The sequence below is a fragment of the Hylobates moloch genome, unplaced genomic scaffold (assembly GCF_009828535.3).
Source record: "Hylobates moloch isolate HMO894 unplaced genomic scaffold, HMol_V3 SCAFFOLD_6, whole genome shotgun sequence".
NCBI lineage: Eukaryota > Metazoa > Chordata > Mammalia > Primates > Hylobatidae > Hylobates > Hylobates moloch.
This window is the reverse complement of record NW_026652281.1, coordinates 128,881,424-129,025,602: the sequence shown is the minus strand read 5'-3', so window position 1 is coordinate 129,025,602 and position 144,179 is coordinate 128,881,424. Positions and strand designations below refer to the sequence as shown.

The following is a 144,179-nucleotide window of genomic DNA, read 5'->3' as shown; positions in this document are numbered from 1 at the left end:
TGTCTGCCAGCTCCATATAATCACACATGGAGACCAATCTCAGTACCATCACTTTCCTGCTGGGAGATCTTGGGCTAGGGACTTCAAACCTCAGCCTCAGATTCCCAGTCTATTAAGTGGGGATCATTTGATCTCCCTCTTGACACCCAGCCAAACAGGGTCTGGAGTGGACCTCTAGCAAACTCCAACAGACCTGCAGCTGAGGGTCCTGTCTGGTAGAAGGAAAACTAACAAACAGAAAGGACATCCACACCAAAAACTCATCTGTACATCACCATCATCAAAGACCAAAAGTAGAAAAAACTACAAAGATGGGGAGAAAACAAAGCAGAAAAACTGGAAACTTTAAAAAGCAGAGTGTCTCTCCTCCTCCAAAGGAACGCAGCTCCTCACCAGCAATGGAAAAAAGCTGGACGGAGAATGACTTTGACGAGTTGAGAGAAGAAGGCTTCAGACGATCAAACTACTCCAAGCTACAGGAGGAAATTCAAACCAATGGCAAAGAAGTTAAAAACTTTGAAAAAAAATTAGAAGAATGGATAACCAAAATAACCAATGCAGAGAAGTGCTTGAAGGAGCTGATGGAGATGAAAGCCAAGTTTCGAGAACTACATGAAGAATACAGAAGCCTCAGTAGCCATTGCGATCAACTGGAAGAAAGGGATTCAGTGATGGAAGATGAAATGAATGAAATGAAGCCAGAAGGGAAGTTTAGAGAAAAAAGAATAAAAAGAAACGAACAAAGCCTCCAAGAAATATGGGACTATGTGAAAAGACCAAACCTACATCTGATTGGTGTACCTGAAAGTGACCGGGAGAATGGAACCAAGTTGGAAAACACTCTGCAAGATATTATCCAGGAGAACTTCCCCAATCTAGCAAGGCAGGCCAACATTCAGATTCAGGAAATACAGAGAATGTCACAAAGACACTCCTCAAGAAGAGCAACTCCAAGACACATAATTGTCAGATTCACCAAAGTTGAAATGAAGGAAAAAATGTTAAGGGCAGCCAGAGAGAAAGGTCAGGTTACCCACAAAGGGAAGCCCAACAGACTAACAGCTGATCTCTCAGCAGAAACTCTACAAGCCAGAAGAGAGTGGGGGCCAATATTCAACATTCTTAAAGAAAAGAATTTTCAACCCAGAATTTCATATCCAGCCAAATTAAGCTTCATAAGTGAAGGAGAAATAAAATACTTTACAGACAAGCAAATGCTGAGAGATTTTGTCACCACCAGGCCTGCCCTAAAAGAGCTCCTGAAGGAAGCACTAAACATGGAAAGGAAAAACCAGTACCAACCACTGAAAACAACATGCCAAATTGTAAAGACCATTGAGGCTAGGAAGAAACTGCATCAACTAACGAGCAAAATAACCAACTAACATCATAATGACAGGATCAGATTCACACATAACAATATTAACTTTAAATGTAAATGGGCTAAATGCTCCAATTAAAAGACACAGACTGGCAAATTGGATAAGGAGTCAAGACCCATCAGTGTGCTGTATTCAGGAAATGCATCTCACGTGCAGAGGCACACATAGACTCAAAATAAAGGGATGGAGGAAGATCTACCAAGCAAATGGAAAACAAAAAAAGGCAGGGGTTGCAATCCTAGTCTCTGATAAAATAGACTTTAAACCAACAAAGATCAAAACAGCCAAAGAAGGCCATTACATAATGGTAAAGGAATCAATTCAACAAGAAGAGCTAACTATCCTAAATATATATGCACCCAATACAGGAGCACCCAGATTCATAAAGCAAGTCCTTAGTGACCTACAAAGAGACTTAGACTCCCACACAATAATAATGGGAGATTTTAACACCCCACTGTCAACATTAGACAGATCAACGAGACAGAAAGTTAACAAGGATACCCAGGAATTGAACTTAGCTCTGCACCAAACGGACCTAATAGACATCTACAGAACTCTCCACCCCAAATCAACAGAATATACATTTTTTTCAGCACCACACCACACCTATTCCAAAACTGACCACATAGTTGGAAGTAAAGCTCTCCTCAGCAAATGTAAAAGAACAGAAATTATAACAAACTGTCTCTCAGACCACAGTGCAATCAAACTAGAACTCAGGATTAAGAAACTCACTCAAAACCGCTCAACTACATGGAAACTGAACAACCTGCTCCTGAATGACTATTGGGTACATAATGAAATGAAGGCAGAAATAAAGATGTTCTTTGAAACCAATGAGAACAAAGACAGAACATACCAGAATCTCTGGTACACAGTCAAAGCAGTGTGTAGAGGGAAATTTATAGCACTAACAGCCCACAAGAGAAAGCAGGAAAGATCCAAAATTGACTACCTAACACCACAATTAAAAGAACTAGAAAAGCAAGAGCAAACACATTCAAAAGCTAGCAGAAGGCAAGAAATAACTAAAATCAGAGGAGAACTGAAGGAAATAGAGACACAAAAAAACCCTTCAAAAAATCAATGAATCCAGGAGCTGGTTCTTTGAAAAGATCAACAAAATTGATAGACCACTAGCAAGACTAATAAAGAAGAAAATAGAGAAGAATCAAATAGACGCAATAAAAAATGATAAAGGGGATACCACCACTGATCCCACAGAAATACAATCTACCATCAGAGAATACTACAAACACCTCTATGCAAATAAACTAGAAAATCTAGAAGAAATGGATAAATTCCTCGACAAATACACTCTCCCAAGACTAAACCAGGAAGAAGTTGAATCTCTGAATAGACCAATAACAGCTTCTGAAATTGTGGCAATAATTAATTGCTTACCAACCAAAAAGAGTCCAGGACCTGATGGATTCACAGCCGAATTCTACCAGAGGTACAAGGAGGAACTGGTACCATTCCTTCTGAAACTATTCCAATCAATAGAAAAAGAGGGAATCCTCCCTAACACATTTTATGAAGCCAGCATCATCCTGATACCAAAGCCAGGCAGAGACACAACCAAAAAAGAGAATTTCAGACCAATATTCTTGATGAACATTGATGCAAAAATCCTCAATAAAATACTGGCAAACTGAATCCAGCAGCACATCAAAAAGCTTATCCACCATGATCAAGTGGACTTCATCCCTGGGATGCAAGGCTGGTTCAACATACGCAAATCAATAAATGTAATCCAGCATATAAACAGAACCAAAGACAAAAACCACATGATTATCTCAATAGATGCAGAAAAGGCCTTTGACAAAATTCAACAACCCTTCATGCTAAAAACTCTCAATAAATTAGGTATGGGTGGGATGTATCTCAAAATAATAAGAGCTATCTATGACAAACCAACAGTCAATATCATACTGACTGGGCAAAAACTGGAAGCATTCCCTTTGAAAACTGGCACAAGACAGGGATGCCCTCTCTCACCACTCCTATTCAACATAGTGTTGGAAGTTCTGGCCAGGGCAGTCAGGCAGGAGAAGGAAATAAAGCGTATTCAATTAGTAAAAGAAGAAGTCAAATTGTCCCTGTTTGCAGATGACATGATTGTCTATCTAGAAAACCCCATTGTCTCAGCCCAAAATCTCCTTAAGCTGATTAGCAACTTCAGCAAAGTCTCAGGATACAAAATGAATGTATAAAAATCACAAGCATTTTTGTACACCAATCACAGACAAACAGAGAGCCAAATCATGAGTGAACTCCCATTCACAATTGCTTCAAAGAGAATAAAATACCTAGGAATCCAACTTACAAGGGATGTGAAGGACCTCTTCAAGGAGAACTACAAACCACTGCTCGATGAAATAAAAGAGGATACAAACAAATGGAAGAACATTCGTGCTCATGGGTTGGAAGCATCAATATCGTGAAAATGGCCATACTGCCCAAGGTAATTTATAGATTCAATGCCATCCCCATCAAGCTACCAATGACTTTCTTCACAGAATTGGAATAAACTACTTTAAAGTTCATATGGAACGAAAAAAGAGCCCGCATCACCAAGTCAATCCTAAGCCAAAAGGACAAAGCTGGAGGCATCACACTACCTGACTTCAAACTATACTACAAGGCTACAGTAACCAAAACAGCATGGTATTGGTACCAAAACAGAGACATAGATCAATGTAACAGAACAGAGCCCTCAGAAATAATGCTGCATATCTACAACTATCTGATCTTTGACAAACCTGACAAAAACGAGCAATGGGAAAAGGATTCCCTATTTAATAAATGGTGCTGGGAAAACTGGCTAGCCATATGTAGAAAGCTGAAACTGGATCCCTTCCTTACACCTTATACAAAAATTAATTCAAGATGGATTAAAGACTTATATGTTAGACCTAAAACCACAAAAATCCTAGAAAAAAACCTAGGCAATACCATTCAGGACATAAGCATGGGCAAGGACTTCATGTCTAAAACACCAAAAGCAATGGCAACAAAAGCCAAAATTGACAAATGGGATCTCATTAAACTAAAGAGCTTCTGCACAGCAAAAGAAACTACCATCACAGTGAACAGGCAACCTACAAAATGGGAGAAAATTTTCACAACCTACTCATCTGACAAAGGGCTAATATCCAGAATCTACAATGAACTCAAACAAATTTACAAGAAAAAAACAAACAACCCCATCAAAAAGTGGGTGAAGGACATGAACAGACACTTCTCAAAAGAAGACACTTATGCAGCCAAAACACACATGCAAAAATGCTCATCATCACTGGCCATCAGAGAAATGCAAATCAAAACCACAATGAGATACCATCTCACACCACTTAGAATGATGATCATTAAAAAGTCGGAAACAACAGGTACTGGAGAGGATGTGGAGAAATAGGAACACTTTTACACTGTTGGTGGGACTGTAAACTAGTTCAACCATTGTGGAAGTCAGTGTGGCGATTCCTCAGGGATCTAGAACTAGAAATACCATTTGACCCAGCCATCCCATTACTGGGTATATACCCAAAGGACTATAAATCGTGCTGCTATAAAGACACATGCACACATATGTTTATTGTGGCACTATTCACAATAGCAAAGACTTGGAACCAACCCAAATGTCCAACAACGATAGACTGGATTAAGAAAATGTGGCACATATACACCATGGAATACTATGCAGCCATAAAAAATGATGAGTTCATGTCCTTTGTAGGGACATGGATGAAACTGGAACATCATTCTCAGCAAACTATCGCAAGGACAAAAAACCAAACACCACATGTTCTCACTCATAGGTGGGAATTGAATGATGAGAACACATAGACACAGGAAGGGGAACATCACACTCCGGGGACTGTTGTGGGGTAGGGGGAGGGGGGAAGGACAGCATCAGGAGATATACCTAATGCTAAATGACGAGTTAATGGGTGCAGCACACCAACATGGCACATGGATACATGTAACAAACCTGCACATTGTGCACATGTACCCTAAAACTTAAAGTATAATAATAATAAAAAAAAGAAAAAAAAAGAATGATATGTCCCTGAAAAAAAAAAAAAATTTAATGAGACAATGAGTAGAAATTGTTGTAGCACATTGCCCAGCACATAGTAAATGCTCACTAAATGCCAAGTGACTTCGTTAAATATCTTTCATCCAAAAACTATCTCTTACACACTTGAAATTGTATGCAAATATTCCTGCCCGACCTGAGCCAATTCTATTTGAAAAAAAGCAAAGAGAAGTTAAGTCTGTTTATATAACACACAACAGATCTAGGACAATACTGAATAGAAACACTTTGCTTCTGATGTGATAGGTTGTCCTTAAGTACAATTGGGTCTTGAAGAAAAATCCTGGGGTTGGGGAAGAATTGATTCCAGTGGCCAAGATGGGGAAGTTCCAAAGAAAAAGGTTATGTGGTAGGATTAGTTGGTTGGGGGCAGTGGTGGGTGGGGAGTGGAAAGGGTGGGGTGAGGGGAAAAAAAGAATGAATATAGTGAAAAATAGATAATAAATGTTGGAAGCAGAAAAAAGTAAAGAATAAGCTCTCCCTTTCACGTCCTCTGCAGGGACATGGATGAAGATGGAAACCATCATTCTGAGCAAACTATCACAAGAACAGAAAACCAGACACCACATGGTCTCACTCATAAGTGGGAGTTGAACAATGAGAACACATGGACACAGGGAGGGGAACATCACACTGGGGCCTGTTGCGGAGTGGGGGACTGGGGGAGGGATAGCATTGGGAGAAATACTTAATATAAATGACGAGTTAATGGGTGCAGCACACCAACACGGCACATGTATACCTATGTAACAAACCTGCACGTTGTGCACATGTACCCCAGAAATTAAAGTATAATAATAAAAAAATAACAAGCTGTCCTTAATTAAAAATAAAAGAGAACTCTCCAGATTCTATTAGAAAATGTGAAGAGCTATAGCAGGTATATACGAGTACTCAGTGTCTTTTCCAAAATGAAAATTAGAACTATTGAAGGAACTACCAATCTCTACAAATTTTTATGATGCTTTCATGTTTATAAAGTAGATTCCCGTGCATCACATCCTCACAATGGCCCTATGAAGTAGGTATTACTATTAGCTCCATTTTATAGATGGAAAACTGAGGCTAGGAGAGAGGATTTGATTTGTCCAAAGTCACCAGTGACTTCATGGAAGTGCCAGGGATCAACCTTAGGCCTCCTGACTCCATGCCTGGTGACCTAGACTAGGGGGCAGCAATTTTTTCTGCCAAGGGCCAGATAGTAAATACTTTCGGCTTTGTGGGCCATGCAGTCTCTGTCAAAACTTCTCAACTGGCCCATTGTGGCATGAAAGCAGCCACAGATGAATGTAAACAAACAGGCATGACTATGCTCCTATAAAACTTTTTTATGGACATTGAAATTTGAATTTTGTGTCATTTTCATGTGTCAAGAAATATTATTCTTTTGGGTTTTTTTTAACCATTTGAAACTATCTTTAGCTGGTTGGTTACAAAAACAAGCGGCAGGCCAGATTTGGCCTGTGGATGGTAGATTGCCAACTCCTGTTCTAGAATATCTCAAAGATGAATGAGGCATAGCCCTGCACTCACAGACTTGGAGCAAAGGAGGCACAACCAATTCTACTTCTGGAGAATTTGTTTCAGTTAAATTTCAGTCACTGCAGTACAACTGTCACAATACTTGTCACATTGCAAAAAATTTCTCCTATTATTTAACCTTTTTTTCCCCATTGACTGACTTTTTGACTTAAATAAGTTTCTTTTTACATGTTGTCATACTTTTACAAATGAAAAACTCATTTTACTTGCCAAAAATAGAAAAGAAACAAAAAATTAAAAAACAATGTAATTAGATGAGTGCTATTAAATTCTAACTACCTACAATCACCTGCCAAAGTGATTGGGCCTGAGGGCTGCTTTGTCTTCTGCCTTTATTTGAAAAAAAAAAAAAAACCTGGCAAAGGGCAAAAAGGTGTTTCAAAATCATACTGACACCAACATGACACCTTCCTCTTGATGTGGTCAGAAATACTACAGAGGGACTGACTTTCTCAGCATGTAATCCAATTCTATTCAATACCAGGTCTTTGTCTATGTAAAATCATCTTCCAGGCCATAAGGCCCATGAAGCCCACACTCTGGAAACTGCTATAATACAAGCAAAGTGCCACAGATTTGTACAAGCAGGAGAGACACATCTGGGTGGAGGCAAGGAAAACTCCAAAGAGAAAGTGGCCTTTCAGAGACTTTGAATAGTATCTAGGATTTCATTAGACATGAAATTCAGAAAGAGCATTCCAGACTGCTGAATAAAGGGGTGAATGGGCAATAAGACCAAAAAGAAATATGGCTTCTAAATCATGAATGGCCTGGAATATCATGCCATGGGCTTTAGATCCAAGCCTTCTTGTTTTCTTGAATGTTCTCTAAGTCAATGGATGCTCAAAGTTATATTTTTAGACCCTTCTACATGAGGGAGATAAGCAGATGTAGCCCAGGGAGGGGCCAGGCATGGTGGCTCAGGCCTGTAATCCCAGCACTTTAGGAGGCCGAGACAGGCAGATCACCTGAGTTTAGGAGTTAGAGACCAGCCTGGCCAACATGATGAAACCCCATCTCTACTAAAAATACAAAAATTAGCCAGGTGTAGTGGCGCACACCTGTAATCCCAGCTACTCAGGAGGCTGAGGCAAGAGAATTGCTTGAACCCAGGAGGCGGAGGTTGCAGTGAGCTGTGATCACACTATTGCACTCCAGCCTGGGTGACAGAGCAAGATTCCAACTCAAAAAAGAAAAAGAAGGCCAGGCGCAGTGGCTCATGCCTGTAATCCCAGCACTTTGGGAGGTCAAGGAGGGTGGATCACAAGGTCAAGAGATCGAGACCATCCTGGCTAACATGGTGAAACCCCGTCTCTACTAAAAACACAAAAAATTAGCTGGGCATGGTGGCAGGTGCCTGTAGTCCCAGCTACTCGGGAGGCTGAGGCAGAAGAATGGCGTGAACCCGGGAGGCAGAGATTGCAGTGAGCTGAGATCACGCCACTGCACTCCAGCCTGGGCGACAGAGCAAAACTCTGTCTCAAAAAAAAAAAAAAAAAAAAAGGAAAAAAAAAGAAAAAGAAAAGAAACGGTCCATGGGGACATGGGGACAGAGAGAATTATTAGGACTGGTGGTTCTTGACTTTTGTACCACTGAAGATCCATTTTGCATTTACTCTTGTGCATTTCTGTCTTTGAAAAATTTCAGTCTACTAAACTGCATGATTTAAGTCCTGATGACTGTCCTGTTTTCTTGACCAGTGATATGCATCCTCCCAGTCATCCTGAAAGACTGGTACTGACTGCACTCAACTGCTCTGATTTCAGCCAAAAGTTAAGGAAGAGCCTTGACAGGGGAATTAGTGTTCTCATTTGGGCAACTGTGTCATGAGGAACTCCGACTCCAAATCAAGGACACTCAATGCTGAACCTGATTGTTCTATTCTAGCTCCTCACATGAGTATGAATTCAGAGCCTGCTCTCCAGGACCACCGATGATTTTATGCCACACAGAACTGGTATGGAAATGGAAACAGGATAGCGTCAACAGTAATTTTTTGAAAGAAAGAAAGAGGAGGGCATCATACCCTCAACTGCTTGCTCTCTTCTTCATTTGGAAACCTATATATAAATATAAAGACTGTTCTTCTGTTATAGACTGCAATGTAATCACAGAGAAGCAAATGCAGTTTGCAGGAGCTGCTTCCCACCTGCAGTGTTCCCAGTGTTCAATAACTCGATAATCTCACAATTGGTCAGTGGAATCACAGTGTAAGGCAATGTAGCTGCAATGCAGCTGTAGAAAATGCCCAGCAGGGCATCTCCAAGGATCTCCCATGAAGGCAGCAGTACTGGCCGCCTGCAGAATCATCCAGGAAACAAGGCCCATCCTCATACCTGCTCGGTGATAGTCACCCCTAAAACACACATGGCTTTGAGGCTTGCAGAGGGCTCCCAATCTCCTGAGCAAGAAGTGAAACAAGATACCTGAGTCCCAGTGAACTGAGATGACCCCCAAACTCCCACTGCCTAAAATAACCTCTTCTAGCCCTGCTCACCTCCTACCTGAAATTCATAGCTTCCTGCTCTGGCATAAGATTGTTTTATAAAAAACAAAATTGCTACAAATTCATTGTGGCCTTGCCATGTTACAGCAAATGCCTTCGGAATATGGGAACTCCCACGCATGGAAGCCATTATTCATTTCTAACTCTACTTTGCCTACCTTACCTTCAACCTCCTCACACTGGTCTTCAGCACTTTCTGAAGTTTGGTCTTCACTTTACTCTCCAGCTTTCTTCCCCACTACTCTTCTCTATACCCTCTGCTGAGACCCAAAGTCTGTCTCCTAAGGGAGTCCCGCCCCTGCCCCTTTGCCCTGGCTAAGCTTACTCTGGAGAACACCCTCCTCTCTATGATCCACCTCCTCCAGAAAGTGTTTTCTGAATTCCAGGCCATAGTGACCATATCCCTCACCTTGCATCCTCCCCCTTGGAAACACTGAGGAGGCAGAAAGTCCAGGGAAGGATTGTGCCATGGCCCCTGCACTGCTCCCTTTATTGAACTCATTTCCCCCTGACCCCCACAACCCATGTCATATGTGTCTGTTTCCCAGATGCTGAATTTCTTTTTTTTTTTTTTTTTTCACTTTAATTTCCAGGATACATGTGCAGGATGTGCAGGTTTGTTACATAGGTAAACACGTGCCATGGTGGTTTGCTGCACCTCTCAACACATCACCTAGGTATTAAGCCCAGCATGCATTAGCTGTTTTTCCTGATGCTCTCCCTCCCCCACACCGCACCTCCTCCTGCCAATAGGCTCCAGAGTGTGTTGTTCCCCTCCTGGTGTCCCTGTGATGTCTCATTATTCATCTCCCGCTTATAAGTGAGAGCATGCAGTGTTTGGTTTTCTGTTGCTGTGTTAGTTTGCTGAGGTTAATGGCTTCCAGCTCCATCCATGTCCCTGCAAAGGACATGAACAAATGCTGAATTTCTTATGAGCAGGGATTATGCCATCTTCCCTACTGCATACCCAGCACTTGATTCAGTACCTCTCAAAGAATGTCGTCTGAATGAATAAATCACAAATCAAATATGCAAGTGAATACAGGCTTGGGAGTCAGATACACCTGGTTTCAAACCCTGACTCTACTATTCTACAAGCCTGTGACCTTGGGTAAGTCACTTGAACTCTCCAGGCTTCAGCTTCAACTTCGTCATCTGCAACATCTACAAGAGAGTCAGAATACTCCCTGAGGAGTTGTTGGTAGAGATTAAATTGCATAATGCACACTAAACTCTAAGCACATGCCTAAAGCAAGAAAAGCATTCAATAGATGATACCCATAGCTGTGGACCTAGAACCTCAACTGTGTGCCAGGCACTGAGATAGGCACTGGGGATTCTGCAGTCGTTAAAATACAGGCCTTGCTTTGTATTGTAATTATTGTGTTTATGTAAATCTTATCTTCCCAGTCAATGATGGAAGAGTATATTCATTTTGTTAAACAGTTTATACTAATGATCTCCTGTGATCTTCACAATAGCCCCATAAATTAGGCACATTTAACAGATTAGGAAACTAAGGCCAAAGAGTTAACCAACTTGGCTAAAGTCATACAGCTCACAAGGGGTGAAACAGACACTTGAAAACATACTATCTGCCTCCGAAGATCCCTTAGTCTCAATACCAAGCACTCCTTTTGTCTCTAAGAACCTGTTATTTACCTTTTCCCACCAGGGGTACCACTTTATGTTACCATAAGCATCTATAAAACACAATTGGTTTGTGAGTGATGAGGTAGAATAGACACCTATGGAGAGAGAGATAAGGTGTGTAGAGGTGAACAGTAAAGCAGGATGACTGGTTTTCAGATAAACTGTTTTCTCTGCAACTGCCGTGGTACCTGGCTTACAGCGTGTTGGCCGAATGAACACCTGGAAAGAAGAGACCCAAGAAATTACCAGATTGTAGATCCTGAGTAGTCAAAAGAAACTTAATGACTGAGGAATTGGGAAGCTGAGGCAGGACAAACAATGAAATGGAAGAGGACCAAAGCTGAGCTTCATGTGAGAAGAGCTGGTTCTAACCCATCTTTTCACTTGTCTCACTGTTGGACAGTAGGCAAACCCTAGCCTCAGGTCTCTCATTGCTAAAACAGGACACCAAAGGCTTGCCCTTCCAAGCTTGTTGGAACACTGAGAGCCTCTAAGATTTCTGAAAGGCCTTTTTAAAAAGTTAAAAAGGCAAATTTTAAGGATGATATTTTAAATGTATTTCTTATAGAGCTACAACTGTGACATGGTAAAAAGTACATCACCCAATTGTTCAAGAAGCAGGGTTTGCATCCTAGCTTTCCTTCCCTGGGCTAGTTTGCTTCCTGAGCAAACTCCTTAACCTCCTGGAATCTGTTTCCCTATCTATAAAACCAGGGACATGAACATTAACTTCTCAGGGTTGGCCTGAGTGCTAAATATGAAGATGGATATATTAGCTCATTCTATGTATATGGTATCCTATCTGAGATTGCCTGCAACTGTGTTTTATTAATTTGTTAAGTTTATTCTATAAATAATAAATTCTTCCCTGTAGCTCTCCTAACAGAAGACAGCATGATTTACCATAAATGGTACAAGCTTTAGGATCAGATAGAACTCCCTTGGGATCTCAACTCTAATCCTTACTAGCTGGGTGCAGGCAAGTTACTGCCCCTCTGCATCTCTTCATCTTTAAAGCAGAAATGATAACACTACCTCATTTCTCTTTTTTAAAATGGAGATGATATTAAGTATACAAAACATACCTTTATTAAGTATCAACTATGTGTAATAATTTCTTATCAAGGAGCTTATATAAAGAAGGAATTTATGTAAGAGTTTTTGAGTAAATTTTGTTCTATTGTTAGTAAACCTCAAACCTTGTAGGACAGAGAATTACTCTGGGAGCAACTTGGCTCTCCACCAAGGGTTGTGCTGGGGATTTGAGATCTTTCCTTGCCATTCTCTAAATGACCAAAAGACAAGAATGGATTTTCTATTCCCAGGAAACATGTTTTGTTGATGCACTAATAACCCAGCCACTGGAAATTCAGGTCAGAGATTTGGGGGAAAAACAGAAGCAACTACTGTCAGCCTTTGGGGAACCCAATGTTAGACTCAAGCTTTTAAAACAGCTTCTGAAATCTAAAAGAAAACTGCCTTTAATGAGTGCCAGCAACCAGGATCCCAGAAGAGATTGGAGAAATGATATTGTGTTTTTATCTTGCATTGTTGGCTTTGGAAAGTGGCCGGAGGCCTCAAAGGCTCAGATAGCTAGTCTCACAGTCAGCTGTCAACTATATGCTCAGAGGCACAAGCTCTAAGGTCTCTGGGGGAACCTCCCTGACCTTTTCTGCCTGAAGTCTAAGACATTACCAGGAAGGAAGGATTTTGGCAGCCCCAAGGAAGTGCAGAACACAGACAGAGGCTAGGGCTCCTGGTAGGAGAGGAGGAGTAGAGGTAGAGCCTCAGTAGTAACAACAATTGAGTAGTAATATAATAACAATTAGTAGTAATAACAATTGAGTACTTCCCCTGTGCCAGGCACCATGTTAAGTGTTCCTTACGCATGACTTCACAACATCCCAGTAGTAGTACTATTACCATCATTTTAAACATAAGGAAACTAAAGTTTGGAGATGTTCAGTAACTTTGTCAAGGTCATACATTAGTAAGTAAGAAATCTAGAACTTGACTTCCAGAGCCCACATTCTTAGTCACTATGCAACACTGCCTATATGTTTATTAAATGAGTGAGGATTTACCTCTTGAGTATAAGCTTTGCTTCCATGAGCAAGCAAAAGCCAATTATACTGTAGATCTCTTAAATACTACTGTCCAAGTAGAAAGGGACCTGGAAGTTCGATCCGTCCTAAGATACTTGAATCTCCTCTGAACTCTTCTTACCAAGTGATCACTCAATACTTGCTTTCATACCTTTAATGACACAGACCTTAACTATCTTAGAAGATATCCCCTTCACCTTTCAACAGCTTTGGCTATAGGAATTCCTATATTGAGCCAAAATGTCTACCCACTGGTCTTATATCTGCCCTTTGGATGGCACATAACACATTTAATCCTTCTTCCACATAACAGCCCTCTAAGTACTCTGGAAACAATCATTCTGGACCCTTGAAATATACCACATCTACCTTCTCCCACCAACCCCCCAAAATTAATTAAGGCATTTACTTACTTGTTCATGCTATGAATAAACAATTATGAATTGCTGGTGGTAGGTATATCTGAGCATCTATCTAGTTATTCTAGGAGAGAAAATAAAAATACACATGAATGATTATATTACAAAGTAGAAACTTATAAAACTGTAAGGATACTGGAAAGAGTGCTATGCAAGTTCAGAAGAGAGTGTTTTTTTAGCTGGGTGATAGGTGCAGATGATATAGAAGAGGTGCTGTTTGGGCTGGCTCTTAAAGTATAAGATATACACATTTTAGAGATGGAGTGTTGCTATGTTCCCTAGGCTGGTTTCAAACTCCTGGCCTCAAGCAATCCTCAATCCTCCCACCTCAGCCTCTCAAAGTGCTGCAATTACAGGCATGAGCCACCATGCCTGGCCAAGCATTGGAAATATTACTGATCATCTGTTGTAGGAAATAACTGGACAATCACAGAGTTATGAGATGCTGTAATAATATGAGAGCACTGACCTTGGAGCACATCTGCTACACTGTTGCTATATCTCACTGCCCCTCATTTTTCTCATCTGTAAAATAAAACTTGTAACATCTGCCCTGACTATCCCTGAGTTGCCGTAAGGATAAAGTGCAAGATAACAACGAAAGGGAATTGCTACCAGGTATGCAGGGAATTGTTAAACCCTGTTTTCTTAGACTTGAAGATTTACCTGACACTTACACAACTTGGTGAGAGCTGGGGAATCAGAAGACACATGCTTTGGTGAGAGCCTTCCAATCCAGCACAAGCAGAGGAAGAAGAAAAACAAATGCCAGAGCCAAGCAACATGGCCTAAGTGTGAGCCAAGACAACCAAATAGCAGCCCCAGTTCCTCGGCACCATTTCATTCAGAATAATCCTATAAGATGTGATCAAAGAAAGGATCAACAGCTAAAGCATATTACCAGCTACCTAAGCCTTTAGAGGAGAAGGCCCACTGAGAGATTAAGACACTTAGGACATGTCTGAGAGGTTTTCCTGCAGTTAGAGCTTCACTAATTGATATCCAAGCATCAGCAACTATTCCATCTGGCTCTTTATTACCACCACCTGACAAATAAGAGATTGACCTCATGCAGAGTCAAGGGCCCAAAGCAGAAAGCTGGGGGAGGTGCATGGTGAGGTTTTTTTCAAGGTCATGCAAGACACCATTTTGCCTCTCATCAGGCTACACAGATACACTCTTGGGTTTGTACAAGTCACATGTCCACATAGTCAATCAACCATCAACAGGCATTTATGAAGCATTATATGAATCACAGCTGTCTTGGGTGTAAGGGTGAGAGAAAGCCAACTAAAGCTAGCTTAAGCACAAAATAAATTAATTGGTGCATTAAACCAAAAAGGCCAGATGAGATTGTGGTTTGAGGCTGACTGGATGAAGGTGCTCAAACAATCAAACAATATTATCTAGCATCTATTAATACCTCTCTCCAACTCCCAATTCTGAGTGCCTCAATATTGGCTTTATCTTTTTGTTTTGTTTACAGTGGGTGGGGGTGTGGTTTATGAGTAGTGGGCTCTCCTACTTACATCCTCAAAGTGTTAAGTCTTAAAAGAAAAATAAATAAAATGAAACTTTTTCCAGCAAAAGACTCAGAATTAATTGTCATTGGATAGATTCAGGTCACATGTTTATTCCTAAGCAAGTATCTGTTTAGGGGGTAGAGTATATCAACTGAGCAGTCCTGTATCAGGCATGGGAGATCTTTAGCTAATCCTACCAATAGAGGATGAAAGAGGGGTGCTCTTCATGGAAAATCCAGATACTGTTATCAGAAGAATGACAAGTGGATGCTAGGTGAAAAATAAAAAGCAAAACAAAAATCCAGATGTCAATTCTCAAAACTCTTGTGGTGGAAACACAAAAAGGAAATCCACAATAGGATCATATTTTGTTATCAAGAAAATTATTCTTTAATTGAGAGGATTTGCCCCATGTAAAATTAATAGAAAACCTAATTAATTATAACTAATGATCTAAAATGTACAATACAGATCATAAGTCTAAAAACAATGATGTTAGGGATTAAAAGTGCATGCTTGAAGTTAAGTCTTAATACAACCAGTTACCTGCTGTAACTGAACAAGACAATCTCTCTCTGTGCCTTAAGCATTATTCCTCTATAAACTGGGGAAAATAATAGACTCTATTCCATAGAGTTATTCTGATAATTTAATGAGAGAGTGTATCAGAAGCATGAAATACAGTGCAAGTCACAGTGTAAATAAATCTTGTAAAATTTTATTCATTCATCTAATGTTTACTATGTGCCAAGAACTACTACAGACACTAGTAATAGATTGGGGATGAAGAAAGTCCCTATTACTGTGCTGCTTATATTCTAAAATGAAAAAGTAAATACATAAATGAACAAAAATTAGGTAAGGATGATTGCTGCAAAGAAAAATTAAACAGAATGAATAATAGTGATGGGGAAAGTACTTCAGGAAGGAGAGTAAGAGGTTTTATCGAGGAGGTACCATTTTAACTGAGATCTGAATTACAAGAAGAACTAACTGTGTGAATATCTGTGTCTGTAGCTTGGAAACAAGAATGAACAAAAGTCTATAGCTTGGTAAGAGATGGGGAGAATGGCAGGAAGTGTCATCAGAGAAGGGGGGTCAGGGCTGAACATATAAATCCCATGAGTAATTATATTTCATTCCAAGTATAAAGACAATTCAAAGCAAACATTAACTGTACGAAGAATGAACTATAGGTTGGATGTAAAACTAGAAGTGACAGCTAGAGAAAAAAAAAATGCTTGATGGAAGAAAAAGAATAGAAAGTAATAGCTGATCCCTGAAGAAAGCATAAGGTGAGATAGGCAAAAAGACCAAAAGTGAGCCAGCTGAGGGAATCCATGGGTATAGTGCAGAGTAATGGGGACCCTCCAGTGTCTCCTCATTGCCTCCTGGCTATGAAGGAGTAGTTTGGATCTGACAAACATTGAGAACAACTATAACAACCGTATCAAAAGTGACATCAGATGTTTGAAGGCAATGGGGAGCAACCATAACTTGAAGAGCCAGAGAGAAGGAAAATACATCAAAGTGGATCCTAAATTGGTGCTTTCTTGACTCTGGACATTTTCTGACCTCAGTACAGAGCAAAAGGGTAAAACAGAAAGCAGTGGCCTAGATCTCACAGCAGTTTCACTGAGATGGAAGGGCAAAAATTTAATTAAATGCGGCCAAAAAGTGAGGAGCCAATATCCCCCTGCAAAAAAAAAAAAAAAAAAAAAAAAAAAAAAACACAGAAAAAGTGAGCACATTCTGCATGCAATTCATAATGCATTTGCCAAATTCTCAGCTGCACATACACTTGGTCAGAGGCCGAGAAGCCAAGCAAACATAGCTAATAACCTTCTCTAGGAGGTGGAGCTAATTTCCCTCTCCTTGAGTGTGAGCTGGACTTAATGGCTCAACCCCCAAAAGAACAGAATATGGGAATAGAAAAATTGTAACTTTATAGTAGAGAAACCTGGCAGAGATACTACCTAAACCAAATGATCAAGTTTATCATCAATAGTAATAGGTTATGTTGATGTCATGTATCCCCATAATATCATTTCATCTCTGTGATATTCTTCCAAAAACTCATAAACTCAGTCTAGTCAAAAGAAAATCATCAGACAAAACCAAATTCAAAATTGAGTGGCATTCTGTGAAATACCTGACCAGCACTCTTCAAAACTCTTAAGGCCATGAAAAACAAGGAAAGACTGATAATCTGTCACCATTTATAGGAAACTAAAGAGAAATAATGACTAAATGTAATGTGGTACTCTGCATTTGATTTTAAGACAGTAAGAAAAACAATAAGAAAAAAACCGTACCAATATTGATTTTTTAATTTTGGCAAATGTACCATGTTATATAAGATGTTAACATTAGGAGAAATTGGGTGAAGGATATATGAGAACTTTTCTGTACATCTAAAAATAAAACAAAATGAATGACAGTGATGGGAGGGATACTTCAGGGAGGAAGGTCAGAGAGAGCTTCATTACAAGATAAAATAAACATATTTTTTAAAAAGCAGCTTCTAAGGATTGAAAAGCTTAGCAATGATTTTGGCAGTCTCACAGAGTTGAGGGAACAGAAATTGGAGTTCAGCGCCCACCAAAGAGAAAGGCAGAGAATTGGCTTTCAATTAAGACCCTAATAGGCAATGCCCAAGGAATAAGGTAATTCAGAAAGAGACATTCTCACAAAGCCTGAAACACAACTTAAAATCATCTTAATCCATGATTAAATCAAGATGATCTGTCCATACTCTCTCTGCCAACCCAAAGGAAATTTAATCCTTCCCGGAAGATAACATGATCCAGTGCCACTATAAAAGGTTTTCATATACAATGTAAGGCATTCACTCAAAAAATACCAAGTATATCAGTAAACAGATACAAATGAACAAAATCTATGATAAAAAATCAAGTAATAGAAACATACCAATATACGACCCATATTTTAGAATTATCAGACAGGAAATTTAATCAGGATTAATGCACTCCAGAAAATTGGTAAAAAGATGAGGAATGTCACCAGAGAACAATAATCTATTTTAAAGAGAAAAGAAAAGAAGAAGCAAGTGGTAATGCTAGAGCTGGAAATTAAAACAATTGAAATTAATATTTAATTAATTTAATAATTAAAATTAATTTAACAAGTGTAAAATCAGATCAAACACAGCAGAAGAGAAGATTAGTAGAAAGAGTAGAGAAGATCCAGATTGGTGCAGAGAGGAGAAAAGAGAATAAAAAATGCAGAAAAGGGCATTGACAGCATATGAGACACAAGGAAAAAGCCTAACATAAGTGTAATTGGAGTTCTAAGTGGAGAGGAGAGAATAAAGAAAAAGCAATAATGAAATGCTGACTATTGATGAAATACATCAAGGCACAAATTCAAAAAAGCTCTATAAGCCTCAAGCAAGATATTTGCAAAGAAAATCAAACCCAGGTACAGCACGTAAAACTGGTAAAAACCAAAGACATAAAAATCCTTAAAACCACCAGGGGGAAAAAAAGAATAATTACTTTAAAAGGATCAAAAATAAGACTTACTGCTGACTTTTCAAAGATACAATGTCAGCCAGAAAACAATGGAATAACATTATTCAACAATATACTTCTAAATACCTCTAAAATGAAATAATAAAGCAGATTGGATACCAGAAAATATTTTGAACTGAATAATATTGAAAATATATCTTATCACAGCTCATGGAATGCAGCTGAAACAAACCTCAGGAAAAAATATATACGAAAATAGGAATGGTTGAAAGTTGATTATCTAAGCATCCATCTCAAGAATCCAGAAAAAGATAACCAAATTAAACCCCCCAAAAATGCATAAGTTGAGAGCAAAATAAATGGAATAGAAAACAAATTTATAATATAGAAAATAATTTCTAAGTTGGTTACATGAAGTGACCAATACAATGGCTAATGACCTAGAAAAAGATAATCAATAAAAAAGGAAAAGTACACATTACCAATATGACAAAAAAGAATACACCACTGCAGATTCTGTAGACTCACAAGATAGGAGGATTATAAAAAATTTTATACAAATGGAAATTTTAAATAAAATGGACTAATGCCTACAAAAATACAACTTACTAAAACCAATACATGAACAAGTACAATCAGAATAGTTCTATTATCTATTAAATAAATTGAATCTTAAAATATAAACCTTCCACTAAGAAACTTCCAGATGGCTTCACCAATGAACACTCCCAAACATTGAAAGAAGAAACAGCACAACTTTGCATGGATGTTTGTAAAGAATAGAAAAGAAATAACATTCACAACTTGAGGATGCCACCATAATCTTTATACCAAAACCTGAAAAAGGCATTTTTAAAAAAGGAAAGTTACAGGTTGATCCCCCTCAAGAACAAAGATTATTTATTCCATTTAGTCATAAGCAAGCAAAATGAATGTAATAGAAATCAGAATAATATTAATAGATATCTTTGACAGATAATGACTGGGAAGAGATAAGAGGCAGGCCTCTAGAGTCCTGGTAATGTTCTATGAGAGTGTTCATTTTGTAAATAATTTACCAAAATTTATGTATTTATGTGATTTCAATATTAAAGGGTTTGTAAATATGCAGTACAGGAATCTCTTTTATCACCTCCTTCCTTCCAATGACACTGATTATGCTTTTCTTGTGCTACCATTTTCCAAAGTTCCTAGCACACAGAAAGTACTTAATAAATATTTATTAAAAACTGAATGAACAAATCTTTATTTAGACATGTAAAACCTCAGCACAGTGTCAGACACACAATCAGTGTTCAAGATATATGTGTCTTTTAAATAAATGAACAAGGCTTTGAGTCAATCAACACTCAGTAAAAGTGTATCCCAAGCCTTCTTAATCCCACAAGTCTTTGTGGACACAGTAGGAGATGAGAGACCCAATGAGAAAAACTGACTGGGCCAGACACAGTGGCTCATGCCATAATCCCAACACTTCGGGAGGCCAAGGCAGGCGGATCACCTGGGGTCAGGAATTCGAGACTAGCCTGGCCAACATAGTGAAATCCCATCTCTACTAGAAATACAAAATTAGCCAGGTGTAGCAGTGCACGCCTATAATCCCAGCTACTGGGAGGGAGGAGAATCTCTTGAACCCAGTAGGTGGAGGTTGCAGTGAGCAGAGACCGCGCCACTGCACTCCAGCCTGGGAAACAGGAGCAAAACTCCATCTCAAAAAAAAAAAAAAGAGAAAAAGAAAGAAAAACTGACTGAATAAACATGAAATAACATGTAAGGGCAGATGAGAAGAAAGTAGAAAAAAGAGGCAGAGATAGTTTGAGAGAAAGATGGAAATGAGGCACAGGGAGATCGCTAAAAGTCTCTCATGAACAGTAAGCTGTTACAGCACCAAGTACAAGTATAGACTTGGCTACAAAAGAAAATTGGGGAGTCTCTGGTCTCTGAGCAGGTTAGCTTTGATATGAAGCATTTTTCATCACAGATCTTACCTCCTCTTCTGTTATTTTAGGTCTCACTGAAAAAAGGTAGGGAACCATGACCTGAATGATAGGAGTCCTCCAATCTAGATTCAGTTTTGTTGTGGTACCTTAAGCCAGTCATTCCCCTTTGCTGGACTCTGAGTAGCTAGTAAAATGGGAGGAAAGGTCTCTTAGTATTTTATGCATCTATTCTTTACAACTAAAATTCTGGCGTCACTGAGATCCCCCAAGTAGTTCTGGGGTCCCTTCTTTAAAGGATAAAGAACACGTAATTGCTTTGCAAAAAAAAAAAAAAAGTAACAAGAACATTCTGGATTAGGATTAGAAAGAGCTGGCAGCAAGCCTCTAATTCTTTGGAGAAAAGACTTCCACAGTCCCATTTTCAGGCCTTTATTCATCATACTACAACACAATTAGGCAAGCTGCTCAGTTGTTCCAAATATCTATGTGTCTTTGCAAAGTATCATTCAGGTCTGTCAAAGCAGTGTTGAAACATACAGCACTCTCCTCTGTGAATGCCATTATGGACAGAGGCTTGGCATTACATTAATTACATTAGTTGGCTCAGGACAACATAATCTCACCTGATTAACAATATTCCTTACTCTCTTTCTCCTGTATTTGTGTCCTCTGCCTGAATCTTTTTGTTCTTTTGTTTATTCACTTATTCATCCTTGCAATAAATATTTACTGAGCCCATAGTATCTGATACTGATATGTAATATATATCAGTATATATTAGTAATAAAAACAGGTAACTCCCTTCCCTCATAGATTTTCCTGACTTTCTTTCTGCATGCCCTTTATCTTAGTTGAAACAAAAAAAATAGTTGAAACACCCTTTAGCTATAATTAGGGTACTTGTGTTCTTGTCCCAGCTGTGCTATGAGTCTAAGGGGTAAGTCTATTAACCCCTCTGTATATAATTTTCCTCTTCTGTACACAAAGGTGTTGAACGAGACTATCTTAAAGAATTTCTCACATGGACTTCTTCAGTAGCTCCTAACTAGTCTTCCTGCTTTCATTTTGCTCCTGCCATCCCTGAAATTTTATTCTTGGAGGTAGTACCTGCTCTAGTCCCCAACTTCCTCTCTAATCTCATCTTGGATTTTATTCTTGGAGGTAGTACCTGGTCTAGTCCCCAACTTCCTCTCTAATCTCATCTTCTGTCACTATTCCCTGCACTCACTCTGTCCAGGCACACTGGTCTCCATGCTGTTTCTTGTACACTCCAAACATACTCCCCTCTCAGGGCTTTTACATTTGCTTTTCCCACTGCTTGGAAAGATTTCCTTACCGGCCTCCAAGGTTCACATGACTCATTCCTTCACTTCTTTCAATTACATAAATGCCTTTTCAGGAGCCATTCTCTGATCTGATCACCTTACATAAAATAGCACCTCCATGCCACTCTCTGCCCTGCCTTTTTCTTTTTAATTCTTATGAGTGCCTAACTCATCACATATTTCCTCGTTTGTCTTCTGTCTTCCTCCAATAGAAGATGCATACCATTAGAATAGGGCTCCTGGCTTGTTTTGTTCCCTGCTATATCCCCAGTGCCAAAAATAGTACCAGATACACAGTAAATGCTCAATAAATGTTTGTTGAATGAATAAAATAATGAATCTTTTCTAGTAACGAAGTAAGTCTCACCGTGTGTCAAAATTTATTCATACTTAGTAGGGTTCAAATCTGCCTACTAGGACCTATAAGAGACCAGTCAAGTATTAGAACTACACTGGAGTCAGACTACACAGAAAAGTTACCAATAGAAATGAACCATTAGCTGAAGTCAATCCATTCCATTCCTTGAAGATTTTTGTTTCATAGCATGGTAAGCTACAATAAGATTAGATTTAAATATTTATTCTATGCAGTTTCTTGCAGTGAGGAAAGTGGCATTACTACCCTCATTTCACTTAGGCATGGAGTTTAGTCATTTATCCAACATAACCAACCTTTTTGAAGCAGAGATAAAATAAGGACATAAATCCCTGACTGCCAAGCCCACAGTTATTTATTTTCAATAGTGACCTAAACAAGAACAAAAAGATCTGTACAGGCATAAATATGTGATATGTAGGGTAAAAAGTGTAGATTAACATGAGGGACTCTTCCCACTGAACTTCTGAAGCAATTGCATGTTCCAAAAGTTTATCTTATATACTGCTTATTTTATACACTATCAGTATATACTGTGCTGTTTATCTTATATACTGTCATATCCCCAATACTTGGAACATGCTTATTTCATGTGTGCTGATTAAATGAAAGTATCAGCCTCATAGTAAACAGAGGCCTATTAACAAACAGGTGCCCCTCCACCACCCCAGGTAATAATTACTCTTACCTCCTGCACAGGCCACAGCCTTGGAGCCACTCACACTCATGAACAGCAACACACACACAGCACCCCTTGAAGGAAAAGAAAAATAAATTTCCACATACCGCATCACACCTGGCTATGCAGGTATTTCCTAGTCAGATGAGGGACCAGGACAAAATTGCCAGCTTACAGCTTGTTTCAGTACTTCTAGGAGCACCACAAAGACACACATAGATACATACACATCTATGTGTATGTGGAGAAAGACCCATTTACAAATACAAACGTACAAATACACATTTGCATATCAAAATCACTTGAGAATTAGGCACGATACAAATCATAAATAAATTTGTATACACAGTAACATAAAGCTGGTTTTGCCCTAGCATGCTCACAAATGTACACAAACACATACACGAAGATAATACTTACCTCAAGGTTTGACTGTGAAAAGTAAATGAGATTATGTGAATTCACAGTAGTTCCTGACACATAGAAACCACGCTAATAAAGGTTAGCTCTTGATTACATGTATAAAAATACATATATTATACATTATATTTAAATTTGTATCTGACTCATATTAATATAACCTTCAAAACAAAATTTCCTTTTCAGTCACTACTCAGAATATCATGGAAATTCTAGATTGTGGGAGCCAATAACAGAACCGGTAGTGTGGGGTATGCTATTGTAGTACGGGGGAGGGGAGGGGAAATCCTGCTGGTAGGAGGCTAGTAAACAAGACTTTCCAGATCTTTTTGCTTGGGAGAAGGCCTAGCCTTGGAGGGAGCTGAGCTGATGAGTATTCTTGGGAGATCAGCCAAAGGAGTTTCTAACGTTATTGGGTAAGGGGGAGGGGTTGTGCTCTCTCAGTAGACTTGGGAGAGAGAGTCCCCAGAATCCCAATGAGTTCAAATCAGCCAGAAAATCCTTTAAAGTATTTATCCTATAGTCCCACAGCTTGGAGAAAATCTGATTAACTCCATCTCCTCAGATGGGCTTTAGAGTGAAATGTATAGCTGGTTTCTAAGATTCAAATAAGGTGGGAAAACAGAGGAAGAAAAAGCAGGGAATGTGTGTCGTAACACATCCCTGTGTGTACAACTTGGCTCTGCCATCAATTTGAAGCAAGCCACAGCTCTGTGAGGCTCAGTTTCCCCAGCATATAAAAGGCGAATAAAACTGTCTCCTGTCCAGTTGGAAGAAAGTGTTTTTATTCCCTCTAAAAAGGGTGTCAGCCACAACACCTCCCACTCAACCCTGGAAACTGCTCAAAGGATTTATCTCGTATTTCCCTGCTACGGTGACCCTGGAGGGGGTCTTTATCCACCAGACTTCGTTTTGGATATTCCCGCTTTCTTTCTGGGGCCAAATATTATAACTTCAGAGCTCTTTTAAAAAAAATCAGGGATCTGGTTCAACTCTTCCCTTTTAAAAGGATAAATTGAGCCCAGAGCACGTCTTAACTAGGAACCATATGTTTTACTCACAAACAACTGCATTCTTTAAAAATCAAGGCAACCTTTTGAGAGACCTAGAGAGATTAATTCCATAACCTCTCTCACCCCACCGCTTACACGGAAAGAAGCTTGGGGGTAAGAGGGAGATTGCGCAGATCTCGTCCAGCACTCTAAGCGTTAAATTCAACCCGGAGTCTAACAGGCTATTGGCCGAAGACCGGGAGAAGATCTGGTTTTGGTAGCCGCGGGCCAATGAACACCTCGAGTGGGAGGGTTTGAAGATACTAAGGAGTTTTCCCCCCTTTTTTTTCCTCTCAACCCCCTCCCATCGGCTATCACCCCTCCCATCCCCCACGCCTCCAGTTTGTTAAATTAATGCAGTAAGAAAGTCTGAAGATCTGAAGGAGTCTTGACCAAGGGAAGATGAGCGAGCTCAGAAAACCGAGATGCATCTGAGGCATCGGGCTCCTGAGCCCCGCGGGGTAGTCATGGACCCCGGTAGCCCCTGAAACTTGCCCTGGACTCTCTGACGCCTGCGGCCCCGAGCAATGGGACATCTTTTCTGCAGTGATCATAACTTATTCGGCGGGGACCAGGAAACAGGAATAGCAAGGCGACAGCAGACCCGCACAGAGGCAGGAGAACGAGATTCCGAGACTGGATTGCGATGCGCCAGCCTGGCACACTCTCCGAGATTTAACTGAAGGCAGCGCCGTCAACCGCTTTCCCCTCGCCCCTAACCCCCTCAGGCCGGCCCAGAGCCATAAAGCTCTGTTCTCTTTACCCAAGATGCTCGCCCAATCCAACGGTCCGAGGCCAGCGCTCTGATCTCCACAGAAGATTTTTTCCCTTGCATGGAGCTGGCCGTTTAAACAGAAAAACAGGGGTAAAAAAAAAAAAAAAAAAAAAAAAGGAAATATACCCACCCCCAAACGTGCCTCCCCAGCGCCGCAGGGAGCCAACAGACACGCTGGAGTTTAGCAAACAGCAATACTCTTCGCGCTCCTGAAAAGCAGGGCTGGACGCTCTCCGTGGTGCTGAAACGCCTCGCAGCCGCCGCCGTCCGTGGTATCTACGGCCCCCTCGCTCCAATTTCCCCTGGGGCTCTCCCTCCGCGCCCCTGTTTCCCGCCTCCCCTTAACATCTGGATTATTTTTTTCAATAGCGCTTCCTGGTTTTGTAAGTGCCGATTTGAAACATTTTTGCCACCATAACTCGTGGACTACAAAGCACAAGGACCTGAAAAATGTACAGCTTCAATACTCTTCGACTCTACCTTTGGGAGACCATTGTATTCTTCAGGTATGCAATTTTCTACTGACCACATTGCTCTGATGAATGGGGGAAAGAGTACGGAGGCTGCCTCTGTCCGTGGTCCCATCATTTTGGGGAAGAAGGGTGCTGTATTCCACCGCAATCGGGTCCTTCCATCCCCCGTCTCCCTTCTCCCCCCTTCCCGCCCCCCGCCACCCACCCCACCCCCGCCCGCAGGGTGTCTGGCTTGTGCGTGGAGGTCTGAGACAGTCTCTGTTCTGGCAGCTGTCTGCCTGTTTCTTACGGTTTGTTTGTTCTTCTGTCTGCTACACCCCCCACTATTGGTCCCCAGCCCCACTGCATGTTGGCTGTCACTCAGCTGAGGACTTTAAGGGGAAGCTTTAGGAGTTACTCAGTTTAATTAGGACTGCATTCTCCCTAACCGCAGTGCCGAAAACCTCAGCTTTCCCGTCTGAGAGCCAAGTGACAACTAGCGGTGACGGGGAAGGTTGCACTCAAACTCGCTGGACACAGAGCATTTCATTTTCTCTCCTTTTTTGCTGTTGTTTTCTTTTTCTGCGAAGAGGGAGGGGAGTTACTAAGGCTGAGTGCTTGGAAACAATAGTATTATAACCTCAGTGTGTAAAGCCCTGAATTTGGGTGCAGAGTGGATCTATTTAGGAACATACTGAGAAACATTTCCCTTTTGAAACTTTGACTGCCTCTTTCACCAACCCACCTTTCCAAACTCTGTTAGCTGCAGATCCTGAACTCATGAGCAATCCTCATTTGCTTTGTTTTTTAATGTATTCTCCCATCCACTGTCTGTTACGTTAAAATTTTCTGCCTGAAGGCTCGTCTTTCTTATGTTAGTAGAAGCGAAAAGTGAAAAATCACCTCTTTAAGAAGCATCGAAATAGATAGTCCTTTTGTAAGTGTGTGAATCATACCATCTTCAGAGATGGCTATGATAAATTCCACTTATATGAATTGAAAAAATTATTCTTCTTCCATGACATGCAGGAATCATTAATCTTCCTCATTTTAGATGCCTGCCTCTCATATTTACTGTGGCATTGGATTAACAGTCATTTGAAAAACCCACTCCAAATTGATTTTAAAAATAAGTGGTCACCAAATATTATCCTCTCCCAACATAAAACAGCAAATAATTTTTGTTTTCTTACACTTCATAGGAATTGCTGGTTTGACTAATCTGTTGGCTGGTTTATTAAATGAATGACACCTCCCCTCAAATAGTAAGTTTCTGTATTTCAGCCTCTTTTCATGTCTTTCTCTTGAGATGAAGAAAAGGCATGCCCCCTTATCTGAGATACCCAATGCTAAAGCTTCTAATCTCCAGTTCAAATAATTATTTTGTAGGCCACAGAGTCCTGACCACAGAACAGAATGCAAATAGTCAGAGAGTCAGAGACAATGAAAAAGTACAACAATCCAGGGCCTTATGAAACATATCAAACTGTGGCTACTTTATGGGGGAAAGGGCAGGAAGTATTCTATTAATACGAGATCCTTTATCCCCTGCATATTTAATAGAACTACAAATGTATGGAGGTTGGGTACTTTGTAACATTTGTATGCAAATTGATTCTCTGTTTGGTTTACAGGAGACAGAAGTGAACCAGAGAGATTAAAGAGCAAATTAATAGAACCAAGCACATCTTTCTCCCCACACACACTCTCTCTTTTCTTCTTGATGAGCAGTATACATGCTTGATTTTCCTCTCCAGACATTGTCTTTCACAAAAGGGAGACTCAGTCTAAAAGATCCGGATTGTAGTCATTTTGATAAGGTTATGAATCCACTGTGTTAATTCTTCAACTAAGCTGGTGGTGGCCTATCAGAAAACATCATTCTACATCTCTTTCCCCTACGTGTGTGAATGCACACATGAGCTACAATGGATGTGGGATATAATTCTATGTGTTTATAAGGAAAGAAGAGTTACAACTGTGGAGAGCTGGAAGTGTGGGTGGCACCACCGCACTTTCAAAATATAGGAATGTCTACTTCATTAGAGGAGTAAATGTTGATTTTTGAAACATAATACAGATAATAATTGAACTCAGGTAATTCAGCAATTTTTCAGAGAGATTAAAAAAGGTCACAAGGAAGTAAAGTGAGTAGATTGTATTTGTTCAATTGGTATTTTCATTTCTAACTCACTCATTTTTAAAATTCCAGGTGAAAATACAGAAGCATTATAATGTGAGAACTTATTAGAATGTATTTGGGCGTAGATGGAGGCTGGCAGCTCTCTAGCAGGTTCCATGTGAATAACCCCTTCTTCCCCAGGGGATGGGTGCTGTGTTGGAATGGCCAATCCAATCATCTCAGTCACCCAGGCACTCCTTAGAATAAATGATGCCAGCTGCTCACCTTGTTGCGGAAGTCGGGGGCTAGGAAAGGCTCTCAATAACAGACGTGCTGCATCAGCACATAACCAGCAAAATGGCAATAACAGCAAAACAAACAAACAAAAACAAAAATTGAGCGAATGAGGCAAAAATCCCATATGGTACCAACACAGAGGAGGAACTGAGGTTTTAGAAAGGGAGACATGGGGTCCTGGAAGACAAAAAGCATTGCATGCTCATCAACTGTGTCTTCATAAGTAAGATCGGGTGATTTGGCTAAAGTTCCTGATCTGATATTTTAAAAACCTATGGTTCTAAAATTCAGTAAGTGGCATTCTGAGAGTCAATAACCTAAATATTTTCCCTTATTTTCAATTGAGAATGGGGCCCTATAGCCAGACTGGTCAAAAATAGTAGGCAAATTTTTTTAATGGTAGAAGCACGTTTCTTTCAAATGTCCTTTCAAGCCGAAGTGAACTTGGCTTTGATCCCCAGAGCACTTACAGAGGCTTATGGCTGGGACAGGCCCCATATGACCCCAAAATTCTCTTGCCTTCTGAGCAACTCAAACAGACACATGTTTCTCAAGCTCTGTGCTATTGACACTTTGAACTGGATAATTCTTTGTTATGGAAGTTGTCCTGGGTATTGTGGGATGTTTAGCAGTATCCCTGGTGCTAGTAGCACTACCTCCCTGAGTCATGACCATCAAAAAATGTCTCCAGACCTTGCCAAATATACATCCTGGGCAGAGGGGAGACAAAATTGTCCAAGGTTTCAAACCACAGTACAGAATGACCAAATTTTTAATCAGCTGCTCCAATGTAGTAATTATAATGAGGAGGAAATTCTAGCTTCCTTGAGAAAATGCCCCTCATGAAATATACAAAGCACCCTGATAAAACAAAAAGGGACCTAGCATGTGCTTGAGAAGGGAATAAAGGCAGGCAGATGAACCAAATCTAATCCCTGGGTGGTTTTCCCAAAAAATGATCAGCTTTTCTTTAATGTGCTACTTCCCTCTTCCATCCCAGTAGATGCTTCCTTGCACTGGATTTTGTACTGAATATGCCACTCAACTGCTAACAAAGGTCATCAGAACCTTGAAGGAAAGATGTTTCTATCCACATTAGGATCAAAAGGAAAGTGACAAATACATTGTTTCATATCTCAATCCTAAAGAAAAAACCTACCCAGTTGAAAGGTGAATGGGCTTTTCCTTGAGGTGGCCCCTGTGGCTTCTCCATCTCCAGGCTTGTCAAGAAGGGCAGATGACTGTCTTGATTTTTCCCTTCTGGAAGGAGAGCTGTACTCTATCTTGAATCTTACCTGCTGCATTTTGGCACTGCAGAATGTGTCTAGGAGTTTCTGACATGGCCCAAGGACTTTTCCCCAAGGAATGAAGTCCCTTGGGCAAGTTTGTATTAGCATCAAATTAAGTATTTGATTAATTAAGAATGCTTAATATTAAGCATTTTATATTAAGTATTCTTACTGCAAATAACAAAAAGGGAGTCTACTCCCTTTTTGGGCTTAGGAACCTTAAAAAAGAGAAAAGAAAATGTTGTGATTTTGCTCCTGAAGGACAGCTTGGACAGGGACCCTAGGCTGGTAAATGGAGTTATGAATCAGCACATGACTTCTGCATATTTGCCAAACTGGTAATGACCTAAGCAGATGATATTCAGGAAATTGTTTTCTTTAGATTGCCTTATGAAAGAGGCTGTGGCCATGTGGTGCAGTGGAAAGAGAAGTTGGGCTATAATTTGAGAACTCCTGCCTCTAGAGTCAGCTCTGCTTCCATCCCATAGCATGGGCATAACAAGTCTCTTCCTCTAATGGGGACTCAATTTTCTTACCAATCAATTCAAATGACTGAATCTGACACTTCTACGTTCTCTCCAACCCCTAATAAGATCTTTGTCAAAGGCAGGGGCCCATACCCACAAAGGTTCAGGATGAATTGACCAGTGGTGATGCTGCCCTCATTTCTTCACCAGAAACTTGTTTATCGTGTGCTTATGTGTCCAGTCCAAAACTAAGCACTCTGCAGGGACAGATGCCATGGTCCCTGTCCTTGCAGAAAGAAGAGACACTGCTCCCTTTAAAGGTATATTAAAATCCTTTTTTCCTCCTTCAGAGGACCCACAGACCTCCCCTCCAGGTAGCCTGTACGTGCATCCCGCGACAGCATCACATTTTTGTGGGCATCATTAACTTTATTTCCTTCATCAGCTGGCAGAAGCCAGCATGATTTTTAAGATGGATGGCACAGTCTCCCCGCCTGGCCATCTTGAAACTATTCTGCAGGTTTGCGTTAAACAAAGAGGCTTTGGCCTAAAGGGAAGCAGACCTAGGATCCAGAATTTAGCTAGTGGCATGACCTTGAGTGGGTTCTATGACCTTTCTGGCTCTCAGTTTCCTCAGCTGTAAAATGAAGAGATTTGGCCAGTCACGTTCTAAAATCAGTTTTAGCTGTGCCAGTTTCGGATATCTTCTCCCGATCTCTTCCATGATAGCACAGCTTTGGTTAAAGCTATTGCAGTATATTTCAATTATTATAAGAAATAGCCACATCGAGGTATAGTCAAGCTCAAAGATCTGAAAGAATTGAGGACCTCACTAAGCAATTCACTTTTTGGAGAGTTATCCCGACCTGGACACGATTATTGACAGATCCTATACATATGTCAGTTTCTGTGGGAAATGTTTATTATGATGAGAAAACATGATGCCTGATTACTATACTCACAGATCTGAAAAACGGTGTGAGAAAGAGAGACCAAACATTTCTGTACTTTTTATCAATGATTCTGTTTGGCTCTTTTTTCCCTCATAAAGCCTATGTTTTTTTGTTTTCTCAAAAAAAATTGTTTACCAGATACCATTCATCATTAACATATTTTTCCCATCTTTATTAATCAAAGGCACATGTAACTGCCAGAAATACTAAATACCATGGGATAAGCAATGTCGCCACACTGAGTTGACCTAAGAAAAAACAAAAGTAAAGATATGTGATTCTTTTTAGTTAATCCAGAGAGCCTTGTCAGAAGTAAATATGCAATTTGTTAGAGCCTTTGAAATGTTTAAAATGCACTCTGAGTCCTCATTACTATTTCATGAATCTCCTATGTACCCAGGGACCCCATATTGGGAAACATTAGATTTGATTTATTCTATATAGCTCCAAGAGAAGAATCAGAGTAAATTCATAGATTTTTTTTAATGCACACATACAAATTTGGACTCAATATAAATCAGAACTTTCTGGTAGCTCTTTCAAATGGTACTGTGGGCTGCCTCAGTGGTAGTGATGGTGTCTGTCAGTGGAAGGGTGCAAGCAGAGACTGGACGTCCACCTCCCAGGAAAGACATACAAGGAATTCAAGCTTCTTTTGCAAATTGAGATTTGTAATTTGTTGCAGAAGAGTTAACGAAATGCAAGTCAGAGACAATCCTTCGCAATTCTATATTCCCTCCTTTTCTGATTCCCAAATTGCTATCTAATCTTTGTAAGCTCTTCGAATTATGACATGAATACCCACTAACTGGGATCTTTTTCTTCTTAAAAGTGGATTGGATAATTAATAAATTGGACAATGAAAGACAAACACCATGCAACAAAGAATTATTAAAAGGAAATCACCTTGGTTATGTAAAAGCCTGGTTTTAAGAAATGAGAAGGGCCTCAGAATGAGCCAGAAAAAAACTACCAGAAAATGCACTTGTCCACGGACAAGGCCACAGGCACCGATGGTGTTCACAGGACTGACGGCCTCTCAGCCTTGAACTCCAGCTGTCTCCCTGAACCAACTCCCTGTAAAGCCTAACACACAAAATGAAAACACTATACAGCCAGCCAGCAAATTCATTCAGAAAGCACATTAGAAGGGAACAATGCCCAGAGATGCTAGGGAGAGGGGCTTATCCACACAGTGCCTATGCTTTGTAATGCAAGCTCTTATAAGGGGTACTGAGGCCCCAAAGCTTTTGAAACTCCTTAAAAAGGATCCCTTTGTGATTTTCTGAAGTTGATATTGTCCAACTCTCCTGAGGCTAATTCAGTGCAATTAGATTACCACTCTCTGCCTTTGAATTGGTGTGTTTTTCAGGGTCCATTGCTAAATTAGTTTACTGTCTTAACAGGGAGCTGCCGACAATCATTAATCCCAGCAGTGAAATGGGCAGCAGCCCTGGGCAGCATGCTCTCTTGCCTCATATTCTGGGCAACCCACAGGTATATGGAGAACAAGCCTCTGCTCCCTTTCTCACAAGTACATTCCCAACTCTTCCACCTGTTCACCCCCAGAGAATCACACTTTCCTTCAGAGTGTCTTGAGTATCAACAGAATCATGGAATCTTGGGGTAGGAAGGACTCTTAGCTCTAGAATTCAACGGCTGTCAGAGTTAGCTGTAAGGGACTTGTCAAAAAGACAGATTCCCAAACATTTGTTAAGAGGACAGATCTTACATTAAGAATTCTTACTGCAAATAACAACAATAATAATAACAAATATATAAAAGAGCAAGAGGAAACTTTTGGGGGTGATGGATAGGTTTATGGCATAGTTTATGGTGATGGTTTCATGAGCATATACTTTTCTCTAAACTCATCAAGTCCTAAATATGTACAGCTTTTTGTATATCAATCACACCTCAATAAAGTGGTTTTAAAAATTAAATAAAATACAGATTATGAAAATCATATCAAACTACTGAAACAGAATCTCTCAGAATGGGGACCCAGAAACCCATAATGTCAACAAGAGTCTCTAATTCAGTGCTTTTCAAACTTCAGTGTCCAGGATCACCTGAGGATCTGCTAAGATGCAGATTCCAACTCAGGAGGTCTGGGGTAGGCCTGAGCATCTGCATTTCCAAAGTGCCCAGAAGATTGATGCTGTTGCTTCCTTGGACCAAAGGTTTGCACAGCAAGGCTCTAGATCATTCTGACTGAGAACCCCTGACATAGATCAACCCTTTTATTTTGCAGATGTAGCAGAGATAAATAACTACCTCAAGTTTATAGAGTGGGTGACAGAGCTCTCAAAGCCATACATAATCTCCAAACTTACTCCCCTACATATCATCTATAGAGTCCATACACCCTAACTCTGCCACCACACTTTCTTTCCTTCAATCCTCTCACACTCCGTCCTTTCTCATAAACATAAACACACTCACCCTTCCAGAGGGTTCCTCAGGGAGCTATCCCTATCCCCAGACCAGTGGCCTGGTTCCTGAAGTCCTGGTGCACCAAAAGCTCTCATTCACACAGCTGGGAACTCTGTGTGACACTAAATAAAGAGAAGGGGCACCTGGGCAATGAGTTTTAAATCCTGGCCCCAGGACACTGCAATGAGAGTCTGTCAGGATTGATAAAGGAGGTGAATCAAGATGGTCAGAAGGAGAGGGTATGTGGTTTCTTCCTCCAAAGATGATCTCACTTACCAGTCTTCCTGTGTATGTTGTACTCTCAACTTTGCATAGCTACAGGCTTGCTTAGGACTCCCAGATGTTCAGAGACCACTGCCACATTCTACCACCTGTCTGACCTCAGGACCATGATCTTCGTTTTTCTCTATCCCTTTAACCTGTCAGCCTTTCTGCAAATCATGTCAGTATTTTATACACCAAATAGAGTAACTACTATGATCTTCAGCCTTTTGAGAGCTGCATATTTATTGCTGTGTGCTCAGTTCTGCAACATTTGCCAGCTCCAGAGGAATGCGGCAAGGCTGCTGCAACCCTGGCTGCCAGGCAGATTTGCAGTACTGTCTTATAAAAAGCACTTCACAGGTTATAGCATGTTTTATATCCACGATCTCATATAAGCTGCCCAATCACCTTAAAAATTAGATACCGGACAATGGTTAGTATCCCCATTTTAGAGCTGAGAAAACTGAGGTTTAAAGAAAAAAAGGTGATTTGCCTTTTGGCAACAGCAGGTAACCATGCTGTTATTCTCAGAATAAAACCAGGATTCAAATACAGATCTCCTTGCTCCTCCCTCACCATACTGATACATAGAGATAGACAGATAGATAGAGATATATTTATGCAGCCCCTTTGAGCTGGTACAGCTGTCAGTCTAATAACCCTCCCCCTCTACCAATGGATAACAGGAGTGGAAAGAAGCCTAGAAGAAAAAGAGCTGGAAATTTTTCATTGGCCTTTGGTTTGACAGAGCTTTGTTCTTCCTACACTTGGCCAGATAGGCATTTATTTCTCTGTCCTTGATCATGTTTAACTGCACAATGTCTGCATACATTACCTTTTTAAGAAATTATAATACTACACCAAAGCCTGAGATCCCCTTTGATAATGACCTCTAGGTCCCTTTCAACTGTTATCCTTTTTGATAATTTTTTATTCATATATATATTATATATACATCGCATACACACATGTATATAACCATTGAAATATACAATCATTTCATGGAATCATATTTTCTATATAATTTACAATTTGTTTTGTTCACATATTAACATGTCTTGGGAAGCCTTACCTGTTGAAGCCTACAGTTCTACTTCATTCTTTTAACCACTGCAGAGCATTTTATGTTATGAATGTCCCATAGTTGTCTAGCCATCCCCTATTGATGAACACTTACAATTTTTCTAATTTTCCCACTGCAATCAGTGCTGCAATAATTACAGTGTACCTACAACTTTATGAACACATGTGGTATTTCTCCAAGTAGATAATAAGAACTAGGAATGAAATTGCTGGGGTACAGAAAAAATGCATCTTATATGTTGATAGATAACTGCAAACAGATATTCCTTTCTTCCTGAGCCTTCTCTTCTGCCTTCCCTCAGGATGCCCCATCTCAGCCCCAACTGCAACAACTCATTAAAAATAATCATTAGCATTTATTGAGTGTTTACTGAATGCTAGATACTATGCTAACAACATCATATACCCTACCTCATAATTCTCAAAAAAGTACCATTATGTTCTATTATAACAGTACTATTCTATCCCTATTTTACAGGAGACAAGACTGATACATAAAGAGGTTATGTAACTTGCCAAAGGTAAGACAACTAGTAAAAGGCAGAGCTAGGATTCAAAATTGGGTGTGACTGTAGAAAACACTCCTTTCACCATTACCCTGCCACTATTACTCTAAGAATGAACCAGAGGGGAGGAAGGAGGAGACTAGACTGGATGAGAGAGATGAAAGATATGAATTTGCCTCTCTAGAAAATCAAGAGCGAATCTCTTGCAGGTGGTTCTGGATAGTTAAAAAGTTATTAACATGCATCTGTAAGTAGATATGAGCTTTCAATCTCTATCCTTGACATACAAGAGAAATTGCATGAGCTCCCACCCCCATCATAAAGTGTGTGGTTAGAGCTCTGTCAAGGAGTAGAGACGGTCAGCCACTGAACGTCCTTTCTCCTTTGTCCACCTGCCTTGTGACCAAGATCATTTCATTGAGAAAGCTAGCTAGGATTGAGGGGGGAGAATTTCTGACTGAGTCAGGAGGTCAAGAAGAAGAGCAGCATAGTCTCTGGCCCAGGAACAGAATTTTTAAAAATCTTCATCCCTTATACTCAGATCAAAGACATTTTTAGCTGTGTTCTGTAACCCCCAGACACACAGGAGTATCCCCAGTCTCCCTTATCTTCTGTATGTGCCCAACCTCAAGCACTAAAGGTCTCACCGCATGCCCCAGATTTACCACTCCCAAAGCAGACCTTCAAAGCAGGTTTCTCATAACATCTCTATGCCAGAAAACCACATCCAGCCCAGACAAGGCAGGGGGAGCAGAAAGGGCCAGTCCTCCACAATAGCCATCGGCATCACCCCTAACATGGCCTGCGGAAAACTCAGGCAATGCTGTCTCAGACATCAGTTTTCAATAGCTCTCTGAGTGACACCAGAGACATTTTCCAATGTGTCCCTACCAGCCCTATTGCCATTAGAGAAAAAGAATACAGTAGAAATAAAGTCTCCTAATATCAGCTCTTAAAATAGACCTGCTGGTTTGTCATTTTGTTTGCCTTTATTTTGTTTTTTACACTACAGATATGTATTTGTTGTAAAATATTAAACAGCATGGGAGATATGTTTGAAACTAAAATACATGTAAATCTTACTTCCTAGAATAAATCACTTAACAGTTTGATATTCATTCTCCTAAATGGTTTTAATAACATAATAACAACAAAAACATGAGTGCTTCCTATGTGCCTGACACCTTTCTAAGAGCTGGATAGAACTTAACCCATGTAACCTTCAGAACAATCCTATAAATCATACACTATTATTCATTTCATTGTACAGATGAGGTTAAATCATTTTCCTAGGATCACCCAGCTCGGAAGCGTCAGTGTGGGATTGGAATCCAGGAAGTGTGGCTTCAGAGAGCCTTTAGCTGCTGTGCTACTGTAGTAAGCTGCTTCTGTTTTACAAAAACAGGATGATTCTAAACACCATGTTTGGCAACTTCTCTTTTATCACTCAGAAATGCTTTGTCAGTGTGCATATGGATCTACCGTTGTGCTGCCCTTCTCTTGAAAATGCCAGTTTTAATATAATACAAAACTCTCAGCATGCCACACACAGCCCCCACTGCTATTTCCAACTCCTTTACTTCATACAAACTGAATTCCAACCCAAAATGGATTTCTCATTGTCCATAAGCAGTACATCCATAAGTCTCACCTCTGTATTGTAACTCATATTGTGCCCTATGCTCTCCATAAATCTGGAAAAGTTTCCCCCTCACTGCCGTAAAAGACACACCAACCAGTTCTAGGTTCAAACTCCTCTGATTTTGAATCCTGCCTATGTTACTTCCTTGCTGTATGGTCTTGGCGGTTTGCTCAATCTTTCTGAGCCTCAAGTTCCTCATCTTAAAAACTTAGAATAACAACTTCACTGATAGATATACGAAGTCCCACTTCAAACACATTTTCCTATCAGAGCACAATCCCTTAACAAATGGTAATTTCCTGTCCTTCTCTCTGAGATGCTATCCACGCCTTAAGACCCATCTCTAGCATCATTTCCTCCATGAATTGTCCCTGGATTGCCTCTATGCCTAGCCCCAACTGGGCACGGACTCTCCTTCCTAAATCCTCTTGGAAATATAGGCATTATCCTTAGCACTCAGTTTGTTTAAAGGGACCTTACATACATTTGGGTGCCCTTCTAGCTTTCCTGTTGGATTGTAAGCCCCTCAAAGATTAGAGCTTAATGAATTTCTTGATGCATGTGAAAAGCAAACAGGAAGAAAAGGGAAAGATCCCCTAGTGCTCTTCAAAGTTTTCAGCTTACTCCACTACTCCCTCATAGATAATGTCATCCCAGGGGTTCATGTATATCAAACACTCAGTGTTTGTTAAATCAAATTGCTTTGTCCCCACATGCCTGCTCTCATCCTCCTTCTGTTGGCTCTGCAGAAGCCCAGGACCTGAAAGATTCCAAACAACCAACCCTAAAGCACTGCTGTATCTCACCATGACCCCTTTTTGCTCCAAGAAATGAGTCACAGTGAGAATGTGAGCTAGATATGGCAGCGCAGCCCTGGTTCCATAGCTGTTGCAGTGAGTTGCTCGCTCAACCTTACCCTTGCTCTCTGACAGGGCATGTATAAACTCCGGGCCTCTCAAAACATCTGAGCCATTGCAGATAAGGGTGCTCTTCACCATCACCAAGTCCTGCAGAGAAGCCCCTTCCATAAGACAAGGAAAACTTTCTAAAATAATTTTAAATATGAAGAAAGTATGGACTTACCTCAGTTAAAGGTAGTTTCCTCAATGTGACCTAAAACATCTAGTAGGAAAAAAAAAAAAACAGTCTTCAAAGGAGCCAAATAAGAGACTGCATTATGCCCAGAGAGAGGGTGCTTGAATCAATGTATTGAATATGGCTTGGACTATAAAAACCTATGCCTACTGAAAAAAGGAGGTGATACGGCCCAGTAAAAAATGTAATGCTCCATGCTACCCAAAATTGGACAGCCTAGATATTAGAGCAAGATTTTCCTTCCCCTGCAAATTCTGCTCTAACTTTGTAACTAGTCTCAGCTATTCCATGCCTAAAATGAGATGGAACTATGTAAAGACTATGGATCATTCCAGCTGTCATTGCCTAATTCTTAAACTAAGTTGGCATATTGAAGGCCCAGCAGTTAAAAACTCTAGCTTGGGGCCAGGCGCTGTGGCTCACGCCTGTAATCCCAGCACTTTGGGAGGCCAAGGCAGGCGGATCACGAGGTCAGGAGATCGAGACCATCCTGGCTAACATGGTGAAATCCCGTCTCTACTAAAAATACAAAAAAAATTAGCCAGACGCAGTGGCAGGCACCTGTAGTCCCAGCTACTCGGGAGGCTGAGGCAGGAGAATGGCGTGAACCTGGGAGGCAGAGCTTGCAGTAAGCAGAGGTAGTGCCACTGCACTCCAGCCTGGGCAAAAGAGCGATACTCTGTCTAAAAAAAAAAAAAAAAAAAACTCTAGCTTGGGAATCAATCATACATATTCCGAAGTCCTAGTTATACTACTTGCTATGTGTATGCCTTGGAGCAAGATTATTTTTAAGGTTGCTAAGCCTCAAGTTTCCTCATCTGTTAAATGGGAATTATAATTATCCCTTCCTGACAGATTATCATAAGTATTAAAAGGGAGAGGGCATATAGTTGGCATTGCATATGGCACACAGCAAGTGTACAAAGCAGGAAAACTGCTGCTACTATAATTAAAGTAGGATAGGTGCAAAGCGTTGTGGGAGCATACAAAAGAGCCTGATTAACTCTGTCTGGAGGTGGGAGACGGTATAAATTGAAGACATTTCACATGACTCAGGATAATTAAACTGGGCCATAAAGAATGACTAATTTACCAGGTAGGCAAAGAGTAATAGGAGAGTGAGGCAAACAAAGGAAAAACGCTTGCAGAACAGTTAAGCTGAATGATGTTGAGCTCAAGGCCACTGGGTAAGCCAGGCATCCACCCTGCTACGTTGGCTCAGCCCAGTCCTGCTCTGCCCTATTCTCTCCCAATGGGCTTTCTATCAATTAGAAGCCTGGCTGAGAGAGGATAATTTGCTCAATATCCAAAAAATATTTATTAATTCCTGTGATAACCAGGAGTTGTTCTAAGTTCTGGGGATAGATACATTGAGGAACAGAGTCATGGTCCCTGCTCTAACACACCTTAACTTCTAGTGGGGGGTACAAACAACTAAACAAATTGAGAAACTATAGAATTGCAGGACGTAGTAAGTGCTATAAACCCAATAAAGCAGGAGAGAGTGACAGAGAACAGTCTGCTATCAACTCCACCCTCAGGGTGCCTACACTTTCATACATCTCCATTATCTCCCTTAAGCCTTATATTATAGGAGATGGGCAGGTTGGAGAGGACTGTTTCTTGTTATAGTTGAGGAAACTGAAACCCTGAGGGGAAAAATGATTCATTCAAAGTCAAACGGGCAGTTAGTATCATGAGCAGGCAACCTCATTCCATGCAAAAAAGTCAAAAATGGCCAGGATGAATGATTACGAGGAGTGGAGAGAGAAGGGAAGGCAAATAGCAAAACAGTCTGTACAGTAGGATCCCATTTTTACTTTTTATATGTATTCATGTTCTCTTATGGGGAAAAATTCTACAGAAATGGACTGAAAACTGTTTAAAGTTGTTATTATCTCTTGAGAATGAGACCATGGGGAACTTTTATTTCCTGCATTAAATATTCCTGTAATACTTGAATGTTTTGCAACAATATAGTACTACTTTTGAAAAGCCGGAAAATATATTTTTTAATAAAAGAGGATGCCAGAGAGTATGGGCATTCAATCAAACTTAGAGCCCACCTTAATAAAAGGCAACCTGTACCAGGTAGGAAAGAAAGACATTTGGAGTCACCCAAACCAGTGCCATGTTGATTGTGTTTTCTCTAAATAAAAACCAGCTTAGACTGGGGGAGGGGCGCCCGTCATTGCCCAGGCTTGCTTAGGTAAACAAAGCAGCCAGGAAGCTCGAACTGGGTGGAGCCCACCGCAGCTCAAGGAGGCCTGCCTGCCTCTGCAGGCTCCACCTCTGGGGGCAGGGCACAGACAAACAAAAAGTCAGCAGGAACCTCCACAGACTTAAATGTCCCTGTCTGACTGACAGCTTTGAAGAGAGTAGTGGTTCTCCCAGCACGTAGCTGGAGATCTGAGAATGGACAGACTGCCTCCTAAAGTGGGTCCCTCACCCCTGAGCAGCCTAACTGGGAGGCACCCCCCCAGTAGGGACAGACTGACACCTCACTCGGCCGGGTACTCCTCTGAGACAAAACTTCCAGAGGAACTATCAGACAGCTGAATTTGTGGTCTCACAAAAATCCACTATTCTGCAGCCACCGCTGCTGACACCCAGCCAAACAGGGTCTGGAGTGGACCTCTAGTAAACTCCAACAGACCTGCAGCTGAGGGTCCTGTCTGGTAGAAGGAAAACTAACAAACAGAAAGGACATCCACACCAAAAACCCATCTGTACATCACCATCATCAAAGACAAAAAGTAGATAAAACCACAAAGATGGGGAAAAAACACAGCAGAAAAACCAGAAACTCTAAAAAGCAGAGCACCTCTCCTCCTCCAAAGGAACGCAGTTCCTCACCAGCAACGGAACAAAGCTGGATGGAGGATGACTTTGACGAGTTGAGAGAAGAAGGCTTCAGACGATCAAACTACTCTGAGCTACGAGAGGAAATTCAAAACAATAGCAAAGAAGTTAAAAACTTTGAAAAAAAATTAGAAGAATGGATAACTAGAATAGCCAATGGAGAGCAGGGCTTAAAGGAGCTGATGGAGCTGAAAGCCAAGTTTTGAGAACTACGCGAAGATTGCAGAAGCCTCAGTAGCAGATGCGATCAACTGGAAGAAAGGGTATCGCTGATGGAAGATGAAATGAATGAAATGAAGTGAGAAGGGAAGTTTAGAGAAAAAAGAATAAAAAGAAATGAACAAAGCCTCCAAGAAATTTGGGACTATGTGAAAAGACCAAACCTACGTCTGATTGGTGTACCTGAAAATGACGGGGAGAATGGAACCAAGTTGGAAAACACTCTGCAAGATATTATCCAGGAGAACTTCCCCAATCTAGCAAGGCACGCCAACATTCAGATTCAGGAAATACAGAGAACGCCACAAAGATACTCCTCGAGAAGAGCAACTCCAAGACACATAATTGTCAGATACACCAAAGTTGAAATGAAGGAAAAAATGTTAAGGGCAGCCAGAGAGAAAGGTCGGGTTACCCACAAAGGGAAGCCCATCAGACTAACAGCTGATCTCTCAGCAGAAACTCTACAAGCCAGAAGAGAGTGGGGGCCGATATTCAACATTCTTAAAGAAAAGAATTTTCAACCCAGAATTTCATATCCAGCCAAACTAAGCTTCATAAGTGAAGGAGAAATAAAATACTTTACAGACAAGCAAACACTGAGTGATTTTGTCACCACCAGGCCTGCCCTAAAAGAGCTCCTGAAGGAAGCACTAAACATGGAAAGGAACAACCGGTACCAGCCACCGCAAAAACATGCCAAATTGTAAAGACCATCGAGGCTAGGAAGAAACTGCATCAACTAACGAGCAAAATAACCAACTAACATCATAATGACAGGATCAGATTCACACATAACAATATTAACTTTAAATGTAAATGGGCTAAATGCTCCAATTAAAAGACACAGACTGGCAAACTGGATAAGGAGTCAGGACCCATCAGTGTGCTGTATTCAGGAAACCCATCTCACATGCAGGGACACACATAGACTCAAAATAAAGGGATGGAGGAAGATCTATCAAGCAAATGGAAAACAAAAAAAGGCAGGGGTTGCAATCCTAGTCTCTGATAAAATACACTTTAAACCAACAAAGATCAAAAGAGACAAAGAAGGCCATTACATAATGGTAAAGGGATCAATTCAACAAGAAGAGCTAACTATCCTAAATATATATGCACCCAATACAGGAGCACCCAGATTCATAAAGCAAGTCCGAGTGACCTACAAAGGGACTTAAACTCCCACACAATAATAATGGGAGCTTTTAACACCCCACTGTTAACATTAGACAGATCAACGAGACAGAAAGTTAACAAGGATATCCAGGAATTGAACTCAGCTCTACACAAAGTGGACCTAATAGACATCTACAGAACTCTCCACCCCAAATCAACAGAATATACATTTTTTTCAGCACCACACCACACCTATTCCAAAATTGACCACATAGTTGGAAGTAAAGCTCTCCTCAGCAAATGTAAAAGAACAGAAATTACAACAAACTGTCACTCAGACCACAGTGCAATCAAACTAGAACTCAGGATTAAGAAACTCACTCAAAACCGCTCAACTACATGGAAACTGAACAATCTGCTCCTGAATGACTATTGGGTACATAATGAAATGAAGGCAGAAATAAAGATGTTCTTTGAAACCAACGAGAACAAAGACACAACATACCAGAATCTCTGGGACACATTCAAAGCAGTGTGTAGAGGGAAATTTATAGCACTAAATGCTCACAAGAGAAAGCAGGAAAGATCCAAAATCGACACCCTAACATCACAATTAAAAGAACTAGCAAAGCAAGAGCAAACACATTCAAAAGCTAGCAGACGGCTAGAAATAACTAAAATCAGAGGAGAACTGAAGGAAATAGAGACACAAAAAACCCTTCAAAAAATTAATGAATCCAGGAGCTGGTTTTTTGAAAAGATCAACAAAATTGATAGACCGCTAGCAAGACTAATAAAGAAGAAAAGAGAAAAGAATCAAATAGATGCAATAAAAAATGAAAAAGGTGATGTCACCACCAATCCCACAGAAATACAATCTACCATCAGAGAATACTACAAACACCTCTATGCAAATAAACTAGAAAATCTAGAAGAAATGGATAAATTTCTCGACAAATACAGGCTCCCAAGACTAAATCAGGAAGAAGTTGAATCTCTGAATAGACCAATAACAGGTTCTGAAATTGTGGCAATAATAAATAGCTTACCAACCAAAAAGAGTCCAGGACCTGATGGATTCACAGCCGAATTCTACCAGAGGTACAAGGAGGAACTGGTACCATTCCTTCTGAAACTATTCCAATTCATAGAAAAAGAGGGAATCCTCCCTAACACATTTTATGAAGCCAGCATCGTCCTGATACCAAAGCCTGGCAGAGACACAACCAAAAAAGAGAATTTCAGACCAATATCCTTGATGAACATTGATGCAAAAATCCTCAATAAAATACTGGCAAACCAAATCCAGCAGCACATCAAAAAGCTTACCCACCATAATCAAGTGGGCTTCATCCCTGGGATGCAAGGCTGGTTCAACATACGCAAATCAGTAAATGTAATCCAGCATATAAACAGAACCAAAGACAAAAACCACATGATTATCTCAATAGATGCAGAAAAGGCCTTTGACAAAATTCAACAACACTTCATGCTAAAAACTCTCAAAAAATTAGGTATTGATGGGACGTATCTCAAAATAATAAGAGCTATCTACGACAAACCCACAGCCTATATCATACTGAATGGGCAAAAACTGGAAGCATTCCCTCTGAAAACTGGCACAAGACAGGGATGCCCTCTCTCACCACTCCTATTCAACATAGTGCTGGAAGTTCTGGCCAGAGCAATCAGGCAGGAGAAGGAAATAAAGGGTATTCAATTAGGAAAAGGGGAAGTCAAATTGTCCTTGTTTGCAGATGACATGATTGTATATCTAGAAAACCCCATTGTCTCAGCCCAAAATCTCCTTAAGCTGATTAGCAACTTCAGCAAAGTCTCAGGATACAAAATCAATGTACAAAAATCACAAGCATTCTTGTACACCAATCACAGACAGAGAGCCAAATCGTGAGTGAACTCCCATTCACAATTGCTTCAAAGACAATAAAATACCTAGGAATCCAACTTACAAGGGATGTGAAGGACCTCTTCAAGGAGAACTACAAATCACTGCTCAATGAAATAAAAGAGGATACAAACAAATGGAAGAACATTCCATGCTCATGGGTTGGAGGAATCAATATTGTGAAAATGGCCATACTGCCCAAGGTAATTTATAGATTCAATGCCATCCCCATCAAGCTACCAATGACTTTCTTCACAGAATTGGAAAAAACTACTTTAAAGTTCATATGGAACCAAAAAAGAGCCCGCATCGCAAGTCAATCCTAAGCCAAAAGAACAAAGCTGGAGGCATCACGCTACCTGACTTCAAACTATACTACAAGGCTACAGTAACCAAAACAGCATGGTACTGGTACCACAACAGAGACATAGATCAACGGAACAGAACAGAGCCCTCAGAAATGATGCCGCATATCTACAACTATCTGATCTTTGACAAACCTGACAAAAACAAGAAATGGGGAAAGGATTCCCTATTTAATAAATGGTGCTGGGAAAACTGGCTAGCCATATGTAGAAAGCAGAAACTGGATCCCTTCCTTACACCTTATACAAAAATTAATTCAAGATGGATTAAAGACTTACATGTCAGACCTAAAACCATTAAAATCCTACAAGAAAACCTAGGCAATACCATTCAGGCCATAGGCATGGCCAAGGACTTCATGTCTAAAACACCAAAAGCAATGGCAACAAAAGCCAAAATTGACAAATGGGATCTAATTAAACTAAAGAGCTTCTGCACGGCAAAAGAAACTACCATCAGAGTGAACAGGCAACCTACAGAATGGGAGAAAATTTTTGCAACCTACTCATCTGACAAAGGGCTAATATCCAGAATCTACAATGAACTCAAACAAATTTACAAGAAAAAAACAAACAACCCCATCAAAAAGTGGGCAAAGGATATGAACAGACACTTCTCAAAAGAAGACATTTGTGCAGCCAAAAAACACATGAAGAAATGCTCATCATCACTGGCCATCAGAGAAATGCAAATCAAAACCACAGTGAGATACCATCTCACACCAGTTAGAATGGCCATCATTAAAAAATCAGGAAACAACAGGTGCTGGAGAGGATGTGGAGAAATAGGAACACTTTTACACTGCTGGTGGGACTGTAAACTAGTTCAACCATTGTGGAAGTCAGTGTGGCGATTCCTCAGGGATCTAGAACTAGAAATACCATTTGACCCAGCCATCCCATTACTGGGTATATACCCAAAGGACTATAAATCATGCTGCTATAAAGACACATGCACACGTATGTTTATTGCGGCACTATTCACAATAGCAAACAGTTGGAACCAACCCAAATGTCCAACAACGATAGACTGGATTAAGAAAATGTGGCACATATACACCATGGAATACTATGCAGCCATAAAAAATGATGAGTTCATGTCCTTTGTAGGGACATGGATGAAACTGGAAAACATCATTCTCAGTAAACTATCGCAAGGACAAAAAACCAAACACCGCATGTTCTCACTCATAGGTGGGAATTGAACAATGAGAACTCATGGACAAAGGAAGGGGAACATCGGTCAGGAATCAACATGCACATGGATACATATGTAACAGACCTGCATTGTGACATGTACCCTAAACTTAAAGTATAATTTAAAAAAAAAAAAAAAAAAAACCAGCCTAGAGGCTGAAACTATTTGGTGTATTTAGAAGAATTTTCTGAACAAATGGAAGTTGCTTTTCCCACAGAAGTCATTGTGCTGGAAGCAAAATGTCACTGGAAAATGGAAGGCTAGAGTTATATTATAGAATTGGGTGCTCAGAACAATGTGATGGATGGTACATACTCTCATCAGGGTGACTGAAGCCCTACCCAATTCATTGTGCAATTTGATAAAATACTCCTACTCATGACCAAAAAAAAAAAAGAGATGGAAAGAATTATATGTCCCATTCTTTCCGTTCCCAGGGAGGAACTGTGGCCAGAGGGAAAGGGACTTGTCCAAAGTCAACAGTAAATTAATGTTCAGCCCAGACAAGAACTGAGAATTCCAAGTCTCTTATTACCATGACAACTTTCCCTAAAATCAAATCAGAGTTACACCAATAGTGTACAAGATACACTATAATGGTACAGGATAATTTTCTCTTATTTTATTTTACTAGGGACCAGAACTTACCGATTCCATTATGATACTGATAACATTTAAGACTCAAAATCAAACTAAAAATAAATTAAATAACAGTACATAAATTGGATAAAACTTATTATATGATATGCAAGTGATTTTGGTTTGGAGAATACAGCACTCTGTCATCACATCTTAAACACCACCTGGGAGAAAATGGAAAGTATCAGAAGGATTTCTTAAACTGTGTCAGTTCTGAGCAAGGCCTAACTTTACTCTTAAGTTCCAAACAGCTTCTTCTCAGGGTAAGTCATGGACATGTGCTGCAATCTGAATTCAAATAGTTGGAGAAAAGATGGTGCCTTTGGGTAAAAAGTGCACACATTCAGGAAGCAGAGCACAGCTGAGATCAGGTCACCCTTTGTGTAATTTGCTGAGTCTCTATTTGAGCTATATTCATAGTTTTCTTTTGTCTCCTTATGTTAGAATGACATCTGTGACTCTCAACCCTTCTCCTTATGGACAGAAATCCCTCTAAATAATATTTATAATTAATAATACTAGCAAATATGAATAACATATATTTAGAACCTACTACATGCCAGAAACTTTTCAAAATACTTGATATGTATTAACTATTTCATCTTTATAGCAACCCTATGAGGAAAGTACTATGATCATCCCCAGTTTGTAAATGAAGGGACTAAGGCAGTGATCTTACCAACCTAGGACCCCTTTAGGGCACCTTGGCAATTCAAGTTCAAAGTCCTCATATGGAGAAAGACAGTGGACAAACCCCTCCAAAGACATGGCGGGGTAGGATGGAGAAAGTAGATAGAGACTCTCAGGAGGAAAATTGAGGGGCTCACCCCAAATCACAGCCACAATGGGAAGAACTTGACAACACACTTCCCTTTCAATTCTTCTACCCAAATCCTGATTTCGTTTCCATTTAACATTATGGGATTAAGAAGAAACAAAAGAGAAGAAAGAGTATTGAGCAAGAAATAAAATGAACAATTTAAAAAAATAAAAACAAGAAAGGGGAGAGAAATGTAGAGATAAGCAGAGTAATAAAGAGGGAAGAGCACTCAATTCAGGTCTACTCTGGGTTCCACCAAGGACTTATTCTGTGAATCTCTTTCTCTCTTGGAAATGCATTCTTCTCATCTGTAAAATGAATGAGTACACTGTACTAGAGGACTTCTAAGATCTCTCTCAATTCCATCATCCTAGGATTCAGAAACAAATGAAGGAAAAGGAAGAAGGTAGAGAAACCAGAAGGGAAAAAGAATGTAGGAGGGAAGAAGCAAAGGTTAAGGAGGAATGATGACAGGAGGAGGAAACAAGAGGATAGAGAAAGGAAGACATTTTTCCAAAGCAGTTGGAATCTGCTTATCTTGTTGAAAGAAAAGGAAGGATCCTCACTTCAAGAATTCCAACAATAAAAGCTTTCTCTTCATGCAACTAACTCCATGTTTCCTGCTGGTGGGACGCATGGCTGATGTTGGTAGGAGCCTAGACTGATGTCTACAGAACAGGGGCCTGAATGGATACTGGGAGGAGACAGGATGCTGCCTTGTTCTCAAAGCCCAGGAAGGAAGGCTGCCGAGAGAGCCCTCAGAAGGGCAGCCCTTCCTCCTCTTCCTCACCTCTTCCTCCTTTTCCTCATCCATGTCTTCCTCATCCAGGCCAGATTATGGACAACAATTATCAGCATATTCCCAGGCTCTGGGGAAAGTCCTGGGGAAATGACTAGAGAATGTACCCAAGGGAGCCACAACTGCAACATTACAGCATTGTGCCTGCTAGAAAGAATCCTGGGAATCATCAAAAGGAGAAAATCCCAGGCAAGAAAGAGACCTTCCAAGGTCATCTTCTCCATCTCTTGCCTCTGAGCATCTCTTCCCTAATTGCCCAGGGGCTGCAATCCAAACCAAAACACAGAATAACACTCAGTCCTATCAGCTAATTTTTCACAACTGTCTGAGCCATCCCAGGCCTTAAGACCTTTGTAGACAAAGACAGTGCCTCCAACTGACTGAACTCTAATGCATATGGCACAGTGCTGGGCATATAGTGGGCTCCTCAAACCCATCTGATATTCGATCCATAGGGTGACATGGTTTATTAGCTGTGTGGTTCTAATCTTTCTGCCAATAATGTCTATTTTATTGCTTAACATTTCAGTCTAAACATTTTTCCTTTTGTTTATTCCACTGCCCCTGTTTTAAAGTCCAACCTGTCATTTGCCTAAGGGGACAGAAATTAGCATGTACCTGCCACTGCAGAAGTGAAGTAAAATACTCACCTAGCAGGTGACCTCTCCAAGTCTAAAATTTTTTCCAATGAAGAAGTGAGTAGACAGTGTCAACAAATAAATGAGAGCCACAGATACAAATAGAAAGATTATAGATAATTTTTCACTTAATATATAAAGAGCAACTTCTGTATACCAGCTTCTTGGCTAACAATTTATCTGTATTTTTTTTGTAAGTCTTCTAAAATTAGGCCATATTCTCAGTTTATAGATGAAGAAACAGGCTTAGAGAAGTTAAGCAACTTTCAAGAACACCCAAGTAAGTAATAAAGTCACAGTTCCAGCCCACTCCTCAGCTGTCATCCTTACAGCATGTTACTGAGCAGAAAAGTTCAGCCTCTCCTTGAATACTTCCAGTGACAAGAAACTAGGCAGCTTCTTCCATTGTTGGGTGGCTCTAATGGTCTAAATATTCTTTCCTCACATGTATCAGGCAGCCACCTTGCTCTTTAAAAGTCCAACAGGTCTTCCCTGGTCACTTGGAACAAGTCAGTGGGCTGTAGAAGGTACTCAGACTATAGAATTAGAAAGACCTGGCTCCATTCCTACCATTCAACCTATTAACCACGTTAACTTTCAACCAAGTCACTTCTGCCTCTGTGCCTGTTACTTCATCTCTACAATAGGAACACAGATACATACCTCATGTAGTGTTTTGGAGAAGAAAAAATAAATAATATTTGCAAAGCTCGATGTCTGGAAAATAAAAATATTCAAAAACATTATTTTATTAAGTTGGGTCCCTCTTCCCCCAACAGCCCAACGGACCTATCCCTTCTGCCTAAGTCTTCCCTGAGCCAAACACCCACAGAGTCTTTAATTATTCCTTACAGGTCAATTTCAAGTTTGTCTACCAGCCCAATTGTTCCCTTTTGGAACTGCTCCAGCCTGTTAATGTCCCTCTTAAAATGCAGGACCTACAACTGAACATAATAAATTAGCCAAGATGTGAAGTACAGCCCACATCCAGTATTTCCTGCATTCCTGACTCTTTCAGTCTTCAGATTTTTCTGAAGTTCTTAAGAATTATTAGGTTAAACTTAGGCTGGCATAAGATTTTAGTGCAGATTATTTGAACCTTATTTTTATTTGTAATAATTGCTAACATACTCAGTGGTTTCTCTGTGCCTGGCACTGCAGTTCTTACTTGATATGTATTTTCTTACTTAGCCCAACAATTATAGAAAGTATCCCTATTATTACCCTTATTTTACTGATAAGGAAACAAATTTGAAAGTGTTAAGTGACTTGCCTAAGATCACACAGCTAATAAATCAGAACCAGCTAATAAATGACAGAATCAGATTTGAGTCCACTATGCTATCCTACCCCCCATTTCGAGCATTTAGGGAATGCTTACAAAATGTAAGTACTTTCAGGGATTAAAAAAAATGAATATGACACAGGCAGAAGACATATGCAGGGCAATTTAACAGAAAAGGAAATGCAAAGCACAAAGCAATGTTGGGCTTCTGAACAATCTGTCACTAAGAGCTCACTTTCTCCCCTCCAGCACGTTCCAATGTCTACAATTTCATGGGCAATGTGAGCCAGCGAAGTAAAAGGGAAAAGGTGGAAGCAGTCACCTCTCTCCTTTTCAACTTTTACTTACTCACCGTTGTCTTCAGTCCTTGCCCCTAGCACACTGCCTTATGAAGAATTAATTTTCAGTGAGAGCCAAGTTGCTGGTCCTGGGGGGTTGGGAGGGGCTCCTTTACTCTGCTATGGCCTTTCTGCCTCAGAAATATTTCTAGCTTTGACTCAGCAGTTTTGCTTCTAGGACATGAACAGAGGTTTGTGACCAAGGGGGTTTTTCCAGCATAATTTATAATAGCTAAAAATTGAAAATAATATAAATGCCTATCAATTGTGGGAGAGCAAAATGAATACTAATTTTAAATGACTGCATATGCCAGCCACACACTGGCATATGCAGTCATTTAAAATTGTGTTTCTAAAGGTTTAATAGCAATAGCAAATGCTCATTTAGAATCTTCAGTCAAAAATAAAGAGGAAACAACACTGATTATAATCTGTAGAGGAAAAAAACCTGGAAGAAATTTAGCAATATGTTAACAGTAGATATCTAGATAATGGGATTTCTAGGTGGGTTTTCATTTTTTTCCTTGAACCTCATTGTATTTTCCCAATGTGCATTTTTTTGCTTTAATCATCAGAGGAAAATGTTATTTTTTAAGAGTTGAAAGAGTCTGGTCTGAGGGCAATCAGCCAGCTTGTGAAAAATAGTTTTTGCCACTGGACAGTTTCCATATGTGCAGTAGCAATTACTGCTGTTACCATCAGATCATCTTAATCCTATTGACCGAAATGCCAAAGTAATGCTATTAATTTACTACATAACAGATAAATTACTAAGAGCATAGTAGAACTACCTGAGACTGCTGTGGTACTCTTCTAGGGTCAGAGTGGGGGCCCTTCTAGATTCCAATATAAAGCACAAAAAGTTTCTGGAAGTTCATATATTCATCCCCCATCACAAAGCCTAGATCCGCCAACTCTCTTTGAATCAATAAAAATTGTATTGAACATTTACACTGTGCCACACACCAAATTGAGCACTGTAAAAGAATGCTTATTCCTTACAACAAGCTTATGACCAACAACTACTATCATCCTCATTTTACAGATGCAGAAACAAAGATTTAGACAGAATAAGTAACTTTTCCAAGGCCGCACAGCTAGTAAAAGCCAGAGCCTGATTTGAGGCCAGAGTCCATGTGCTTAGCCCTGGAGCATGCCCTTTTTCAGCAAAAAAAACAAGTTCTTATGCTTTCTTCCACATTATTTTAAATAGTAATTTAAAAGTTAGAGCAGCAGCTATCTACACACTATGGATGAGGAAGCTGGTGGTTACATGTAGTAAAGGACTCGCCCAAGATCATACAAGGCAGAATTGCAACAGGTGGAAATCAAACCCAGAATCTCTGACTCCACATCCACAGCTTGTCGCATTTCCAAGGTTGCTTCTCTTTGCCTCTGAGACACACAACAAGCAGCAGAAAGCAGTGGGACCCAGGACCCCGTTTGGTCCCCCTGTGCATTAGAAAGAGGTGACCTGCTGGAGGATCTTGAAGGTACAGGGTAAAAAGGACAGAAATCCCAAGAGAAGAAAATCTCAGCAAGGACCCTAGAGCTCCTTTATCCTGAAAGGGTAATGGGGCATTGGCCACAGAGCCTTGTCGTTTCTTCATCATCCATCACTCTTCCTTCCATCTCGTTAAGTCCCACAGGGTGTCAATGATACTTTTCCTGAATTCTCCTAAGTAAATATTCCTTCTAGAAGCTTATACTAAACCACAGAAGAGCAGAAACTTAAAACCATGCATATTTGAATTGAGTGAGCTGTTTTAGCAGATTTGAACAGCTGCTCCAAAACTTATGTCAAAATTTCACCTCTGTTAGATTTATGTATCAGCTCTGCCACTAAGTCACCTTGATTTCAGTCAATCTCCTCAAGTCTCAGTTTTCTCATCTGAAAAATAGAAAAGAAAATGCTTGATGTTTCATGAAGTTGTTGGGAAGATTAGAACGCCTGTATGGAACAGTTCTTAACTGTGGATGGCACCTAAAAAGTATTTGGTCATTGGTAGTAGCCTTTGCTATTCTCAGTTAATCTCTGAGTCAGTTTTCTTATCTATAAAATGGAGATGATAGTCTTGCAGGGGTATAATATACATTTATTAATTTATAGCAGGTGATCAATGAATGTCTTTTTTAACGCACAGGATGACTAGGTCTCATAATTCTGTGACTCTACTACTCACTTCTTGCTCAAGACTTTAGAACCTGCTGAGTGAAACAAAGAAGTTCCACTCCACTGAGCATAGCTGCAGCTCTGACTCTGTCTTAGAGGATTCAAGGGAATCAACAAAGGCTATTTAGAGAGCATTATTAGAGCCCTGGAGCGTCCCTAAAACTCTGTATTTACATGCAAATACCCACTTCAGCTAAACCTTATCAACTCACAGTTAAGTGCTCACTTTCTGAAGACCAGTCACTCCATTTATTAGAGGCAGCTTCAGGTTTTAATCCAAATTGCCCTTTCTACAATTTAAAATCATTTCTTCCTCAGTGCCTAGTGAGGATTGTTTATTTTCTGAACATCCTCCTTTGAATCATAGTCTTTGGATTGTTGAAGACCACACACTGGATCCCAGCTCCACTCCTATGAAACCTCTGTTTTCTCTGGGATAAATACTGTAGTTTTGCTGATGCATTTCCTACGGGTTCATTGCAACTTGGCTTTTTTTTTTTCCACTCTGAGTTTGAACTAGTATAGACTTAGAAGGGAAAAGTGATATATTTTTTCTAATGGCCCTGGATATTAAAGCACTTATTTGTTCTCATGTAAGTTTTCCTCTACTAGTTTGAGAGCCCTTGGAAAGCAATGGCTATTGCACATTCATCATTGATATAGTTAAGAGAGAAGTCTGTAAGGTCAGGTGAACCTGGATAAATTATTTAATCTCTATGGACCTCACTTTTCTCATTAGAAAAACAGAGGTAACTATACCCTAACTCAAAGGGTTATTTTGAGGATTAAGTATTGCAAATAAAGCTTTTGGTGTAATGCCTGGTACAGTACTTTATAACCACTCAGTAAGGGCTGGCTGTTATTATTTTATTTGTAACCTCCTCTAATACCTAGTACAATCTCTGACAATATAATAGGCATTTCCTAATTTTTAAGTAAATGAAATAATAAACTAATGCTATCTAAAATGAGATTACCAGTATCTAAAAGTACCTAATGAATAAAGTTGACTAACCTGAGAAATCAAAGTTTATTTCCACAGCATCTGTAAAATTACTGTGATCCTTTGCCATTCTAAAGGCAAGTAGTATTTTCAAGATGAGCTAACAGAGAAAAGGGTAAAACAAAAGGCAAGTTGACTACAGAGAAAGTGTGACAGAAATGATGTAATAAACAGTCAAGAAGGTTTTGTCCATACCGTGATTGGTTCTGGGGAATGGCCAAAGAGTCAAGCAGAAGATAACCCAGATCAGACCTGGAGCCCTCCAGTTATGTTATGGTTCTACCATGTGAGACTGAGCAGGCCTCCTACCTTTCAATCGAGCCTCAGTGTCATCATCTGGACATGGAGATGCTGTCACAGGGCTGGTATGAGGATCAAATGTAGTGATGGATTTAGAAGTGCCATAAAAACTGAAAGTGTTACATGTGTACAAGTGATTATCAATTACATTGTTCCCAACCTATATTTTCCAATTCCCAGAGCTTCAAAATTCTCAGTTGTAATTCCAGAGTTATGGGGAAAAATTTATATCATGAACCAGAGAGGCTTCTCAGAGGGACTCTGCAAATCACTATCACTTGGAAGAGTCAATAAATTATAGTGATTAATACCATGGGCTTCCGAGACCAGTTGTCTCATGGGGCTACCACTTACAAACTGCATAACCTCAGGTAAATTTTCTGAAAATGAAAGTGTCAGCTTCCTCATCTGTAAAATGGGGACAATGATGTCATCTTCATGGTATTGAGAAGATTAAATCCAGTGAAATATGTAAAGTATCATGAATGATAGCCATTACTGTCATTAGCTAATATCATGTCTTCATCTGTTTATATCCTACTGCTATGTCTCCTCAATATCTATACTCCCAGGCCTTTGCAACCTCAAATGACCAATGCCTGCTGATTAATGCAATCTTTTTTCCCAAAACTTTCTGTCCAAAAGCCTGGGCTCTATTCTCTGCAAAGACACATTTCTCCAGTGAGATTTATCTGACTAAAAAGAAAGCTGCATTGAAGGTAATGAGAGCCATTTGCTCTTCTGTCCAACTCGTGGGATGCATGCTGATTATGTAGGGCCTGCTAAGAACTTTCCCTCAGTCAGAGTAAACCCCATAGGCTTATTCTTCAACACTCAAGCCTCTGAAGAATCCCCCTGGATTCTTCACACTGTAACTCATCTGAGGGCCACTTGATGCCCCCATGCTTAAGCCAAGCATTCTTTCACCATAGGACCAGACTGCAGAATAACACTGAAGGTCAGAGGCATGGGAAAATTTTCCCAAGTGAGACATATAGACACAGTCAGGGCAAAGTGAGATGGTTGTGGTGGAATTATAAATAAGGACATAAGGAAGCAAGAATGTGGGGTTTATGCGCAAACATAGGTTTGACCTAGACCAGTGGTCCAAGACATTTCATGTGAATACCACTGAAAGAAATGACTTTTTCTCTTATTTTTCTGCCTTGTATTTTCCCTGAAGACATTAAATATTTTCCCCAGGGGCTGACTAAGAGTATCAGAGCCAGAGTTTAGGACTCTTTGGACTCCAGTCAAATCATATCACTGATGCCAAATAATGCTACACAGCTAAATTAAGCTTCCTCTGGAGTTTCAGGTATATATCATCCATTTAACAAATATTTATTGAGCTCTGACTATGTGCCAGGCTCTGTACTTCATGAAAACCATGTTTATTTAGAGCCTGAAAAGACATTTGTGAAAATCATGCTTTCAGGGTTTTGTCTATATAACAACTTGATGGCCCCAATTCTGAGAAAAAGGAAGGTTACAGAGCTGAAAGTTTGGCTTGAACCAGAAAAGACCAGGGCTGTCATGACTCCAGCCTTCACACATGCACCTAGAGTAAGGAGAAGGAAGATGAGAAAAAAGAAAACGTCAATATAACGTAAGCAAATACAGTGTGGAATGCCAGAGTTGGACAGATCAAGTCACAAGCCACAAAATTGATTAAGCCTCAGTTTTCTCACCTGTAAAATGGAGACAGGCATCCCCACCTCTCAGGCTGTTTGGGGGATAAAATGAGATAAAATATGTAATGTGCAATTCAGAGTCCACATTAGGAACAGCACGTGCTCAATTAACATCATTTCTTGCCACCAAACAAGAAAAACAAGAAGCTTTTTAAAAATAAAGCGGGATGCTGTAAGAGGTAAAGACCCCCTCATCGGGTGAACAGATTTGATAATCTACAGGAAATCCCACCCTGTAGACCAGGCTCCAGGATTTAGGATGTTGTAGCAGGGCCAGGACTAGAGTGAAGCAGGTGAGGCCCAAAATTTAAGGAGGTGCTCACTCTCTGGTCCCTGCAAGTGCAGGGTTGGCATTTATGCAACCCTGGGATTGAGTGCCTCCTTAAATTTTACTAGGTACCTCATTCACCTTTCTCTAGGTGGCCCTACTTTGTGGGGATACATACGATAAAGCAGGAGAGTTAGTGGATGGAAGGCTATCCAGAGGAAAACATGGAAACTGATGCTACAGAGTATATGAGATCCCTAGAGGACCAGACTTCCTTAGGGTCAGAGGCAGAACCAGATGAGATTTTAAGGTTTGGTCCAGCTCCAAGAATCCAGGATTTTACCTTGCTACAAGAAGAAAATCATGTTCAAATACATGTGCTTCTTATTCAGATAAGCGTTCCCTATAAGAAGCAGTCATAACTGTGGGAGGTAGGACAGGAAGGGGGAGGGGTGTCTTGTTCCATAAGACTCTGAGGTGAATTGGGCTCAGGGCATGCCAACTGTGACATTTTGTCCCCAGGGGTGCTTAGCAGATCATGAAGTGACAGTGACAGTAATAAAATGTCAAGCACTCCCTGGCCAGCCTAAGCCCCTTACTGCAATCAAATAAAATCAGAATTGCACAGCTGGCTGGGGGAAGCCAGATGCTGACCCGATGATCCAACTCAGGCAAAGCTGAGGGTGACCAGCAGGGCCCAGGCGGCACAAGCCCCAAGTCCCTTGGGGTCAGAGCTAGGGATGGGAAGCTGGCTCAGCCTAGAAAGCCAAGAGTTCCAGCCCAGCTCAGCCCCACCTCTTCCCAGAAGCCCAGGACACCCACCCCTCCTCACCATCCACCATTTCTTTTTCATTTAGAAAAAGACCAGCCCACAGGCAATGGGGCAGGAGAAAGCTCTCTCCCCTGAATACACAATTTGAAAATGGCAAATGTTGTGTCTTTCTAAAAGCACACAGAGGCTACAATTAATAAAACTCAGACAATTTCTGATTAATCCCCACCTTCCTCTCAAATACTGCCTTCCACTGAGCCACCATAGCAGTCCAATTATGTCACCTAAGCAGAGTTGGCAGCCTCTTATAATTTCTTAAGTACCTAAACTATTCTATCTACTGGACAATAAATAATTAGAGGGCAAAGGCCAGTCAAATCGAATTTCTAATTACTACTACATGCCAGGCACTGAACAAGACAGAGCCTACCCACAAGTATTTCATCCTCATTTCTCATCATTTCCCATTCTCTTCTCTCCCTCCCTCCTTCATACACACACTAAACTCTTCTTTCAGTTCTCCAAGTTGTCTATCACTTCTCAACTACGCATGCTGTTCCTTCTACCTCAAACACTCTTCCTCCTGTATTTTTCCAGGCCAACTCCATACCTAACCTTCAAGTTTTACTTAAAAGTCATTTTCTCCACAAAGCCTCTTGGAGACTTCTCATCCTCTCACCAAGTGTAGTTGGGTACCTGTCCACTGTACTCGCTGAATTCCTCAGTTATAGTGCTGACCATGCCTCAAACTCCTTCGTTTTCACAGTGTCCTCTTCCTCTTTCACCTCCCACCTCCCTGTCCTCAATCTGCACCTCCAAGTTCCTCCTCCAGCTGTATAGGTCCTTCCCTTGGTTACTCTCAGCCTCTTAGTCCCTCTTCTGCCCCCTCCTTGTCTTTCCTCCCCCTTTTCCATCCTGACCTCCTGGACTTCTCTGCTCATGGTAAACTGGAGAGGGAATCGATTGGGGGGATCCCCCCTGCTAACCCAGAGTGGTTCTTGGGGCTGTGGTGCCATGCAAAATGTAGTTGAAATTGTTTCTCCCCAGTCTTACTGCCAACCCTAGCTCATTTGTAATTCAGATTGACAGCTTTATACTGATTCCCTATTTCAATTGATGTTGCAACTGGAGAATGAGAATCTGAACATTGATCTGGCCTTTCTTCCAAGTAAATCTTGAGAAACAGGTTGGCCCCTTGGAGAAAAAAATCTTGAGACTAGGTGAGGAAGCACCAAGACACAAAATCCCATTCCTCCAAAGAAGTCCAGACAAATCTGGATCCCCAGACCAGTGTATGAAAAAAAAAAGAAGGAATATTATAGATTCATAAAATGATGGCTGAGGGCTGGAAGGGCTCTTAGAGATCATCTTAATTTCGTTGTATAACCGGGGAAACTGAAAGCCAACAAGGGAAGTGACTCACTGAAGGTCACACAGCCCCTACTTCATTACATCACCCTGCCTCCAACCCCTCTGTTGAACTCTACTCCTGGAGCTTTGCATGGTCTCTTTCATTAGAAGTAACATCTGAGATCCTTTAAGTAACAAAATCTCTTAGTGTGACAAATCCCCTGACCAGAAGGTGGTGGAAAGTCTAGTGCATGCTCTAATCCCCACATACATCCATAAACATCCATCTATTTGTATACATAACATACATAATACATCATACCTAGAAACCTACTCACATCATACAAACTCACCTACATCCATAGACACACACAAAGAAACTAAAGTATATTTGTTCCTCATCCTGTCCATCAAAACTAGCTCTTGAGGATGTAAGGATCTTCAGATTATTAAGCAAGAGTGTGTAAATAGTCCTAGAATACCCTATGAATCTTCAAAGCAATGCCAGATTGCTTTCAGTATTTTGCATTTCTGTGTATAATAGTCTAATACTTTGTATAGTCAGTGCATCTATTGCAATAAGCCTTCTCAGTAAGGAATAGAAAACTTGGTCTCAGAAGACCTCACTCTCTTTCTGAAAATTACCATTAATCAAATCTGCCTAAAGTGAGTCTGATTCACCCATTATATTTTAGTAATCCCTGAAAAAAAACTGCATCATTTCCAAATACTGTTATAAGGTCAGAAAATTTTAACAATTGGGTGTTTCATTTCTCAGATTCATTCCCAGCTCCTCTGTCCAGCAGCTCATGGTCTATAAGCAAATGCTTAAGTTAACTGGGAATTGTGGTACTAAAAGAGCTCCCCGATGCATATTTACTCTACACAGATGCACAGCACATCAGATTCACTGGGATGGAGAGGGGGAGTTTTGAATAATCCTGTGCAAATTGTACTGTCTAAATATAGACAGAAATGTACAAGGATTATCAAGTGGAGGGAGGCATAGCTACTTTGGCATTAATATGGAGCCTTTGTATTTGGAAAAGAGTTGGGAACTTTTGGCCTAGGGCACAGTGAGGGAGGGGGAGGATTTTAAGTGATTGACACAATAACAATAAATCATTATTGAACCAATTCTCTTCCAATCTTTCTTATTATCTCCAGGAGTCTCGTTAGGTGTTAATACGCCTCTAACGCCTGTACAACACTTGCTGCACTTCCTTTGTAACTTAGAGCAGGCCTTGGGCTCAGAACATTGGCAAGCAGCAGATCACTAGAATTGCAAACTTCTCTTTTTGTCTTGTTGTCATTGTATTTGCTATTATGGTTCTCTTCCATTATGGCAAGTAATATTAGTTTTCTATTTGTGAGTAGTGAAATATAGTTTCCTTTTAAATAAGTTTAAGTTTAAAAGAAGTGAGGCCATTTAACGAAAATAATTAAGTGACTAATAGAGGTGGTGAACAAACAGGGCAAAAATTATGAAAGTGATATCAGGAAACAGCTGGTAAATAATATATGGGAGAGACTGGACTAGAGATTCTCAAAATATGCATAGTGAATCACTTGACAAAACAGAGGATTACCGGGTAGTTCACAAGTATTTCTTCTTCATTTTTAAGTGTGGTAAATTCAGAGCAGTGTATATACAGATTGCTAGAATTCAGACACATGTTTTGACTTGCTTGGATATAACAGGGTAGAACAAGCTTCAGAAACAAATCATAATAATAGCATAACTATCATGATTTTATACTCTTCACAATTCACAATGGACTTTCCCTTACTCTGTAGCATTTGGATGAGTCAACACTTGAAAATGTGTGTTCTAATTCCTTCTCTCTTTAAAGTGCTGTGTGACTTGAGGCCAGTTACTTAACCCCCCCGGGGTCTTCATTCCCTCCACTTCGGCTCAGTGCTAAGGTTTTAAGTGAGCCAGTGGCTGGGTGACCAGACTTCAAATACCTTACTGCAGACATGCAAGTTAGAATAACCAGAAGACTCTTCAGCTTTGGGGAGGATTCTGGTATTAAATGGCATGTTATGCTAATACCAAATGGCATGGGATGATGTGGGGAGAATTCATTCTCCCACTGTACTGCCCAATAGGATTCAGGCTTATGAGAGAGGCCTAAGGGCCAAGAGATCGCTTGTGCTCCAGGAACTGCTGGGAGGGAGTACTATGTTCCCAAATCTTATTATCAGAGAGGAGGGTCTGGAGAGAGTACGGGAGCTTATGAAAGCTTCATAACTGCCACTCCTAGAGAGGTTCTAGAAGTGAATTATAACAGCAGAAAAGTCATAAATCACTAGTTGCGTGCCTGTGCTCCCCTCTGCCCACACCAGAGCCACACAGCAGCCATGAGTCCAGTGCTGAATGGACTGTGGCCCCAAATGTGGGCCATGGGAAGCACCTAGGAGGGTTTTCCAGCCATGTGGGCTCCACGGTGCAGCTGAAAGCATTGTGAGACAAGGAGCAGCCTCAGACCCACTCTGAACTGCTTCAAACACACACACACACACACACACACACACACACACACACACACCATGCTGCAAGAGAAAAAAAATGTATTGAGTGTTTGCTATGTTCTAAGAACAGTCCTAGGTATTTTAAACAATGCTACCTCAGTTATTCCTTGTGCAAAACTCATTTGACAGGTAAAAAAACTAAAGCTCAGACAGGTTAAGTAACTTTCCCAAAGTGACACAGCTAATAAATGACTAAGACAGGATGAATGCCAAATCACCTGTTCTTTTCACTCTTTTGCACTATTCTATACTATATTTCACAATACATTTCAAAAACAAACACATGCAATATACACATCACAGACATACATCTACAGAAGCATTTTACACATTCACACCCTATATCCCATGTATGTATACAGCTCACATATACACACACCTCACATATACACACACAAAATGCCCGTACTAAATGCCACACTTGAAATACATACACATGAACACAGAAATTCACATTTTGCACATACAAACCTATGTGACCCAATTCACTATGCATCTGCAAACACCCCCATGCATACTCTAATCCCCATATACATCCATACACATCCACCCATCTGTATACATAACATGTCTATACAATCATACCTAGAAACCCACCCACATCACACAAACTCACCTACATCCATAGACACACACAAAGAAACTAAAGTGCATTTGTTCCTCACCCTGTCCATCAAAATTAGTTCCCCAGGATATGAGTAAGGACCTTCAGATTATTAAGCAAGAGGTGTCTAAACAGTCCTAGAATACCCTCCAAATCTTCAAAGCAATACCAGATTGCTTTCAGTATTTTCCATTACTGTGTATAATAGTCTAATTATTTTTAAACTGTTAATCCATGTATAAATATTTATGAACACTTTTTACTAGCCAGGATATTTGATTAATTAAAGTAGCACATTATTCATTCATTCATTCACTGTGCAATTACTGAGCACCAATTATGTATGAGACACCATGGTAGACACAGTGGGGAATGAAAGAACAAATAAACAAATAATAAATAAAACCACCATGATTCCTGCTCTTAAAACACAAACAAAGATAACTACATCAGCACCTGGTGAGTGAGTTTATGGGGGGTAGTGGGGTAGAGGAGCAAGGAGACAAGATGGCTCTGAGGCTTCTAATCCTAGAGAGTGGAAGTATATTGACGTCATCTGGGGAAACTGATCTGGAGGAGCAAGTCTAGGAAGGAAGCTGTAGTTTTCAGTTTGGGAGATGAATTTGAGACACTGGCAGAACATTGAGATAAATGTGTCCTGCAGGTGTTTGCAAATGAGGAAGGGGGTTTTAAGGAAAAGGCCAGGGTGGTGACAGATTTGAGAGTCATCCATTATTAACTGATTGCTTAAATAGTTACAGCTGATGAGACCAGAAAAGACGCCGAGAGGAAGAACAAGACAGGTTGGGTACAAATCCTTGGGGAACATTATGCACTGCATGACTAGGTGACAGAAGCTTCCACCTTACAAACACACACACACACACACACATACATTCATATCTCTATGCATTTCCTCCAACATCCCAGCCCCACAAGCACATGTCAGTGCTGCTTATGGCTCCTAACTATCTCCTGGATATAATTTCAGTACTAGGAAAGCTCAGTTGCCCAAAGCAACCCAAAATTAGTGTTCTTCAACCTTTGAGCCTCCAACATTGACTCTTATGGAAATCTATATGCTTTAAGAGTTTGGTGTGGCAATTCCTCAAAGATTTAGAACCAGAAATACCATTTGACCCAGCAATCCCATTACTGGGTATATACCCAAAGGATTATAAATCATTCTACTATAAAGACACATGCACATGTATGTTTATTGCAGCACTATTTACAATAGCAAAGACTGGGAACCAACCCAAATGTCCATCAATGATAGACTGGATAAAGAAAATGTGGCACATATACACCATGGAATACTATGCAGCCATAAAAAAGGATGAGTTCATGTCCTTTGCAGGGACATGGATGAAGCTGGAAGCCATCATTCTCAGCAAACTAACACAGGAACAGAAAACCAAACACTGCATGTTCTCACTCATAAGTGGGAGTTGAACAATAAGAACACGTGGACACAGGGAGGGGAACATCACACAACAGGGCCTGTTGGGTGGGGGGGGGCAAGGGGATGGAGAGTATTAGGACAAATATCTAATGCAAGAGGGGCTTAAAACCTAGATGACAAGTTGATAGGCGCAGCAAACCACCATGGCACATGTATACCTACGTAACAAACCTGCACCTTCTGCACATGTATCCCAGAACTAAAAATTAAATAAATAAATAAATAAATAAAGAGTTGGGCAGAGGGAGGGTCATGTTCTTAATACATGAGTAATTCATACTGTGGTGTGAATGGGGCCTTAAAGCCACTTTGTTGAATGGGTGTGGGGCGGGAGAGGGGTGACAGAAACAGTGTAATGCATCCCCACAGTTTGACTTCTGATCACCTAACTCTCAAAACAGTGAAATAAGCTACTATTGATTTACTCCAGGTCCGATGTCAGTCCCTTCTGCTAACTGGGCCTCAATTTCCCAAGTGAGATTTTCTGAAGTATATGTTTCTTGAGACAGTGATCCCATAAGTACAAGCATATAAGCTTGTCAAGGCTTCTGAGGAGACTTGAGGTAAAAATGCCTGATAAAATTTGTGTTCCAGAATGCATCTGACTTTAGCAACTTTTTAAAAAACCGTGACTCTGATTCTGAAAACAATCCTTGAGGAAATGGCAAATTATTTGATCTCTAACATCCTTTCTGTCCGTGTGGCTCCATGGACCCATGAGAGTGCAGTTGCCCAACACAGGGTTAGGTCTACCAAAAGACTAACCCTCCAATCTTCTCTCCCAGGGACACCCAGCTGCCAAGTGTGATTACTCAAAATCCCAGAGATGAAGCCTTAAAAATGTCCGTGACTTCCCAGCATCAATCAGACACTTGGCTGCCTGCCAGGATCCCATGACGGCTGATATTTGGGCTGGGTAAACAATTTAACCTGGGCCTTACCTGATTAAGGACCCATATTACCCATATTACTCCAGCTAAGAACACTCTTGTGGTTCTACAGAGGTTGGACAAGGCTGGGATCTGATCACAGCATGAGAAAGAGCCATCATTAACCTTTTGCTTTCCTCTCTTCCTCCTTAGCCTTGCTGCTTCTAAGGAGGCTGAAGCTGCTCGCTCCGCACCCAAGCCTATGTCACCCTCGGATTTCCTGGATAAGCTAATGGGGAGAACCTCCGGATATGATGCCAGGATCAGGCCCAATTTTAAAGGTAGAGAAAATATTCCTTCCAGACCCACAGGGAAATGCTTTCCCAGATTAAAGCAGCAAGCAGCATGGTAATGCACGCAGATGGTAAATACGCAGTGTGAATCCCATGACTCTTTCCTCTACCCAAGGCAGACATTCTTAATCAATTTAGTCTTCTCTCCCACCAAACCCAGACAAAGCCTCAGAGGATTCAATTTAACAGCACCTCTGGTTTCCAGGAGTCCAAAAGTGAATTAAAAACTATCTGCTACCTCTTGTATAATGGGAAGAAGGATAAACATGGAACGTGGAGAAACGGGTTCAAGTTTGGGCTCAGGCACAAACTTACTCTCTGAGCTTAAATGATGAGTCCCTCCCTTTCTTTGGGCCTCAGTTTCTTCATCTGTGCAGTAATGGGTTTGGCTACTTCAGCAGCTTTTAAACATATGCTTCACGGAGCTTTCAGCCTTCCAGCAGGTGCCCCCAAAGGAGAAGCAGAGGGCATGATGAGCAAGCCCACCCTGCTCCTCCCCAAACAGCTCCACTTTTATTTTCAATAATGGGCTCCCAACTAAAATTCTTCAGCTGAAAGTTTCCCATGGGCTAACAAATAATTTTGAAAAATTTTAGTCTAAATCAGAGTCATAATTTCAAATGCCTACCAGGGTTGGGTAGATAACTTAAATCAGTGAAGCAAACCAAGAGTAAGACAATAGGGAGTGGTAGAGACTATGAAGAAATAGAGGTACAGGCTCCTCTACGGGGGCAGCCTCTCCTTAGCCCCAGCCTGTATTTGCCCTGCAGAAATGTAGGCCCCATGTTTCCAGAGCATCAAGTATTCCAAGAAGAGCCAGATACCGAGATCTATGTGAGACTTCCTAATTCCTAAAACATGTAAATTCAAATAAAACATGTTTGTGACCCACATATGCCCTGTGGGTTGCCAATTTACAAACTCTACTCCAGATTACCTGAAAAGGTTCTTTTACCTCTCATAACCCTACGGGAACTTAGTGTCTATAACCAAGAGACTAGTTCCCTTTGTTTCCTGATGCCTCAGGAGGTTGCAGCCATCTCAAACTGCCGAGCAGAACCCTGCAGGTGCAGTCTTAAGGACCTCCTTGGGAGCCTATGCACTCTGACCTTCCTCCCAGCACCCTTGCAAAAATCTTATTCCAAGGACCTGCAGCCAGCCTCCTGGACAAGCCTTGATTTCAGGTGCCCTTCCTCACTGTTCCTTTGGCTCAAGTTCAAGACTAAACAAGGCACGTGACAGCTGGTAACAGCTTCCTAATATTTGCTCACTTTGCCCCCTGCTCTCAAGTCCCCTTCTCAGAGTGCTTGCTCCACAGAGCTCTGCAAATAGAAAATGTTCTGGGAGATGCACCCAGGTCTCTGTTTGGGCCCACTCTCCCCCATTTACCTCAAGGCTCCTTCACTCCCCCTGCACCTTGTTCCTGAGGCCATAGCTTCCAGCATTGTTAACATAACCCCCAGGATAGGTAAGTCAATAGCAAGGTTGCTGTCCCAGCACACTCAGCTCAAGCCTTCACCAGGGTCACAATCTCTAATACCTAGAGGGGCAAGACAACTATAGTATATTAATGAAGCAGGGTGGAGATAAGAAAATAAAACCAGAGAACATAGGGCTTATCTAAGGGCAGCCACTTCTCAGCTCTTGTTGACGGCTGTCAGGCAGGAATGCAGACCCTGTTCAGCCAGTCCTTCCAAGACTTAAGTCTGAGGTTTTATCTGAAATCTTGCAAATTGACAACTAAATCACCTCTTTTAAAAACACTGTTGGCCAAATCAAACACTTCCAGGAACTGGTTAGGGCCCTTGGCAACCAGGTTGCATCCTCTGTCCCTCTCTGCTTTTAGGAATTCCAGTCCACGACGCCCCCTGGTGGGCTCTCTCAGAACTCCATCCTGAGTAGAGGCGCCCTGGTCTTTGCTCTGAGAAACGAGGAACTCATTCGTTTGTTGAATGTGGGTGCATCCAGGGTTTATGTGTTAGTTATTCTTTGTGCATACCACTGTACTTAACACATAGAAAAGCCCCAGTAAACCTTCATAAATGAATGAATAAATAAATGACCCCACAAATATGCTAGGGTTTAGATCAGTTAAGTGACTTTTTCAAGTCATGCTGTCAAAACCAGACTTGAACCCAGTTACTCTAACTTAATTCTTTGTCTAATAATAGTGATTTATTTATTTATTTGTTCATTTATTTATTTACTTACTCAGCAGTGGGCATTTTTAAGAAATAAAATTTTATCCTCACCGCTGAATCAAGGTCCATCCAACCTTCCCACTCTGAGAAGCTTACTCGGAACACTTGGGCCCAATAGCTACAGAATTAGTTCATCTTTTAGGCCCCTCCCAACCCTGCACTAGCCTTGACTCCCTCGACCCCCACCTGACTGAGAATGAGTTGCAGCTTCCTGGAGCCCCACCGCAGGAGCTGAGAAGTTTTCTCTGCCCTCCTTTGTGCTGAGGCCTGAAAAATTGCCGAGAGGATTTTCTTCCCCTGAGCCTTTTGATGCCTTTCCTGCTTCCACCGACACAAATCAGATTCCGTTTTACAAACCATAGAGCTCCTGAAAAGGCCATTGAGAATCAGGGCCCCTATGACTCCAACATGGTAGAAAGAGGTCTGCATTGTTTAAAAACTCTACGGAGGGATCCATCACTCAGCAGCTGCCTTAAGTGCTAGAAATTTTCCCTGCTCCTGACCCTCGTGAAAACATGGGTAGCCAGGAAGATCAAGCACAGTCTGCAGAGTACAATGGCAAAGAAACTGTGAGGTAGAAGTAAAGGGCACTAAAACAGCATTCCAGTCCTCCCTCTACTTACCTGACAGGCATGACCCCAAATGGGTCACTTACTGTATCCCAGCCTCTGTTTCTGCATCTGTAAAATGATCCAGCAGGACTAGGCCATTCCAGCTCTGTTATTCTGTGTCTTCTTTATGACTTTGTGTATTATAACGGCTCCTAGGATCAGGGGCACAGCCCCTTGCAAATACATACAAAAAAGCAAAATTAAACTTTAATATTTAATGAAATATATATATTATCCTGCTGCCAAAGGCAGCTGAATTGTAATTTTCTCAAGGATAATTTAATTTCAGATTTATTTCAATGAACCGCACCTTCCCATAGGATCCTTTTGGCCAGTGCCCTCTCGAACACATAAATCAGAAACTAATTTATATGGGAGTCACAGTGCCAGACACTTGCAGGAACTCTGGGTGGGAACTCTGTGCATATCATTTCAAGGCATAGGCAGTAACTCCTTGGGGTATCTTAATGGCATGAGGCAACAACAAAAAAAACCTGGGTCTGAATCTAAATGAAGGAGAAAAATCCTGACCATTCAGGTTTTTTCCACCTGACCTTTATTTAGGTGGAAGTGACAAGGAGGCCGACTTCTGCTCAACACAAGGAAAAATAATTTAGCAGACAGAGCTATCCAACTATGGAAAGGGCTGCTCAAGACAAAATGAGTTTCCCACTGCTGGAAGTATTCAGGCACTCAGCCTTGAATGGGTAGCTGGTCTACAGCAGTGGTCCCCAAAGCTGGCTGTGCATAAGACTCACCAGCTCTCTGAACACTAGACTCTTGGGCTAACCTCCGGAGATTTGGTTTTACTTAGTGTGGGGTTGGGCCAAAGAATCTGTAGTTTAACAGGTTCCCAGATGATTCTTCGCAGATAACCCTGTCTGTACTTCAGTTTGGGAAGAAATTGATGAGGTGACCTTTAAGAAACCTTCCAGCCCTAAAATCTTACAACCCTGAAATGCAAATGGATAGCTTCCATAAAGGAATTCCAAACCACTGAAGCTGAGAATGACTGCCTAGATCAAGAGCTACTCTCTCTCCAGATTGATGAGGAAATTGAGGCCCAGGACAGAGAAAAGGCATGGCCGAGGTCAAACAACCAGTGAGTGCTGGAGTTATGTCCAAAACCCAGAGATCCTGATAATCCCTTGAAGGAAAAACCTAGATTCTCATCCCAAGACTGAGTCCCCTCCTATATGCCAAGACTTCTGATCTAGCTTAGTTTGAGCAAAATGCTTGGGCTACTTTTTCAAAAGGGACAGAATACAATGGGTGCTAGAGGGCATAAGGACATATCTACTGTCTTCTCTCCATAATCAGAAAACTTTGGTTCAAGTCCTGGTTCTACCACTTGTTAGTTGAATGAGCCTAGGTGAGTTATTAAAACTCTTGGTGTTACCTTTGTCAAGTAGGAACAAGAATTCTGCCCTGTCTACCTGAGTACCTCATAGGAATCAAGAAAGTGGACCTAAAAAGAAAATCACAAATTGCAAATTACATTCCTCATGTGAAGGGCTGTGACCATTTACCAAGTCCTATTCACCTTCGAAGTCATCTCCAGGTCACCATCTTTCTGAGGTTTTCGTGCCTCATTTTCCAGAACTTCTCTCACCTGGACTCCTGCTGCTTTTACCACTCTTACCCATGGTCTCGCATTTCTCTTTGGTTATTTTATGTTAGCCCTTTTTGTCAGCTTATTTGGAAACCCAGTGCTGGAAATTCTGGACTCTGCCACTGTCTGTGTGATCGTGAGCATGCCCGTTCCTTCCTCTAAACCTGTTTCCTACAGAATAGCCATTAAGATGAGCACCCTTGGAGTTAGACAAATCTGAACTCAAACTCTGACTCACTCATTTACTAGTTACGTAGCCATGAACAAATAGCTTCTCTGAGCCTCTGTTTTCTCTCCTGTAAAATGAAGGTAATAACCATACCTTCTCCTGGAGTTGTTGAAAGGATGAAATGAAATGATGTTAATAATACTCTCAGCACAGCGGTAACCCCCGTAATGTTTAGTAAATGGCAACTGCTATAATTAATAGTATAAAGTGAAGAGATTGGGCTTCAATGAGACAACATCTCCTCTAGGATTGAGATAGCAAAGCAGTGAATAATCCTCCATTTCTTTCCTACGCTTTGCAGTAGGATTCAAAAGACTTGCTCAGAAAGTATTTAACAAAGTCTGTGGACTTCCCCTGAGGTTCCTTCTGGATTCCTCAGCTGGTAATTCCCATCAATGCCTTTCAGACAATCACTCTTGGTTCATAAGTTGAAGGCAAGGAGCTTGCTGTTCCTTGTAATTCCCAAGATGGCCTCCAAATGTTGTAGACATAAATACATTTCAGCCACTAATTTGTGGCTGAAAGGCAGCCGATGGGACTTGGGGAAGGAATTTCAACCATATGGTGGATGATGAATCATCCTGTGTTAATGAAAGTACATCTCAGCTCAGCCTCTGGTGTTCTGTACCTGGTGCTCACTTGGGGACCAGGAAATCTGGCATAGAGATGTTAAATGGTGGCTGGGAATCCCAGGTGCTTGGGAGTGGGGTGGAGAGCAAGCAAGGATCTCCTCCACCAAAGGCGATCCATTCCAGAAGTCAGTATTCTGGGAATGAGTCCTACCCTGTGGGTTCTTCCATGGCCTTGGGGCTAAGCAGGAATCTTTCTTGATTGGCAGGTCCCCCAGTGAACGTGAGCTGCAACATTTTCATCAACAGCTTCGGTTCCATTGCTGAGACAACCATGGTAAGTCAAAACACAAGCTGTTAGTTCCTGCTGGGGATATCTCTCCATGAAATGTTTATCCTCTGCCTTGGTCTCCACCAACGAGGTGGGGAATCAGCTGGGTTTTTTTCAAGTCTCCAGTGGTATACCATGAGGCTCGGATGCCTTTACTGTCAACATTAAATGTTCTGAGTGAATACACAACATCTGAAAATGGCCAAAGAGCTAGCAGGGCAAGCACCTGCCGAACACCCAGGATTACAAAAACAAAATTATACAACAAGTCAAATTTTTAGAGTAAAAGAAAACGTGAAGACCTGTTTTTAAGTTTAACATTCAACTGCAGAATGGCAGAAGACTGCTGGTTATAGAAGCTGAAATGGGTATATTGGGTTAATTGTATATTTCCTTTACTGTTGAATATGTTTAACACTTTTCATAGTAAAAAAAGTTTAAAATAAATCCATTACACTAGAAGAAATGCCTAGGAAAAAAATACCAAAATTGTAACAATGATTATCTCTGAATTATAAACTTAGGAATAATTTTTATTTTCTTCCTACAGTATTTATATATTTTTCAAATTTCTGCAAGGGGTGAATATTACATTAGTAATTACGAATAAGTGTAATGATACTTTAAAACTTTTCTCAGACTTTTTTGTTTATTGTTTTTTCAACAGAAAAATCAATTGTACTTATGTTAAGGAAGTGATCTAGCTTGTGAAAAAAAATAATCAGGGCAGCCTAAAGCTAACTCTAACCTATCCATTTCGGGACATCCACCCGCCCCTAATCTAGTTCAGGCTTCCATCGTGGCTTGCTTACACGACTGCAAAGGGTTCTCGTTGGCTTCCAACTTGCCGCCTTCCAGTCTACTTGTTCCCACACTAGCCTTTCCAAAACACAAATCTAACCGCGTCACTGCCTCGATTTAAACCCTTCCTATGGCTCCCCATCACCCTCAGCATTAAACCCAAATTCTTTTGCAAAGCTGAGGAGGCTCCCTGTGATTCACCTTGCTTCATCTCCTCCCTCTCCCACTGCATACTCTAGCTGCACCGATTGCTTACAGCTCTCCAGCCAGGTTGTTCCTCGCTGTCTGCTTTACCGGCTTTTGGTGATGGCTGCTAGGCCACTGCCCAGAGCACCCACTCCAGCCTCCTTTCCCTTGCCAATTCCTATTCTCCTTTAAGATTCAGCTTAGAATTATTTCATAGAAAGCCTCCCCACTCTAACATGCACGTACGTGTGTGTGAGTTCATGTGTGCCCTTCACCCAAGGCTGGGATGGGTCCCTTCTGTCCATTCTCATGACACCTTTTACAATTTCCACAACAGCACTTGCCACTTACAATTACCACTGTACCAACCTGCTTGTGTGTCCCTCCTGTCACTACACTGTAAGGTCCTTGGGGGCTGGTATCTTGTCTCATTTCCTGTGGGAACCCCAGCAGCTAGCACAGTGATTCAATAACAGATACTCAACAGTTTTTTAAATAAATAAATCAAATCAATTATATTGCTTATCAATTAAAACCAGTATTTGGTCCTAAGCATTTATGGAGATTACATCCAACCTTTCAGTCCCAGGCTGGCAAAAATCACTGAGTTCAGTAGGTGAGGTGGCAAATGGTCTAAAAGCTATCATTTTGCAAACAGGCCTGTCTTGATATGGTCATGAAGACCATTCCCACATTCGAAGGACAACTGGTGAAACCCTAAAGTAACAGGCCTCTTATCCCCAAATGGAGACGGTATCACTTGTTAGCTAGGAACAAACACGGGCGCTTTTCACTGGATATCCAGGTCAAATAAATAGCCAAGTTTTTTTCACCTTTGAATGGATGTCTTACAAGCATTCTTAATGAGCCCCTCTGCTTTTCTTCCCTTCCTCTGAGATCAGAAGCATATTGATATTTGTATTAATCATAATCTGTACAGTGAGTTTTGACACTTCCACTCTTTTTCCTCAATGGTAAATGGTTATCAAGCCAAGTCAGGGAGTAGACCACCTGGTTCTGTAAAGGACCTGGTTATTTGAGGACAGGTGCACATATCAGCACTCGTTTCCCGATAATGACCAAACAGAGACCTAATTCCTTCATACAGATTGCTAAAAAAGAAAGATATAGCCTTACTTCCTATGGTGATTAAAAGCCCAGCTCTGGAGTCACATACACTGAGCTCACTCTGTCTGCGAGGAGCTTATTTGCTTCACATCTTTAAGCCTCAGTTTCTTCATCTGTAAAATCCCAATGGTAATTAACATACTGATATCATTAAGTTATTATGTGAAGTGTGTAGAGAAAAATGGGTTTTTTTGTTTTGTTTTGTTTTGTTTTGAGACAGAGTTTCGCCCTGTTGCCCAGGCTGGAGTGCAGTGGCACGATCTCGGCTCACTGCAACGTCTGCCTCCTGGGTTCAAGCAATTCTTCTGCCTCAGCCTCCTGAGTAGCTGGGATTACAGACATGCACCACCAGGCCCAGCTAATTTTTGTATTTTTAATAGAGATGGGGTTTCGCCATGTCAGCCAGGCTGGTCTCAAACTCCTGGCCTCATGTGATCCACCAACCTCAGCCTCCCAAAGTGTTGGGATTACAGATGTGACCCACTGCACCCAACCTAGAAAAATGTTTATCATTGTCCATGCTTTGTAAATGTTCACTAAGCATTTTTGATGATGGTGATGATGATGGAGACTCTGGACACTGCAGCCCCAACATTATCATTGATGATTTGCTGTGTAATCTTGAGCAATCCTTAGACTTCTCTGAGCTTTGGTTTCTTCCTCCTCTCCTCTCCACTCCCACCCCCACAACCCTCACCCCCCATTTCCCACCCCACATGTTCTGACTACCTTCCCAGACTTCACTTCTGCTGCATTTTGCTTTCTACAGAAACAGTGTAGCAGAGTAATTAGACACAGTCTTCAACGCCTAGACAAAATTTGAGGCTCAGCTCTGTGATCTTGGCCAAGGTATTTAAGTTGGCTTTCTCATCTGTTAAAAATAGGGATGCTAGTAGCATCCACCTTGTGGCCTGCTGTGAGTATTAAGAGATAAAGCATGGAAAGTGCAAAGCACAGTGCCTGACACAAAGTGCACGTGCAATGATGCCATCTATTGTTACATGCCATTTATTATTTTCAGCACATTTTCACATTCACGCTTTCACATGATTCCTTCACCACATGTGTAGTCTTACAACCGCTCTGTCAAGTAGGCATGCTATGTTCCCCAGTTTACAGCTGAGGAAACAGAGATTTGTACAGATCATATCACAAAGCTACTTGGTGACTGTGCAAGGATTAAGATCCAGTTCTCATAACCTATAGATAAGTATTTGTTCTGTGCCACACTGCTATAACTCCAAAGAGCACAGACTAAAAAAACTGGAGGACCAGGACCTACAAAGTACACGTAAGCAACAGTCTAAGTGCATCAAAAGTGGAAATCCAACCCAATATCATGCCATGCCCAGCTCCCCTCAAGAGAAAATATTAAGTAATGATAATGGAGATAACAAAGGACCCCAGAGAAGATGGTCTCCTGGAGTAGAAAGAAATAATCTTCTGACAGGAAATGAAGGATCAGTTATGATATACTGCCTTGAGGGTAGACCACAAATGACATAGTTTTTTCTCCCTATTTATTAAAATTAATCCAAAGTAGGGCCGGGGGTGCTATTTCCAAGCTTGCACGTTTCATAATATAGTATTTCTTATATATATCTCATAATATATCTTACTAGATCTCACTTAACATCACCAATAGGTTCTTAGAACCTGCAACTTTCAACAAAATGACTACAACACAACCAATTTTATTTCTCATCAACATTATAACAAAACAATATTATTTGATAAACTGTTGTATGTCATTTCACTTAAAGTCTGTTCCCAATAACCTGTCGATGATGTTAAGTGAAGACTTATGTACTATGATTTTTCCCCACTGGCTTCTTAATTTTTTGTGTATTTAACTTAATTATTTGTGTGTTTACAGATGATATAGGGGAAAAAATCTCAGATCTAAAAAAAAAAAAAAAACTTAGGAAATTACCTAGTCTGGCTCTCTGTTTTCTGGAGAGAGAATCTGGTGGTTAGAATGGTAAGGTCACTTGAGCAAGGTCACACAGCAAGAAATAGGTGGGATAGAAACACAGGTCTGATGCTCTCTGCAGTGCTCAAAGGTTCCCCTCCCTTCAGCTTCTTTTCCCTCTGGATTCCACCTACCAAAACTTTTGGATGATTCTCCCATTCAAGCCTCTTTTCTTGTCACTCAAAGTGGCTTTGGGAAACTGGTGTTGGTATAATAACAAGAAAAACAACTTGTTCTTGAAGAACTTATATGCTACTACATACCAGGCAGTGAACAGAGCACTTCTGTATTTATCACCTAATTTAGGCTTGATAACAACCCCCATAAAGTGGGAAAGTTTATCTCCAGTTTACAGATGAGAAAGCTGAGGATCAGAAAAGTTAGGTTATTTTCCTAAGGACACACAGCTAATAAGTAGCAAGGGTAGAACTTGAACTCAGTGTGTGGTCTCCTAAGCCAAATGTAAACATTTAATTCCTGAATGTTTGGGACTACCCAGCCCTTCCTTGTCTCCTTTCATCACAGAGAATTAGAGCAAAAGGGAACTTCAGCTTGAACAGACATAGAAACTGGAGGCCAGAGAGAAGATTGCACTTGCCCATGGACACACACACGCAGCTAATTAGTGACAGTCAGCCCAGGCTCCCTGTCTTCCAGCCTGGGTTCTGCCTCTCCAACCACACAAAGAGCTAGTTGTGCATCATGGGTCCAACGTAATATGGACACAGTCCGGGTTTCAGAAACTTTCCAGGCTGTGTTTGTTCTCCAGAAACAGCAGGAGTGCATAGCAGCTCTATAAACAGCTGGAGTCCCCAGGCCTAACTGCCTACCTCCCAGGACCTGGCTTTATTCACCGGAGCTAACAGACCTGAGAGCAGAGAGGCAGCCAGCAAAGCAACAGGGGTCTCTATCCAGTCCTGACAAGGAGAGGGCTGAGACTGCCTGTCCTTTATCTGACCTTTTCCGGGACTCTCTTTGAGTCTGTGCAGCAAGAGGAAGGTAAAAGTTGAAACAGAAATGTACAAGGGAGGCCACATACAGTGGCTTATACCTGTAATCTCAGCACTTTGGGAGGCCAAGGTGGGCAGATTGCTTGAGCCCAGGAGTTCGAGACCAGCCTGGGCAAATGGTGAAACCTTGTCTCTACTAAAAATAAAAATAAAAATAAAAATAGCAGGGCATGGTGGCACATGCTTGTAGTTCCAGCTACTCCTGGAGCAGGGGCTGAGGCAGGAAGATCACCTGAGCCTTAGGAGGTCAAGGCTGCAGTGAGCTGTGATCATGCCACTGCACTCAAGCCTGGGCAACAGGGTGAGGCTCTGTCTCAAAAAAAAAGGAAAAACAGAAAGAAATGTACAAAGGAAAAGAGGAAAGGGAAACCTGATCTACAGCAGCCCCTCTGGTATTCTACAAAGAGCTAAAACTCAGATGAAAACCTCTAGCTTGTCTGGACACATGTGCATAAGTGTGTGCACTGGAACATCTATGGATCTGTGTAGTATGTATGTAGAGGTGTATATTGAGGGATTGTGGAATTGTGCAGTGGCATACATAGGCATGTGTATATGTGATGCTAATTTGAACACGTGTAGACATGTAACTTCAAAGAGAAAGGTGTATGATCTATAGGTATGGATATAAGTATGTGTATTTCTATGTTTCTATTTGCACATGTGGAAATCTGTATGTATGAATACACATATATCTGTGAGTTTGCATATATGTAGGAGATGTGAAAGTATTTAAGAACGAATGTGCATAGAGTGTATTTTTTTTTGGGGTATTTGTATGTGGATATTTGTGAATATATAAAGAGATATTTAAGTATGTATCCGCATTTGAGTAGGCATGTTTACATGTGTGTACATGCATGTGCATGTGAATGTGAATGTGTGTGCATATGAATACAAGTGAATAAGTAGAAGAGTATTTAAATGTACCAGTATGGGAGTATGACTATACATGTGTGCACATTAAGGGACTTGTATATTGCTGGAATCTGTGTAGAACTGTATATAAACACGAGAGAGACAGAGTGAGAGACAGAAAGAGAGAGAGAGTGTGTGTTGACATCCTTTGGGCATGAATCCCAGTGTTTCCATTATTAGAACATGTGTTCCAGCCTCTCTTGCCAAGGGGCAGGCTAGCTTGGCACAAGACAGGTGCACTGTGGCCAGGACCCCTGCTGATTGATGACAGCCTATGCAACTACAGTCCACAAGTTTGGCCTTATTTGACATTAAGGGGCAATGGACAGAGATCTGAACCAGGAGTTGGGAGACCAGGGTTGGAGTTCTCACTCTGCCAGCATGTAACACTTCTGAGATACAGTTCCCCCAGGTACCTGGCCCTAAGAATGGTGTATAGGATCACACAGAGTAATAGGTATGCAAGTCTTTGGTAAATGCTATAGAAATATAAAAGATTATTTACTGCTAACTAGTCAGCCAAAGCAAAGATTTTGCATTAGTCCATTTTCACACAGCTAATAAAGACATACCCAAGACTGGGCAATTTACAAAAGAAAAGGTTTAATTGGACTTACAGTTCTACATGGCTGGGGAAGTCTTACAATCATGGTGGACGGCAAGGAAGAGCAAGTCACATCTTACGTGGATGGCAGCAGGCAAAGAGAGAGCTTGTGCAGGAAAACTCTCCCTTATAATAAACATCAGATCTCGTGAGACTTACTATCACAAGTACAGCTTGGGAAAGACCTGCCCCCAATGATTCAATTGCCTCCCACCAGGTCCCTCCCATAACACATGGAAATTCAAGATGAGATTTCAGTGGGGACACAGCCAAAACATATCATTCCACTCCTGGCCCCTCCCAAATCTCATGTCCTCACATTTCAAAACCAATCACACCATCCCAACAGTCCCCCAAAGGCTTAACTCATTTCAGCACTAATTCAAAAGTCCACAGTCCAAAGTCTCTCCCAAGACAAGGCAAGTCCCTTCCACCTATAAGCATGTAAAATCAAAAGCAAGTTAGCTGGCCAGGCACAGTGGTTCATGCCTGTAATCCCAACACTTTGGGAGGCCGAGGTGGGTGGATCACTTTAGGTCAGGAGTTCAAGACCAGCCTAGCCAACATGGTGAAACCTCATCTCTACTAAAAATACAAAAATTATCCAGACTTGGTGCGAGCCTGTAGTCCCAGCTACTCGGAGGCTGAGGCTGGAGAATTGCTTGAACCCAGGAGGCAGAAGTTGCAGTGAGCCAAGATGGTGCCACTGCACTCCAGCCTGGGCAATAGAGTGAGACTCTGTCTTAAAAAAAATAAGTAAATAAATAAAATAAAATCTGAAAAAAAAAAAGCAAGTTAGTTACTTCCTAGATACAATGGGGGTTAAAGGTATTGGATAAATACAGCCATTCTAAATGGGAGCTATTGGCCAAAACAAAGGGGCTACAGGCCCCATGCAAGTCTGAAACCCAGTAGGACATTCAAGTCTTAAGGATCCAAAATGATCTCTTTTGACTCCATGTCTCATATGCAGGTCACGCTGATGCAAGGGGTGGATTCCCATAGTCTTGGGCAGCTATGCCCCTGTGGCTTTGCAGGGTAGAGCCTCCCTCCTGGCTGCTTTCATAGGCTAGCGTTGAGTGTCTGTGGCTTTTCCAGTCTCACAGTGCAAGTTGTCAGTGGATCTACCATTCTGGGGTCTGGAGTATGGTGGCTGTCTTCTCACAGCTCCACTAGGAGGTGCCCAAGTAGGGACTCTGTGTGGGGGCTTCAACCCCACATTTCTCTTCTGCACTGCCCTAGCAGAGGTTCTCCATGAGGGCCCCACCCCGGCAGCAGACTTTTGCCTGGGCATCCAGGAGTTTCCATACACCTTCTGAAATCTAGGCAGAGGTTACCAAACTTCAATTCTTGACTTCTGTGTGCCTGCAGGCTCAATGCCATGTGGAAGCCACCAACGCTTGGGGCTTCCACCTTCTGAAGAAACAACCTGAGTTGTACTTTGGCACCTTTTAGTCACAGCTGGAGTGGCTGGGACACAGGGCACCAGGTCCCTAGACTGCACACAGAACAGGGACCCTGGGCCTGGCCCACGGAACGATTTTCTCCAAAGCCTTTGGGCCTGTGATGGGAGTGGCTGCTGTGAAGACCTCTGACATGCTCCGGAGACATTTTCCCCATTGTCTTGGGGATTAACATTTGGCTCCTCGTTACTTATGCAAATTTCTTCAGCTGACTTCAATTTCTCCACAGAAAATGGGTTTTTCTTTTCTATCACATTGTCAGGCTGCAAATTTTCCAAACTTTTATGCTCTGCTTCCCTTGTAAAACCAAGTGCCTTTAACAGCAACCAAGTAACCTCTTGAATGCTTTGCTGCTTAGAAATTTCTTCCACCAGAACCCTAAATCATCTCTCTGCAGTTCAAACTTCCACAAATCTCTAGGGCAGGGGCAAAATGCTGCCAGTCTCTTTGCTAAAACATAACAAGTGTCACCTTTGCTCCAGTTCCCAACAAGTTCCTCATCTCCATCTGAGACCACCTCAGCCTAGACTTTATTGTCCATATTGCTATCAGCATTTTAGGCAAAGCCATTCAACAAGTCTCTAGGAAGTTCCAAATTTCCCCACATTTTCCTGTCTTCTTCTGAGCCCTCCAAACTGTCCCAACCTCTGCTTGTTACCTAATTTCACATTTTCGGGTATCTTTTCAGCAGTGCCCAAAGTCGCTTCCACATTTTCAAGTATCTTTTCACTATTGCCCCACTCTACTGGTACCAATTTACTGTATTAGTCCATTTTCATGCTGCTGATAAAGATATGCCCAAGACTGGGCATTTACAAAAGAAAGATCTTTATTGGACTTACAGTTCCATGTGGCTGGGGAGGCCTCACAATCATGCGGAAGGTGAAAGGCATGTCTCACATGGCAGCAGACAAGAGAAGAACTTGGGCAGGGAAACTCCTCTTTTTAAAACTATCAGATCTTGTGAGCTTATTCACTACCACAAGAAAAGTATGGGAAAGACCTGTCCCCATGATTCAATTACCTCCCACCAGGTCCCTCCCATAACACGTGGGGATTCCAGATGAGATTTGGGTGGGGACACCAATACCCAAACATAAGGAAATGCCCTTCTGGGTTTTGGATTTTTTGTTGTTGTTGTTGTTGTGTTTTTGTTTTTGTTATTTGCTCGTTTTTATTTTTACTGGTCTCTCTTCATTCATTTGTTCTTTCCACTCCATTTATTAATTAACATCTTACATGTGCTAAATTTGGCATTAGGCTCTAGAGATAGAGTTCTGTTTTAGTCCTATAAGCTAGGCTTTCCTGCATTAACAAATCCCAAAAATCTCAACATCTTCAGACAACAGTGGTTCATTTATCACTCATCTAAAGTCTGCTGCAGATCTAGGGGCTCTCCAGGGCTGCTTTCCCCCAGGTGGTAGCTCAGCATTGCATTTCCATATCAACACACAATTTCACATTTGCCACACAAGAGAACAATACACTGAAGGGTTGAACACTGGTGTATTAGTGTGTGCTACCATAACAAAGTACCACAGATTGGATGCCTTCAACAACAGAAAATTATTTTGTCACAGTTCTGGAGGCTAGAAGTCCAAGCTCCAGGTGCCACCAGAGTTGGTCTCTAGTGAGGGCCCTTTTCCTGGCTTGTAGACAGCCTCCTTCTCACTGTGTCCTCAAATGGCTTCTTCTCTGTGCAAAGAGAGAGAGAGAGAGAGAGATCTGGCACCTTTTTCTCTCCTTATTAGGACACAAATCCTACTGAATTAGGGCCCCACCCTCAAGACCTCATTTAACCTTTATCATCTCCTTAAAGACTCCATCTTCAAATACAGTCACTCTGGGGGTTAGGGCTTCAACATATAAATTTTGGAGGGACACATTCAGTCCATAACAACTGGCAAGTAAATGTGTTCCACCTAGGAGTGACTTCTGCTTGCATGTCACTATCCAAGGGAAGTCACATGTCACTGCCCAAAGAGAAGTATAATCCTCCTATGGTACCAGAAGTAAACAGGAACCAGACATCAGTGAGTAGGAGGTCTCTGCTTTCAAGGAGTCTATTTCAAGGAAAACAAGATAATACCACGGTAGGATGGGTGAGATTACAGAGCTATGCAAGGATGCTGTGGAACACAGAGGTTAATAGTAATTCTCTGTAAAGTATTAATAATAATTCTCTGAATATGTATGTGCCAGGCACTGTTGTGTACTTTCGAGTTATTTTTCTTTTTCTTTTTTTTCTAAACTGATCAGCACCAAATTGAGTGATTTTACTAAAGCAGCAATCTGGTCATGGTATTCCCCATGTTCAAATCTTCCAGGAGAGAACATTTTCAAGGGATGAACCAAAGAATGAAAGGGTTTCAAAAAAAACTGTTGTGTGTTCAATAGTGCCAAAAGAGGAAAGAAAAGTCAAGTGAGAAAAGAAAGTATCATCCAGTAGTTTTGGCAATGGGGGATGTGGAAGGGAGGGCACATATGTAGAATTAGGGAATGCAATTTCAGGGGCATGAAGAAAGCAAAGGATAAATTGAAACAAAGACAGCATGAAGATAAGCCTTTCAAAAAGCTCTACTGTGAAAAGAATGTGAGGTGTTAGTATTGGTGTTTGTCATTTACTGAGCACAGTAATTGTGGTTAGTGAATTATGGGAATTATTTCATGTACAAGAATCCCATTTTATAGATAAGGAAACTGAGGCTTAGAGAAGCTTGATTCACCCAAATTTTTCCAGCCAATAAATGGCACAGCCAGTTATCATCCCCAGGCTGCCTGACTCCTGAGGCCCTGTTCTTCACCTACTCCATTTGCTGAGCTTAAAGAAAGAGGGAAGCGGGAAGTGGCAGAGCCAACGGCACCAGGGCCATGTGAGGGCATGACCTCATCCTGGTCTTCTGCAGCATGGTTTGGTCAATAAGAAGCTCAGTAGGATTTGTGCAGTCCTTGTCTATGGTCATACCACTCTGAACACACCCAATCTCATCTAATCTCTGAAGCTAAGCAGGGTCAGGTCTGGTTAGTACTTGGATGGGAGGATTTGTCCAGTCCTATAAGAACTTGTGTCACAAGAACGACCTTGGTCATCCATCATTTTGGGTATTTGCAAATAAGACCTCAAGATACAAGAAAACAGCTACCACACAAGGAGATCAAAAGCCCCTTATAGCCAGGTGTGGTGGTTCATGGCTATAATTCTAGCACTTTGGGAAGCTGAGGATCACTTGAAGCTAAGAGTTCAAGACCAGTCTAGGCAACAAAGTGAAACCCCATCTCTACGAAAAAAAATTAAAACATCAGCTGGGCATGGTGGCATGCACCTGTAGGCCCAGCTATTCAGGAGGCTGAGGAGAGAGGAGATCACTTCAGCCCAGGAGTTTAAGGATGCAGTGAGCTATGATTGTGCCACTGTACTCCAACCTGGGCAACAAAGCAAGACCCCATCTTTTTTTTTTTTTTAAAAAAGAGCCCTTTATACCCAACCGTAAATATTAACACATTGGCTAGAGAGCAGTCATTTAGTCATAAGTCAAAGTCAACCTATCCTGGGATCAGTTGATCTAATGAAGCAGACATTTTAAATCACAAAAATAAAACTTAAATCCATCTACTTTTTTCCCACTTTGTTGCTCTCAGCTCCTAGTTAAAACTGGCATAATCTCTCTCCTGCTTGACTGGTCTCCTTCCTAACTGGTGTCCTTCCTTCCCCTCCTCATGCCCCCTACCACTTCCCATAGTTGCTAGAAGGATCATTTTAAACTAAAAATCGGATCACAGAATTCTCCTACTTCCAATCCTGCAACAACTTTCAAAGGTTCTTACCACATTCTGTTCCCTCTGCCCAGAAAGATCTTTGCATGCCTGGCTCCTTCTCACCCTTCAGGTCTCAGCTCAGACATTGCTTCAGGGAGTCCTTCTCCACCTCCCTACCTAAAAATATCCCCCTCTTCCAGTTACTCTCTATCACATCACCATGTTCTATTATCCTCAGAGCAATATCTAAAATTTAAAACTTCACTTGTTTGTTTGTTGCCTTATTGGCTTTTTCATCCAGAGTGGGGACCTTGTTTCCCTCAATCACCTCTATATTTCCAGTGCCCACCACACTGCTTAAATCACAAGAGCTAGTCAGTATTTGTGGAAAGGTTCTCTAAGCACACCCCCATCTGTTGTCAGAATCCCTGCCATAAACATCATGTCCAAGTAATTTTTGCTTGCACACCTCCAGTGTTATAGAACCTACTACCTCCCAATTTAGATTCAAGGGGTCATGTGGAGGTTTATTACATGGATATATTGCATAATGTTGGTATTTGGGTTTCTACTGAACTCATCACCCAAATAGTGAACATAACAACCAATAAGTAATTTATTTATTGGTCTTTCATCTCAAGATGGAACTCAACGCACTGAGGAGAGCACCCTGATGGTAAAGTGGCTGCCCATTTCATCTTTGGGCAGCTCTGAAATCTCCATTTACCCACAACTTTAGTCCTGACCCTAGTGCCACACAGAATCAACCAAATCAACTGACAACCCTTCACATAATTGAGATCGGCTCTCCCTGTCCCTCCCCCTCCCAGCCTGGCTTCCTCAACCATTCTCTCTAGTTTTCAGTCCCTTCACCACCAGGGTGCTCTCCTCAAAGTGCATCCAGCACTTGATTTCCATCTTGAGATGAAAGGTCAATAAATAAACTACCTATAGGGTACTATGTTCACTATTTAGTTGATGGGTTCAAAAGAAGCCCAAGCTCCAGCATTACACAATATACCCATGTAACAAGCCTGCACATATACCCCCTGAATCTAAAATAACAATTTTTAAAAAGAAAAAGAAATAGACCCAGCCCTCACAAGGAGTGTTCTGAGCAGAGCAAAGTGGGGCCATACTTATTCTGGGTTAGTGAATTTCAAAGCATTGTTTTTAATAGCAGTCCCACCTTAGTTCAATTTTTCAGGCAAACCTTTTTTTTTTTTTTTTTTGAGACAAGATGTCACTCTGTCACCCAGGTTGGAGTGCAGTGGCGCGATCTCAATCTCGGCTCACTGCTTGAACCTCCCAGGTTCAAGCAATTCTTTTGCCTCAGCCTCCCAAGTAGCTGGGATTACAGGTGTGTGCCACCACACCCGGCTAATTTTTGTATTTTTAGTAGAGATGGGGTTTCACCATATTGGCCAGGCTGGTCTCAAACTGCTGACCTCAAGCTATCCACCCCATCAGCGTCCCAAAGTGCTGGGATTATAGGCATGAGCCACCGTGCCTGGCTGTAAGGTAAATCTTATGTAGCACTTTAATAAACAGATTTCTTAATTGGGTGGTTCTGGTTGAACTGGAGAGGGAACCAAGAATCTCATTCTCTTGACCTCTCTCTCAACCTCTGCCTCCCCCAGGAAGCCCTTGGAAAACCTTCTCTAGGCCCTAAAATCCATTTCTACCCGTTCCACCTCAAAGACCTTTCCATTTCGGGAGCCATGTCACAATGTTCACTTGCAGTATGCTTACGGACAGCAGCACCCTGGAACAGTTTTTTAAAGTGCATTAGTAATATATGAAAACAAGCTTTTGTAATTAGTTCAATAAAAAAAGAAAAAGAGAATGAGAAATAAGAATGCCCCTGCTTTGCCCTCCCCTCCAATTCCCTTTGTCCTATCCTGAGTTAATAAAATTTAGTGGACACCATACTAGTCCCCTTTACTTGATTGTTCATACATTTAGGTACATATACATGTCTTTGTATAAGTAGGATTGTGCGATACAATTTGCTTTTTCCACTCCACCACAGCTTGATGCCTCTCTCCACATGGCTACATATAGATCTACCTCATTCTTTTTAACTCTCTACGCAATCCCAAATTTGGAAACATGGGAGAACAAATACATTGTTTATTATTAGATTAAATGTAGGACAAAATTATACTATGTTTCCAGGCTTTATAGCCTCCTGGTAAAATCCCATGGTATGGAGACACCATCATTTCACAGTATTTAACCACTTTTCTCTTGACATGCTTTCAGGTTTTTTCAGCTTTACACTATTACAAACAATGCTACAATGAACATTCTTGTGCATAACTCTCCGTTTGCATTTCTTTAGGATATATTCCAGAAGTAGAATTGCTTTAATGAAAGAATATTCACTTTTTTAAAAGTATTTTGCCCAGTTCTCTTCCAAAAAAAGCTTCAATAATTTACATTCCCTACAATACTGTTTATTTCTCTTCATCCTTGCCAACTCAACGTATTATCAAGCTTTTTTATTTTCACCAAATGGGATTTTCAAAATGGTACTTCATTGTCATTTTCAATTTGCACTTCAGATTCCTAGTGAATTTGAGCATCTTTTAATATGTTGACTGGGCATTTTGAATAATATTCTAGGTTTCTTTTTTTATATGCAACTCCTAAATCCATTTGGAGTTTAATTTTATATGAAGAATTTGGTGGTGGCTTAACTCTATTTTTCTCTGATTGAGTTTCTATTATTCCAACACCATTTCTTCAACAGTCACTGTTTTTCTACTAATTTGAAATGCTATCTTTTTCATAAAATAAATCCCCATGTATACATTTCTAGTCTCTAGTCTCAGTTTATTGCTCCATTGCTCTGTTTATCTGTTTCTATACCAATATCACACTGCTTTAATTTCTGTGACTCATTATATTTCTATGTCTGGTAGAGAAAGCCCTCTGTTGTTCTTCATTTACAAGTTTTTCTTAACGCTTTCAGCCCTTTCTTTCTTCCATGTGAACTTTAGAATCAGTTTATTGAGGCCTATAAAAATCGTCTCATGGCCAGGCGCGGTGGTTCACACCTGTAATCCCGGCACTTTGGGAGGCCAAGGCAGGTGGATCATGAAGTCAGGAGATCGAGACCATCCTGGCTAACACAGTGAAACCCCGTCTCTACTAAAAATACAAAAAAAAAAATTAGCCCAGCATGGTGGCGGGTGCCTGTAGTCCCAGCTACTCGGGAGGCTGAGGCAGGAGAATGGCGTGAACCTAGGAGGTGGAGCTTGCAGTGAGCCGAGATCGTGCCACTGCACTCCAGCCTGGGCGGCAGAGTGAGGCTCTATCTCAAAAAAAAGAAAAAAAAAAGCCTCTCAGGTTTTAATTAGGATTGCATTAAGTTTAAAGATTAATTTGGGAATAAAGTACATCTTTACAATATTTTATAAGTATAGTACATCTCTCCAATTATACAGGTGTTCCTTTATGCTTTTCAGTAAAGTTTTGGATTTTTTTTTAATATACACGACTCACATGTTTCATGTTAGGTTTATTCATAGATATTTTGTGGGGTTGGTTGCTATTATGGATGAGATCTTTTGTTGTTCCTTTTTCCACTACACTTTTGTCTCTCTACACAGCTTATGATAGGTCCCTTCTAATCTTCTTGGGTCTGGGGGATCCAAGAGAAAGTCTATTCACTGTTATCCAATTAGATACGGTGCCAACAAAGCTTTAGTAAACAAAAGACTAAGAGAGGACCAAGGAGAAAGCCCTCAGAAATGCCATTAGAGTCTATCACGAGCAGAGCATGGGGTGATGAGCAGTCTTGGTACCATCTGCTGGATGATTCTCTCCCAGTACACCAGGGGAGGTGTCACAACAGTGAACTTATGACTACCCAGGGCGTGACTCTTCATCAGATTAAATTCCAGAAGGCTGACTCATGACCATCAAACCCACGAAAGACTGAAGTGGGGAAATCAAACTGCCAAATTGTTCCAATTTACAGTAAGATTTTCTATTGTAATAATAAGAATGCTGTGTCCACTAGGAGTGTGCTCTCTTGCCAAGCAAAAGTTGCTTTTAACATAACTGGAATTGGAGAAAAGAGAGGTAGATAGTCTTGAGGGAAATTTCATCCAAGCCAGAGAGAGTTCTAAGAAACCATCCTTGTGTCACCACACAGAAGCCCTCCTTCTAATGGCAAGAAAGTTGGTGTTCCCACAAATATAGTGATGGAATATGCTACATTACCAATTGCCAAATTCCTCCTACTTGAACTGCCCTTTCTTATGCTACAGAATGAATGTCCCACATATGTTTACAAAATAGTCCCCAAAACAAGATGTAATACAATAAATCAGGGTTCTTCTCATTACATTACAAGCACATGCCCATCCTAAGTCATTGAGATTACACATAGGTCATTCAGATTGATGCCAGGCCTCAGATTTGAAAATGCAAATCCCTCCATTGCATATTCATCTCCATTTTTTTTTTTTTTAATTCTCAGAGGGTGACCTTAATTTCCTATTTCCAAGTTTGTTAGTGGCATGTCTCACCATTGTGCCCTGCACTGCCAACACTATCAGCTTTCCTCTTTCCAGGTTAACATCCACCCTTCCTTCCTTCCATTTGCATCCTTTGGCAACCAGTTATAAATCTACTTCATTGCTTAATGTCCCAATCCAAAATTCTTCACCTGATACTGATTATAAGGTTATTTATGCACCAACCTGTCCCATGGGCTCAGTGGGGCCCCAGTATACTACATCTACTATATCTCCTTGATCTACCCAATAGATAGTCTAAAATATTGTATTTAATATTTAATAAAAAGTTTAATTATATGTTTAAAATATTTAGTAATTTTTAATAAATATTTACTTTTAAAATATTTTAAATAGATGTTTTAAAATACAATAAATTGAACTTGGTTTAAAATTTTTTTTAAAGGGGAGGATACAGCCTATAATTGTCAAAAGAGTGTGAAATTGGGAACCAGAAGTCCTGGATTCATATCTCTGTTCCTAGCACCTACTAGCTATGTGATCTTGGGCAAGAAACTTAACCTCCATTTAACCACTCTAAATTTTGGTTTCCTCTCCAGTGAAATGAGTATAATAATGCCCAGTATGTTCGGTCGATGAAAAGTTTTTTGTTGTTGTTGCTGTTTTGTTTTTGTTTTTGTTTTTTGAGGTGGAGTCTCGCTTGGTCGTCCAGGCTGGAGTGCAGTGGCACAGTCTCAGCTCACTGCAACCACCACTTTCCAGGCTCAAGCAATTCTCCCGCCTCAGCCTCCCAAGTAGCTGGGATTACAGGCACTTGCCACCAAGTTCAGGCTAATTTTTGTATTTTTAGTAGAGACGGAGTTTCGCCATGTTGTCCAGGCTGGTCTCAAACTCCTGACCTCAGGTGATCCACCCGCCTCAGCCTCCCAAAATGCTGGGATTACAGGCGTGAGCCACCGCGCCCAGCCAAAAAGTTTAGCAATATGATACATAGAAAGTTCCATGTGGTGGCTCATGCCTGTAATCCCAGCACTTTGGGATGCCAAGGCGGGTGGATTACTTGAGGCCAGGAGTTTGAGACCAGCCTGGCCAACATGGTGAAACCGTGTCTCTACTAACAATACAAAAATTAGCCAGGCATGGTGGTAGGTGCCTATAATCCCAGCTACTTGGGGGGCTAGGGCAGGAGAATCCCTTGAACCTGGGAGGCGGAGGTTGCAGTGAGCAGAGATTGCGCCGCTGCACTCCAGCATGGGTGACAGAACGAGACTCCATCTCGGGGAAAAAAAAAAATTTTAGCAAATGTCAGACATCCAATACACCCAATAAACAGAACTGCTATTCACATTTTTATGTAATTATTAAATTCACATTGATCTTTAGTGATCCCCTAAGGACAAACAAAAATGCTAAGCTCCACTGGTCCAAACCATCTACAGTTTTTTACAACAAATGTAGCTCTGATTGTATGATATCTAAATGAGAATGCACCAGGCAGCATGGTGACTTAGGAGAAATTCAAGACACAAAGCTTCTGGGGCCAAGCAGGTAATAGACAGGGATCTGGGCAGTTCACAAGCACTGGACTTGAGTATAGAGCAGACAGCAGATCAAATCCATGGCTCAAGGCAGAAATAAAGCACTAGCAGACTGCTAAATCTAGGGCAGAAGCTTTCTGTCCTTTGCCCTTTTCAATACTTCCTGTTAGTTGTGGGCATCTAAAAACCCACAGGTACGTCATAGCAGCCAGAGGCCGTACCCAGTGACATTGAGGTGTCATCAAATCAAACTGTCACTCAGTTCATATCTGGGATATCATGGGTAGTGTAGTCTACTGGTTAAATGCTTGGTCTCTGACATTAATGTCCTGGGTTCAAATCCCCGCTTTGTCATTTATTAGTTATGCAGTGTCATGAGTGGAACATTAACCTCTCTGTACCTTGATTTCTCTGCAAAATGAGAATAACAATAGAACCTACATCAATCACAGGGTTGTTGTGAAGATAAAATAACACACATAAAGGTCTTAACACAGTTTCTTGCATGTGGTAAAGTCTCAGAATATTATTATTATTTGCACTGTTATTATCAATTCTGGATTTACCAGTAACGAGCAGCAGGAACTTGAGCTTTTAGGGCTTTAGTTTTCACATCTGTCCAACAGGATTCCTGCATGCAGTTTCCACCTCAGTCAATTGAATTGCTGTGTGCCCCTGAGGGAGCCTTCCTTTTTGTAAAATGAGAGAGTTGAGGCAGAAGTCTCCAGGGTTCTTTCTAGCTGTAATATTTGATGATGAAAATGATGATGATAAGAACGATGATTCTCTCATCTAGCTCCAATCTCCATTCCTGCTCTTAGTTTAGAACCTTTATTACCTCCCAATTGGATTGTCACAACAGCCTTAAAACAGGTCTTTCTGTACCTGTTTTCTCCTGCTTCCAGTTGTCTACAGTGGTTCCTGCCATACTGATCTTCCTGAAATCAAACTGTGACATTACCCCACTGCTTAAGTCTTCAATGGTGCTAGATTGGCTAGCAAATAAAATCCAAACACCTTGGTTTGGCAGTTAAGGATACCCACAGTCAAATTAATTCATTTTGCAGCCTTATCACAGCAGAGTAGTTAAGAGCATGAACTTTATGTAATCAGACAAACCAGGTTTGAACTCCAGCCCCACTCTTTCCTAACTGTGTAAATCCAGACAAAGCATTTAATCTCCCTGCACCTTCTTCATCTATAAAATTAGGTTGAAAATGCCCAAGTCATAAGATTGTTTTAAAGATAAAATAAGCTGACATGTATGGCATGCTTAAGACATAATGCCTGGTGTATAATAGGGCCTCAATAAGAGGCAATTATTATTATTTATGCTGCTAATGGTTGAGCTAAATTGAACTGTTTGAATGCCCCTGCCTACACACCTCTGCTTGTGCTATTTCTTCTACATGAGATTCCTTTTACCCCCAATTATACATATTCTAATTCCAAATACTCTGAGGCTGCAGCCCTAGTCTTAATGTGTTACCCTTATCTCAAAGATGTGAGACGTATAGGCTTAGAGCATATCACTGGACTTGTTCCAGGTGAAACCGGATACCGTTCACATCTCAGAACAATACTAGATCTAGAGATGCTAACTTCTGGAGGATGGAACAAACTGAAAGGGGCCACCACAAATGCTACCTTCTCCTGAAAAGCTTTTCCAGATTTGCCCAACCTGGCTGGAAATCATCTCTAATGGCAATTTGTTAAAAGTATTTATTTATTTATATTTATTTATGTATTTATTTTTGAGACAGGATCTTGCTCTGTCACCCAGGCCGGAGTGCAGTGGCACAATCATGGCTCACTACAGCCTCAACCTCACGGGCTCAATTGATCCTCCCACCTCAGCCTCCCGAGTAGCTGAGACTACAGTCGCGCACCACCATGCCTGGCTAATTTTTTTATTTTTACTTTTTTTGTAGAGATGGAGTTTTCCACATTGCCCAGGCTTGTCTCAAACTCCTGGGCTCAAGCAATCTGCCCATTTCGGCCTCCCAAAGTGCTGGGATTACAGGCATGAGCCACTGCATGCAGCCTGTTAGAACTTCTTATGACCCTTTCACTTTCAATTTTGTGTGGTAGATATTTGTGTCCATGCCTTATCTTGCTTGCTAGGTAAACTGAATTCTTTAAGTATAGAAATGAAGACCCTGTGCCTCCACTCTCACTGTACTCCCAATCAGCCTCATAAATGTTAATAGAGTTGGACCGAGTTTAGAGATGAGATATCCCCTCGGGAGCTGGAATGATGAGACTTTAAAAGGTATAAGAATCTGGTTCTTTTGTTTACTTCTTGATGCAATGTCTCTTGGTTCTGACTGCAATGGGCCCACCTCTTGCATTCCACATACCCTTCCCACCAACACTCTTGCTCAAGCTCTTAGCTCTATCCTACTAAAACACTTCATGCTTTCTACTTCATCACAATACTGAGTTTAGAGGAGTTTATTAGGAGAGGTTAGAATCTGAAATGAGGCACAGTGGGGGTAGACATGGGGGACAGATCCAACTTCAGGTGGTACATATGAAGCCCTCAATAAATGTCTGTGGAATGAATGAATGAACAAATGAATGAGTTAATGCTCTACCTTGGTCTCATAAGCAGGGCAGCTAGTTGCCCAGTTACCAGAAATTAGATCATCAAGGAATCTGAGAGGCAGGATGGGTGAGTTGATGCTGAACACTGTTGAATCAGAGCTCTGGGAATCCCTCCTGCTTCCGGTTTGTGAGCTACCCTTGAGAGTTTGAGACCTAGAAGCCAGCTCCCAGAGGTGGAACCTCGGGTTCTAGGGTGGAGAATTCAACTGCTGCTCCTCCAGTCCCTGAACTTGAACATGGCCCCAGCATGTCAAACACCAACCAACATACGTATAGCTATGGCCAAATAAGCAAAACAGCCTTTAGCTTTCGGCCTGTTACACCAATTACATTGATCTCTTCTGAACTGCATTTCTCACTGCTGTTTGCCGATTTAAGGGAGGAAATCAATGGCAGCAACTTGTTTGGGTAGCAGCTGCTAGGGCAGGCGCTGCCAGTAGGAGTCAAGCTGCCTGAGGACACCAAGATACATTCTCCATCTCTCGCTCTAATTTTCGTTATTCATTTCATAATGAGAGACTCATTATGAAATACAAAGAGATGGGTTTTATTTTGTTTTTCTTCTTTTAGATGATGTATGTCTAAAATATAAATTTTTTACTGTCAACTTGTATTGCTTCTGAAATAACAGTAAAACGTTTTTAAATATTAGTAATAAAATGCAAATGTAATAATGTCCATCTTTACTTAAAATTCTTCAAACGCTCCACATTATTACTAGGAAAAGTTCAAATTTCTCAGTACAGCTTGCAAGACCCTGCATGCGTCCTCCCACTCCTCTATTCATTCACTTGCTATTCTTTCCAAAGTGCCACACTCTTGCTTTGCCTCTAGGCCTTCACATATGCACTTACAACCACCCAAAGTGCTTTCCCTCTTTGGCTCAACCATATTTGGTCTCATCTGAAATATCACTTCTACCTGGAGACTTCCCTGATCACCACCCCCAAGTCCAGATGGGAACCTGTCTTCTATATTCCCTAGCACCCTACGTTTAACCCCTATCAGAGCCCTTATCTCAGTGTGGTGCAAACATTACACTGGAGGCTCTGGAGCTGAATAAATATATCTTTCTTGTTCTCAGTGGATTCTTCAGTGCCTAGAATAGTATCTGGCACTTAAGAGAGCTCAGTTAAATGTTGTTGGAAAAAATAAAACTAACAACAATTAGCTGTTGGATTTGGAAAAGTTCTTAGAGACGATCTAGCCTAACTTCTTTTAACAGTGAGGCTCAGAGAAGCAGAGCCAAGTTCTAATTCCAGATTCTTTACTGAATTGTTGTGTGATCTTAGGAAATACCTCTCCCCTCTGGGTCTCAGTCTTTCCAGATATAAAATAAGAAAAGCCCATCTGTTCCAGCTTTTTCTGACTTTACCTCCTCTTCCTTCTCATAGGTACTAGGTAGCTCATAGGTGCACTGACTGAGTGACTAGGTGAGATGGTGCAGTGAAAATATAAGGTCTGGTTCATCCGCTCAAATTGCTCCCAATCAAGCTGAGGACATAAGACATACACAGTGAAGAGGTGTTCAATTAAACGTTCCAGGTGATTCGGTCTTGCTAGGAGATCAAAAAGGAAGAGGTCAGGGAAGCCTGGGGCATCAGGTCTCCTGCAGGAGATAAGCCTTAAGCTGAGAAGGCAGAATTTGCATGAGCAATGAGGCTGACAGAAAGTGTCCCTCACACAGGATTGGCTGTCCACACCATGTGACTTAAATCATAAGTGCTCACTAGAGGCTCAGGCTGATGCTGATTCCAGTCCTAGCTCTGCCACTCACTGGCCCTGCTCCTGGGACACATTTCTCAGCCTTTCCAAACCTGTTTTCTTACCCTCACTATGGGAATCTGAATGTCTAGCTTGCAGGGGTTTTGTGAGGATTAAGTGTATGTGACAGTATCTAGAACGGCGCCTGCTGCCTAACAGACCATTTGAAGAAATGCCACTTTCTTTTCTTCCTGCTAGCCACATAAATGGACTTGACATGTCACTGGCAAGAACATCAAAAGTGCAGCTGGGGCTTGGGGACTGAAGGCTTTTTCTGCCCAACCATTCATAGTCTGTTCACTCTGATGTGACTTGCCCAATGCTTCATCATCACACACACACACACACACACACACACACACACACTTCGTGCAAAATCCAAGGGAGAAGGAGAAGGAGAGACTATTTCCAATCCCCTGATCAGACAGGACCAGATTGGGAGTTGTCCATTACCATCATCAGGACAAAGAGCCAACACTCAGGCCAGGCCTGAAGTTCTTCCACCACCATGGGACTTATAAGATATGAGATTATGAGGCCAAATGTCACTTTCTATGGGGCTGGAGGGAGAGGCTGCAATTAAATTACAGAACAATCCTATAAAATTTCTTGGAACATTTTATGAAGCTATTGATATTTCTATAGGCAAACAGACTGAAGCATGAGCTGTAGGAGGAATTGAGCAGGGGTGAGGGTGAGAGTGGGGAGGAAGGTTGTTTGTTTTAGTTTATCCCTGCTGATAACAGATCAAGACTGATGAGGATTTACAAGCAGCATTCCAAAAGAAAATATTGCATGACCTCGTTTATCCAGCACCCTTGGGAAAAAGCAATAGCTGGTCCTCATGTGTGGAGATTATTCCTTGGAGGAAAGCATTTAAAATTGGACTTGAACTGAGGATATTAATCATTTGGGGAATTATAGACCCTTTGGGAGATCCAACACAGAGAGCTATGCCTTTCCTGCTTGGGAAACACAAATATATCCTAAACTCTACTTGTGTCATGATATTCATGAACTCCAGGTTTACAATGTCTCTGTAACAAAATTTAAAACTTTCTTTCTTTGTTTTGTTTGTTTGTTTTTGACAGAGTCTCACTCTGTCACCCAGGCTGGAGTGCAGTGGCATGATCATGGTTCACTGCAGCCTGGACCTCTCTGGGTTCAGGTGATCCTCCTACAGCAGCCTCCTGAGTAGCTGGGACTACAGGCTACTGTACAGGCCATCACATGTGCCATCACACTCTGCTACCTTTTGTACTTTCTGGTAGAAACGGGGTCTCATCATGTTGGCCGGGCTAGTCTCAAACTCCTGGGCTCAAGCAATCCTCCCACCTTGGCCTCCCAACGTGCTGGGATTACAGGCATGAGCCATCGCTCCTAACCGAAAACTTTCTTAATGGAAATATTTCTTAACTGCATGACCCAGTTTTCTGCTATTGAGATCTACCCATACCATAATAGCTCCACACCTTGTGAATAGAAACTGAATGGACTCTTTCAGTTCCTCTAGGATCAGCTGAGGCTATTGAGCAAACTCTCAGCTAGGAGTCAGAACACTTGAGCTCTAGAATCAGCTCTGGCCCTACATTTTCAGAGTGACATTGAGCCAGTCTCAATTCTCCCTGGACTTCAGTTTCTTCATCCGGAAAAAAAAAAAAAGGTGGTAGGTGGGGATGGAGTTTTGACTAGGACAGCCATTCCTAACCTATATTCTATAGAAGATACTCATCATGCACAAATATAAGAATTCCATGGCCAAAATAAACCGTATTCTATTCCCTTCTTAAGATGCACACAACTCATCAGCATATTAAGGTCTCTGAGAAGTCCTGCAATAAAGAAACCTATTGTATTTCATCTGGTCTAACATTAGGCTAATTGATTTGACTCCTGAATTTTTCTTTCAGTGGAATAACTACACTGCAGTCCCATCAGAGAAACATTAACTAAGCATTGAGTTTAGAAGCTAGTAAGATGTCAGATAAGTAGATTGCAAAAATTTTCTCCCATTCTGTAGGTTGCCTGTTCACCCTGATGGTAGTTTCTTTTGCTGTGCAGAAGCTCTTTAATTTAACTAGATCCCATTTGTCAATTTTGGCTTTTGTTGCCATTGCTTTTGGTGTTTTAGACATGAAGTCCTTGCCCATGCCTATGTCCTGAATGGTATTGCCTAGGTTTTCTTCTAGGGTTTTTATGGTTTTAGGTCTAACATTTAAGTCTTTAATCCATCTTGAATTAATTTTTGTATAAGGTGTAAGGAAGGGATCCAGTTTCAGCTTTCTACATATGGCTAGCCAGTTTTCCCAGCACCATTTATTAAATAGGGAATCCTTTCCCCATTTCTTGTTTTTGTCAGGTTTGTCAAAGATCAGATGGTTGTAGATACGTGGTATTATTTCTGAGGGCTCTGTTCTGTTCCATTGGTCTATATCTCTGTTTTGGCACCAGTACCATGCTGTTTTGGTTACTGTGGTCTTGTAGTATAGTTTGAAGTCAGGTAGCGTGATGCCTCCAGCTTTGTTCTTTTGGCTTAGGACTGACTTGGCAATGTGGGCTCTTTTTTGGTTCCATGTGAACTTTAAAGTAGTTTTTTCCAATTCTGTGAAGAAAGTCATTGGTAGCTTGATGGGAATGGCATTGAATCTATAAATTACCTTGGGCAGTATGGCCATTTTCACAATATTGATTCTTCCTATCCATGAGCATGGAATGTTATTCCATTTGTTTGTGTCCTCTTTTATTTCATTGAGCAGTGGTTTGTAGTTCTCCTTGAAGAGAAGTATTTTATTCTCTTTGAAGCAATTGTGAATGGGAATTCACTCATGATTTGGCTCTCTGTTTGTCTGACAAAGGGCTAATATCCAGAATCTACAAAGAACTCAAACAAATTTACAAGAAAAAAACAAACAACCCCATCAAAAAGTGGGCAAAAGATATGAACAGACAATTCTCAAAAGAAGACATTTATGCAGCCAACAGACACATGAAAAAATGCTCATCATCACTGGCCATCAGAGAAATGCAAATCAAAACCACAATGAGATACCATCTCACACCACTTAGAATGATGATCATTAAAAAGCCGGAAACAACAAGTGCTGGAGAGGATGTGGAAAAATAGGAACACTTTTACACTGTTGGTGGGACTGTAAACTAGTTCAACCATTGTGGAAGACAGTGTGGCAATTCCTCAAGGATCTAGAACTAGAAATACCATTTGACCCAGCCATCCAATTACTGGGTATATACCCAAAGGATTATAAATCATGCTGCTATAAAGACACATGCACACGTATGTTTATTGCGGCATTATTCACAATAGCAAAGACTCGGAACCAACCCAAATGTCCATCAATGATAGACTGGATTAAGAAAATGTGGCACATATACAACATGGAATACAATGCAGCCATAAAATAGGATGAGTTCATGTCCTTTATAGGGACATGGATAAAGCTGGAAACCATCATTCTCAGCAAATTATTGCAAGGACAAAAAAACAAACACCGTATGTTCTCACTCATAGGTGGGAACCGAACAATGAGAACACTTGGACACAGGAAGGGGAACATCACACACCAGGGCCTGTCATGGGGTTGGGGGCGGGGGGAGGGATAGCATTAGGAGATATACCTAATGTAAATGACGAGTTAATGGGTGCAGCCCACCAACATGGCACATGTATACATAAGTAACAAACCTGCATGTTGTGCACATGTACCCTAGAACTTAAAGTATAATAAATAAAAAAAAAAGAAGCTAGTAAGATGTGACTCCATGACATCTATTAAACCTTTCCAAACAAATCAACATATGTCACAGTAAGTTATAGAAGGCTGGTATTAAAACAGAATGGGATGAACCCTAGGACCAGCAGGAACACTACAGAATTCTTCCGCCCATCCCTCCTTCACTTCTTGAAAATTAATTGTTCTCTTTAGGGAGAATAGTTTGAATGCTCAGACATCAGCTTTGATTTTTTCCTTTCATTCCTTCAATTTGTCTAGACCAGTGACTCTCAAATCTTAGTGTGCCTAAGAAGTACTGTAGTATTGGGGCTGAGGGTGAAAGGGGGACTTCAATTTATCTGCAATGTATTTTCTCTCTTATTTAAAAAAAAATGAAGCAAGCATGACAAAATATTAACAGGATGATGAAAACTAGTGTTTATTACATCCATCTTTGAATTTTCTTTAGTTTAATTTTTTTCAAAATAAAGAATAACATTTACATAATCTCAGTTCAGGGTTGAATATACCTCATGGGGCATTTAGAGGATTTTCAGGGGTAATTATGACTCCCATGGTTTTTGCCTGATACACAGCTTTTATGTCTTACCCCCATATAAGATGCAACCACACTTAATAACATCCTCCAGAAAAGGTTTTACTGGCCAAAAGCACCCAGGTCCTCCAAAAGTTGATGTCCTTGGGCCTAACATTGCCTTCACCTTATTATTTCCTGGCTGTAGGACTATAGGGTCAACATCTTCCTGCGGCAGCAATGGAACGACCCCCGCCTAGCCTATAATGAATACCCTGATGACTCTCTGGACCTGGACCCATCCATGCTGGACTCCATCTGGAAACCTGACCTGTTCTTTGCCAATGAGAAGGGGGCCCACTTCCATGAGATCACCACAGACAACAAATTGCTAAGGATCTCCCGGAATGGGAATGTCCTCTACAGTATCAGGTGAGTTCTGACCAGGTTCATCCACTCCCTGCTCAGAACGTGTCTTGCCTCACTACCTTCTGGGCACAGACTCTAAAAGAGGGGCCAAACAGAGGTGAACAGGCCCTGGCAACCCAACACCTTTGCAGAAGAGGTAGACCCAGCTCTGTAACTTATACTCAGCAAGTAAGAATAAAATACAATGGGATATTTTATTCTAGGAGCCAATGATTTATTATAACCAAGGAGACTAAGAAAGCCATCCTAGAGAAAGTGGGGTTTAAGTTACTCAGCATTTCAATCAAACAAGATAGGAAACAGTATTCAAGCATGATTACCAATAATAGCAGGAGCTAAGGCATAAAGCCTAGAAAATCACAGCAGCTTCAAAGTAAATGAGCCTGCCAGTTGGATGGTGTTGCTCACGGTCAAGGCCAGGGATACTCCATCCCTTCTATAAAATCTATCCCCCAAACTTTGCACTGGGTCTAGGCATTTAGATTTCCTTCTCCAGATGTGGAGTATCCTTGAGATATTGGCTAGGGGCAAAGCCTTCAGAGTCTGCTGCCACCCCTCCACACCAAGTCCCTGATCTCCTCTCCTAAGGCATAAGGAAAATGACCAATGTCCAAGAGGTGAAAAAATGACCTTACACATGTAATAATAACAGCTACCATTCATGAGAATTCACTAACTATGCCGGGTACTTTTCATGTGTTATATCCAGCCCTCCTAATAACCCCAGGAAGCAGGTTTTACTATGCCCGTTTTGCAGATTAGACAAATGAGAATCAGAAAAATTTAAGTAACCTGCCAAAGTTTCCAGTTTGTTAGTAGCAGAGCCTAGATTCCAATCTGTATTAGTGTGAATCTGATGCCCTCTCAAAGTCCTATAGCAGTGCATGGCATTCAATAGGCACTCAAATATTTGATCAATATATGAATATGTTTTTATTTCAAAGAGCTTAAAAGGGTGCTGGTCCCAAATGTCTCCTCCTCCTGCTCCAGTCCTTCAGGGAAACACATTTTTTTTTTCCTTTGGGTGATGAGCCTTAACTGTCCAGGCCTGTGGGAGGGGCTGTATAGATCCTAACCCTCAGGTTTGACTGAACTCGGTCTTTCCTGAGAGCAGGCTGTGTAGGGGAGGGAGCTTAGGAACTTCATCATCAAGAGCAGGCTTAGAGGAACTCGAGGCTCACATGGCCTTCCTCGCTCAGGAGCCCACCTTCCCATCCCCTCAAGTAAACATCCAGACTGGAAGAGTGACAGGCTTAGGAAATGGCCATCCAGGCCCAGCTGGCTGGGGGGATGGTAAGGTCAGCCTGCTTGGATTTTGCTGCTGCCAGGCTAATTTCCTGTCTCTAGGAAGGTAAGTCCTGGTACAGCATGATACAAGGACAAATCAGCAGAAAGTGATGTTCCAAGGTCATTCGACATCAGGAAATTAAGCCAGTGTGACAGCTGCCCCACTTTGGAGCTTTTATCTGCAGAAATTCAACTGCATTCACTTTCTCTTCACTTTCTCCCTCCTTCCACTCCCTTCTTTTGCCTCTTCTTCCTCTGCCTCTCCCTTCCATTTTTCCCCTTTTGCTTCAACCTTATGCTTAAAGGGGCCCACATCCAGAGCTGTGGGTGTGAGCTGGAGTAAGTTCACAAAGGGCTGTGTACATGCAGCCAAAGTGCCAGTTCAGGTCCACTAGAACACCAGCAATTACGTGTCTTAGGGTATTGGGGTTGGCTTTTCAGGAGAGCAGTGCTGCCAGCAAACACATGAGTCAACCCCACCCTGGGACTCAGAATCCAAAGGCCAGAACACATGGTTTTGAATCCTGGCTGATGTATCAGCTTGCTGTGTGACCTTAGATGACTCTCAACCTATCCCTCTCTGCACCCTGGGTTTCTCACCTGTCACATGAGGGAGTTGGCTTGATGATCTAAGGCTCTTTGGGCTCTGAAAGCCTTTCTTCTCCATCCCCTGCAGCAGGCACTCAGATGTTGGAAAGGCCTTTCAAGTGAGCGGCAGGCCTCAAATTCTGTTGAGAGGACTCCCTCTGATTCTGAGTCTGTGGCCTCTGTAAGGGTTGAACAACCAAAATAAACAGCTAGCCCAGAATCCTGAGGAGCCCACCCCTTTCCAGCCGACCCCAGTATGAGCCTACTGATGTGAGTCAACTGTGTTTGGACACCCAGAAGGCAGAGGGCCTCTTTGAAATAACCTTTGATGAGCCCTATGTATGAAGAAGGAAGCCAAGAACCACTTGCAACACCTGCTGCAGGTGCACATGGGTGCTGCTCAACTTAAAATTTGAGCTCTGTCCCTACCTGAGGGCTATGCAGAAGAGTAAGGAATAGGGGCAGCCCCTGGCCTCTAGGCAAGTTGCTAAAGACAGGTCTCCAGAGACCAGAAAGACTCCAAAAAACCCAGAAGTTCTCTAACTGTGTCACTTTAAGCAACCTACTTTTACCTCTCTAAACCTCCATTTTTCAATCAGGAACTTGGAAATACACACATAATTATTTAATAAACATGAGTTGTCCACACCCACCACCACCCAAAGGTGCTGCATCCCAACAGCCATCGGGGGGCTTTGTGTAGGCTGGGCAAAGTTGGCTGGGAGACCAGATGGCCACCAGGCTCACTGAGGTGGGGTGGGAAAAGAGGTTTGTCGCTGCTTCAGGCCTGGGCCCGGCTGGTGGGAGCCACAGCAACGGCTTTGGGAGCCTGGAGGACAGAGCCTGCCGCCAGGCCCAGGCCCCCAGCTCATCTGCACCTCCAAGGCCAGGGGGCCTGCAGGTTCCCAAAGCAGCTGACTGCACTCTGCTTCCCACCATGCTTCCTGCCAGAACTCCTTGTGGATTTTTTATCCTTCAGTTTTGCTAAATTCCTTTATTTGCATTAACAGTTTGTATGTGTGTGTATGTAATTTTCAGGGCTTTCTATATATGAAAATCATGTCACGGCTGGGCACGGTGGCTCACGCCTGTAATTCCAGCACTTTTGGAGACTGATGTGGGAGGATTGCTTGAGCCTGGGAGTTCGAGACTAGCCTGGGCAACATGGTGAGACCCCGGTCTCTACAAAAAAAAATTTAAAAATTAGCAGGCATGGTGGCACATGCCTATGGTCGCATCTACTCTAGAGGCTGAGGCAGGAGAATCGCTTGAGCCCAGAAAGTCGAGACTGCAGTGAGCCATTATTGCATCATTGCACTCCAGCCTGGGTCACAAAGAGAGATGTCATCTCTCAAAAATAAACAAACAAACAAACAAACACAAGTTCCCTGACCTTCTTTCCCTGCCCTAGGCAACTGATTTTCTAACAATAACTAGAATAGAGGCACAGCCTCCCTGATGTGTGGATCCTGCATCATTCAACTCCCTTCTCTTCCCAGAATCACCCTGACACTGGCCTGCCCCATGGACTTGAAGAATTTCCCCATGGATGTCCAGACATGTATCATGCAACTGGAAAGCTGTGAGTGTCTTGCATGAGTCCTCTAGAAAGAATCAGGCTCCTTTTTACCCATGGGATAGGCAGAAAATCCCACACAGCTGCTCCTAACCACTAGACCCCAGGAGATTACTGTAATAACCCAAAATATTCAATGAAGGACTTTGCTTTTAGAAAATGCATTAGAAATATAACTTCCCTTACATTGCCTAACTAAGGCCCATGTTTTGGAGCCAGCAGCATTCTCCAAAGGGTCATTGTTCCATGTCTATGGTTAATGTGAATGGAGGAGAAATGGCTTGAATAAGTCATGGTCCTTGAACCCACAAGATGTTCACTCCAGCAGGGGAGGTAAACAACTGACTGCACAAATAAAGGGCAGCAAGTGACTGGTGTGTTGTTAGAAGTACAAAGCACTGTGGCCTCGTGGCAGAAAGCATGCTTCCTTCCGATGGAGAAGGAAAGAGGGTATTGGAGTAGACTTTATGGAGGACTGGGATTTTAATAGATTGGATAGCGGACTCCTTTGATTGCAAACAGAGAAACCAATCTGACTAACTTAAAAATACAAAAAGCAAGGCAGAGCACTTGGGCAACAGGAACTAATGGACCATTTCCTTGGAGCACTACCCATGAGGGGAATCAGCACAAACCAATTCTGAACCTCTTGTTACTTCACTCAATAGTTGCTGAAGTGCTGGGGCACAGTCTGGCCTAGCTTGAGTCACCTTTTCACACTTTCCCCCGTCTACCCCAGCCAGTGGTTAGTCTCACCAAGAGAGCATACAATAGAGTTGTTCCACAGAGGAGTATCTGCTGTGAGCAAAAGAGGAGGCTGGCAAGGATGGTGTGCAGGTGAAAATAGCAGATGTCAACTGCATTTCACCATGGGAGTGAGAGGGGGAACAATAGGACAAGCTAATGCAGAAGGTTGGGAAGAGAGGTGGAAGGGCTCTGATGTAGATATAAATAATTAACCAGAAAAAAGGAACCTGGTCTCACAAGTTCCATCAAGTGTCTGATGTCTCTCTCAGTCTCTAACCCTAACCAACCCTGACATGCTTCAAACAAGTGCTTCTGAGTGGTGACTGCTCCTTCTTCTGATCCCATCCCAGTTGGATATACCATGAATGACCTCATCTTTGAGTGGCAGGAACAGGGAGCCGTGCAGGTAGCAGATGGACTAACTCTGCCCCAGTTTATCTTGAAGGAAGAGAAGGACTTGAGATACTGCACCAAGCACTACAACACAGGTAGGTACAAGGGCCACCCTCCTCAGATCCCATCCCCACAACCAGGACCAGAGGTCATTTCAGACACATTCAATCATCGATTCAACAGATCTTATGAAGATTACCTAGTGGTTAAGAGAATAGGTTTTGAAACAAAAAAGTGGCTCTGACATTTTCTTCCTGTGAGTCCTGGAGTGAGTAACTTAAGCTTGGGCCGTACCTAATTACCAGAGAAGCTGGTAAATACAGTCATTATTCCAGGTAGCAGAATGGATCCTATTTCTAAGGCAGAAGTAAAGAACTGATATTGGGAAGACACCTAGTAGTCTCTGTCACAGATGAACTGGCATTTCCAACAGAGCAAAAGTAGAGAGAATGCTCACAATAGACCTCAGCAAGAGGGAGCTGAGAGGTGTCACTGAAGGTTAGCAAATAGCTAGAAAGGGTTCACTTGCCTGTGAGCTATGAGAGGGCAGAGAAGCCACGATGGTGTAGCTTAGCTCTCTATCTCCCATGCCTTTGTTGGAAGATTGAATATCTGGATGACTGGCGCCAGATCAAGGCCGGCTTTGCATATCCTGTCTCAGGCTGAGAACAAGCTCATAAAAGCATGGGAGAAGAAAGTCAGTCAGTTGGTATAACAGCTGGAAGGATGGGTAGGAAGCTGGGGTCTGAACCCAGATGCACAGAGTATAGAGGCATGGCAGGCCAGCAAGAGGAGGAGGTGAAAGAGAGAGATTGTAAGAAACCATCGTAGGCTCTGGTGTAAGTAGAAAGCCCAGTGAAGGTACAGGCAGCCTGGGCTGCAGTCTGTCTTGGGCAGCTGCCTCAGAATTCTGAGTCACCTCAGAGATGTTTCAGAACCTCCAAAGATACTCTCTTTGTCCCTTGAGCCATAATGGTATTCCCATAGCATCCATGAAAGCAATGACTCCCAAGTCAAATCACCACAACTGACCCTCACATACCAAGTCTTTTACTCTTTATACAGCATTTTCTTTTCTTTTTAGCTTTCTTAAGGTATAACTGACCAATAACAATTGCATATATCGAAGGTATGCAACGTGATGTTCTGATATACATATGCATTGTGAAATAATTACCACACTCAAGCTAAGTAACATACCCATCAACTCACATACTTCTCATTGTGTGTGTGTGTATGGGTGTGTGTCTAGTAAGAACACTTAAGATCTACCCTCTTAAAGACCTAAATTTAAGATTAAGCTAAAATGATAAAACTTCTAGAAGACATGAGGACAAATCTTCCTAATCTTCGATTTGGCAATAGATTCTTAGATACAACACCAAAAATGCAAGCAATAATGAAAAAACAATAGATAGATTTGACTTCATAAATATTAAAAGTGCATCAAAAGATACTATCAGGATAGTGAAGATAAAGAACCCACAGAATGGGAGAAAATACTTGCAAATCATAAATCTGATAGGCGTCAAATATTCAAAATGTATTTAAAAACTCTTAAAATGTGAAGAAAAAAAAAAAAAAAGGCCAGGCATGGTGGCTCATGCCTGTAATCCCAGCACTTTGGGAGGCCAAGGCAGGTGGATCACTTGAGGCCAGGAGTTTGAGACCAGCCTAACCAACATGGTGAAACCCTGTCTCTACTGAAAATACAAAAAAAAAAAAAATTAGTTGGGCGTGGTGGCACATACCTGTAATCCCAGCTACTTTGGAGGCTGAGACAGGAGATCCATTGAACCCAGGAGACAGAGGTTGCAGTGAGCTGAGATCACGCCACTGCACTCCAGCCCGGGTGACAGAGCGAGACTCTATCTCAAAAAAGAAAAAAAAAAGTAAAAAGGAGATCTACCCTCTTAGCAAATTTCAAGCACACAGGACAGCACTGTTAATTCTAGTCACACTGCTGTACATTAGGTCTCCAGAACTTATTCATCTTGCATAACTGAAATTCTGTACCCTTTGACCAATATCTCCCAATTTCCCCCATCCCTCAGCCTCTAGCAACCACCATTCTACTTTTGGCTTCTATAAGTATGACTATTTTAGATTCCACATATAAGTGAGATCATACAATATATGTCTTTCCGTGTCTGGCTTATTTCACTTAATATAAAAATGTCCTCCAGCTTCATCCACATTGTCATAAATGGCAGAATTTCCTTCTTTTTTAAGGCTGAATAATGTTTCATTTTCTTTATCTATTCATCCATTGAGAAATATATCATGGTCCAGCAATCCCACTTCTAGATACATATCCAAAGCAAATGAAATCAGTACCTCAAAGACATATCTGCACTCCCATGTTCACTGCAGTAATATTCACAATAGCCAAGATATGGAAACAACATAAATGTACACAGCATATTCTCATTCATTTCACTTGCTCTTCCCCATTTTCATTTAAGTTAGAGCTGAACTCTGTGCTAGACCCTATGGATGCAAGAAGAAAAGACTGACAAGGCCCTGCCTACAGCTTACAGTCCAGGGAACTCCAGGAAATTCCCTATAGTGCTTCAGTAGACAGGAACTAAGACCCCACCATAAGACTGGCCCCATCCCAGTTCCAGGGATACACAGACAGGGAGGAGACAAGCTGCCTAGTCTAGTGCAGTAGACAGACAGAAAGAGAGACTGACTTGCCCATTCACTCACTGTATTATATCTTGAAGGCTCTGATGATCATGTGAACAGGGCTCAGGGAACACAGAAAAAGAGCAGCATTCTGCCTGGGAGAATCTTCACATTTACACTGCCATGGAGGAGAAGGAAGATTTATTTGGCTGGTTGTGGGAAGGAACAAGGGCATTCTGGGCACAGGGATGAGCAAGATCAAAAGCTCAGAAACATGAAAGTTCAGGGCATGCTCAAGGCAAGGGATGGCATGTAGGGAGTCATGATTAGGGTGAAGAAAGATGGGGAAGGGGATAGAAAGACTAGTTAGAGCTTGATTATAAAGGGCAGGCTAAAGAGTTTAAACTTTTTCCTATAGGTAATGGGAACTGCCTTGTATGAGGAAAGAAGGACGAGACCAAAGGTTTTACAAGAGGAAATAACAGGATCAAGTCATGTTTTGGGGATGATGATGATGATGATGATGATAACAGTGATGATGGCAATTGACAATCCTGAACATTTACAATGTATGAGGACTGTGCTAAGTTTTTCATAAGCATCATCTCATTTTATTCTCACATTAATCATATAAGTAACTATATGATGGAGGTATTATTGTTATTATCCCCAGTTTACTATACATGAGGAAACAGATACAGAACAATTCAAATGCTTGTCTAAGGACACAGGTAGTGTGAGACTGAACCAGGACTCCAGCCGAGGTTTTTCTAACCCTAAAGCCTTTTGTCGTATTCACCAGGCTACACTGCCTTCTCACTGCAATTTCTTGCAGGTAAATTCACCTGCATTGAGGCCCGGTTCCACCTGGAGCGGCAAATGGGTTACTACCTGATTCAGATGTATATTCCCAGCCTGCTCATTGTCATCCTTTCATGGATCTCCTTCTGGATCAACATGGATGCTGCACCTGCTCGTGTGGGCCTAGGCATCACCACTGTGCTCACCATGACCACCCAGAGCTCTGGCTCTCGAGCATCTCTGCCCAAGGTAAGTCTCATTGCCCAAGAGCACAGAACACCCAGACAAATAAGGACAGCACCTACTTCCTTGCTCTGCCTAAAACATGGGGAGCAAAGGAATCGTTCACTACTTATTTATCTACTATACTTGGCAAGATCCTGCAGATCTTTGCAGGTTCTAGACTTTTCTGATCCATCAAACCTTCCACCAAACTCAACATTATGTTCAAATACGAGTTGCCAGACACCACATTCTGCTCCACTGTCTACCAACACCAGACACACATTCTGCTTCATTTACTATTAACACTCAACTTCACATTCTCCTCCATTCACTTTTAGAGCTAAATACAACATTCTGCTCTTTTCACCATTAATAGTAAATACTGTGTGTCAGGGATCTCCAACACTAATCTCATATCTAGAGACTTGATAGAAAGATTCATAGGACTCAGCATAAAGTTGTATTTGCAGCTAAGATTTATTTATTCTTTAATTTTTTGAATAAAAAAAGACCTTTATATTCCACCCTTTGAGTTGCAATTGAGACAACTGGGAGAGGGGGAAGAGTTGGGGTGGGATTAAGAACTAGGAGGGGCTTGATGGCTGGAGGTCTAGTCCACTTCGTTTTTGCACTGGAAAGGTTCATTGCTGGTTTCATTGAGAAGACACGGGTCGATGAGGCCTTCTGTCACCGAAAAGGGTTCGCAGTTGGCAGAGGGGCAACAATCTTCAAAGTAACCCTTCTTCTCCTGGCCAACAGTCCAGGGAATGTGTATGTTGGCATTACGATTGGCTACATCAGCAGAAAAGTCGTTGATGTTGGAGGTTTCATGGAATTCAGCTAGGTGTTGGGCTTTGTCCAGGCCTCCCTTGGGATCATAAGCACGGATGTGGTACTGATGCCACTTGCTTAGTTTCTTGATGGCCTCCTCAATGTACTTCAGACCATTCTTCTCCCACGTGGCCTTGGTGCTGAAGTTGGTATGGCAGCCTGCACACTTCCAGTTCCCAGGAATGGGCTTGGGATCAAAGGTTGCTATCACTCCAAAGTCTTCACATACATGATGCAAAATGAGACAGCCCACTCAAAAATGATCTCTGATTTGAAATTCCCACTGGGCAGGCATGACCTCAGCATTGGTCCCCACCATCTTGGCTCCAGCATACAAGCAGGCCTGGTAATGGGCCTCCACGATGTCCCTGCCATAGGCTTTGCCTGCTCCCACACTGCAGTAATATGGACCCTGGGGTCTTAGGAAGCCATTGGAAGGCCAACCAAAGGGGTGCCCATCTGTCCCCATGAGGGTATATTCCTGCTCCATGCCAAACCAGGGGTGCTGGTTGCGCACCATGTCCATTATCCACTTACAGGTGTGCCTCAAATTGGTCACTGCAGGCTTTCGGTTGTACTCAAAAACTTCACAGAACACCAGCTTGTAGGGTCCTTACAGAAGGTATCCCAAAACATGGCAGCAGGCACGAAATGCATGTCACTGTTGGAGCCTTCAGACTGTAAAATACTAGAGCCATCAAAATTCCAGGCTAGGCACGGGGGCTCATGCCTGTAATCCCAGCACTCTGGGAGGCCAAGGTGGTTGGATCACCTGAGGTCAGGAGTTGGAGACCAGCCTGGCCAACATAGTGAAACCCCGTCTCTACTAAAAATACAAAAAATTAGCTGGGCATAGTCACGCACACCTGTAATCCTAGCTACTCGTGAGGCTGAGGCAGGAGAATCACTTGAACCTGGGAGGCCCAGGTTGCAATGAGCTGAAATCGTGCCATTGCACTCCAGTCTGGGCAACAAGAGTGAAAACTCCATCAGAAAGAAAAGAAAGAGAGAAAGAGAGAGAGAGAGAGGAAAAGAAAGAAAGAGAGAAAGAGAGAAAGAAAGAAAGGAAGAAAGAGAAAGAAAGAAAGAAGAAAGAAAAGAAAGAAAGAAAAAAGAAAGAAGGAAGGAAGAAAATAAAATAAAAGAAAAGAAAAAAGAAAAGAAAAGAAAAGAAAGAAATTCCACTCAGGCAACTCTTCCACACACTTGGGTTCACTGTCCAGGGTCTGGGTCTTGCAGCGCAGCCCTTCTCCAGTACTATCGATCCAGATATACTTGGCCTGGACTTTCTCACCCTGAGACAGGGACATGTACACCTGCTTAATACCTTTGTTTAAGTGGGAACGTGCTGAGGCGGTCATGGTGGAAGGTGTTCTGGGCGCCGAGCAGGCGGGCAGGTGAAGGTAGGCCACAAGAGTGAGGTGAGGAGAGGAGACGACGCCGCCATGCTGCTCACACACTCCTCTCTTCTCCCATTCTCAGCTCTCCACAGCTAAGATTTATTAAAGCAGCATATTCAGAAGATACACCTAGCTCATCAGGGGGAAAGAACATAGGCAGAGACTAGAGGAATCCATGTGCAGGCTTCCTTACTCTCCCCCTCCCATGAGGGGTCACACAGAATGCACTCTTACTCAGCAACAACAATGCAGACACGTGTGTGCTATGTTTCTGCCCCAAAAGACAGAAAAACAGAAACTGTTAGCCAGGCATGGTGGCCCGCGCTTGTAATCCCAGCTACTCAGGAGGCTGAGGTAGGAGAATCACTTGAACCTGAGAGGCGGAGGTTGCAGTGAGCCAAGATTGTGCCACTGCACTCCAGCCTGGGCAACAGAGTGAGACTCCATCTAAAAAAACAAAAAAAAGACACAGGAAAGAAAAACAGAGTCTGCTCTAAGATTCATTAGAGGCTCAGCATGCCATGTTTTAACTGGGGGCCGGTCACATCAGCGCCCTCTGCCTAGCATGTGCCAAAATTCCAGACTCCCAAAAGGAAAGCAAATTGTTCAGCATGAACCAGATTGTTTGTACAATCTAGGCACAGCAAGCCAGCCTTATCAGTTAGGGAAAGTAGGAATACTCCCAAAATCCAAGTTCCCAGATGCCATCCAAGAGGCAACCTTGCAAGCAAGCCCTTTCTAAGATAGCAGCCTCAGGCCTGTTTTGTTAACCCTTTTCTGGGACACACTTCAATTTGATACATTTCTAGTGTTAAACACCACATTTCCTGTTAACTCCTAAACTATATTCTGCTTCATTCACTATCAGCACTAGACACAGCATTCTGCTCCATTCACTATTAATGTCAGATACACATTCTGCTCCATTCACCCTTATGCTAGACACAACATTCTGTTCCATTCACCTCTAACACCAGACACAGCATCTCACTTCATTCATTACTAACACCAGGCACTATTTTTCTTTCAGTCATCCTTACGATCAATACAACCTTCTGTTCCTTTCACTGTCAACACTAGATCTTGCATTCTGCTTAGTTCACTTTTTTTTTTTTTTTTTTTTTTGAGACGAAGTCTCACTCTGTTGCCCAAGCTGGAGTGCAGTGGCACAATCTCGGCTCACTGCAACCTCCACCCTCCACCTCCCGGGTTCAAGCGATTCTCCTGCCTCAGACTCCCGGGTAGCTGGGACTACAGGCATGCGCCATCATGCCTGGCTAATGTTTGTATTTTTAGTAGAGACGGGATTTCACTATGTTGGCCAGGCTGGTCTTGAACTCCTGACCTTGTGATCCACCCACCTTGGCCTCCCAAAGTGCTAGGATTACTTAATTCAGTTTTAACGCTAAACGTAATGTTCCATTTCACTTACTGTTAATGCTAGACACCATATACTCCTCCATTCACCTAGCTGAGGTACAACATTCTGTTCCCTTCACTGTTAATGCTTGATGCTTCATTCTACTTCACTCTCTTTTAATGCTACATGCTGCATTCTACCACATTCACTATTATCATTTGAGTCGCATTCTGCTCTATTCACTCAACAATAGACACGATATTCTGCTCTATTTATTAATGCCGGACACCACATTCTGCTTCCTTTAGCCTTCTGCTAAAAACAATGTTTTGCACCATTTCCAATTAATGCTGCTTAACATTCTGTTTTCATATAGAAAAGTTGAAAGAATATACAATAAACACCCTCACACCCTTTACCCAGATTCACCAGTCATCATTTTCCCACATATACTTTCTTAGTAGAGGTAGACAGATGGATAAATAGATAGATAGATGGGCAGGTAGGTAGGTAGATGCAATTTTTACTGAATCAACAAAGACATGGCAATTCACCTCAAAATAAGGAAGGAGAATCACAATGACATTATCACAACTTTAAAAATTAACATTAACTCAATGGTTATTATTGAATTAGAAATAATTCAATTTGAAATAATTCAATAATATCGTCTAATACAGGACCTTTATTTAAATTCTCCCTAGGCCGGGCGCGGTGGCTCACGCTTGTAATCCCAGCAATTTGGGAGGCCAAGGCGGGCGGATTACGAGGTCAGGAGATCGAGACCACGGTGAAACCCCGTCTCTACTAAAAATACAAAAAATTAGCCGGGCGTGGTGGCAGGCGCCTGTAGTCCCAGCTACTCGGAGGCTGAGGCAGGAGAATGGCGTGAACCCGGGAGGCGGAGCTTGCAGTGAGCCGAGATTGCGCCACTGCACTCCAGCCTGGACGACAGAGCGAGACTCCGTCTCAAAAAATAAATAAATAAATAAATATAATAAAAAATAAATAAATAAATTCTCCCAGTTGTCAAAAAAGTCATCAGAAAATATGATGAGGGATCCAATCAAGGATCCAATTCATATTGCACACGGTTGCTCTATTTTGTGTCTTTTAACCTAGAACAGTCTCCCAGCTGTTTTTTGTTTTTCATGACACTATTCCATTAACTTTTAATGTGAGACACAACATTCTGTTTCATTTGCCATCAGCAGTAGACACCACACTCTCCTCTATTCACCCTTAACAAAACTCGACAATATGCTCTCTGCAGCATTCACACTAGACCTCAAATTCTGCTACATTCACTACAAATGCTTGAATCCACATTCTCTGATCACTATTAACACCTGACAACACATTCTGCTGTGTGCAACTGTAACAGCAGACATAATGTTCTGCTTTGTTTTCCTTATGCTAGATTCAACATTCTGCTCCACTCACTATTAATAGTTGATGCCACATTCTTCTCTACTTATGGTTTACACTAGACTCAACATTCTGCTGCATTTGTGGTTAAAAATATTTGGCTCCATATGTTATTAACACTCAACTCCACCTTCCCCTGCATTCATACTTTTTATTTATTTGCCTTTTTAAGCATTAGATTTCGTTCCTTTTAGTGTATTCACAAAGTTGTACAACCTATCTATACAACTGCCTACAGATAGTATCTAATTCCAGAACATTTTCATCACCCAGAAAGAAAATCCATACCCTCCAACAGTCACTCCTCATTCCCCACTCCCAAGAGCCTCTGGTAACAATAAATGGATACCTACTACCTGTATAAATTTGCCTTTTCTGGACATCTCGTATAAATGGAATCATACAATACGTGGCCTTTTATGATTGGCTTCTTTCATTTAGTGTAATGTTTTCAAGGTTCATCCATGCTGTAGAATGCATCAGTACTTCATTCCTTTTTATGGCTGAATAATATTCCGTAGTATAGATATATCAAATTTTGTTATCCATTCAGCAGTTAAGCATTTGGTTTATTTTCACTTTGGCTATTATAAATAATGCTGCTGTGAACATCTGTGTACAAGTTTTTGTGTGGACATGTTTTTAATTCTCAAAGGTATATACCTAGACGTGAAACTGTTGTGTCACATGTTAACTACATGCTTAACCTTTTGAGGAACTGCCAAACTGTTTTCCAAAGCAGCTATACCATTTTATGATCCCACCAGGGTTCCAACGTCTCCACATCTTCACAAACATACATTATTATCTGTTTTTTTTAACTATAGCCATTTAGTGGCTGTGAAATGGTGTTGCATTGTGGTTTTGATTTGCATTTTGCTAATGAATAATAATGCTGAGCATTGTTTCATGTGCCTATTGATCCCTTCTATATCTTCTTTGGTGAAATGTCTGCATTTCTGCTCCACTCACTATTAAAATCTTTTGCTCACTTTTGTTATTTATCTTATTATTATTGAGTTATAATAGTTCTTTATGTATTCTGGATTTTAGACCTTTATTAGATATATGATTTGCACATATTTTCTCTTGTTCTATGTGCTGCGGTTTAGATTCTTTTCCCTTCCAAACCTTGTATTAAAATTTAATCCCCAACATTGGAGATGGGTCCTAATGGAGGTGTTTGGATCATAGGACTGGATTCCTCATGAATAGATTAATGCCTTCTCTTAGGGGTGAGTTCTCGCTATATTCACTGTTAAAAAAGAGCCTGGCCACAGGTAATACACCTATGTAACAAACCTACATGTTCTGCACATGTATCCCAAGACTTAAAATAAAATTAAAAAATAAATAAAATTTTAAAAAATGATTTTTGAAAAGAACCTGGCATCTCCCACCCACTTCTTGCTTCCTCTCTCACCATGTGATCTCTGCACATGCTGGCTTCCCTTCACTTTCTACCATGAGTGGAAGCAGCCTGAGGCCCTCACCAGATGCCCAATCTTGAACTTTTCCAGACATCAGAATTGTGAGCCAAATAAACCGTTTTTTCTTTATAAATTATCCCATCTTAGATATTCTTTTGAAGTAACGCAAAACAGACTAAGACTCTATGGGTTTTCTTTTCACTTGATAGATAGTATCATTTATGCACAAAAGTTTTTAATTTTGATAAAGTATAATTTATCTGTTTTTTCTTTTGTTGCTTACGCTTTCGGTGTCTCTCTTTTTTTTTTTTTTTTTTTTTTTTGAGATGGAGTATTGCTCTGTCACCCAGGCTGGAGTGCAGTGGCACGATCTCGGCTCACTGTAACCTCTCCCTCCCAGGTGCAAGCGATTCTCCAGCCTCAGCCTCCCGAGTAGCTGAAATTACAGGCATGCACCACCATGCCTGGCTAATTTTTATATTTTTAGTAGAGATGGGGTTTTGTCATGTTGGCCAGCCTGGTCTCGAACTTCTGACCTCAAGCGATCTGCCTGCCTCAGCCTCCCAAAGTGCTGGGATTATAGGCGTGAGCCACCACTCCTGGCCTTGGTGTCATTTTTTAGAAACTACTGCCTAATCCAAGGTCATGAAGATTAATACCTGTATTTTCTTCTAATAGTTTCATAGTTTAGCTCTTATGTTTAGGTCTTTGGCACATTTAGATTTATTTATGTACGTGATGTGAGGGAAGAGGTCCAACTTCATTTTTTTTTTTTTTTAAGACATAGTCTCACTCTGTTGCCCAGGCTAGAGTGCAGTGACATGATCTTGACTCACTGCAACCTCTGCCTCCTGAGTTCAAGTGATTTTTCTGCCTCAGCCTCCCAAGTAGCTGGGATTACAGGCATGCACCACCACAACTGGCTAATTTTTGTATTTTTACTAGAGAGGGGGTTTCACCATGTTGTCCAGGCTGGTCTCAAACTCCTGATCCCAGGTGATCTGCCTGCCTCGGCTTCCGAAAGTGCTAGGATTACAGGTGTGAGCCACCATGCCCAGCCCAACTTCATTCTTTCACGTGTGAATATCCAGTTGTCCCCGCACCATTTGTTGAGAAGGGTATTCTTTTCCCTGTTGAATTGATACCCTTGTCAAAAAAATCAATTGACCCATAAATGGACTGGCTTACTTCTGGACTCTCAATTCTATTCCATTGATCTATATGTTGATCCTTTTGTCAGTACCACACTGTTTTGATTACTGTAGCTTTGGAGTAACTTTTAAAATTTGGAAGTGTGAGTCCTCCAACTTTGTTCTACCTTTTCAAGATTGTTTTGGCTACTCTCTGTCCTTTGCATTTGAACGCAAATATAAATTTTAGAAGCAGCAGCCAGGCATGGTAGCTCACACCTGTAATCCCAGCACTTTGGGAGGCCGAGGCGGGCAGATCACAAGGTCAGGAGATTGAGACCATCCTGGCTAACACAGTGAAACCTCGTCTCTACTAAAAATACAAAAAAATTAGCCAGGCATGGTGGCAGGCACCTGTAGTCCCAGCTACTTGGGAGGCTGAGGCAGGAGAATGGCATGAACCCGGGAGGCGGAGCTTGCAGTGAGCTGAGATCGCACCATTGCACTCCAGCCTGGGCAACAGAGTGAGACTCCATCTCAAATAAAAAAAAAAAAATTTAGAAGCAGCTTGTCCGTTTTTGAAATGAAAAAAATAGCTGGAGTTTTAATAAAGAATGCATTGAATCCATGGACTAATCAGGGGAGTATTGCCATCTTAACAATATTATGTCTTCCAATCCATCAACATGGGATTTCTTCCCATTTATTTAGGTCATCTTTAATTTCTTTCAAGAAAGATTTCTAGTTTTCAGCATACAAGTCTTGCACTTATTTTGTTAAATCATATAACAGGTGTTGTACAGATATATTCTTTTATGCTATATAAATTGAATTGTTTCTAAGTTTAATTTTTAAATTATTCATTCTAGTCTATAGAAATACAATTAATTTTTGTATGTTCATCTGGCATCCAATAACTTTGCTGCACTCATTTATTAACTCTAAGTCTTTTATACATCCTTAGGATTTTCTTTATACAAGACCATGTGATGTACAAATAGAGAAGGCTTTATTTTTTCCTTTCTCACCTAGATGTCATTTATTTCTTTTTCTCACCTAATTTCCCTGGCTAGATCTCCCAGTACAATGAAGAATAGAAGTAGTAAGAACAGATATTCCTGTCTCATTGCTGGTCTTACAGAGAAAGCTTTCAGTTTTTCACTGAAAACTGAGGTTAGCTGTGGGTTTTACATAGATGCCCTTTACAGTTTGAGGAAGTTTTCTATTCTCAATTTGTTGAGTATTTTTACCATGAAAGGTGTTGAATTTTGTCAAATCCTGTTTCTGCATCTATTTAGAGGATCATGTGATATTTTTCCTTTATTTTATTCATATGGTGACTGATTTTTGTATGTTCAACTAACATTGCATTCCTGGGATACGTCCCACTTACTCATAATGTATAATTCTTTTTCATATGTCACTGGATTTGGTTTGCTAGTGTTTTCCTGAGAGTTTTTTTGTCTGTATTCATAAGAGATGTTGGTATGTAGTTTTCTTTATTGTGATGTCTTTGGTTTTGTTATCAGGGTAATACTCGCTTCTTAGAATGAGTTGGGAAATGTTCTATCCACTTCCACTTCTCTGAGAGTATAAGAAGGATTTGTGTGAATTCTTTAAATGTTTGGTAGAATTAATGAAGGAAGCCATCTGGTCCTGGACAATTCTTTGTCGAATTTTTATTACTAATTCAATCTCCTTACATGTTATGTGTGTATTCAAAGTTTCTATTTTTTTTTTTTTTTTTTTAGATGGAGTTTTGCTCTTGTCATCCAGGCTGGAGTGCAGTGGCACGATCTTGGCTCACGGCAACCTCCACCTCCTGGGTTCAGGCAATTCTCCTGCCTCAGCCTCCCAAGTAGCTGGGATTACAGGCACATGCCATCACGCTCGGCTAATTTTTGTATTTTTAGTAGAGATGGGGTTTCGCCATGTTGGCCAGGCTGGTCTCAAACTCCTGACCTCAGGTGATCCACCCGTCTTGGCCTCCCAAAGTGCTGGGATTACAGGCATGAGCCACCATGAGCGGCCTCTATTTCTTTCTGGGTCAGTGTCTTTTTAGGAATTTTTCCACCTCATTTAGGTTATCAAATTTATTGGCATACCGTTGTTCAAAGTATTCCCTTATAATAGTTTTTATTTCTGTAAAGTCAATGATAATGCCTCCTCTTTCACTCTTTATTTTAGTAATTTGATTCTTCCCTCATTTTTTCTTGAACAGTATAGTTAGAAGTTATTCAATTTTGCTAACTTTTTCAAAGAATCAACATTTGTTTTCATCGATTTTCTCTATTATTTTTCTACTGTTTTACTTATTACCATTCCAATCTTTATTATTTTCTTCCTTCTGCTTGCTTTGACTTTAGTTTGCCCTCCTAGTTTCTTAAAGTGCAAAGTTAGATTATTGATTTAGGACCTTTCTTCTTTTTAAAACAGGTGTTTACAGTTATACACTTCCCTCTAAAAATGATTTTAGTTGCATCTCATTAGTTGTAGTATGTTGTGTTTTCAATTCATCTCAGAGTATTCCTTAATATATCTTTTATTTATTCTTTGATGCAGTTTAATTCATTTTTGTGAGTTTTCCAACTTTCTTTTGGTTATCCATTTTTAATATTCCATTGAAATCAGAAAACATATTATGTATGATTTCAACTATTTTAAGTTTGAGACTTGTTTTATGCATAATATATGGTTTATTCTGAAAATACTCCATGGTGCACTTCAGAAGAATGTATATTCTTCAGTTACTGGGTGGAGTGTTCTATAGGTGTTCTTTAGGTCTAGCTGGTTTACAGTGTCATTTAAATTTTTCATTTCCTTGGCAATCTTCTAATTATTCTATTCATTATAAAAAGCAGGGTTTTGAAGACTCCAAGTATTATTGTTGAATTATCTATTTATTGGTTCAATTCAAGCAGTTTTGCTTCACATACTTTGGGGCTCTGTTGTTAGATGCATAGATGTTTAAAATTGTTATATTTCTTGATGGATTGACTCATTTATTATCAAATGCTCTTCATCTCTTATTAACAATTTTTTTTCTTAAAGACTGGTTTGTTTGTTTTTTCTTTTTCTGATGTTGGTATAATCACCTAAAGGCCTCTTTTGGTTACTGTTTACATGGTATGTTTTTTCCATTCTTCTACTTTTATCACAGTTGTGTCTTTGACTCTAAAGTGTATCTTTTATAGACAGTATGTAGTTGCATTTTATTTTTTAATCCAGTCTGACAATCTCTTTCAATTAGTTTTTTTAGTCTATTTCCACTTAATTTAATTAATATAATAAAAAATGCAATTTGGTATAATTTACATCTGCCATTGTGTTGTTGTCTATATATATCTTATCTTTTTTGTGTCTTTGTTCCTCCATTACTGCCTTTTTGCATTAAATACGTATTTTTGTGAGTGCAGTTGCTCATGCCTGTAATTCCAGCACTTTGGGAGGCTGAGGCAGATAGGTTGCTTGAGCTCAGGAGTCCAAGACCAGCCTGAGCAACATGGTGAAACCCCATATTTACAAAAAGTACCTTTAAAAAATTAGCTGGATGGAATGGCATACAGCTGTAGTCCTAGCTACTTAGGAGGCTGAGGTGGGAGGACTGCTTGAACCTTGGAGATTGAGGCTGCAGTGAGCCATGCTGGCAACACTGCACTCCAGCCTGGGTGACAAAGCAAGACACTATCTAAAAAAAAAAAAAAAAAAACAGCATTTTCTAGTGTGTCATCTTAATTCCCTGGTCATTTCTTTTACTATTTTTTTTTTTTTAGTTATTTTTTTCATGATTGCCCTGAGGATTACAATTTCATCTTATTTTAGAAACATCTAATTCAGATTATTAATACTAACTGAATTACAACAGTGTCTTAGTTTACTTGGATTGCTAAGAGAAATGCCACAGATTTGGTGGTTTAAACAATAAAAATTTATTTTTCATAGTTCTGAAACCTGGGAAGTCCAAAATCAATCAGCTAATTCAGTTGCTGGTGAAGGTTCTCTTTCAGGTTTGCAGATGACCACTTTCTTGCTTTGTCCTAACATGGTAGAGAAAGAGTTCTGGTATCTCTTCTTCCCTAATTCCTATTGAATTAAGGCCCCACCTGTAAGATCTCACCTCTAAGATCTAACTCTAACCCTAATCCTAACTCTAACCTAATCACTTCCTCATAGGCCCTGTCTCCAAATACAGTCATATTGTGGATAAGGACTTCAACATACGAATTTTAGGGGCACACAAACATTCAGTTCATAACAAACAGTACACAAAAAACTTTGCTCCTATATAGCTCAATTACCTCCCCCTTCCTTTGCATTGCTATTATCATACAAATTACATCTGCATTATATGTTGATTAACATAGGTTTAAAATCATTGATTTACTCAATTGTCCTTTAAATCAGATAGGAGAAAAAAGTTATAAACAAAAACTACATTTTTTATATTGTCTTGAATATTTACCTATGCAGTTACCTTTACTAATACTCCTTATTTCTTCATATGAATTTGAGTTACAGTCTAGCATCCTTTTATTTTGGCCTAAAGGGCATCCTTTAGTATTTCTTGTAGGACAGATCTGCTAGTGGAGGTCTCTCAGCTTTTGTTTACCTAAAAATGTGTTTTTCATTTTTAAGGGATACAGAATTCTTGAGAAAAATTGGCAGTCTTTTCCTTTCAGCACTTGGAAAATGTTATCCCACTATCTTCTGTACCCCATGGTGTTAATGAGAATACAACTGTTAATCTTATCAAGAACCCCTTGTACAAAAGGAGTTGCTTCTCTTTTGCTGTTTTAAGATTCTGCCTTTGCAGGAGAATTTCTTCAACCTTGGAGGTGGAGGTTGCAGTGAGCAGAGATCTAGCCATTGCACTCTAGCTTAGGCAACAGAGCGAGACTCCATCTGAAAAAAAAAAGATTCTGACTTTGTCTTCTGACAGTTTGATTAGGATGTGTCTAGGTGTGGATCTCTTTATCTTACTTGGAGTTCCCTGCGCTTCTTAGATGTACAGATTACTATTTTTCATCAAATTTGATAAGTTTTCAGGCACTATTTTTTTAAATATTCTTTCTCTTTCTGCCTCCACTGCAGATTCCTATTAAACATTATGTTTGTGCATTACATGGTTTCCCACAGGTTTCTGGGGCTGTTTATTTTTCTTCATTTTGTTCCGCAGACCGTATAATCTAAAATCCACCAACTCTTCTTTAAGTTTCTTGATTCCATCTAGTGAAGTGTTCATTTCAGTTATTTTACTTTTCAACTCCAGAATTTCTATTTGGTTCTTCTTTATCATTTCTTTTTTTGAGATGGACTCTCACTCTGTTGCCCAGGCTAGAGTGTGGTGATACGATCTCAGCTCACTGCAACCTCTGCCTCCTGTGTTCAAGCGATTCTCCAATCTTAGCCTCCCGAGTAGCTGGGATTACAGGCATGCACCACCACGCCTGGCTAATTTTTTCTACTTTTAATACAGACGAGGTTTCGCCATGTTGGCCAGGCTGGTCTCAAACTCCTGACCTGAGGTGATCCACCCACCTCAGCCTCCCAAAGTGCTGGGATTACAGGCTATCATTTCTCTTTATTAATATGCTATATTTGGTGAGACACTGCTCTCATATTTTCCTTTAGTTGTTTAGACATAGTTTCCTCTAGTTTGTTGAATATACTTAAAATAACTGACTTAAAGTCTTTGTCTATTAAGTCCAGCATCTGGGCTTCCTCAGGGACAGCTTCTTTTGACTACTTTTCTCCCCATGTATGAGCCATACTTTCCTCTTTCTTTGCATGTCTTAGAATTTTTGTTAAAATTGGACATTTTATTTTTTTTTAAGTTCTGGGATACATGTGCAGAACATGCAGGTTTTTTACATAGGTATACACATGTCATGGTGGTTTGCTGCACCCATCAACCCATCATCTACATTAGATATTTCTCCTAATGCTATCCCTCCCCTAGCCCCCTACTACCCAACAGGCCCCGGTGTGTGATGTTCCCCACCCTGTGTCCATGTATTCTCATTGTTGAACTCCCATTTATGAGTGAGAACATGCAGTGTTTGGTTTTCTGTTCTTGTGTTAGTTTGCTGAGAATAACGGTTTCCAGCTTCACCCATGTCCCCACAAAGGACACAAACTCATCCTTTTTTATGGCTGCATAGTATTCCATAGTGTATATGTGACACATTTTCTTTATCCAGTCTATCATTGATGGCCATTTGGGTTGGTTCCAAGGCTTTGCTATTGTGAACAGTGCTGCAATAAACATACATGTGCATGTATCTTTATAGTAGAATGATTTATAATCCTTTGGGTATATACCCAGTATTGGGATTTCTGGGTCAAATTACATTTCTAGTTCTAGATCCTTGAGGAATTGCCACACAGTCTTCCACAATGGTTGAACTAATTTACATTCTCACCAACAGTGTAAAAGCATTCCTATTTCTCCACATCCTCTCCAGCATCTGTTATTTCCTAACTTTTTAATGACGGCCTTTCTAACTGGCATGACATGGTATCTCATTGTGGTTTTGATTTCCATTTCTCTAATGACCAGTGATGATGAGCTTGTTTTCATGTTTGTTGACCACATAAATGTCTTCTTTTGAGAAGTGTTTGTTCATATCCTTTGCCCACTTTTTGATGGGGTTGTTTGTTTTTTCTTATAAATTTGTTTAAGTTCTTTATAGATTCTGGATATTAGCCCTTTGTCAGATGGATAGATTGCAAAAATTTTCTCCCATTCTGTAGGTTGCCTGTTCACTCTGATGATAGTTTGTTTTGTTGTTGTTGTTGTTGTTGTTTTTTGCTGTGCAGAAGCTCTTTAATTAGATCCCATTTGTCAATTTTGGCTTTTGTTGCCATTGCTTTTGGTGTTTTAGTCATGAAGTCTTTGTTCAGGCCTATGTCCTGAATGGTATTGCCTAGGTTTTCTTCTAGGGATTTTATGGTTTTAGGTCTTAAATTTAAGTCCTCAATCCATCTTAATTTTTATATAAGGTGTAAGGAAGGGGTGCAGTTTCAGTTTTCTGCTTATGGCTAGCCAGTTTTCCCAACATCACTTATTAAATAGGGAATCCTTTCTCCATTGCTTGTTTTTGTCAAGATCAGATGGTTATAGTTATGTGGCATTATTTCTGAGGCCTCTGTTCTGTTCCATTGGTCTATATATCAGTTTTGGTACCAGTACCATGCTGTTTTGGTCACTGTAGCCTTGTATTATAGCTTGAAGTTGGGTGGCGTGATGCCTCCAGCTTTGTTCTCTTGGCTTAGGATTATCTTGGTTATGTGGGCTCTTTTTTGGTTACATATGAAATTTGAAGTAGCTTTTTCTAATTCTGTGAAGAAAGTCAATGCTAGCTTGATGGGGATAGCATTGAATCTATAAATTACTTTGGGAAGTATGGTCATTTTCACAATATTGATTCTTCCTATCCATGAGCATGGAATGTTCTTCCATTTGTTTGTGTTCTCTCTTATTTCCTTGAGCAGAGGTTTGTAGTTCTCCTTGAAAAGGTCCTTCACATCCCTTGTAAGTTGTATTCCTAGGTATTTTATTCTCTTTGCAGCAGTTGTGAATGGGAGTTCACTCATTATTTGGGTCTCTGTTTGTCTATTATTGGTGTATAGGAATACTTGTGATTTTTGCACATTGATTTTGTATCCTGAGACTTTGCTGAAGTTGCTTATCAGCTTAAAGAGATTTTGGGCTGAGACAATGGGGTTTTCTAAATATACAATCATGTCATCTGCAAACAGATATCATTTGACTTCCTCTCTTCCTATTTGAATACCTTTTATTTCTTTCTCTTGCCTGATTGCCCTGGCCAGCACTTCCAATACTATGTTGAATAGGAGTGGTGAGAGAGGGCATCCTTGTCTTCTGCTGGCTTTCAAAGGAAATGTTTCCAGCTTTCGCGCATTCCATATGATACTGGCTGCAGGTTTGTCATAAATAGCACTTTTTTTATTATTATTATTATACTTTAAGTTTTAGGGTACATGTGCACAATGTGCAGGTTTGTTACATATGTATCCATGTGCCATGTTGGTGTGCTGCACCCATTAACTCGTCCTTTAGCATTAGGTATATCTCCTAATGCTGTCCCTCCCCCATCCCCCCACTCCACAACAGTCCCCAGTGTGTGATGTTCCCCTTCCTGTGTCCATGTGTTCTCATTGTTCAATTCCCACCTATGAGTGAGAACATGCGGTGTTTGGTTTTTTGTCCTTGCAATAGTTTACTGAGAATGATGGTTTCCAGTTTCATCCATGTCCCTACAAAGGACATGAACTCATCATTTTTTATGGCTGCATAGTATTCCATGGTGTATATGTGCCACATTTTCTTAATCCAGTCTATTGTTGTTGGACATTTGGGTTGGTTCCAAGTCTTTGCTATTGTGAATAATGCCACAATAAACATACATGTGCATGTGTCTTTATAGCAGCATGATTTATAATCCTTTGGGTATATACCCAGTAATGGGATGGCTGGTCAAATGGTATTTCTAGTTCTAGATCCCTGAGGAATCGCCACACTGACTTCCACAATGGTTGAACTAGTTTACAGTCCCACCAACAGTGTAAAAGTGTTCCTATTTCTCCACATCCTCTCCAGCACCTGTTGTTTCCTGACTTTTTAATGATTGCCATTCTAACTGGTGTGAGATGTTATCTCATTATGGTTTTGATTTGCATTTCTCTGATGGCCAGTGATGATGAGCATTTTTTCATGTGTTTTTTGGCTGCATAAATGTCTTCTTTTGAGAAGTGTCTGTTCATGTCCTTCGCCCACTTTTTGATGGGGTTGTTTTTTTTTTCTTGTAAATTTGTTTGAGTTCATTGTAGATTCTGGATATTAGCCCTTTGTCAGATGAGTAGGTTGCGAAAATGTTCTCCCATTTTGTAGGCTGCCTGTTCACTCTGATGGTAGTTTCTTTTGCTGTGCAGAAGCTCTTTAGTTTAATTAGGTCCCATTTGTCAATTTTGGCTTTTGTTGATCTTTGACAAACCTGACAAAAACAAACAATGGGAAAAGGATTCCCTATTTAATAAATGGTGCTGGGAAAACTGGCTAGCCATATGTAGAAAGCTGAAACTGGATCCCCTCCTTACACCTTATACAAAAATTAATTCAAGATGGATTGAAGACTTACATGTTAGACCTAAAACCATAAAAACCCTAGAAGAAAACCTAGGCAATACCATTCAGGACATAGGCATGGGCAAGGACTTCATGTCTAAAACACCAAATAGCTCTTATTATTTTGAGATACCTTCTATCAATACCCAGTTTATTGAGAGTTTTTAGCATGAAGGGGTGTTGAATTTTATCGAAGGCCTTTTTGGCATTGGTTCTGTTTTTGTGATGGTTTATGTCTATTGATTTGCATATGTTGAACCAGCCTTGCATCTCAGGGATGAAGCTGAATTGATGGTCATGGATAAGCTTTTTGATGTGCTGCTGGATTCAGCTTGCCAGTATTTTATTGAGGATTTTCGAATTGATGTTCATCAAGGATATTGGCCTGAAATTCTCTTTTTTTGTTGTGTCTCTGCCAGGTGTTGGTATCAGGATGATGTTGGCCTCATAAAATGAGTTTTGGTATCAGGATGATGCTGGCCTCATAAAATGAGTTAGGGAGGAGTCCCTCTTTTTCTATTGTTTGGAATAGTTTCAGAATGAATGGTACCAGCTCCTCTTTGTACCTCTGGTAGAATTTGGCTGTGAATCCATCTGGTCCTGGGCTTTTTTTGGTTGGTAGGCTATTAATTACTGTCTCAATTTCAGAACTTGTTATTGACCTATTCCAGGATTCAACTTCTTCCTGGTTTAGTCTTGGGAGGGTGTATGTGTCCAGGAATGTATCCATTTCTTCTAGATTTTCTAGTTTATTTGCATAGAGGTGTTTATAATATTCTCTGATGGTAGTTTGTATTTCTGTGGGATCAGTGGTGATATCCTCTTTATCATTTTTATTGTGTCTATTTCATTCTTCTCTTTCTTTTTTTCTTTTTTTTTTTTTTTTTGAGACATTGTCTCGTTCTGTCATCCAGGCTGGAGTGCAGTGGCGCAATCTTGGCTCACTGCAAGCTCCTCTTCCCGGGTTCATGCCATTCTCCTGCCTCAGCCTCCCGAGTAGCTGGAACTACAGACACCTGCCACCACGCCCGGCTAATTTTTTGTATTTTTTAGTAGAGACGGGTTTTCATCGTGTTAGCCAGGATGGTCTTGATCTCTTGACCTTGTGATCCACCCACCTCAGCCTCCCAAAGTGCTGGGATTACAGGCACGAGCCACCATGCCCAGCCTCTTTTATTAGGCTGGCTAGTGGTCTATATATTTTAGACCTTCAACAAACCTTCAACAAACCAGCCCCTGGATTCATTGATTTTTTGTAGGGTTTTTCATGTTTCTATCTCCTTCATTTCTGCTCTGATCTTAGTTATTTCTTGTCTTCTGCTAGCTTTTGAATTTGTTTGCTCTTGCTTTTCTAGTTCTTTTAATTCTGATGTTAGGGTGTCGATTTTAGATCTTTCCTGCTTTCTCCTGTGGGCATTTAGTGCTATAAATTTTCCTCTAAACACTGCTTTAAATGTGTCCCAGAGATTCGGGTATATTGTTCTTTGTTATCGTTGGTTTCAAAGAAATTATTTATTTCTGCCTTAATTTCGTTATTTACCCAGTAGTTATTCAGAAGCAGGTTGTTTAGTTTCCATGGAGTTGTGCGGTTTTGAGTGAGTTTCTTAATCCTGAGTTCCAATTTGATTGCACTGTGGTCTGAGAGACTGTTTGTTATGATTTCCATTCTTTTGCATTTGCTGAGGAATGTTTTGCTTCCAATTATGTGGTCAATTTTAGAATAAGTGTGATGTGTTGCTGAGAAGAAGGTATATTTTGTTGATTTGGGGTGGAGAGTTCTGTAGATTTCTATTAGGTCCACTTGATCCAGAGCTGAGTTCACATCCTGAATATCCTTGTTAATTTTCTGTCTCCTTGATCTGTCTAATATTGACAGTGGGGTGTTAAACTCTCCCACTATTATTGTGTGGGAGTCTAAGTCTCTTTGTAGGTCTCTAAGAACTTGCCTTATGAATCTGGGTGTATATGGGGTGCATACATATTTAGGATAGTTAGTTCTTCTTGTTGCATTGATCCCTTTACCATTATGCCCTTCTTTGTCTTTTTTGATCTTTGTTGTTTTAAAGTCTGTTTTATCAGAAACTAGGATTGCAACCCCTGGTTTTTTTTTTTTTCTCTGCTTTCCATTTCCTTGGTAAATATCCCTCCATCCCGCCAGACATGATTGCTCTTGCCTATAATCCCAGCACGCTGGGAGGCCAAGGCAGGTGGATCGCCTGAGGTCAGGAGTTCAAGACCAGCCTGACCAACATGAAGAAACCCCATCTCTACTAAAAATACAAAATTAGCCAAGCATGGTGGTGCATGACTCTAATCCCAGCTACTCAGGAAGCTGAGGCAGGAGAATCACTTGAACCCAGGAGGCGGAGGGTGCGGCGAGCTGAGATCGTGCCATTGCACTCCACCCTGGGGGACAAAGCAAAACTCTGTCTCAAAAGAAAAAAAATATATATATATATATCCTTCCATCCCTTTATTTTGAGCCTATATGTGTCTTTGCACGTGAGATTGGTCTTCTGAGTACAGCACACTGATGTGTCTTGACTCTTTATCCAATTTGCCAGTCTGTGTCTTTTAACTGGGGCATTTAGCCTGTTTACATTTAAGATTAATGTTGTTATGTGTGAATTTGATCCTGTCATTATGATGCTAGCTGGTTATTTTGCCCATTAGTTGATGTGGTTTCTTCATAGTGTCAATGGTCTTTACAATTTGGCATGTTTTTGCAGTGGCTGGTACCAGTTGTTCCTTTCCAGGTTTAGTGCTTCCTTCAGGAGTTCTTGTGAGACAGGCCTGGTGGAGACTAAATCTCTCAGCATTTGCTTGTCTGTGAGGGATTTTATTTCTCCTTTGCTTATGAAGCTTAGCTTGGCTGGATATGAAATTCTGCATCGAAAATTCTTTTCTTTAAGATTGTTGAATATTGGCCTCCAGTCTCTTCTGGCTTGTAGGGTTTCTGCCGAGAGATCCGCTGTTAGCCTGATTGGCTTCCCTTTGTGGGTAACCCGACCTTTCCCTCTGGCTGCCCCTAACATTTTTTCCTTCATTTCAACCTTTGTGAATCTGACAACTATGTGTCTTGCGGTTGCTCTTCTCGAGGAGTATCTTTGTGGTGTTCTCTGTATTTCCCGAATTTGTATACTGGCCTGTCCTGCTAGGTTGGGGAAGTTCTCCTGGATAATATCCTGAAGAGTGTTTTCCAACTTGGTTCCATTCTCCCCATCACTTTCAGGTACACCAATTGAACGTAGGTTTGGTCTTTTCATATAGTCCCATATTTCTTGGAGGCTTTGTTTGTTCCTTTTCATTCTTTTTCCTCTAATCTTGTCTTCATGCTTTATTTCACTAAATTGATCTTCAATCTCTGATATCCTTTATTCCACTTGATCGATTCAGCTATTGATACTTGTGTATGCTTCACGAAGTTCTCGCGCTGTGTTTTTCAGCTCCATCAGGTCATTTATGTTCTTCTCTAAACTTGTTATTCTAGTTAGCAATTCCTCTAACCTCTTTTCAAGGTTCTTAGCTTCCTTGCCTTGGATTAGAACATGCTCCTTTAGCTCGGAGGAGTTTGTTATTCCCCACCTTCTGAAGCCTACTTCTATCAATTTGTCGAACTCATTCTCTGTCCAGTTTTGTTCCCTTGCTGGCAAGGAGCTGTGATCCTTTGGAGGAGAAAAGGCATTCTGGTTTTTGGAATTTTCAGCCTTTTTGTGCTGGCTTTTCCTCTTCTTCATGGATTTATCTACCTTTGGTCTTTGATGCTGGTGACCTTCAGATGGGATTTCTGTGTGGATGTCCTTTTTGTTGATTTTGATGCTATTCCTTTCTGTTTGTTAGTTTTCCTTCTAACAGTCAGGACCCTCAACTGCAGGTCTGCTGGAGTTTGCTGGAGGTCCACTCCAGACCCTGTGTGCCTGGTTATCACCAGTGGAGAATGCAGAAAAGCAAAGATTGCTACCTGTTCCTTCCTCTGGCAGCTTCATCCCAGAGGGGCACCTGCCAGATGCCAGCCAGAGCTCTCCTGTATGAGTTGTCTTTCCACTCCTGCAAGAAGGTGTCTCTCCATCAGGAGGCACAGGGGTCAGGGACCCACTTGAGGCAGTCTGTCCCTTAGCAGAGCTCAAGTGCTGTGCTGGGAGATCCACTGCTCTCTTCAGAGCTGGCAGGCAGGAACGTTTAAGTCTGCTGAAGCTGCTCCCACAGCTGTCCCTTCCCCCAGGTGCTTTGTCCCAGGGAGATGGTAGTTTTATCTATAAGCCCCTGACTGGGGCTGCTCCTTTTCTTTCAGAGGTGCTCTGCCCAGAGAGGAGGAATCTAGAGACACAGCCTGGCTACACAGGCTTTGCTGAGCTGTGGTGTGCTCCACCCAGTTCGAACTTCCTGGCAGCTTTGTTTACACTGTGAGGGGGAAACTGCCTACTCAAGCCTCAGTAATGGTGGACGCTCCTCCCCCCACCAAGCTCAAGTGTTCCAGGTCAACTTCAGACTGCTGTGCTGGCAGCGAGAATTTCAAGCCAGTGGATCTTAGCTTGCTGGGCTCCATGGCGATGGGATCCACTGAGCTAAATCACTTGGCTCCCTGGCTTCAGCCCCCTTTCCAGGGGAGTGAACGGTTCTGCCTTGCTAGAGTTCCAGGTGCCACTGGGGTATGAAAAAAAAAAAAACTCCTGCAGCTAGCTCAGTGTCTGTCCAAATGGCTGCTGGAGTTTGCTGGAAAACCAGGGGTGGCACAGGCACCCGAGGGAATCTCCTTTTCTGCAGGTTGCAAAGACCCTGGGAAAATAGTAGTATCTGGGGCTGGAGTGCACCGTCCCTCATGACACAGCCCCTTGAGGCTTCCCTTGGCCTGGGGAGGGAGATCCCCGACCCCTTGTGCTTCCTGGGTGAGGCGACACCCCACTCTGCTTCGGCTCACCTTCTGTGGGCTGCACCCACTGTCTAACCAGTCCCAGTGAGATGAGCTGGGTACCTCAGTTAGAAATGCAGAAATCACTTGCCTTCTGCATTGATCTTGCTGGGAGCTGCAGACCAGAGCTGTTCCTATTTGGCCATCTTGCCAGCCAAGTTTGGACCTTTTAATAATATAATGTGGCAACTTTGAAAATCAAATTCTCCTGTCTCTCCAGGATTTGTTGCTGTTGCTATTCAGTAACTTTTCTGAACTAATTCCGTAATGTTTGTATTATTTGTTTTGTGGGACTACTGAAGTCTCTGCTCAGGTTGGTAGTCAGCTAAAAATCAGACAAAGGTTTCTTAAATGCCTGGAACCTATAAGTCTCCTAGACTTTGCCAAGGGGCTCTCTACCTTAAACATTCTGTGAGGCAGTTTACAACTTTGACTCAGGCTCCACTTCCTGCTTTCTCAGACTATCAAGGTTAGCCAAAGGTGAGAGCCTAGAGCCATCTCAAGTCTTCCCAGGAATGCACACAGCTCTAAGCTTGCACACAGTTTCCCAAGAATATGTCACAGCTTTCCAAAGCCCCCTATAAACATCTCATTACCCAGCTTTTCTTTTTCAGCTTTTTGATTAACCTATTATTTTGCCCCAACTGCCTCAGGTGGCAATTACTATTGATTGCTTTTGATAAATGCCCTCAAAGAAAAGGTTGTTCACATGGGGCCAACTCCAAATCAGGTCAAAGACAGCCTTGTGAGTGGCATCTTTGAGGGAACCATGAGATATGTCAAATGATAACTCTCTGGGAATGAGGCATTGAAGAAGCTCCATCTGTGTTCTGCTCCATCCAATGGCTTCCAGACAGCTGTTGGTTTTCAAGGCTACCATGGAGCTGGATAGATTAGGACAGGAATAGGGCAAAACACCACAAAGCTCCAAGGGAAATGAAAATACATGTCCGTGCAGAAACTTGTACATGGTTGTTTATAGCAGCATTACTCACAGTAGCTAAAAGGTAGAAAACTTAAATATCCATTACCTGATTAATGGATAAACAAAATGTTGTATATCCATAAAACAGGGTATTATTCAGCCATAAAAAGGAATGAAATACTGATACATGTTACAGTGTGAATGAACCTTGAAAATATTCTAAGTGAAAGAGGCCAATCATAAAAAGCCACATATTGCATTATTTCATTCATATAAAATATGGATTAGTGATTGTTTATGGCTGGGGGAATAGAGAGGTGATAGCTAAAAGGTAACATTTCTTTTTGAGGTAATGAAAATGTTCTAAAATTGACTGATGATGATGGTTGCACATGTGTGAATATTCTAAAAATCACTAAACTGTACACTTTAAATGTGTGAATTGTATGGTATGTGAATTATATCTCAGTAACACTTTTAAACACTGCCACAAAGCTTGCTGTTCTTATTAAGATTCAGCTGATTTTCTTGAATAAATGTTCACAGGACTGATACAAGCCGTTGGTAATTAGTGGAGTTCTGAAAAGTTGGCACTGACAATTTTTTCCAGTGTTCTCATTAATTTTTTGGAGGAATTTTCAGGTCCTTACGATGTCATTTTTGCTGACATCCTCCATTCACTTTTAATGCTCACTACAACAGTTTGTTCCAATCACCCTTAAATGAAACACAGCATTCTGTTCTAAGTGATAATGCTAAATATACCATTGTCCTCTCTTCAGTAGTCTCGTAGGTACCACAATCTATCCCCAATATTCTTTCCAGTCTGTCTGATGCATTTCTCTTCTGTTTGCCTCTGTACCTCCACCCTAATATCCCAGCTGAGGAGCAGACAGCAGTAGGTGATGTAGGGAATTAGTGAAGAGCAGAAAATATTCCACCATGCTTAATGTTTTACATTCCTCTGCTCTCACCTCCCTGTGTTTCTCCTCCACCCTCACTCTAGGTGTCCTATGTGAAAGCCATTGACATTTGGATGGCAGTTTGCCTGCTCTTTGTGTTCTCAGCCCTACTAGAATATGCTGCCGTTAACTTTGTGTCTCGGCAACATAAGGAGCTGCTCCGATTCAGGAGGAAGCGGAGACATCACAAGGTAGGCCTTTGGGTCACTGCCTAAGGAGGGACAGCTGGTAGTAAACAAAAGAGTTCTAAGTAGTCTTGTCTTGTGTTATTTGTTTCAATGGTCCATCCTTCTCAATGTGCAAGGCAGGTTAGAAATAGGAATTAAAGACCTAGAGGTCTCAGCTTTCCCTCCCATAAATAATGCCCTAGTTGGGTCTATAGGCAGTCACTCTTTGAATCGTAACAGTAACATTACAGAAATTATCAAGTTATACCTAAAGGCGGAACTAATTAACTAAAAGCTGATGGGGTCAAGAAAATAACTAACTATAAGCCTAAAAGATTGGGAGGTGTCCATTGGCTTTTTTCTGCAAGCCTGCATTGTTTTAATAGGCTTGATTCCAGAAGACAATTGCTCCACAAAAGGTGAGATCTTAAAGTAGAATGCCCAGGTTCAGGCCTTTGCTTCCTGCCTCCAGGAAAGAGGCAACAAGCAAGGTCTCCGCCAGAGTGGGTTCTCTCTCCATATGAGGGATTGAATAAAGGAATATTTGACAGGGCACCTCTGAGGAGTTACCAACCTCTGTTCACGAGGTTGTGCACTGACCAAAGAATGCCAATGGGGAGCATGCAGCCTGCTGGAGCAAACTGCTCCATATCATGGGTCCATAACTAGTTCCCCAGAAGATCCAACCACCCTGGCTTTTTTCTTAGTTCTTCAAACATACACACAAGACTTTAAATATCTTGTTCTCTTTCCCTGTACTGCTCTTCCAGTGCACTGTGTGTCCTAGCAAATGCCATGTCCTACTTGAACTTAATTTCTAAACTTCTAAAAACGTATCCTGATTTAAAAGCACAAATTCAATGATGTGTTTTTTAAAGCCGATCTCTTCCACCAAATTGCAAGCTCCATAAAGGCAGAGACCGTGTTTGTTTTTGCTCTGTGCTATATCCCTGGTGCCTAACACAATGCCTAACATATAGTGAGCATGCAATAAGTATTTGTTAAACAAATGAACAAAGGGATAAACAAACGATTAGGTTGGTGGAAAAATAATTGCAGTTTTTGCCATTAAAAGCAATAAAGAAGACAGAGAGTCTGAAGTTTTTCCACTGACAGATTAGGGCAACCAGGGACCCACACATTATGACCTGTCATAGTGTTGCAGGTCACAGTACATACCTGCAATGTGCCAGGTCCTACAAGCTTTAGACTGACCTATTTAAAATCGTTGTCTATTAATCAGCAAAGCTCAAAAATAAAATAAAACAAAATAGTTGTCTGCCCAGGTGCAATGTGCTGTGACAAAGGACCCTGCCTCTTTAGTTTTCTTTAGTATGAGACTTCGAGCTAGCCTACCTGGGCCCAGGTTCTCCATGTGCAAAATGTGTATAAAGGGAAATTCTGGTGAGAATTAAATCAGGGTATGCCAAAGTAGCTTTAAGTTTTGTTCCTGCCGCACAAGTGCCGAGGATTAAAATGATTACATATACACACATTTCCATCAGTGTGTTTCTTAAACATCAGCAATCTGATTCAATTAACTTCTGGCAGTTTACCACAGGAAGGAGGCCGACGTTCCAAGACAGAAGATGTCCATGGGAATTAAGATATCACCATCCTTCTAAACTACATTGAAGGAGGAAATTGTCTTGGGTTCAGCAAGACAGATAGCACTTCTTAAACGACCCCTAGTTTTAGTTACTCTATATTGTCCATTTAATACCTAGCCTCCGATGCTTAAAAAAAGAAAAAAAAAAAAAAAAGTCTAATTAAGAAACTGGCCTGATGGCTTGTGCCTATAATCCCAAGTACTAGGAAGACTGAGGTGAAAGGATTGCTTTAGCCCAGGAGTTCCAGACCAATGTGGGCAACATAGTGACTGTGTCAAAAAAAAGAAAAGAAGAAAGAAAGAAAAGGAAAGGAAAGAAGGAAAAAGAAAAGAAAGAAGAAAGAAAGAAAGAAAGAAAGAAAGAAAGAAAGAAAGAAAGAAAGAAAGAAAGAGAAAGGAAGGAAGGAAGGAAGGAAGGAAGGAAGGAAGGAACCAAACATAAGTATCTGTAGGATTTTATTTTTCCATTTTCCCTATAGACTAGCTGCTTTTTGTAATTTCATCTGCTAGAGACATTTGTTAAAAACACTAATTTGAAAAGATCATGTCCAAGATATTTTACTAGCACCAGCCCCTTTGATTGGGCACTGCACAGCTCCAGTAGATGCTGTTTGTATGGACTAAAATGGGAATGGAGCCTCCTGAAGATATGTAGTATGGTGGGCCTATGGTACTTTCAAAGGCCGCTTCTACGCTCCCCAAGTATCTACCAGTTTGACACACTAGAAGAAAACAAACACTATCTCTGGCCAGATAAAGTGTGAATAAGGCCACTAGCTAGATTTGATCAGATTCTCCTGCTCTGTTCCCTCCTTTGAAGATACCTCAGCAATCACCCCATCCACTCCTTCCATGCAACTGATGAGAGACCCACAATAGCAAGGTCAAGTCATCAGTATCACGAGGCACTGATGGCAAAGGCAGGAGAGGTGCTAAAAGACCCGAGGTTCTTCTCCAAACATTAACCATACCACCATGAGTTCTTATCTGTTCAGTGTGTCCATCCTGAAGCAGATAAAAATCGTCTTTCATTTATTAGATCTTAAATAAAAACTAAGCCTCATCCCATGGCGAAGGTCAAAAACTAGTAGCCAGAAGGCCAAATTTGATGTGCAAATATCTTTACTTTGGCCTGGAGTGTTTTTAAAATCTGGACTTAAGGGGTCAGCATTTAAAAACCACACTTCTGGCTTCACTAGAAAAAAAATCATAGCAACCAGCCACACTGAATGTGCTTCCCATAAGATATTGGTGCACTGGATCTGCCTTTAGGTAGGGAATGCATTTTCCAGTTAATACCATACCTTCTAACCAGGGATATTTTTCAGCCCCAACTCACTTTACCACTCACATTTCTCCTGCCTGCCTTCTTGTATGCATTTGAATTAACGTAATCTCATTCATAAAGGCTCTTAAGTTGGCCCAAATGTCAGAAATTACAATGATGCAGAATTGAGCTCACCATAGTTTCCTTAGAGTAAGCCGCTCTGGAAGTGATTTGTACACTAGAGGTGTACAAGCTTCTTCTGCAGAAACCCTCTTTAACAGGAAGTTTGCAGAAGGGATTTTAAGTCCCAGATGGTGTGGAGAGGAACTAGCTACATGCCTGAATTTCTCAGAGCCTATGATCTTGGACAGCTTTCCCAACTCCCACCATCTTCCCATGTTGCCTCGTTTGTTGTGCAGAAAGCATCTGGTTCTCGAATTCTCTGGCTTGCCTCCTTAGGCAAATTATTAGGAAACCGTATCTGTGAGCACCAGACTCAGCAGGCATACTACTGTCAACCTCCCTGAGCTCCAGAGTACACTACCAGATTTCCCCTGCTCCAGCGCTAAGCAGCTCCAGATGCAGTTGGGCATACATTTCCTGCCACCTGCTGGTTCCAATAAGAATAGCAGGCCCTTTACCAGTCATTCCTAGGGAATTTTTCTCCCAGACACAATATGAAATTGATAATCCTCTAGCTAGATGGGGCCTTCAATCCAAACCTCTACGCCTCCTATTCCCATGTTTAACAGATAAGAAAGGCAAAGAATAATTCACCCAAAGCAGCATAAAAAGTTAATTTGGTGCTTCCCCCTATCTAACTAGGTCCCAGTTTAAAATAAAAAATAAAATTTAAAAAAAAACAACACCCCAGCTCCAGCAAGGGGAGATTTTCACTGAAATGCAATAGAGTCAGACTTAGACCCCCTTCTACGTACTAGGTCCAGCAATTTGGCCGGCTCCCCGCAACTCCTCTCCTTGGCCCTGGCATTTAATCTTCTACTGTTGCCCTATTCATAGACAAGTACTTACTGAGCACCTGTTTGCCAGGCACTGTATGTAGCATATCCTCTTCCTCCTCACTTTTGCAATGAAGATGTTGGACAAGATTCATTCATTTTCCAAGGATTTCTTGAGCATTTACCATATGTCTCAAACCCTTCTGGTGCTAAAAATACAACTCCATTTAAACAAACAAACAACAAAAAAAAAGGACACCAAAGCTGGTGAAGATATACAAGTAAACATTTGCTCAACAAACATATACCAAGTTTTGAGCTTATGAACCAGGGACTACGTTCATATGTTCAGTGTTGAGAGTGCAGTGAACATGACAGACTTTGCATGGAGCTTATAATCTAGTAAGAGACAGACGCTAATCAAGAAATTACCACACAATGTGATAAGAGCTTTAAAAAAAGACGGAGATATGTACAGAGAGCTTATGGAGCACACAGCAGGAACGGCTAGCCTATACTTGGGAGCTCAGAGAAGGCTTCTGAGAAAGAATTAGGTGAAAGAGGAGTTGGAGACAAGAGATGGGGTTGAGAGTGTGTTCTAGGCAGGGAGAACAACTTGCACAAAGGCCCAGAGATCAAGAAAAGAACCATGACATTTTCAAATATAAGGAAATATTTCAGTGACTAAAGCATAGAACACCAGATAGAAATGGCACAAGATGAGACTGGAAAAGCAGGCAGAGTCCAGGTTCTAAGGCCTTGTTTATCATGTTCAGGATTTTAATTAACCTGAAGTCAGTGGTAGCCTATTAAAAGGTTCTAAGCAAAAGATGACCAAGATCTGTGTTATAACGACTCAGATGGGTTGGGTGGTGGGGGCAGATTGGAGGCTGTTGCAATGGTGGGCTGGACACAGTGGCTCACACCTGTAATCCTAGAACTTTGGGAAGCCGAGGCAGGAGGATCTCTTGAGGCCAGGAGTTCAAGACCAGACTGGGCAACATAGTGAGACCCCCATCTCTACAAACAAAATAAAACAAAACAAACAAACTAGAAGGTGGCCTATCCTACAGGAGAGATGGAGAGGCACCAGTGGATCCTATACTGAGTTTCTTGTTCTCTGTTGGCCCGGTCCTGCACAGGAACAAGCAGAAGATGGTGTTCCTTTCCTAAAAGCGTTATCTAGGTGGGCAATGTGAGCTGATAAAACTTCCCAATGCCAACACTGAATCGACAGCTCAGTTGAGACCAAAACATTAGACTCTCAATTCCTCCTCAGAGCTCACATGAAAAGATAACAAAGCTGGACATGAGGAGAGCAGACAATAGTGCCTCTATGATTCAGACCAGGGCAAGACCACCATGACCTGGGAAAGGGATGAACTAGAAAGATCAGGGCAGCAGGCATTTTGGTAGCGAGCATAAGGAAGGGACATGAGAAGGCACAAGAGAAAATCTACAAACAAACCTGGAGGGCTGCAAAGTATCTGGTGGGGGAGAAGGAAAGCCTGGAAAGGTAAGTTGGGGCCAAATGATGAAGAGTCTTGAATGAAAACTTAGTAAAAATCCAGAGGTCTGTCTGAAGTTACAACTGCCAGGGATGTGGGAACGTAGAGGCAGGAAGAAGCTGTGGCTTCCCTGGGTTGTAGAACGGAAGTGAGGCCCAGAGCTCCTGCTCCATCCTGGCCCATAGCCATCCCCCTTACCACCCACTCCTGGAAGCTATTAACTGGGGAATGGGATGGGGAAGAGGCAAGGAAGCAACAGAGGCAAAGCAGGGGATCTCTCCAAATTGTTATCTGAATTTCTAACTAAAACCCAGTACAACCTTGAATATGTTCTCAATTATAACTTCTGATGGTCAAAAGAAACTTGTGGAGTAGTGGAGAGAATCTTATCCCCCAGGTAGAAGAAAAAATGAAATAAAAATCCCAGAGACTCACAGAAGGAAATTACTTGCCTATAGTCATACAACCAGCAATTGATACAGCTGGGACTTGAACACAGGTCTCCAGACTCTAAACCACATTCCTATCCCCTGTTTTGCATCTGTTTCAGCAGGCAAGTGGCACCCCTCTATAAGGCAGAACTCCCCAGCCAGCCAAAAAGCCTCCAAAAACCTAGAGTGATGCAGTCTGGAAAGCAGGGAGAACTAGATGGGCATGGCCTGGCCCCCAAGGGAGTGCCTTGCAGGGAGGGTGCCTAGCCCCTGTCTTATTTTAAGTAGAGCCCCATGTTGAATCTATTCCAGGAGGATGAAGCTGGAGAAGGCCGCTTTAACTTCTCTGCCTATGGGATGGGCCCAGCCTGTCTGCAGGCCAAGGATGGCATCTCAGTCAAGGGCGCCAACAACAATAACACCACCAACCCCCCTCCTGCACCATCTAAGTCCCCAGAGGAGATGCGAAAACTCTTCATCCAGAGGGCCAAAAAGATCGACAAAATATCCCGCATTGGCTTCCCCATGGCCTTCCTCATTTTCAACATGTTCTACTGGATCATCTACAAGATTGTCCGTAGAGAGGATGTCCACAACCAGTGAAGGGTCTGAAAGGTTGGGGGAGGCTGGGAGAGGGGAACGTGGGAATAGCACAGGAATCTGAGAAACTAAGGAAGAGAAGGGGAAGAGAGGGAGGGGGCACACTTACGCAACTCTCTCTGCAATATGTGCAATAGCAAAATGCAGTGATGCATGAATTTTACAATGTGGCACTATTTAACCTCTGGTGGGCTGTTGGGAGGGGGGTCAGGAGGGACTTTTCTAATACAGGAACTGAGGGCTGGGAGGAAGGGAGGGGGTAAGGGCAGGGGGTGGGGGATTGGGGAAATAATAGCCTTCAAAAATCTCAGTCCATGGGCTGTGCAGTTTTCCTGTTTGGAAGGAGAGCACAGTCTGCCCCAGAGCAGAAAGAAAGCAATGTAATATATGATATATATTCATGCTTAATATTAATGCAAAACCCCAAAAACAAAAGATTTGTTTCTTAACCTATCAGCCTAGTAACTGCTGAAATTTTTAAAGTCACAGAAGTAATGGACAATTTTTCCCAGAGTGGAAACAGTCACAAATAAGCTTGCTCTGGTGTATGTCCCACATCATACCCCTCCAAATGCCATACCTGTCTTCAAATTGACCCAAGCGGACACATGCCAAAAAGCCATTTTGCCTCTGCTTCAAGAGGGCTGTGTGGTATGGGAATGGGTAGTGGAAATGGGGACAGGTAGAGAGACGAGAAGGGAGTGACTAAAGAGACGGATATTTCAGAGGCCAAGGACTGAGAATGTAGGTAACCCCAGCTCAACTCTCACATCTCAAGGCTGAGGTCCACAATTGCCCCTCTCTGAGCCCTCTTGCTTCTGTGCTTCAACAACGCCCCACTCACCCTCTACCAGCACCCAGAAATGGCCGACGTGGTTTTCTCATTATATTGCCAATATGCAATCTTTTTTATGGTTAAAATAAGTAATAATCTTGAAAAATAATACGCAGATAGACTGAGTGTAAACAGGTACTTTTTTCAAATGACTATTTTTTTGGAGAGTCTCTTTGGAACTGCAACTGAGTGCATGTTTGGGAAGGTGGGGTCAGTGGTGTGAAATACATTTATTATCTAGTGGTTCTACAGAGTAAAGTTTTAAGAGGTGAAAGGGCAGTGTTGAGTCTGCTGCCGATTAGGTATAAATGGGTGGAGAGAGATGGTAATGTTTAGAAAATGTTTGTTATATTTTGACATATCATATATCATAATGTGCAAAGTTTGGGGGGCTGACCCCGTTATATTTTTGTAAGTCTGTTTTTTTCCTTTTAGGTGCTTTGTTTAACATTTAGGAAAGTTAGACAAGTATTTCTCTTTCAATTCTGAAGTGCCAGAATTGTCCTGGGACAGCTAGGGCACTCCAGAAAAAAAGAAGGACCAGGAGACGAATTTCGTTTGGGGGGTGGGGTGGGTGGGCATGGTCCTGCGGACAGAAATGGGTATCACAGATGGAAGGTCTGCAAGGTGGAGATAGCAGGCCTCTGTCCACTGTCAACAGCACTATGCCTGAAATAATGGCACCATTGTCTGAAGCATTTTCCCTGCTTTGGCCCATGGCCAGAGTACTGGGGTTCCATTTCTTTCTTTGCACTTTAGTGTCTGAGCTTTGGATCAAAGGTGTACGTAGAATGTTGAGATAGCTGACAATCAGTTTGTACTGAGGCCTGGGGTTTCACATGTGTCTTTCAAAAATCTCCAACTTGAGGCAGGATGGAGGAGGAGTGGTAAGCAGAGAAGAGACACTGGAAGCCTAACTTTTCCCTAAAGCACCTTCCCCTAGGGGATTTTCTCCCATTCCCGCAGCACAATAACTAATACAGGCCTAAAGTAGCAGGTCATGACAAAGATCTAAAGAGATTTACATAAGGAAAATGCACTATGCAGCCAAAAAAGGGTCTGGCTTTGAGGCTTGAATGGTAAAGGTGTTTACATCCAGGTCCAGGGAAAATAAATTATTGCCTTCCCTTCTCTTGGCCTATGTAGACCAAAAAGCTAAACGGTATTACAGCTTTGGATGATATGAGATAGAACCTGGAATCTATTTTTCTAAGAAATCTTGGGAGATGGGAGCCAAGCGGGTAGAGAGTCTCTCATCTAAGACCATCCTTTCCCCCATCACAAACATGTGTCCAACGGAGTGAAAAGTTTAAAAGAGGGACTTGAACGACTATACTTCAAGATGAGAACATCAGTCTTCGAGCTGCTGTCAGCACCTTTCATTAGCACTACATTCTCAAGTGGTGCATGAGTCTCTGGAGAGGCCCTCTCACTAGCACTTTATTCACTTTACTTAGGGAAAATCACTTTTTAATCTTAAAAAATTAAAGAAGCCCTTCTTCCTACTTTACTCATTACTGGACTAAATTCAGAATGTCTGAAGTCTTAGTAAATCAGGCAACAATCGTGCTAGACCTCCAGCAGAAACTAAAGACAACGACATTGTTCTAAGACATTCTGCCTCCACTCAAAACATAAATCTGCAGATTCCAAACCAGCCTCCTTGTAAGTAGTGTCTGGAATCCATCTGAGAGAAATCACTGGGCCATTTGCCCAACCTCTGCTGGGTCCTTGAACTTCTGCCACCACATTCAGCTTGTGGGCCCACTGGGAGCTGCCAGGTTGACAGTAGCCAACAAATAATTGAATCATCTCTTTGAGACAGAGAGGATGGAATGTCACTGAAATCTTCTCTCAGACTATTTCAAACTAGTGTCCCTTATGGAAAATCAACATGAGTGGAGTGATTATAGCAATGAAAAGAACCCGGATTTTAGTCCTGCCACTATAACAGGCTGAGTGACCTTGGGGAAATGACTAGGCTTTAGTTTCCCTAAATACACAATGTGAAGAGTAGTATAGTATCTAAACTCCCTCTTAGCTCTAAGTGGTCTATGACTCTGTGTTTAAGCTCGTCTACAGGAAATTCACACAACCAAAAATTTAATGTCACTTGGATTTCTAAACCCTCCAAGATGGATGTGTGGATACATATGCACAAACACATGGACCCACACATTGTTGCCTTTCTTTGGAAAATTTGTGGATTTCTTTTTTCTTTGCCCCACTTGGCGAATGGTGGTGAGGAAAGGACATCAATCATTACAAACCCAAAAACATGATCATGAATTAAGAATGGAAGCATATTCAAGGAAGACATTATCATCAATGTATAAGGTAGTAAGAACAAATTACATGAATTTCAACTTTATGGAAAAATCAAACCAGATAAGCTAAGCCAATTACTTTAAGTAGCTCCAATGAACACAGCAATACTTTCTTAATTTCCTCTTCAGTTTGAGCACAGGGGATACTATGCTTTGGGATTACAGATGCCAAGTGGTATGGTAGCCAAAAAACTGATTTAGGTACAATGAATGGTTTACCAGTTTTCAAACTCTTTGCTTATCTAGACCACACCAGTATTTATACATGGTGTAAGAATTGGACACTGGCATAGAGCATTGGTGATTTCACCCTCCAAAACTACAGCTAATCCTAGGAGCCAAATCTAGGAGGTACCAATTAAGCAGACCGAATTTCTGCTTAATTGATTCTCACTTATTAGTTTATAATGTATCTCATTCATTTCAAGAACACTCAAAATAAATGGCTAAGCTTTGACACCCTCTAGTCCTTTCAAACATTCTTGGCTAAGACTCTAGGGAATGAACAAGACCAGGCATGAATAGAAAGGAAAAAAAAATCTATGTCCATGTATGTGGGTATGTAGTATCTTGATTTTAACTCTATTTTTAGTTTGAGTCTAAACAACAACAGGGTTGGTCATTTGACCCAAACTATTCCTTCTAAACTGTCAATAAATAAGAAATGAATCCCCCTCAAAAGCTCACCAATCTTTTTCACAGGCTGTTTTGTTCATATTGGGGAGAAAAATATGAGAGATGGTTCCTTTCCTTCAAAGTACACATCTTTATCCACATTATTAAAAATAGAGATGGTATTTTGTGAGGCTGCATTAGATTACAGAGTGGGCTGATGCCCCAGCTAAACTGATACCATCACTGATAATAGTCTTGTGTGAAAATTAGCTTCCTTAGTTAATTGCAACATACTGAAATGGAAGGGGTTATTATTGTATCTGTAGTAACTGCCTCCTTACTAGAAGAATCTGGCAAGCACAGGGCTTGGTGGTGGTACAATCTGTATCAGCTTTAGGACAGAAGTCAAGATCTAAGATTTGTAGCTGTTTCCTAGTCTGTCTGGAAGCCCAGTTAAGGAGCCACGAATACCGCTCTAGAAAGCATCTTATTTATTCGATGAGCACCTTTTGCACATTCTACCCACCCTCCATGCCTACTCTGAAAAGGCAGGCAAGATTTTCTTTGTGGACTATGTTTCCTGGGTTGGCTAGGTGGCCTGCACTCTGAGGGGCTGGTAAGGTACGTTGAGAAAAAGTGAATCGACCTCTACGCTTGATATATGGCATCATTCCTTCTTGAACCAACCAACCAAAAAAATTCTCTAAACAGGCAATCAGACAGCATGTTTTTAAAATATAATTTAGCTTCTTTTCTACCACTGAGCTCCTTCTCTCAGAAATCAACTCCAGAAATTTGAATTAAGAACCTTCCCTGGCTGGGTGAGGTGGCTCATGCCTGTAATCCCAGCACGTTGGGAGGCCGAGGTGGGCAGATTACCTGAGGTCAGGAGTTCGAGACCAGCCTGGCCAACATGGTAAAACCCTGTCTCTACTAAAAATACAAAAATTAGCCAGGTGTGGTGGCGGGTGCCTGTAATCCCAGCTATTCGGGAGGCTGAGGCAGGAGAATCGCTTGAACCCAGGAGGCAGAGGTTGCAGTGAGCCGAGATCATACCATTGCACTCCAGGCCGGGTGACAAGAGTGAGACTTCGTCTCCCAAAAAAAAAAACCCCTTCCTTCCTATTTTCCTGCAGTTCTATGAAGCCAGAGACAAGTGCTAATCCTGACCAAAGGGAGGAGTAAAAGAAATATGATTTGTTTTAATTGAGCTGCCTTGCTCTTGAGAAATACCTGTACCAATGTAAGGGCAATCATGTATGTTGGCAAGGCTTTGGCCTTATCATATCCTGAAATCCCAATGCAGAGGGAGAACATCCTTGGATAAGTTGAAATCCCTGTAGAAATAAATAACTTTAAAAAAAAAAATCCTGAAATGAAGCCCTCCTCAACCAAGCCCAGTATTAAGAGAATGAAACCAGTAACTTTTTTCTGATTGTCTTAGCTGAAGATCCCAGAATGTCAAAGGAAGACAAAGGTATCCTACAAACATCTCACCCAGGCCTGAGTAACCTAGATTCACAAGGGCCCATACTAAATGATGCCTCTACCAATTATCATCCTGTTGTTTCCTAAGGATTTCTCAAGCTGTAGAGACAGAAATGGCAGTAGATAGGTTTGCTCATACGTTGGTGCTATTTCATGCTATTTTGATGGAGCTACGTGGTTATTTAAAGCAGTAATTAAGGTGCTTTGTCATTCATTAGAACAGCAAAATGCATTCCAAAGTAGAAACTGCCCAATAATTTTTAATACTAAAGCTCCTTCAGCTAACAGACCATTACTTCTCCTTTGCTTCCCCCTTCTCCTCCCACTGCCTCTCTTCTGTCAGCATCCCGTTTCATCAGTTTGTGCATCTTATTTTATGAAACCAAACTGTCAGAAGATGCTGATTTATTTCCAAGGGAAGTAGGGGTAGACTAGAATGGACATAGCAGCTCCTGTCTTATTTGCTTTAAGGCTGCAATTTCTGTTCATTCTCTTGCCCATGCAGTTTGAATTTCATTGCTCTGCAAAGTTTCCACTGGAACATTAGGTCGAGAAGTCAAAATGTAGAGAATAGCAACCAAAAATATACTCTTCAGAGAGCCCAGTGATGGAAATTATATTCTACATAAGGCCATTAACCAGCTACAAAGCAGTAGCAGCTAACTAACCTGGGGATAAAAGACATCTGCTGGCTGGATACTGATTCCAAGCATAATGGGTCTCCCATTCCCACCTCCACCTGGCTCCACAATTCCCTGCATTGTCTTTTAACCTCCTCTTCTTCAGACTCAACTGTTTCCTTATGCAACTCCAGAAACCCAGTATCTTATTTAAACACACCTGCCATTTGAAGTAGACAGGTCAAAGAGAGGTAGGTCCTTCTTCTGGTATAACCTCAGGTTCATCATGGGAATATAGATAAGCTGTTTCACTTTCTTGGCCTATTTACTCTCCTATAAAAAGAGGGAGTTGCAGGAGATTCTTCAAAGCCAAACTGAATATTTTGATGGGCTGAAGAAAAGAAGAGCTATACGATGTGTTGTAAAAGGTTTCATTGTATTTTACTATCAGGCTTGGCACCCCATCCTAGGCCTTCTGGTGAGTAGGTAGGGAGACATTTAAAAAGAGAGTGAGCCTTGGCCCTTGAAGAGATTATAATCTTAATCCTTTTCCTTGAAAGTCAAGGTATTTCACAGCACGGGATGACTTGCCTCTAAGACTAGCTTCTCACCTGAGAATCCCATCACACATCAGGACATTCCACTCTGGTGTTTTAGCATGTGTATCCTATGAAGGCTGTAACCCATTTCCCATGGCAGTTGTCTGAATTCTCTGCCAAAGCCTCTGCAAGAATCAGAAATCCATCAGAGCAGAACTTGTGAAATATCCTTAGAGAAATAACTCTAATGACTCCTCCCTACCCCCCCTCCCCCACCCCCAATTTAATCATAGAGAAAACTTCCAGCAAGATTTAACAATGTATTCCCTGGTAGTTCCTGTTACTCTAAGTGCAGCTACAGCAGAAAACGTAGGACCATTCCAGACCACTGAAGGGTTTGTCTAAATTCATACCATTGACTAACTACAATAAAAAGAAGCAATTTTATAGCAGATGTGACTGGAGTTGAGCCAGCTCTCTCCATATTCACCCTCAAACAAGACCTCGCCCTGGAAATGTTTCTGAAATGCTTCTGCACTACTATGGTTTCAACACTTCTTATAATCAGAAAACACTCTCTTTCTCAGCAGGGATATTATGTATGCTTTATATCAATGGAATCCGAGAGACAATCAATCCAAAGTCTCTTGGAGGATGGGACATTTGAGCTCAGATTCTAAACAAAATGTTCTTTTCCATAGCAGTTTACTATCTGGATTTATGTAATTGTGGTCTCATTCCAGCAGAGGAGTTTCTAATGGCTCTTTACTCCCACCCAAGCTCTGGACATGAAGTAGGAAAATGAAATTACAAGCAAAGTGTGTCAACAGAGGTGCCTCTCTCCAAAAGTAGATGCTCCTGCTTGTGAAGTCCTTTTATCTGTGCAAACTAGCCAGATGAGTTCATTGGACAAGGCCTCCACGACTGTGCTTCATAGAATCCACTTGGCCTTACCTGTCTCTTCAGTTGCATCTAGCTTGGTCTTTGGCATGACAGGACCATGAGCTACAGCAGTGATGTCAGGAATGTCTTAGCTACTGCTCTGAGGGCCAGCACAGTACCCCTTCTGGTCAGCTCTGGAAGCTGTTCAGAAAAGGAAAAGTGGCACTCTCTGAATGGTCCCTATTTAGTCTGGTTTAGTGGGTCTCCAGGTCCACGTACATGTCTTTGGATGACTTTTTAAATGTTTCCTTAGCCGGGAGAAAGCATTTTAATCTTCTTTCAAAGTCTAAGTTAGAATGGGCTCAGGAAGAACTAGAACATATTTTATTACATAAAACATCACACGCATACATAATCTCCAGTTTTTCTATTCAGATTTTTAACTTCCCTATACTTGTCTTTCTACCTGCTATATATTAAATATATTATGGCAAATCAGTATACCATGAAAGCAGGGTATCAGAATAAAAACACAGCCCCTTTTCCTACAATATAGGAGGGGATAATAAAAGCACCAATATCATTACTAAAGTGGGATGTAGTATTTAACAGGAGGAGGAGGGTGCCATGGAGAGGGCAAAAATTAAACCATGGAATGTGAGCAGTAACCTAAAGAAGAGATGAGATTTTGACAGATGAGGACAAGATTCCAGGCAGAGGGAACAGTATGAGCAAAAATATGGATGTTAAAAAATAGACAGCACATTCCAGGTTATTATCCATTTGGATAAAGTGTAATCAATGGGAGACATGTTTGGGAAGACAGATTTAGAGTATATCAAAAGCTTAAAGGGTCAGGACTCATTAGTATAGCAGTTCTCAAAGACAAACCAATAGGGTGCTCCCTCACAAACAGAGCGGCTTTCTATCTTCTTTCCATTAGCTGACACCTTCAGCTCAGCTCAGATTTCCCTGTATTTATTTTGAGAGAACTTAACTTTTCCTGTCTCAGAAGTAGAGTACCCACTAGCAATTCACATCTTCAGAAAACAGTCTAGCATGTCCTTTTTTACACCCTCAGTTGCATCTGAAATTACTTCTCCCAACCAGTATCTCTATTCAAAGCATGAAAATCAGGTCCATAAAGAAAAAAGGTATACAGAGGGGAAAAGAAGCCAAATATGAGTAGAAAAAAAATAAAGACAAACATGTATTGACTGGTATTAAATCACGGCTAGTATTAAGTCATTGCTAATCCAAGTATGGAAAAGGAATAGTTTCTTTCACAAAAGTTTACGTTTCTTAAGCAAATTCTTCAGAACACACACTGGGGAAAAGAAAAGTTAGTATTACCTACCATGGTAAATTAAAGATTGCCTCAAATCTTTTTTAAAATTGGTGTTTACATATCAAATAAGCAGTTTGCTAAACTCAACTTTTTCCACATTAGATGTATTTCTACCTCATCTAAAAGCATACCATGCTCAACATGTCAATTTAGCCTGAATGGTACAGAAAACGCTAAAAAAATTGAGTTCCCACAAGGTACTTCAGAGCATTTTAAATTCATACTTCTTCATATTTTAGTGGTTCAATCTTCCAATACTTAAGCCATTATATTTTCAGCACTAACAACAGTTAAAATGATATAAGTAAATTAAATCCCAACCAAATGGGTCCCACCTGCTTAGTATATTCAATGGATATAGACAAAATACCTACTCAATGTGATTTTTGTGCTTATTAGACAAAAGGTTAGTGCAATGTTTGAAAAAAAAAAAAAGAAAGAAAAAACAGCTTGAGTTCTACTTTCAAAACAAACATAGCAGGGACCTCAGTGGTCTCCAAGTATGTCTGACAAACTGGGTAAAACATGTCTTCAACTGCTTTGGACTTGAAATGGACAAAGTGAACCACAAAATGACCAAAACAAAAACCTAATACTTTTAAGCCCTCTTGATATTCCAAGACTGCCAAAGGCTATTCCACTCTCATTGTCTAGATCAGCATCACAGTAGACCTGTTGATTAAAAATCACCTTATCTAGAATTGATGCAAGTTACTGCAATGAATAACTTGTAGTACATTTAGGGTGAAGTGTGGCTGGTGCATGATTAGAATACTCAGTGACTGTTAACTTGGCAAGTGTTCAAACATACCACAGTGCTTCCAAATCACAAATCACTTGGTCCTCTCTCCCAGGATAGGCCATTTAACGGAGACGTCATTCTCAAACTTGACTGGCCTAGGGAAGCTATAGAAAGAGACCAAATTACCTTGCAGCCATAGCTGTGAACACACTGGAGCCACACATGAAAATTGGCGATGAACAGGACAACAGAGATACCAATTCATTGCTAAGACAACATTAATGGCAAAGTTGTATTTAATTTAAAACATTCCAAAATGAGTTTATTACAAAATAAATGCACAGTCACTGGAGGAAGGGGTTATTTTATTTATACACTCAATCTTAGATTTAGCAACCTTTCATTTTGACTCACGATTCATTGACTAACTTAAGATGGGCTAGTTTCTGCCAACAGGGCAAGAGTGTGCAATCTCAGAGTCCCACCCAACCTTGCCAAAGCAAATGACT

At 41.2% G+C, this 144,179-nt stretch overlaps 1 protein-coding gene and 1 pseudogene across 2 annotated transcripts; one reads left to right on the top strand and one right to left on the bottom strand.

Annotated features, from left to right (window-relative positions):
• Nucleotides 1–25,445: 25,445 nt before the first annotated feature.
• GLRA1 (glycine receptor alpha 1) lies at nt 25,446–134,437 on the top strand. 2 transcript variants are annotated; one of them, XM_032158434.1, is made up of 9 exons: nt 25,446–25,803; nt 63,338–63,465; nt 68,969–69,036; nt 95,742–95,965; nt 99,337–99,419; nt 100,511–100,648; nt 104,020–104,234; nt 127,778–127,924; nt 133,987–134,437. In XM_032158434.1, exons 1-9 carry the CDS (start codon nt 25,748–25,750, stop codon nt 134,275–134,277), a joined length of 1,350 nt encoding a protein of 449 aa, XP_032014325.1. In that variant the 5' UTR covers nt 25,446–25,747; the 3' UTR covers nt 134,278–134,437. The 2 variants fall into 2 exon arrangements, with proteins under 2 accessions (XP_032014325.1, XP_032014324.1); XM_032158433.1 differs by having other exon boundaries at nt 133,963–134,437.
• Nucleotides 104,821–106,402, bottom strand: LOC116470292 (glutamine synthetase-like; annotated as a pseudogene).
• Nucleotides 134,438–144,179: the final 9,742 nt, after the last annotated feature.

Excerpts from the sequence above, each read along its gene's own strand:
- GLRA1 (XM_032158433.1), top strand. The coding sequence starts at position 25,748 with ATGTACAGCTTCAATACTCTTCGACTCTACCTTTGGGAGACCATTGTA. Across the intron at positions 25,804-63,337 it reads GAGACCATTGTATTCTTCAG|CCTTGCTGCTTCTAAGGAGG; the intron begins GTATGCAATTTT and ends CTTCCTCCTTAG. Across the intron at positions 63,466-68,968 it reads GATCAGGCCCAATTTTAAAG|GTCCCCCAGTGAACGTGAGC; the intron begins GTAGAGAAAATA and ends CTTGATTGGCAG.